General features: G+C 50.1%; 6 protein-coding genes across 9 annotated transcripts; 3 read left to right on the top strand and 3 right to left on the bottom strand.

Annotated features, from left to right (window-relative positions):
* Window positions 1-19,392: 19,392 nt before the first annotated feature.
* RTCA (RNA 3'-terminal phosphate cyclase) lies at window positions 19,393-30,389 on the bottom strand. Its single transcript, XM_081111768.1, has 11 exons — window positions 29,811-30,389; window positions 29,605-29,705; window positions 27,646-27,789; window positions 26,891-27,014; window positions 25,727-25,785; window positions 24,175-24,316; window positions 23,692-23,816; window positions 22,488-22,546; window positions 21,421-21,515; window positions 20,191-20,295; window positions 19,393-19,818 (listed from the first exon to the last, which is right to left on the bottom strand). The coding sequence occupies exons 1-11, from the start codon at window positions 29,853-29,855 to the stop codon at window positions 19,717-19,719; spliced, it is 1,101 nt and encodes a 366-aa protein (XP_080967894.1). The 5' UTR covers window positions 29,856-30,389; the 3' UTR covers window positions 19,393-19,716.
* Window positions 30,390-32,742: 2,353 nt separating this feature from the next.
* On the top strand, window positions 32,743-49,968 carry DBT (dihydrolipoamide branched chain transacylase E2). Of its 2 annotated transcripts, XM_081111766.1 has the most exons (11): window positions 32,743-32,815; window positions 34,095-34,218; window positions 37,420-37,495; window positions 38,723-38,904; window positions 40,344-40,465; window positions 42,136-42,352; window positions 43,010-43,176; window positions 45,102-45,179; window positions 46,345-46,536; window positions 46,650-46,721; window positions 48,322-49,968. In XM_081111766.1, exons 1-11 carry the CDS (start codon window positions 32,765-32,767, stop codon window positions 48,487-48,489), a joined length of 1,449 nt encoding a protein of 482 aa, XP_080967892.1. In that variant the 5' UTR covers window positions 32,743-32,764; the 3' UTR covers window positions 48,490-49,968. The 2 variants fall into 2 exon arrangements, with proteins under 2 accessions (XP_080967892.1, XP_080967893.1); XM_081111767.1 differs by lacking the exon at window positions 45,102-45,179 and having other exon boundaries at window positions 32,754-32,815.
* Window positions 49,969-53,246: 3,278 nt separating this feature from the next.
* Window positions 53,247-67,270, top strand: LRRC39 (leucine rich repeat containing 39). Its single transcript, XM_081112716.1, has 10 exons — window positions 53,247-53,371; window positions 54,646-54,836; window positions 59,196-59,301; window positions 59,870-60,026; window positions 61,198-61,334; window positions 62,142-62,287; window positions 63,226-63,378; window positions 64,865-65,004; window positions 65,122-65,196; window positions 67,027-67,270. The coding sequence occupies exons 2-10, from the start codon at window positions 54,724-54,726 to the stop codon at window positions 67,080-67,082; spliced, it is 1,083 nt and encodes a 360-aa protein (XP_080968842.1). The 5' UTR covers window positions 53,247-53,371; window positions 54,646-54,723; the 3' UTR covers window positions 67,083-67,270.
* TRMT13 (tRNA methyltransferase 13 homolog) lies at window positions 67,172-75,378 on the bottom strand. The gene is made up of 11 exons (XM_081112715.1): window positions 75,215-75,378; window positions 72,805-72,851; window positions 72,648-72,714; window positions 71,077-71,139; window positions 70,599-70,668; window positions 70,337-70,443; window positions 69,816-69,983; window positions 69,560-69,632; window positions 68,904-68,978; window positions 67,768-68,197; window positions 67,172-67,495 (listed from the first exon to the last, which is right to left on the bottom strand). The coding sequence occupies exons 1-11, from the start codon at window positions 75,359-75,361 to the stop codon at window positions 67,300-67,302; spliced, it is 1,443 nt and encodes a 480-aa protein (XP_080968841.1). The 5' UTR covers window positions 75,362-75,378; the 3' UTR covers window positions 67,172-67,299.
* A 202-nt stretch (window positions 75,379-75,580) lies between these two features.
* Window positions 75,581-99,691, top strand: SASS6 (SAS-6 centriolar assembly protein). 2 transcript variants are annotated; one of them, XM_081111997.1, is made up of 17 exons: window positions 75,581-75,754; window positions 81,700-81,760; window positions 83,245-83,324; window positions 83,721-83,825; window positions 84,751-84,922; window positions 85,527-85,592; window positions 86,413-86,532; window positions 89,209-89,400; window positions 90,095-90,289; window positions 90,391-90,480; window positions 90,559-90,738; window positions 91,075-91,156; window positions 92,427-92,560; window positions 94,498-94,626; window positions 96,842-96,939; window positions 98,561-98,655; window positions 98,743-99,691. In XM_081111997.1, the coding sequence occupies exons 1-17, from the start codon at window positions 75,690-75,692 to the stop codon at window positions 98,823-98,825; spliced, it is 1,947 nt and encodes a 648-aa protein (XP_080968123.1). In that variant the 5' UTR covers window positions 75,581-75,689; the 3' UTR covers window positions 98,826-99,691. The 2 variants fall into 2 exon arrangements, with proteins under 2 accessions (XP_080968123.1, XP_080968122.1); XM_081111996.1 differs by having other exon boundaries at window positions 75,591-75,754; window positions 98,561-99,685.
* Window positions 99,692-100,991: 1,300 nt separating this feature from the next.
* On the bottom strand, window positions 100,992-120,553 carry MFSD14A (major facilitator superfamily domain containing 14A). Of its 2 annotated transcripts, XM_081111998.1 has the most exons (12): window positions 120,338-120,553; window positions 115,229-115,324; window positions 112,131-112,193; window positions 111,221-111,348; window positions 109,652-109,766; window positions 108,891-109,109; window positions 108,577-108,690; window positions 107,928-107,999; window positions 104,945-105,057; window positions 103,743-103,840; window positions 102,911-103,074; window positions 100,992-102,264 (listed from the first exon to the last, which is right to left on the bottom strand). In XM_081111998.1, the coding sequence occupies exons 1-12, from the start codon at window positions 120,419-120,421 to the stop codon at window positions 102,058-102,060; spliced, it is 1,473 nt and encodes a 490-aa protein (XP_080968124.1). In that variant the 5' UTR covers window positions 120,422-120,553; the 3' UTR covers window positions 100,992-102,057. The 2 variants fall into 2 exon arrangements, with proteins under 2 accessions (XP_080968124.1, XP_080968125.1); XM_081111999.1 differs by lacking the exon at window positions 102,911-103,074 and having other exon boundaries at window positions 100,998-102,264; window positions 120,338-120,544.
* Between the last annotated feature and the right edge of the window lie 2,659 nt (window positions 120,554-123,212).

The raw sequence follows: 123,212 nt of genomic DNA, 5'->3' as shown, positions 1-123,212 counted from the left end.
GCCTGGGACACGCAGCGCCGCTCGCACGGCCGGGCCGAGTGTCCTCCCGGCTCCCGGGGCGATCATGGAGGAGCCGCCGTCTGGCCCCGATCGCGCCCGTGGCTCCTCACGCGGCAGCGGGCAGGACTCCGGTGCCCGGGGCTGGCGGCGGCCGCCCGGCTCCTCCTGCGTCGCCTCCTTTCAGCGGCAACTCTTCCTCCTCCTCCTCCCCCCGGGCCCGCCCCCGTCCGTCCTCCCGCCCGCCCTCGGCCCCTCCGCTTTCAGGGCTCCGCGGCCATCCCTTAAAGGGACAGCCGGCCGCTGGCTGCGCGCCGCCCGCGCCCGTCGCCAGGCGCCCCGCGGGTCACCTGGAGCCCGTTGCTAAGGCTTTGTTGCCGTCCGCCAACTGCGCGGCGGGGAGCGCCCGCCGGGCCCGGGGCGGCCTCCAGACCTGCCATTTATGAATGAAACGGGGGCGCGGGGGCGGCGATGCGCAGCGCCGCTGCCTCTCGGCACCCACGTTCTTCTAAACTCTTGCACACACGCGCACACACACTCACACACACACTCACACACGGAGACCTCGGCTCCCCGGGCCCGGCCCCGCCTCGGACGCACCTCCCTCCGTCTGGACCGTGAACCCTGAAAGCAGACGCGCTACCTCCGAGCTCAGAACACCTCGAACTGGTTTCCTCTGCGCATACCGCGCCCTGGGAGGACGTGCGCTTTGTTCTCATGGGGGCAAACGTTCCCATCCGGGGCCCCACGCGCTCAGCCTCAGGCCGCCCCTGGGGCGCAGAACGCATCACAAATGCCCACCTTTACATCGCCGGGCCCGGGGCGGGGCGGGGCGCCGGGGGGCGGGGACCGGGGACCGGGGGACAGGCCGGGAGGGGCCGCGTGTCCTCGGGGGACACCAACGGAAGAGTGTCTTCCCGGCGCCTCGGCAGAAGCGCGCGGGGGCCGGGTCCTCCCCCAGAGGCCCCGGCGGGTTTCTGGGCAACTTTCAGGCCGGGTGTCCCGCGGCCGTGCCCCGGGAGAGGACGGGCTGGATATGAAAATGGCGCTCCGGACCATCGTCAGAAGAGCATGCGCCCTGAGTGGTTTGTGCAGAAACGCAGAGGGGCCGGCGGCGGCTCCCTTACCCACCGGGGGAGGAAGGGGGCGCGCGTGGCCCCAGCCGGCTGGGCGGCAGCGCCGCGGGGCGGGCGAGTCTAGCTGGGCTCTCGCTGGTCTCAGCCCCCGGGCAGCTCTGCTGGGTGCACAGAAGCTAACAGGCCCCGGCGATGGTAGAGGGACGTGGCTTCCATATTCAGAAGGGTTCAGAGCATCTCCTGCGACTGGCACTCGCCTTTGGAAGAGAGTGAAGAGGAAAACCTACCCTCACATCCGAATCTCTGAGCCCTAAGGCCAGAATCCCACCAGCTGGGAGCTGGAAGAGTCACTAAAGAGCACCTTTCACCATCCCCCAGTCTTCACAGGAGGAAAACTATCTCAAAAGACTTTTTAAACATGTGAACGTCCTGAAAAGGAGGCGTTGTGAGGCCGGCTACACTCTGTTGAGACGCATTCCCTGTTTTAGGGGCCAGGGGCCCATGGCTCTGAGTTCAGAAAATGGAACCATCTCTTAAGCACGTGGTCCACAGTCACACAATCAGGTGAATTTTGCCTGATGTTTATTCCCCCGAATCTTGGTGTCCGCAAGCACGTTGGCCAATTCACATTATGTTCTTGAAAAATTCTCATTGAGATTTGTATGTGGAAAAGCCAAGCATTCGAGTGTCTCAATAAACGTACCCACTCTGTTGGAAAGGCTAAATTAATTCAATGATGGAGAGCTTTATCCAAATTTGCCAATTTAATAGTCATGTAGAATCTAAATTCGCTTACCAGATTCCTTAACAATTTTTCATCCCAGTTTTGTATTAGAAATGCTGCATTAGAAAAGGAAGTTGGAGTTCTCATTCAATGCGTAAACTTTACATTTCTCAAAGGAAATGGTCTAATGAAAAGAACTCTTAACACTACGATTTCAGAGAAGGCAGACTTCATTGAACACCCTTTTGTTGTTTTTTAAATTGAATTTACAGAAACATGTTCTTTCCTATAATTCTCTTGCTTAGAAATTTGGGTCATGAGGAGTGAATCATGGCCTAAACAAATAGACGTCCTTCAAATTAAGCCCTCAAAATGAAGGTTTCTTTTTCCTTAGCACATGTGCAATATGAACATTACAATGAAATTTTTGAAGTTAAAAATATTCATTTCGAAGATTCTAAAGTTTTAAAATTTTTGCATGAAAAGAAAGTAAGTGATTGTCTGAATAATCAAAGCTCTCAAGCAAAATCTTCAGAACCTACATGGCATAGAACAGTCTACAAGAAAAATCAAGACAGTGCACACAGCACACACCCCTGTCAAAGTTCTAACGAGATCACAAACACTATTCTCTCAGTTATGAAGTCAGAGTTCTCACTGGTTGTAGTTTCATAATAAAGTCATAATTTCACCGTCTATGGAGGAGGATCATGGAAGACAATCCTTTCCAATCACCCAGCTTCATATAAAAGTTAGGAATTTGCTTTTAAACAAACAAACAAAAAAGTGTTTCACACGAAGGAAATACTGAGAGAACGAAGATGTCACTCAACTGCAGGAAAGGGAGGCAATGTTATTCATAGAAATTTAATAGCAGAGAAGTGACTGGAGCTTGAAAAGACCAGCATTTAGTCTAACTCTGCAAATGCCATGTGAGTGCTGCCTGTGACGGCCGGAGAGCGGGCCCCAGGCCAGCGTGGGCAAACTACGGCCCGCGGGCCGGATCCGGCCCAAATAAAACTATTGAAAAAAAAAGACCATACCCTTTTATGTAATGACTAGGGGCCCGGTGCATGAAATTCGTGCACTGGGTGTGTGTGGGGGGGGGGGAGTGTCCCTCAGCCCAGCCTGCCCCCTCTCACATACTGGGAGCCCTCAGGCGTTGACCCCCATCACCCTCCAATCACTGAATCGGCCCCTTGCCCAGGCCTGATGCCTCTGGCCTAGGCGTCCGGCCTGGGCAGCGGGGACCTGCAGTGGCAGCGGGGGGGGGGGGGGGGGGGGGGGCGGAATCGAGTGGGCTCTGCCCCTGCCTCTGCAGGATGCCTCTGGCTGAGGCGTCTGGCCCGGGCAGCGGGGACCCACAGCTGCAGCGGCCCCGCGATCGTGGGCTTCGCTTTAGGCCCAGGCAAGGGGCCCCTAGCTCCTGGGACTGCCAGCTTCGACCGTGCCCAGCTCCCATCGCTGGCTCCACCCCTACTTCCTGCTATCACTGGCCAGGGCGGCAAAGGCACCTGATTCTCCGATCATGGCTGGGGGGCAGGGCAAAGGCGGCCCCCCAGCTCTTAGCTCCCCCCTGGGTTTCCGATCACTGTCAGTGGCAGGGGGCTTCTTCCTGCTTTCCCTTTCGCCTCCCTGCATTGTGCCTACATATGCAAATTAACCACCATCTTGTTGGCAGTTAACTGCCAATCTTAGTTGGCAGTTAACTGTCAATCTTAGTTGGCAGTTAACTGCCAATCTTAGTTGGCAGTTAACTGCCAATCTAAGTTGGCAGTTAATTTGCATATAGCCCTGATTAGCCAATGAAAAGGGTATTGTCGTACGCCAATTACCATTTTTCTCTTTTATTAGTGTAGATGTTTACTTTGAATTTATATTAGTTCACACAAACACTCCATCCATGCTTTTGTTCCGGCCCTCCGGTCCAGTTTAAGAACCCATTGTGGCCCTCGAGTCAAAAAGTTTGCCCACCCCTGCCTCAGGCTTTGCTTGTGACCAACAGAGCTGGAAAACTCAGAGCTAAAGGCAGCTCCAAAATACGTCACCACCCCCGCCACCGCCCCCCCCCCGCCCCCCCGCAATTCTGTCCCTTGAGGCTGTACTGATCACCCTTAGTCACTCTTGAGCCTAACAGCCCTTCCAGAATGCAAAGGCAGTCTGGATGAGCATGGACCTATGAACCGGGATGCCACGGTTCAATTCCCGGTCAGGGCACATGCCTGGGTTGTGGACTTAGTCCCCAGTGTGGGATGTGCAGGAGGCAGCCAGTCAATGATTCTCTCTCATCATCGATGTTTCTCTCTCTCCCTCCCTCTCCCTTCCTCTCTGACATCAATAAAAATATGTATATTTTTTAAAAATGCAAAGGCACTCTCTCAGACCACATCTTCCCCTTAGTCTTTCCCAGATTAAGTCCTCCCCCTCCCCTTTTCTTTTGAGCTTTCTCCTAAATTCCATGCCCCCCTTGCTGTCCAGTCATTCTCTTCTCGAATTTGTCTATACCCTCAAAGTGTGTCCCAGATTGAACGTAGGCCAGGGCTGGCCTGGTGCCGCCAGCTCTGATATCAGAAGAAAGCAGTGAGGGGAGACTCAGATGGGAAGGAAAGCCATACAAAACATAAAAACGAATGTTATTACTTAGCTGCAAGAAAATGAGAAAACATCTTCTTGCAAGAAAAAAGCAGCCCAGGATGGTCAAAGGCCTGACAGCTGTGATATTTACATCTTGTATCTGTTTAAAATTATCATTTCTCAGAATGTGTCGTCGGAACATGCACTTTTAGTTCATGCCATGGTGATGGGATCCAAACAAGTGAAAGAAAACATAGCACACATACTTTGAATTCTCTTTTAAAGCGATTTTCAGTTTAACTAGGGAGCCAGGACTGCAGAACCCTGCACTGCTGAGGAATTTGAAATCCAAGGTCATGTGAATTGTTTGAATGTTTGAGAATTAATTCCTTGCCGGATGCCAAGAATAATTTAAAGCAATTTTTAGTAAAATATACATACAAGAAATTATTACAGTTACAAGAAGAATACCAAAAATATGTAGACAGTGTGGCTCGTAATACAGCTGCCCACGATGCTGAGGCCTGAGCCTACCCATGCCACACTCTGCACCCCACTCATCACCGATGCGTTCAAGAGTTCCAAACCAGAAGGAAAGACAGCAGGAGCCAGGCGGGACCTGGAACATCAGCTAGTTCCTGTGTCCAAGGAAGCAGCGGTCCCACCTGGCTAGGTTTTACCTGTTTAATATATTTCATTTGTGAAAGATCATGTGATAACATAGAGGAAAGAAGAGAGAAGGAGCTGAGGTGCGGAGTGGGGAACGGGTTTTCCAAAGTCACATCGCCGACCGGGGGTAGAAACAAGACCAGCATTCATCATTTGGTCCGCTACCAACAATCTTTTTACATTGTTTAGCTCACCGGTTCTTAAACGTTTGAGATGATAAAGTATCGAGTAATATGTATATGCACAATATCTTAACTATTTTCTTCAAATTTTAGAGAAGATAATGAAATAATTTAAGTTCAGAATGAGAAAAGTAGATGTTGTATTGTCTGCCATTGCTATTGTTGTCATGTGGCTTCTGTACAAATCTGAGTTATTTTTCCACTCCTGTGATTTGTTAATAGCATAACAGCATTCTATAGAACATAGTTGAAGAAATACTAGTTTAGTGAACATTAAATAAAACAATTCAATAATCATTCTTGACTGCTTAGCCAGTAAAAAATGATGTAGTTTTAGGTCTAGCCAGGTAGCTCGGTTGGAGCATCGTCCAGATACTTGTGGGTTCGATCCCCGGTAGGGGCACATACAAGAATCAACAAATTGATGTTTCTTTCTCTCTCTCTAAACAAAAAAATCAATCAGTAAATACAAATTTAAAAACATTATAAAATCAATAAGCTAAAAATTTATATTAAAAAATTTTAAATAAAGTATTAGGAGATGAACTTATGTGAATCATTGGCTATATAAGTCAGTTCCTTTGTAGCCTGGAGTTACAGAAAAAACAGTAGATTTTTCATCAGGAGCCCAGGTTGTAGGCATCGCTCTATCGCCAACTGAATACATTTTCTTAGGTCGTTTCCTCTGCCGTTAAGTAGGAATTATAATAATTTCTAACTCATAGGAATAACAGTTGAATTAAAGGAGTGTGCCATGTTGTCATGCCATCGTACACAAAAATGTGTTATTAATATAAAAGCCTATATTCAATACTAAATTATTTCCAAAATATGATTTTCACACACTTCAACTTATTGTATCTATTTGAATGTAGGTATTGTTACTTAACGGCCTCCTACTTAACCACATAAGCACAATATGCACTCACAGAGACGCTCTACTTATTGGCTGAGGACAACTCCACGGGGCACAGGGCGCGCCGTCCTTCATTTCGGATTGCCCGTGGCCATGGCGCTGTCTCTAGAGGGTGATGGTGTGATGAGGGCCAACGACGCCCCCCACGCCCCTGTGCAGGCGTCCTCAAGGGGTTCCTAAATTGCCCTGCTCTGGCTCGCCTTCCTTCGTTCGGTCTGTTCCAGAAGCCTGGGGCACAAATGTTGTTCCCGGCAGTTCCCATGGAAACGCTGGATGCCCCTTTGGAACTCCAGGTCTCCTGACCAGAAACTCCGGGAGAAAATAATACTTCAGTCAACTAATGGGGGCCTTTGGTTTCCCTTTCTCCCATCAGAATGCTGTGCAGTTATTGGACAGATGCCTGAAGGCTGCTCTTACTGCTGTCACTAACCCCTGTCATTGTATAGATTGACTCTCATGGGAAAAACACACTTGCATGTACCACGCCTTCCTGCATGAGGGTTCTATGTTCTCCAGATGAGGCCTAAAGTAGGATTTGAATTTGTTCGTGTAGGATACGCGTGGTAGGAGTAATGCAACATGCACACAAACAAACATAATTTCTGCTTTTCCTAAAATGTAGATCTTAGGTAGAATGCTTCTCTTCGTCACCATGGTGTGTTTTCCATAACACGAAATAGACATGTGCTTCCTACCCGTGCCCCGTGCGTTCAGCAAGTCGTCGCTGTCTACTGTGTGCCTGGCCCTGTGCTGGGTGCCAGGGTCATCATCGAGAACCAGGCAGAAATGTCCTTGTTCTTAAGAAATGTCCGTTCTAGAAAGGGACCAGGTAGGCAAACAGCTGCAGAGGGAGACGGTGGAGGGTCAGAGTGAAAGGGAGCTAGACGGGGAAGCAGTGGGCATGATGCCTGAGGGCTGAGATGGTGAGGCCTGCCGCTGGCCACTCGCTGCTGTTTGACAGGAAGCCTTTCCTGTGCGTGGTTGCGGGGAAGTGAGACCCTTGGGGTAGAGAAGAAACTCCGTGGTGGGCTCTGAGCTCCGTGCAAACACTTCAGCAAAGGCCCTGACCTGTTAGTAAGCATCGACTATCAGCGATGACTGGGCTTGTAAAAGGCTTCATTGATAAAAAGGCCGATGAAAGCCTAGACGTCAGGGGTACCCTACAATAGCTTCCACGAGAGTGAAAGATTTCAATATTTTAAAAATCAAGCCATTGGTTTCATTGTTTAATTATTGCCTGTTTATCCAATCGCTTCAAATAAAAGTGACCTCCCAGGAACCGCGTAGGGAACCAGAGGGGCAGCAAAACCGAATCACCCCGGGGAATCCCACCCGACATTCCAGGGGGCGGGGAGAGAAGGGGAAAGGGAGCTTCAGATGGTTTCCTTTCCTCAAAAGACACCAAAAGGGAGACATTGAGACACAGAGGTAAGAGGATTCGGCTTAACCGGTGCCAGAGTCTCCTCAACGTAACGGCAGGCTCTCAAACGATGCAAGAAGCATTGCTTTTGAATGTTCTGGAAGAGGAGAGAAAAGGAAAGTGTGTGTCTAGCTACATTACAGAGGATCTCAGAGGGAAGGGGGCGGGGTGGGGAGATCACGCAAAGACCTGGTGTGCACATATGCCTAGCCCATGGGCACAGACAATAGTGCGCTGAAGGCCTGGGGGGTGGGCGGCCTATGGGGGGAAAGGTGGACCATCTTTAATACTTTCGACAATAAAGGTTAACTTAAAAATAAATAAATAATAAAATTTAAAAAATTTTAAGAGCGGGATCTAGTTCGCTCTTCCTCGTTATAAAGAAGTCTGACATGTTCAAAGCTGTAGGGTTTGCTGCTTCGAGAACCCCAGGCCCTCGAGAGCATCACTACCCTGACCACCAAGCCACCTGCCCTCCTCGCGGAGCCTCGGCCAAACAGTTAACACTCACAGAGCCTTCCAGAAAGGCGATCTCTCCAGAGCACTGAGCATTGCTGCCGGGCTCGCACCTTCCCAGACGCCACATAATTAGAAGCCACAGATGTGAGTGACATGCGTTAGACTTTCACCCTCATCCCCGGATCCAGCGATGTGCACAGCAGGCTGGTGCCTTCAAGGGGCAGGACATGGACCTTCCTAACACCTCTGCCCCCACCTGTGTGTGGGTCTTCACATCAGGCGGTTCTCCATCTCTCAGGGGTACCGACGGCGCATCCTACAATCCAGTTGAATTCTGGCTCTCCCCGGGGTGAGCGCAGACCCCACAGGTCTGTCCCACAAGACGGGGCCCACTTCCGAAGCCACCACAAGTCCCGCGTGGCCCCTGCACTTCTGACCGTCCAGCTCCAGATCAGGCCTCTCCTCAGGCCCGACCATTTTCCAGAATAGCTCCCAGGCCTCGGGAAAACATCCTACTGACTCTTGCCCATGTTTTCATAAAGGATTTAAACCAGGAACGGCCCAATGGGAGCCATGCAGAAGGCGAGGTGTGGGGAAGGGGCCCTCTCTGACGCCACAGCTTAGGGAAGGTCTCCAACGCCCTTCCCAGCGTCTCTACCTGCCGAAATCCTCGTGGCCGAGAGCAGCTCAAATGATACTTCTGTCCGACTCAGTCACTCCCTCCCCTGTGTCCCCCAGACATCTTCCCGCACCTCTCTTTGGGGGCGCCGATCACACTAACTAGCATCTGCCATCAAGGCCTTCGGTCCATGACTCCACCCCCACTAGACTGTGGAGCGCCTCCACTTTCAAAGGGTGCCTTGCCTGCAATAAATCCTCCACACATTGGCTCCCTGAAAAGGTGACGCCTGCCTGCGGGACGATGAGTCATCCGGAGTGGCTGGAGCAAAGGGCGCGGGAAAGGAGTTCAGGATATAAAACTGGAGCATAATGGGCGTTTCTAACCACGGGCTGAGGCGTTCGGGGTGTCGCGAACCCCCCTCCAGCCCCCCCAACCCCCCCCCCCCCGTGTCCTGATTCCTTCAGCTCCCCTTTACAGTACATCAGGCTTATTGTGTGTTGTTGGTTGTTTTCAAGCTGTAAGTCTATGTTGGGTTGAAAACCAGAGCAATCAGACTGTTAGCAGAGGAAAGAGAAAAGAACCCCTGCTCGTGTGGAGCCCCCCTTCATTCCGCCGCAGCCCAGACCCTGTGGAGGCAACGTTGAGATGCCTGCCTTTGACAGTAGACCTCCGATGGGTTTAGGCTCTGTGATTTGAGCGCCCCTCAAATCAGCCGTGTCCTCTGCAAAGCGAGGATGACACTGTCCTGGCTGTAACTTGTAAAGGACGAGAAAGAAGCCCCACGCCGTGGGTGGGAGGAGGAAATGACAGAAGGTGACTGAAGCGCCTTCGCACAGTTTACGCCCGTCGGTGAATGAGCAGCTTCCCTAGCAACCGCCTCCACGACCTTCTGTTGCAGGGGTCGCCGGCGAGACCTGTGCAGGCAGGACGGCTGAATCAAAGCTGGCGAAAGTCTGGATAAATTGGGAAGAATCTGCATTTTCTGTTTTCCCCTTCAAGTGCATGGTCTGTGCGTAGCTTAACTATTGAGAAACGTCCCTGTAAAGGCAGAATTTGGGGTAGAAATGATAACTCGGGCTATTGCTTCTCTGATCCAGTGCCTACACGTGCTCCTACCTGCCCCTTCCCGGGGCTGAGGTCTGCAACCCTAGGAAGATGTGCTAAGTGTGCGCCTTCTAAGGGAACCGGGAAACACTGTGTTGTCTGTCTGGAAAGTGACCTTGGTTTCTGGAGAACAGTTTGCCACCTTGAGGGCTGTTGTGAGTCACAGAAGCAAGGCCCGGCTTCAAGAGATCGGGACAAATGCCCAGCCAGCGTCCTGGGAGCAAGTGCCACCACAATCCCACCCCCACACACCCCCATTCTATTCTTTCTCTTCTGATCCATCCTCTCCACACTCTGCCCATCCCTCAGGTCCACCCTGAGCCCAAGAGGAGTCCCCACAGCAGGAAACTGGCTAATCAACTGGACCTGGTGTCAGCCGACCTGCGTTGAAATCCCAGCCTAGCTGCTTGCTTGCTTTTTAAATATATTTTTATTGATTTCCAAGAGGAAGGGAGAGGGAGAGGGAGACAGAAACATCAGTGATGAAGGAGAAACATGTATTGGCTGCCTCCTGCACGCCCCCCACTGGGGGCCGAGCCCACAACCCCGGGCACGTGCCCTGACCGGGAATTGAACCGTGACCTCCTGGTTCCTAGATCGACGCTCACCACTGAGCCACGCGGGCCGGGCCCCGCCTCGCTGCTTTCTTCCTAGCTCCGTGACTTAGCCCGACCTGCATCGCTTAACGTAGGCATCACTGTGCTCCTCTGCACCCTGGGAGCCAGCGAAGTGAGGGAGAGCATTCCAGGCCGTCAGACTGTGCCTGGCAACTGCAGTCAACAAAGGGTAGTTGCTGTTATCACTGGATTAGCCTTCACTGGAAGATACCCTGTCTATAACTTGTAAAGGACAAGAAAAAAAACATAGCACCAGGCAGCCATACCCCAGGAACTCAGAGAGGCGACGAATGAAATAGTGCTTACGAGGCCTGTTGAGTCACGCAGGAGAGAAGTAACACGGGTGTGGGCAGCTAGCAGGGGAAAGGGCTGACCCACGAAAGATCGCCTGCCGCTCACCTTTACATGACAGCAGTTCCGACGACAGAGGTCATAAAAGAGACAACCACCCTTGACATTTGACCCCCTAGAAGCTGTCACGGGCTCTGAGTCAGGCAACCGGGTACAGATTCCAGGGACCTGACTCTTGTAAACACAACCAGGGCGCGTGAAAGATGCCCAGACCCACCCCTCCCCCAGGACCTGGAGACGAAGCAGCCAGATCCACGGGTGCACACACACACACACACACACACACACACGCTTCCTAGAGCAAGTCCTTTCAGACGCTTCCTGGGCCCAAAGCACGCCCCCGGGACACTGACCTGCGATTTGTGGGGCCCATACTTCCTCCTCTGCATACGGATACCCGCTTGGGCTGTAAGGACCCCACATATTCTGAGTCACCTTCTCATTCTTCTGGGCGGCACGAGCCCCTTGTAGCCGGGTGAGAAGACAGGGAGGTCTGCCCTATCACATGGGCAGGCCGGGGGTTCGGTTACCTTCTATCAGTTAGATTGCAGGCCAAGGGAATCGCATCGGGTTACAGGCTAGGTGTGCAGGCGTCGCAAGGCAAGGACGGGTATGGATGACAGTGCGCGAGGCTTTGCCGCCGGAAAACACCAACCTGGCACAACGTGCAGCCTGATCCCAGACTTCTACCCCAAACTGCCCGGAAGCTCGGAGGAAAGCCCACGGGCCCGCCTAGGAAGGCCGAGCGCATCGGGGCCTGTGGTGTCACTGAGGCGCTTTGTGGTGAGCGAAGGACCAGCGGGAGGGAGGGCTGGCCTCTGAGCTGGAGAGGCCAACCGTCTGTGCTGGTGAAGAGTGAAGGGCCACACTCCCTGGGTTCAACTCCTGGCTCTGCCACTCGGGAGCAATGACGCCCTGGGCACGTTTCTCCATTCGTAGAAGAGCGCTGATACTAATAAACGCCAGCAATTGGCTATAACCATCAATACCATGCTAAGAGTACTGGTGATAATAAATACCAGCCGTTGGCTATACCCATCAATACCAGGCTAAGAGCGCTAATGATAATAAATACCAGCCATTGGCTATACCCATCAATACCAGGCTAACAGGACCTTTCCCGACAGTTGCTCTCTCAGAAACACGAGGACTGATGTGGACACTGGCCAGGGATTCCCAACCTCATCCTGCGGCCATTTTGGACTCGATAGCAGCGCTGACACCTACCCACCACGTCCATCGTCCCGGCTGTGACAACCAAACTGTCTCCAGAACTGCCAGGGCCTCTGTGCTGGAGCCAGGAATAGCCGCGTAAGGACACACCATCTTTGTCATGTCACTCTCGCCTACATGTCCCATCCACTATGTTCACCATATAACTAAATGATACACAAACCACAATGCAAAAGGCTGCCTTAAAATTACTTCCTCCCTTGCCCTTCATTCAACTCTGTGTAAAGGTGGACAATGTCTGTCCTTTTTACCTACATGTTTCCAGTGCCTGGCACACAATGGACAATGAATGAATGAATGATAGGTGAATGAATGAATGGATGGATGAGTGAATGAGTGAATGAATGAATGGATGGATGGATGAGTGAACGAGTGAATGAATGGATGGATGGACGATGAGTGAATGAACACACTCCAGCTTTTTCATGTTGTTAGATAGCTCTGCGCAGCGGTTAGGTTTCCTCACTCTTTGACTCCAGTCAACACGCAGAGGAGGTCAGCGCGGATCACTCACTCACCAGTGACGAGAAACAACGCTGCGACAAGCCGGGCCAGGGTCCCGGGCGGCGGGAGGCCCGAGCACCCTTTCCACAGACTTCAGGGCTCAGAGCCGAAGGCCAAACACCTGATCTTCCCTGGGAAACAGCGCCAAAGGCCCAGCCCGAGGACTGGGGCCAAATAGGCCAGTGAGCAAGGAGGCCGGCAGCAAATCCGGGCGAGGGCTGAGCCCGCAGAGTCCCAGCGAGCAGCTGCCTGGGAAACCCCACGAACGGGCAGAAGCACTTCGGGCCCATCGAAGACGCAGCTGTGATTACATAGAGAACAACTGAAATATGCTATAAAATAACACGAGCGTCCCAAAGCTCAGCAGACAGAATTTTCAAGGGAGCATCTGCTATTTCCATAGGAGCCCAAAAAGGTGATGCAACTGCAGCAGGTGATGGCGTGATGTTTCTGAAGCACAGGGTGGCGGATTCCTGAATCCCCAGCTGCCCGCCGCTGAGATATAAACTGGTAAACAGACACACACCCTCGCAAAGCCGTCACCTGCCCCCGCCGCTTCCTTCACGGCCCCTTACCGTCCCCCTGATCCTCATTCAGCTAAAATGGATGTTCTCTGGGCTCTGCGCCTTTTTCCCTTTTACACATCCACAGTGAGCTTGCTTATAAGGGCGGGTTCTGTTTTCCTGCAGCTTGGATTGCCTGGCGATTTCTGATTGGATGCCAGACTCAGATGCTATAGATGTTTTTCCCCTTATTGGGGGCTGATATGTCCGTGTAAACATCCCTGAGACTGGTTCCGGGCCACAGTTAAGTTAGGGGAGGCAGGTGCGCCCTTTCGGGGGTCTTTTAAATGTGTTAGGGGGCACCAGTCAGCGTTTGTTCTAGGACTAGCTCTGCCCCACTCCGGGAGTGACCGTCTGAGTGCTCTGGACAATGCTCTGGGAACTGGGCCGTTTTCTCACAAGGTGGGGGGGGGTGGGGGGGGTGCGGGGGGTGCGGGGGGGCGGGGCGCAGTGGGCAGGTGTGTGAGCGCTAAGTGCTGTTCCCTCTCACCCTCTCAGGTGATTGGTCGCGGCCCAGGAACTTGCTCACGTGCGTGCGCGTCGGTGCTCAGCTGCGCACCGGAGGGACCCTCTGCAGGTCTCTGGGCTCCTCCCTCTCCTCTCCAGGACTCTGGGGTGCGGACTCGAACCCTCCAGGTCTCCTCAGGCTCCGCACCCTCCGCTCAGTGAGTTCACCAGGCTCTGGGGCTCCCCGCCCTGCCCCGGCCTGAAGCTTTCTCCTCGCAGGAGCGGGCGGTCACGGGCTCCCGGTGTCTGCCCTCCAGCTCAGACAGCATCTCCTTCATGGCTGATGGGCAACGGCTCGAGCATGACCGCCCCACACGTTCTGTTCGCTTTTCAAGTGTTCTCTAGCACCTGTTCCGCAGCCCGGCTGGAAACAGGAGCCTGACAAACATGTTGGTTATGTGTCCTGTAAATATCCACAGATAACAGATAGCTACGGCCCAGCTGGCCTGGCTCAGTGGTTGAGCATCGACCTATGAACCAGGAGGTCAGGGTTTGATTCCCAGTCAGGGCACAGGCCTAGGTTACAGGCTCGATTCCTGTAGGGGGCGTGTAGGAGGCAGCCCATCCACGATTCTCTCTCATCCTTCATGTTTCTCTCTCTCTCTCCCTCTCCCTGCCTCTCTGACACCAATAAAAATATAGTTTAATAAATAATAGTTACAAGTCCCTTGTATGTACATGACTCTTATACAATGAGGCTTTAAATTTTATAAATTAATTATAGTCAAATCCAAAAGCGAGTAACACTTGCTCAGATGAACAGCATTATTTTAATGGCAGCTTGCAGGTGCCTGAGGAGGTGGTTTGCCTTGAACTGGGCACAGCAGTCCTCGCTCCAAACAGGTCTGCCTGCCTCGGGCTGCGGTGACTCGCTCCTCCCTTCGTCCTGTGTGTTTAAGTCCCTGGAAAACATCCGTCTGCACCATGTCCCATGATGTCACTCAGCCTCCGCTGTGTTCAAACACGCAGTCACATGTTGAGTCCCCTTGTTCTCTGTGGTGCCAGGCAATCACATGTGCGAGTGTGAACGCTGGGATTGTGTGACACATGTGGCCATACGATGGCACTCAGATGATCCTGAACATGCACATATTAATTCAGTCACTGAATTGGAAAAGCAAACATTTAAAAATTCTTGTCTAGAGCACACCATTTGTTACAGACACTGCAATTCCCAGGCAGGACAATAAAACTTCCATCCGCGTGGGAGCCACGGTGAGCAGGCTGACGACGTATGTGAGCCAAACTGTGAGGTCACGTCTGCAGCACCTAAGACGGCTGGTCCCGGGAGACGCAGGAAGCGAGGCTGTGAGGAGCTGGGAGGGAAAGTGGGGGGACGCTAAGCGAATGACAAGGCACCTGCCGGGAAGAGGGGGAGAAGTGAGTGCGACAGGATCTACTGATGACAAAGGTGGCAAAGAGGAGGAAGAGAGAGAAACCCGTGAGGAAGAATCCAAAGAATCTCAGTGTCAGAAACGCCAAGAGTAAGAAGACGGGAAAACAGATTATCCAGGGTCTTTACAGAGAAAACACCATCTCCAGGGTGGGAAAGGACAAGATACCCCAGCCAAGGGCATGTGGAAGCATCGGGCAGCTTTCACCAATAGCCAGCGCGTGGACCACATGGACCGCGTGGATCTAGTGGATTCGGGGACCGCGGGGATGGGGAGCGCAGCAGGGTGGAACCCAGGCCTTCCGGAGGGGTCGGGGGAGTTCAGCGCTGGGCGCTGGGTGGGAAAGTCGGGCTCCTGGACCCCTCAGACAACAAGAACTCAGCAGGACAGCTGGGAGGACACTGCCAGGGTTTCCCTCTGCAGAAGCCTGCAGCTCGGGTCCACGGTCTCGCCTGGGGAGCTCCGCATCTGCTTCTGGTGTCCTGGGAGCTCTCCTGGTTTGGCCTGTGACGTGGCCATGACCCCTGACTCTCGGACACGTTTTCCCACCGTGTGACTGGAGGAGCCCTTCCTTCTCTATTGTGACTCGTTCTGGCCCTGTCCATGGCTTCCCTGAGCCTGGTTCCCTTACCTGCTCTGCTCCTTCTAGACTCAATGACGCTACCCACCGCCTCCCAGGGTGAGGGCAAGGCGTCCAGGGAACAGACAGGCCCACAGGATGGAAAAGGGGGGAGGGCCATCAGAGTAACCAAGCTCCAGGGAGTTGAGGTCCCTATGGAGACCTCGATGCTAAGTGGATGCCAAGAAGAATACCTGCTTGGGCCCTGGTTGGTTTGGCTCAGAGGATAGAGTGTTGGCCTGCAGACTGAAGGGTCCCAGGTTCGAAGGGTCTTAGGTTCGATTCCGGTCAAGGGCACATGCCTGGGTTGCGGGCTCGATCTCCAGTAGGGGGTGTGCAGGAGGCAGCCGATCAATGATTCTGTCTCATCATTGATGTTTCTATCTCTCTCTCTCCCTCTCCTTCCTCCTTCCTCTCTGAAATCAATAAAATATATATATATATATTTTTTAAAGAGTATCTGCTTGGTACTCTACACCTGCAAGTCCATGTGGCGAGAGTGCTCAGCGGGCCCTGGCTGGGTGGCTCAGTTGGTTAGAGCACTGCCTTGACATGCCAAGGCTGTGGGTTCCATCCCTGGTCAGAGCACATGCAAGAATCAACCAATGGCTCTAGCTGGTCTGGCTCAGTGAATAGGGCATCGGCCTGCAGACAGAGGGGTCCTGGGTTTGATCCCAGTCAAGTGCACGTATGTAGGTGGCAGGCCCGATCGTTGGCCCTGGTCAGGGTGCATGCAGGAGGCAACCACTCAATGTGTCTCTCTCACGTCGATGTTTCTCTATTTCTGTCTTTCTCCCTCCCTCCCACTCTCTCTAAAAATCAATGGAAAAATATCCTCGGGTGAGGATTAACAACAACAACAAAATCAACCAATGAATGCATAGAATAACAAATCGATGTTTGTCTCTCTCCCTTCCTCCCTCCCTCTAAAATCATTTTTTTTTTAAAGAATGAATAACTGGGAGGTTGAATATGCAAAGCCAGCTGAGAGATGTGAAGGGCACTGGAGAAAAATATCTCAACTGCCAGCGTTAGTGCCTGAGAACCTCTCCATGCCATCCAGGTTGGCTGTCTGCACACGCCGACCCACTGCGTGTGGGAGGGGACCAGGCGGCCAGAAAGGTGAGCGGGTGGGAAAGGGCAGGGCTCCAGGCTGCCGGCCTGGAGAGGGAACCTTTCCCTTGTGTTCTCTGGGGTGACGGAGGGGGCGAAACCCGAGCCAGGACAGGAGTGAGATGAGACGCCCTGCCCTATTTCGGCTCAAAAGCGCCTTAGGAATTCGACGTCATTGGTTCTTCACACGGCCCACTGGGGAGCCGCCCGCTGCGACGCGGCGTGACGGACCTCGGGTTTCGCATCAATGGGCACTCTTTTCCGAGACAGAAAGTCCACTGAGGACATTCACCAGAATCTGTCTGATAAGGAAGCTCTTGGGGGGCGGGGGGGGGGGGAGGTGGGGCGGGTAGCTGCGAAGATTGCCTTCGGTTCCGGAGGCGGCCTCACCCTGCGGTCTCATGTCACCTGCAGGAGGCACCGCCCTATTCGGTGGAGGAATACACGGGTTGTTTAAAAATGTCCTGCCCAAGGCAGCAGAATGATTCTAATGGCTTTCTTTATGTCAACATTGTGACTTTATGTGTTCTGCAAGGACCCGAATGTTTCCACTCAAAATAGAAATAGGATCCTGGTAGAATATACAAAGAATGGTAGAGCTGGGAGGAATATCAGAGACTCTGCCTGGCCAGTGTGTGGCTCAGTGGTTGAGAGTTGACCCATGAACCAGGAGGTCACAGTTCGATTCCCGGTCAGGGCACGTGTCCGGGTTGCAGGCTCCATCCCAAGTAGGGGGCGTGCAGGGGGCAGCTGACCAATGATTCTCTCATTATTGATGTTTCTCTCTCTCTCTCCTTCTCTCCCTTCCTCTCTGAAATAAATGAAAACATATTTTTTTAAAAAAGAATATCAGATTCTAGTCCTCATCCTATATAATAAAAGCATAGTATGCAAATTGTCCCCTCAACCGGAAGTTGTCCAGGAGTTTGACCAGGGGGCGGGGCCGGCTGGGGGAAAGGAGGGGGACCCCTGCTGGGGACCCTGCCAGTGCCTGAATTTCGTGCACTGCGGCTCTAGTAATTTTATAAAAGAATGGAAATCTAACAGTTCTAAGCATTTCAACTCAACTGAAACTTCTGTAAGTGATCAAAAAATAGGGTCCCCTGAAAAGCTAAGCTCCAGGGCTGGTTAACTCACCGAAGCTGACACTAGGAAGCGGTGGAGCTGTCGGCAAACTCGCATCTGCTTGTCTGTTGGCTCTGGCGGGGCCGTGACGTGGTCGGGAAGAGAGCGTCATGCTGCGGCCTGGCCTTTCTCCCGCCGGCAGGACCCCCGGCACACCGAGGCTGGTAACCTGAGCGCGAGGAGGGACGTGCTGCACTTTGAATCAATGCTGAGCAGAGGCGAGCAGGGATTGGGGGCTGCCTTCCTACTTGAGTTTCTGGAATCTGATCCTATGACAACGGGGTAACGACCGGCCTGTGCCTTTCTTCCCATGTCAGGCGTGGATTCTACCAGCTGGGCCCCAGCCTGGAGCCTCCTGGGGCCAGTGCTCCTCCCAGGGTGTCAGGTGGCCAGTCCAAACCAGTCGCTCGCCTCGGGGCCCTTTTAGAAACATAGAGACTCCTGGGTCTCCCCCCAGTTACCCCGTCAGAATTCTAGGGGGCTGAGCGGGCAGCCTGGGAGCGGCACCTGTGTAGGCCGCCCTGAGACGCTGGTGCACACTGCCCCTGGAGAAGCCCGAGCCCCGGACAGGTGGCTCCGACCGGCGGCTGCACAGCCAGTCCCCAGGCGTCTGAGAAGACAGCCGGTTCATGATGAACATCAAGGCGCCTCCGCACTGGGCTTCTTAGCCAGGACACAGCTCTTCAGAAGCGCAGCCTAGAAACCGCCTTCAATCGCCTTACGTCTTAATGTATTATCCCAACTACATGATTTGGAAAATGGGGAAAAAACGGAAAGCAGCAGCAGTATCTACAGGGGTGGGCAAAGGTCGGTTTACAGTTGTGAGTACACAAAAGTTTATTCTTGTATTTTTATTCACTATTGTATTATTCATTTGTATTATTTGTCTTTCTATTATTCGTTATTATCTTGTTATTATCCTTAGGACTTATCTGTTAGGTAATGATGGCTGGGATTTCACCTGCTTTTGCCCACCCCTGTGTACACAGCGCCCTCATTCCCATTAGTCAGCTGCCTTGAACATTTTCCATGTATTGCTTTCCTATTGTTCCTCCCTTCCAATCTCTCCCTCCCTTCCTTCCTCAATTACTGTACAGTTAAGCATAACAAACGTACTTCGCTCGACTGTTCTATACAGACCAGCTCAGCGCTTTCTGAGTGTGTGGTAACGCCACCCTCTGATCTATGTCTTGGACTGTTTTCATCATCACGGGTTGAAGTCCCAGACGGAACCAAGTTTCAGTGCATCCCTCACTACAGCACAGTTCAGCCTGCTTAGCTCAGACACCAAACTGGTTCCCACTGCCCACAGGGCAGGAAGTAACGTAAGTGTGGGAGCACCCGGGGCTGCGAGAATGCCTGGCGATGGGAGGCACTCTGCGAGCGGAACAGTAACAGAGCTGGGGCCCAGGTCCTGCAATTCTCCTTGTTTGGCTTTCACAACGCGCCCAACAGGTTCGGCACCGGCGTGTTACCCCGGGCCCGGCGAGGGCGAGGGAGAGGGTGCGTGGAGTTGGGATGAGACGACGCTCACTGAGTCGTGGACACAGCGAGGGCGTGAGCGGGTAGCGGTCCATTCACACGGTGCGTGAGACTCGGCGCAGCGATCAGACCACGCAGGTATCACGGGCACCTCGGCATCCCCGACTCCATTTATTAAGAAAGGAAAGCACACGTACTCCGGGGGAACAGAAGATTTTATACCAACACGTTCACACTGAGATCAGCTGTCAGACACCCACCGGCGGAAAGCTCCCTGTCCACGTGCCGGGGACATTCTGAGTCAGACGAATGGGACGGCACGGCCCCGCAGATCTAGAACACTCTGTACTCCGCCTGGAGTTTCAGTGGGTCCGCTAGCAAGGACTGCCGATGCGCCGCCCTGTGGTATTTACGACATGAGTCAGCGCAATAGGTCGCCGCGGGGCCGTCCCCCAGGCACAGCCCCTACAGGTTTGGATTCGTCATCGCGATCCCTTGGCACTCGATGATGTAGGCGTCTTTCGAGGCATCTCCTTCCTCTTCTGACTTCTTCACCGTGAATTTAGCCTGAAACCAGGAGAGAGTTCAGTGCGCAGGTGATAGGAAGTGCCCATAGCTCCATGGGCTTAAACAGGTGGGTAGCTAACATCAAAGTCCTTTTAATTTCCTAATTTTTTTAAAATTAAGCATTTAAGTATTTTTTCTTCTCTCTTAAAATTGGTTCTCTGCACTTTTTACAGTTGATGCACACAGCTTCATTTCTTGCCTTTTTCAGTAACATGGACCATGTGTCCACCTTACTACAGTCTTTACAATGTAGTTTTATAAAATAATATAAAATGTATAAAGACAACTGGGTTTCTGTTTATTAAAATCTGTACCATGATTTTAATGGTACCAAACCGGCTATGATAAAAATCAGCTACTACTTCTGCTCACCTTTGCTAGCTGTTCGGCAAAATGTATAGCCGTCTGTGTGTGGAGTGTCACGGGTCCTGTTTTTATTCTGGAAACTCCGTTGGCCAGTGCCATGAAAATGATCAGCTATGGAAAAGGAGTAAAGAAGAAACATCTCACACAGCGGCTAATATTGGAGTTAAAATTCCCTTGCTTCCCACATATAAACACCAGAAATCATAGCAGCTGAAAGAATTCCTATTTCCTTAGGTTTCCAGAAAACCTAAGAAGATGACAGAAAACCCGTGTCACCCAAAGTCTATAGTGTGGTATCGAACCGTTCCACAGCAGTCCTCAATATAGATTTTTTTAAAAATTAATGCTTAAGAATAAACTATTGCTGAAAGGCGACACAGTTAATCAGACCAACTATCTTTACGGGCTGGTCTCCATAATATGACAGGCTTCTTCCACCCTCTAAGAGTACACCCTTCTAACCGGTAAATCAACACTCTAATTCAGAATTACAGCGAGGGTGGCGTAGACCTGGGCCGGAAGGAAGGGACTGGCAGTAAGGGAAACGGTCTTAAGAAACTGGTCAAGAGCCTGAGGACAGTTTCTAAAGGGAGGCTGCTGGCTTGAGATGGAGAAGAGAAAAGCGTGGCAGGAGGAAAATCTCTCAAGACAGTGGGCCACGGGAGATACTTGGAAATAGTCACTGGTTTCTCAGTGGGAGCAGGCGTGTCCGGGCAGAGAGGCCACGGCACTTCCGAGAGGAGGCGCTGCAGGCCTGAGCGATGGGGTGAGGAGCAAGGCGGGGCCGGGGACGGAGACCAGAGAGCTGTCAGTGCAGATGGAACTAACCCATGAGACGGGGCAGAGTCACCCAGGAGTGAATGCAGACCCAAAAAAGAGGGGTGAGCCCGAGCCCCGGGCTCCCCAACAGCTCAGGGTGAGATGATGGGAATGTCAACAGGGATGAGCCAGCAAAGAGACTGGATAGATGGCCTTGAGACAGGAAGACAGTGTATCAGCACCACGGGGAGGAAGTATTTCTGGAGGGAAGGGTGACGGGCTGCGCCAAGTGCTGCAGCCAGGTCACGTAGGTGAGGTCTGGAATCCAAGGAACAAATTCCAGGATAATACTGTAATAACTCACTCAACTGCGCCACGCCAGGCGGGGCCTGACCGTCAGTATGAACATGTACACTCAACGCAACTACCGAGCGCTCAGATCCAACAGGCTCCGAGGCTGGCCCCGGAAGCCGCTACCTGGTCTTGCAGGTACTCGTCCACGGCCCCGCCGTGCCTCAGGTTTGCCAGGAGCATCTCGGCAGCGTCGATGCCCACCTTGTCTGCATTGACACCTACGGGGCACGGAGTAAAAAAAGCTGCATTAACGGAGAGGCCAAAACCTGAACTCGCAGATGCCCGTCAGCACAGATACAACATTCTTCAGGCCTCTCCACTCAGGCAGTGCGACTTCCAGGACAGGCGCTTTCCTGTATTTAATCTTCTGGACACTCGGCGTAGGATTGTCTAACCACGAGATGATCAAGCAAACCCAGAAGGTGGGAAATCTTATGAGAAAATGGTCTGGACTTTTAAAATGTCAATATCACCAAAGGGGGGGAAATGGTGAAGAGACTATTCTGTAGCAAAAAGGAGCTCAACAGACATGATGACCAAATGCTGTCTGTGCTTAAAAAAGATAATAAAACAAGAAAATCCGCCCGGCCTGAGTGGCTCAGTGGTAGAGCGTCGACCTATGAACCAGAAGGTCACGGTTCAATTCTTGGTCAGGGCACAGGCCCGGGCTGCAGGCTAGATTCGGGGGGGGGGGGGGGCCAGGGGGGGACGTGCAGGAGGCAGCTGATCAATGACACTCTCTCATCATTGATGTTTCTCTCTCTCCCTTTCCCTTCCTCTCTGACATCAATAAAATAAGTGTTTTTGAAAACCCCACGTTGCACTAAGGGACTTTGGAGGCTGCTGGTTACGCCTGTAGGTGACAGACACCTTCCTGGGGCGTAAGGATGGTGCTGTGATGATGCTGCCGTCTTCAGAGATCCTGCAGCTCGATGCTCATGACGGGAGTGGGGGGGGCACAGGGGGAGGGGGGCAGTGAGAACAGGGTGGGGCGCTCACCAGCCCTGCAACTCTTCTATGGGTTTCAAATCTTTCAAAGCGTAAAGTTGGGGGAAAGACTGAAAACGTAACGGACTCTAAAACAGAACCAGTCAACCGTACCCTTTTCAGCCTGCCACCCAGCACTCCTCCCGCCAGAGAAGTGGAGAGTTTAACTGGCGCTGGGCACGGGGGACTCCCTTCGTTTGTACCTCGTTTGCCCAGCGCTGACCCCGCCAGCAGGCAGCCCGTGGACGTCTCAGCCACCACGCTGCGGAGGAAGAGAAGAGCATGAGCGCCCGAGCCACCGAGACCCTCTCGGACATGCCAGCAGGATACAGGGCGGCCGCGGGCCGACGGGGAGAATGAGATCTGGCTGGTACGCGGCCAAAGTGAGTGCTTCCCACGGAGAGCAGCGTGATTGGCGTTCTCCATCCTCAGGGAGGCGGGAGGGGCCTCACCCTCGATGCCAACCACCCCCAGGGGAGGCCCGTCCCGCACGACGTGTTGCCGCCCCACAGCCACACTGCCGTACAGCAGTCAGGGGTGACCTTAAATGGGAAGGTCTTTCCACAGAGATGCTGGGTTTCATTTTAGGTTTCAGATAGTGTTACCACACTAGAGCACGCATTTACTATAACCCCGTTAGCAGTAACTCCGAAAAAGACCTTAACATTTAAATACCCACAAAAGAGACTTTTACATCTCAAATAAGCATTTCTATAACACTCGAATGACTAACTCCTAATTAGATTAATAGAGTAGTTACATTTCTATTTTTCTTTAATCCTCACCTGAGGATATTTTTCCTTTGATTTTTAAAGAGAGTGTAAGAGAGAGGGAAAGGAGAAGCATTGATGTGAGAGAAACACATCAATTGGTTGCCTCCTGCATACTCCCCGACCAGGGCCAGGGCGGGGCCCAGGCCAGGGAGGAGCCTGCAACTGAGGTACATGCCCTTGACCGGAATCGAACCCGGGGCCTCTCAGTCCACAGGCCAATGCTCAATCCACTAAGCCAAACCAGCTAGGGCTCTATTTCTTTTCTAAAAGATCTTGGCCATATCTAATATTCGTTTGTAAACTGACTTCACACTAAGGTACAGAAAAGCAACAGGAACTATTTCTCCCAGATCAGCTTCAAAGCTGACTTCTGATGAGCGTCGGCGCTGAAGTTCATCGTACAGACAAAGGGCTCTTACAATGCAATGAAGGCAAACCGTCCCCAGAAAAAAATTCGGAATAAAATAATCATCTCATTCACTGCACAGCTGTTTCAGGTGTAAATGCCCTTTAAAATAGATCTTCTTAAATCGATAAACTTCAACAAAAGATACAAACAAACCACCCTCCAAATCTTGCACGTGAATGAGACAGTTATTTCAACCCCGGTCTGGGAGAAAGCCCGGGGCCGCACATGATGCCACTGCCGTTGCCGAAGGCGTGGTCTCGGGGCTCCTGCACCGGCTGGATGTTCACGTACAGGTCCCTGAACTCCTTCCGGAGGCACCTCACGGCCGCCGCCGCCATCTCCTTCGCTACCTGTTTTGGCGAAACAGAAATGCAGAGTAAACCAAGTTCACGATGATTGTGACAACTGTCTTCACACCTTCGAGACAAACACTTCTATGCGCGTTACAGAAAGGCTTGACTTGCATGAGCAGAGAGCACAGAATTGTAAGAAAAAAATTTAATTAGAAGATTTAAAAATTCTAATAATTTCAAAGTTTAGTTGCTAGAATACTTATCAAGACTTCACGCACTGCTAAGAACATCTGGACGACTTACTTTAGATCAATGATTCTCTCTCATCATTGATGTTTCTATCTCTCCCGCCATCTCCCTTCCTCCCGGAAATCAATAAAAAATAATAATAATTTTTAAAAAATGGACGACTTACTTTAAATGGCAAAGCGCCGGCCACAAAAGCCCTCCCGGATATCTTCGTCACAGAGCCACGGTCGGTTATGTTTATCGGGCTCAGCTGTTTCACTGGAGACACTTGGACAATCACTTCACCACCCCCTTTCGGGTAGTAGCCCCTACAAAAAAGTGACGAACACTCACATACCCTGATGGCATGACACAAATAAAGCTCGCTATTTACCAGGTAATCACAGGGGGATGATATCCAACCACAGAAATGCTGGTTAAAACTTCCAAGCCCCCTTGAGACCTCTGCTGCCCAATAGGGTAGCCTCCATCACCAAGGGACTACTTCAATGAAATAAAACGTAAGCTCAGCTCCCCAGTCGCACCAGCTGCATCCCAAGGGCTCAGGGGGACAGGTGGGGGACGTTTCCCTCCCGGCAGGAGGCGATCCTGCGCAGGGTTGTTTCAGAATAAAACCTTGAGGTAGGACCGTGTCTCTTTTGCGCCTGCCACGTTCCAGTGCCTAAAACAGCGCGTGGCGTGTAGCAGGTGCTCAGTGAAGAATGTGAGTGTTTAAGGAGCTGGACACCAACACAACTGATTGGACGGGAGACGCTGAGGACCCGCGGGGGAGGGCGCAGGGCTCCGGTCCAGGAGGCGCTCCCCGTCGGGAGGCAATGGCTCCTCACAGGGCGGCGGGAGCCAGGCTGTGAGGCCCACACCAGAGGTGCGGATATGAACTCACGGACAAGTCACACAAGAAATTGCAAGTTTCATCTGGAAAAAATATAGGATTTCCAACTTTTAGGAGAGCAGGGGAGGAAAAACATGAACAACGACACGCAAGTGTGAAGGCACAAGCAGGGTTAAGGAATAGCAGGCGGTCGCATAATCAGGACACACGGGATGTGGAAAGGAAGAGGGGAACAGTGAGCCCGGCCGGCGCGGCTCAGGGGTTGAGCGTCGGCCTATGAACCAGGAGGTCAGGGTTCCATTCCCGGTCAGGGCACAGGCCCGGGTTGTGGGCTCAACCCCCAGCAGGAGGCAGCCGATCCATGGTTCTCTCTCATCACTGAAGTTTCTGTCTCTCTCTCCCTCTTCCTTCCTCTCTGAAATTAATAAAAAAAATTTTTTTTTTTTAAAAAAAAGAGGGGGACAGTGAAGCCAGAAGGTACATTGGAACAAGACTTCAGCGTCATTGCAAGAAATGTGGCCTTTCTCTTGGAAAAGCACCCTGAGGGACTGTGGCAGAGAGTCCCTCCTGTGACCCCGCCGTCCCTGTCCAGCCGCCGGCGCAGTGGGCCCTGGATCCGCTCCGAGCCCGGCTCACACTAGACAGGAAGGCGCCTCAGAGCAGAATTCCCCCGAAAATCTCTCTCCCCGCAAACGAGTGAGTATCCCACGCACCTGCTTCCCAGGCCCACGCCCCTGCTGCTTGCTGTTGGCAAACCACAGAGCACAGAGATTCCCTACAGGGCATAAAGGAGAGTGGGGCCCAGGACGCTGTTCTCTGCCGTCTGACCTCTCCACTATTTTTACCATAAGCGGTGGGTCCAACGGCCGCGAAATAAGCAACTTACCTCATCTTAATGTCACAATTAAACTTGAAACCAAATTTTTCAGCGATTGGCTTGAACACCTGAAAAATCAGAGCATTGTCGCCTTAACAACCAATAGTCACTGATTCAACAAGTGCATCTATTAGACACAAGTGCCCCGCACGGAGACTGAGCTAGTAACAACGGGTAGGCTAGTTCCAGTTTTCAAATAAAATAAGGGGCGTGGAGCTGAAATGGAAAGTTTAACATTTCATGAGCCAGGGCTGCGCAAGTCTGTGTCCTGAGAATAAAAACCGCAACTCGGGGTCCGTGATCCCAATGATCATTTTACCCGGGAGGCCGCTGTTTCTAACCCTTTCCCTAGAACGCACTGTAAGGAATCAGGGGAGTTTTGCTGAACAGGATTCTATTCCGCCTTCTCGCTTTTTTAAAAATATAACATACATTTAGGTTATTTCTTGGCTAGTATGGATAGTACTACAGTGAACACAAGTTCTCTCAGAGATCTTAATTTATCAATTCTTTTGGACAAATACCCAGAAGTTGCATTACTGGATCAGGCGGTCATTTTATTTTTAGTTTTTTAAAAATATATTTTGTTGATTTTTTTACAGAGAGGAAGGGAGAGGGATAGAGAGTTAGAAACATGGATGAGAGAGAAACATCGGTCAGCTGCCTCCTGCATGCCTCCTACTGGGGATGTGCCCGCAACCAAGGTACATGCCCTTGACCAGAATCGAACCTGGGACCCTTCAGTCCGCAGGCCGACGCTCTATCCACTGAGCCAAACTGGTTAGGGCTATTTTTAATTTTTTGAGGAAACTCCATATTGTTTCCACGGTGGCTATACCACATTGGATTCCCACCAGCAGTGCACAGGGGCTCCACTTTCTCCACCTCCTCGCAACACTTGTCAAACATAGTATTTCATTCTGGTTTTGACTTTTTTTCTTCCAAATCCTAAGTCCCAGAACTGATTTGTATAATAAGAGAATTCGTGTAATAATGACTCTTGAGCTTTTTAAAGGGTTCACTATGAACCCTACCTAAGCCACAACACTAAATCTATGGTAAACATAAGCGCACCGTGAAGAAATACAGAGGAATGCGCACAAAACCACTCGGATACATTTAGATGGAGCGCGCAGGTCCCCGTGGTGTGTCGGCGGCCTCGAGAGCCCTCACCATGGCCGTGTAGTCGATCTGCGGGGCCATCTCAGCGTTGGTGCCGCCTCGCAGGCGCAGCTCGGAGGGAGACGCGGCGAACAGGACGCAGGGCAGGGACACCTGCAGCAAGAGGCACACGCTCCTGAGGGGAAGGCAGAGCGGGCTTAGCTGCGCTTTCCTTCGAGACGGGGCTGCAAGAAGGTGATCCTGACACACCCCCGTTGGCGGAAGCACAGACAGCGGGGACGGCAGGTCCACGCCCTCAAGTTTAAAGTTAAAAACCATTTCAGTCACTGAATGACGAAATCCTCCATCTTAAAGACATAGTCGCAGAAACTGGCCTGACGTACATGTGATAAACCCATTTCTCCAACGGGAAAAAGGAAAACCAAGTTCATTCTAAAAGCAGAACAGGGTTCATAATGAGCTGTGAGTCAAGAACGGAGTATACTCCAGGCAGAGACGAGGACGACTACACAGCATGAAAACAGCCGTTTTCACATATGCAATTGCTATTCACAAAAAGCAGGGACACAAATATGCTATCCTATGCACACGAGAAAATCCCAGCTATGTAATAGCTGCAGTTAATAAACAATTACGTCCCCCAAAGTCTCAAACCCTCAAAGGTGGGTGTGTTATCTCCATTTTAAAAAGTGAGGGAGCTGAAACTGAGGAGGGCTCAGCCAGGCGCCCAGGTGCGGGCAGGACCTGCATGTGAACCCGGGCCTGGCTCCACAGCCCAGACTTAGGGGGAAGGAAGAGCCACGCACCCTGCCGTCTTGGTGTCGGCCGTGTGGCTCCCACCTTGGATCTTCTCGGGTGTAAACGTTATCTCGGTTGACCCGATGTCCGCTCCCTCCAGCTGCCCAGCGCACAGGTCTCGAATCATCTCCAGTCCGGATAAGTGCTGAGGCCTTTAGATCAAAACACTGCATCGAAACGCGCGCATTCCGACTGCCTACGGCCCCGCATGTCCGGCAGGACAACAGCGAGGCCTGCCCCCGGGTACTGCCATGACACCTCCCAGGGTCAGCGCTTCCTCAGGGGTTTTATGCGCCCGGACGACCTGCTAGCAGGCGTCATCTTAAGGGATCCTTCCAGACCATTTAGCTATAAACACATACACTGACATGCTGTCAATTAGAAGTACGCAAAAGAGGGAAAGTAATAAAACTGCCTAAGTGCCCCCACTCTCCCTTGCCCTTCCCTGAATAGTCTATGGCACCTGTGAGGGGCTGAACCGTGTTCCCCTGAGATTCATACGCTGAAGCCCTGACCCCCAGCACCTCGGAATGTGACTCTATTCGCAGACAGGCCCCTAAAGGAGGTGATTAAGGTAAAGGGGCAGTGAAGGCGGTAATCCATTCTCAGGGTGTCCTTATGAAAAGGGGAGATCAGGACACACAGAGGCACCTGGGATGTGCCTGTACAGCAGGATGACCGTGAGAAGAGCAAGAGGGTGACCACCTCCAAGCCAGGGAGAGAGGCCTAGGTCAGAACCCTCCCCTGTGGGCCTCAGAGGAAACCAACCCCGCCAGCACCTTGATCTTGAACTTCGACCTCCAGAACAGGGAAAACATATTCTGTTTTTAGGCCGCCCAGCCTGTGGGATGTTGTGACGGCAGCCCCAGCAAAGCAATAATGTGCCTAATGCAACCTTCATGAATTGGATGTCCCTGCTGGAGACGGGGTTGCTGCGAACTCTGGCACAGGGAGTGAATATTCACCAGCTCACTCACTGCCTTTTAATCATTTCAAAATGGCCTGTGGGTAAAGGAAGAGGCTAAGAGCTAGCTGATCGACAGCTATAGACCGCATACAAAATGCGCACAGAGGAATCGGTCCGGCTTCCAGCTGGGTCCTCTTCTAACAGGTGCATCCACCCGAGCCTTGTGGGATTGCATCCCTGGCTTCCAGACACACGGGACGAGGCCCAGGGCAACGTGTTCCCCCTCTCCGCACGCAGCCTTCGTCCTGGTCCTACCACAGCTGCCTAGTGGCCTGAATGAAAGCGGACGGACCCAGCTCTCAGCCCCTTCCTGTTCTGATTTGAAAATGTGCTGTTCAAAGAGTGGTGTTTCCTCTGGCTCCACAGGCCCATCGGCCTCACCTGTCTTGCCCGCTGCTCCGCGCTCCCCAGGCAGCTGCGATGCCCCAGGAGGACGGGAAGCGTTTTGAAAGATAACTCGTTAGGAAACCAGACAACTCTAGCCAGAGGACACAGGCCCTGTTTTCTTCCTTTCTTTTTGATTGTTTTTTTAATTGGATGTTTTGGGGTGACACTGGTTCACAAAATCACGCAGGTTTCAAGGGCACAAGTCAACAAAACATCATCTGCACACGGCATATGCCCATTACCCCAAACGAAATCTTTCCGTCCCCCCCCACCCCCATGACAGCTGTCAGAGGGGAGGGGGGTTGGGGGCCTGTTTTCTGTTTGCCCCTGGAGAGTTTCAAGACCGAACAACGCAGGCCACGGCTAACAGCCCGGGCTGAAGCCTGCACACGGGACCCTGCTGCACGGATCTTCTCAGCATCACTGCGGGGGCTCCTGAGTCCCCAGCCCCACGCCATCCCCAAAGCCCCAGGCTCCGCAGCCCGCCCCCCCTCCCCCAGCCCCCAGCCCACCCCATCCGCCTCCCAGCCGCCACCCCCTTGGCCCTGCCACCCCCCAGGCCCCAGAGCCCGCCTCCCACGGCCTGTCCCCTAGCCCCCAGACCCCCAATTACCGCAGGCCGGGCGTGCTGCGGCCGGCTCGGATCTTCTGCACCCTCAAGGGGAGCCCCAGGAGGCAGCTCAGGGCCGTGGACACCCTAAGGATCTGGCCGCCCTGCGCAGGGTGCGGGGCGGAGACAAGAGAGATGGTGAGACCACCAAGCTCCCCACCACACCCCACACCCCACACCCCATCCCGCGGCCTCGAGCTCGCACTCACCCCTTCCAGGAGCCCGCCGTCCACCTCCACCCGCGGCCCCGCCATGGAGGGCGCCCTGGGGCCCGGCCCGCAGGCGCACAGCCTCCAACCGCGCGCGGCGAGGAGGACACGCCGGCTCCCGCCCCGCAGCTCCGAAAGCTGGTCCTCGCTGGGGCGCGGGGCCGGCGGAGAGGGAAGGATCGGAGGCTCCGGGACACGATTCCGCGAAGACCACCCGCTTGGCGCCGGGTCCGCACCCCCAGCAGCCACTGCGCTTGCGCGCCGCGCGCTGCTCGGGGAGGAGGGGCGGGAGGGGGAGGGGGTGGGGGGGGACACGAACCGGATTCCAGCAAATCCGGGCGGCGGCCGGGCGGGGTCCCCAGCGCCGCAGGAAATGCGTCCCCAGGGCGGTGCCCTGAGCGCGGACAGCAGTGCCGCGGGCTGCAAGCCTTCCTCTCCCGGGACCGGCCCCGCAGCGGCCCCGCAGGCCTGTGCGAACGGCTGTGCTTTCCCCGTTTCCTCCACGACCCGCCGCGCCCGGAGCTGGGGCCTCTTCGAGCTGCGGGTGCGAGACCCGGCCGGGCCTGCACGCACCGACTCCTCCTCCCTCCGGGTGCCTCGGCCGCAGCCTGTCCCTTGAAATGCATGTGCCCTGGTGTCGAGTATTATTATTGCTTTTTTTTTTGGTCTTTATTGATTAAGGTATTACATATGTGAACTTGTCCCCCCATTATTATTTCTTTACCTCTCGCGAGACACGCGCGCAATGGTGCGAGGCCACTTTTGAAAATAGTCTGGCAGTTCCTCATGATCGTGGTTAAAATTAAAGATATATATATATATGAACCCATGTCTCAACAAGTGCATTTTCAGGTATAAACTCGTACCTTGTTAACCACATGCCATTGGCTAACCACTAGCACCGGTGTCATAGAGCTCGTTAGACGTGCAGACTCTCGGGTCCTGCCCTGGTCGGTTGCATTGGGAGCTGCATGTTAATAAGACAAGACCCCCAGTCGGTATGAATGTGCAGTGCAGGCTAAAAGCCACCGCCCTGGAGAAACTTTTGCAGGAGGAGGATCAAGAATGTTCCTGGTGTGGACATTTCCAGGCACGGAAAGGTCCCCAGCAGGTGGCAGGTGCGGGTTCAGTCCCCGGTCAGGGCGCATGCCCAGGTTGCAGCGGCTGGATCCCCAGGAGGGGGCGCACAGGAGGCAGCCAATCGATGTTGTTCACATCTACCCACATTTCTCTCTCCCTCTCTCTAAAATAAAAAATATAGTTTGAAAAAAATTGATGTTCATGCAGGTTAGAGCACGAATCAGTACTTCAGTCATTGTTAAGGATGAATACTCCTCCTCCACGATATGGATGTACCACATTTTATTTATCCATTCACTTGTTGAAGGAAATTGGGGGTGTTTCCAGTTTTTGGCGACTGTGAACAAAGCTGTTACAATCATTGTTGTACTAGCCTTTGTGTAGACATATGTTTTCCTTTCTCTTGGGTAGACACCTAGGAGTGGAATTACTGGGACATAGTCATATTTATTAGTTAACAAAAGAGAAGAAATTAATTCTTTGTCCCGTTTGAGTGAAAGGATTAACTAGTGAGTAGGAGGCATGCCTCTTGCTTTTGGAAAGAAAGGTAAGAAAACATAATACTGAATTTGGAAGCAGTCAGCCATTGAGGTAAAAGAGGATAAAAGAAAGGAAATAAACTAGATGTTTTCTTGGGAAAAGGTAGAGATAAAGGGACATTAAGAGGAAGAGGTGGTATAGGGACCCTAGGGAAAAAATAATTCACTTCAAAGTGTTTTTATGTAAACACTTGCATGTAGTATTAACAGTGTTTATAAAGTGCTTTGTTAGATTTTCTTTTAAAGATAATGGCTTTGATTTATTGCTCACAGTAGTCCGTGTGTGTGCACGCGTGCGTGTGTGTGTGTATAGGTGTGTGTGAGAGAGAGAAAGAGAGGGAAATACACTGAAAGGTAAATAAGGCAGATAAAGAAAGGTGAGTTTAGATAATATTAGACATTGAATTTGTGTAATACCTGAGATTTTCTTTCACAGCCGCTAATCTTAACATTGAGGACTTATAATGTTCTCTTTGTCCCAGTTATTTTTTTTCCTCTCTGTATTTCTTTAGACATCCGTGCAGATTTTCATTCCTAATAAGAGGCAAAAACAGACAAATGTCACCCTGGAAACTTGGCTGTGCAAGCTCTGATCTTCTCTTTCCTGGTTCTGAATTTGAGGCAAATAAATGTGCACCAACGGTCATCTTTGTAGTCCAAGAGGCAAATAAATCCGGTTCATATGTCTGTGACATATATTTCCTGTGCTGAGAAGGGAAGAACGTGTTAATAACATGCTTATTTTAGACATCAGGGTAACCGTGTTCATCTTCCATGAAAAAATACTGAACAGCCAGTTCAAATGGTCAGGGATGCTCGCTGGGATAAGAGCTGCCAGTCGTCGGGACATGGTTCAGTACAGGCCTGGGACCCCATCAGTGGGTCGGAGCCTGGCACCCACCATCCAGGCGGTTGCAATCCCGGCGGAAGACCGGAGCTATTTTCCCGCGCATCCTCAGGGCTGGGTCACACACCTCCCTCCGGGTAAGCGCCTTTCTTTTGTGTTCCCTTAACTCTGCCTCCCCCGCCCCCGCTGCATGGACTACAAAGATGACCGTGGGTGCACACGTCCGACATCGTCCGCGAAATGAAACCCGGCTGCCCTCCTCCCACTGGTTCCCCATCTCCCAGCTTTTCTCCTCCCGGCATCCCTCCCACCCCGCCCCCGCAGTGGGCGTCGCTCAGGCCCCGCCCCCCTCCCTGATTGGCTGTCCGGTGGGCCGCTCCTTCGCTCTCATTGGCCGCTCAGGGGGAGGTGCGTTTCCCGGATCCCAATAGGTGGCCGGGCAGGGGCCACGCCCCCAACCGCGGCGCCGCTGTAGTTTCCGGAGTAAGATGGCCGCAGTGCGCGTGCTGCGGACCTGGAGCCAGAGAGCCGGGCGGCTGGTGAGCGGGCCGGGCGGGCTGAGGTCGGGGAGCAGTGATGTGTCCGCAGTCTTGCGGGGGAGGTGTGTGCGTGTGTCCTCCGAGGGCCGCGCGTACCGGGCACGCGGGATGGAGAGGTGGGGGGACACGCGCAGAGCGAAGGGCACCGAAGGTGGGAGCCGACGGATCTGAAGACCCACCCCCTCCCCTCACCTGGGCGCGCACCTGGCGGGACTCGGCGGCCCTCCCGCTCCCTCTGCACCCCGAGGCCCAGCTGGCCTGTCGCTGAGCAGCATCTGGGTGCCGGGCGCTGGGACAGGCACCGGGGATGCACCCATTGAGCATTCAGGGAGCACCCACTGGGTGCCAGACACGACGCGACGACCCCAGCTCTCAAGGGACTCGCAGTCCAGGAAGAGGCCCTCGGAGCAAAGCATCACTGCACGGTCCTTGCCCCCGAGCAGCGGAGACACCTGCTCCAGCCTCATTCCTGGGGCGTGTCCTTGCCGCCCAGGTCTGCACCTGTGTCTTCCCAACCTTTGGCTCCATGCAGCTGCGACCCACCACCATCACCCTGCCGTTCCCCACTGTCACTCGGTGTTTCAGCACTAAGCAGTGAACATCCCGTCATCATAGTGTTCATCTGATTTGTATTCAGTTCCTACTCTGCCCCAGTCCCCTCTGCCCCAGAGCTTCCTACAGGGGGCGACCCCTAATCTTACAAGGTCTTTCGGGAACCCGCTACGAACCAGGTCCGGTGCTAGGCATCCAGGATGCAAATATGAATAAGACCAACACCATCCCTGCCCGCACAGAGGTTAATCACAGCCTGTGGTGGAGGACAGACAGACAGACAGACAGGGAGACAGGGATAGGCCGTAGACAAGCAGTTATAGCACAGCGTAAGGCGTGCGATGCATGGACAGGTCCTACAGCTGCAGGAACACCTAGGAACGGACCCAGCGTTCAAACTGGAGCTCCCAGAGGACATTGCATAACTGAGCTTTGTGAAAGAGAAGGAGGTACCGGGGAGAAGCCAGCCAGCCGTCCCCAGCAGCACCTGCCCGGCGAGGTCCCGGCCTGGCTCCCCCATCCTTGGCTTCCCCGGGACCTGCTCCCCGATCTTCTTCCTGCCACTTGATGTCCGGTGTCTGATTGGGGCCTAGATCATTTCAGGTCGTTTATGCAGTGGTAACGGCCGTTCCACTGTTAGAATGGACATGAAATTCTGTCTATACTTAGAGAGGGAAGCCGTAAAGATCGCATATCAGAGCTTTTCCTTTTGGTCTTCTGGTCCTAGGTTTGCGTTCGCTACTTTCAGACACGGAGTGATGTTCGTGCTTTGAAACCCAAATATGTGTGTTTCTTCGGCCACCCCTCCTTCAAGGCTAGCCATCCGCACCGACCGCTGAAAACAACTGCTGGTGAGTGTGACCACCATCGCCGTGCGAGAGAACGTTTTGTATCTTAGCACTTTATCTCAAGTGATTGTAGACTTATCAACGTTTGTTTTCTTTTTCAAGTGGACCTTTTATTCCTAGCCTGGCCCTCCTTGCTCTCCCCACATTTATCCTTTTTTTTATTATTATCTTTGCACCCTACCTCTCCCCCACTCCCCTTTCACACACTTTACCTTGATGTGTGTCTTCATGGTGTTGGGAATGGGTTGTCTTGGGCCATCTTGTCTTTATCACCTGGCTCATCTGTGTGCAACAGTCAGCGTGGATAGACTGTCTCAGTCAGGGAAATGTGACTTGATCATCTGATAGAATTGTTTCTGCCCTTGTACTCCCTGCCGTGTTGGTGGTTGGAGGAGGACTTCATCTGTCCTGGTGGGTGGTGGGATGAAACCAGCTGGAAGTGCCCCTAGATACAAAGTTCCCTGCTTTTACCATTTAATTCCCCCACCCCCCACCCCTACGTTTTCTACCCTCTCTGAAGAACTTGAGGCTGAAAGGATTAGATTTGCGAGGACACTAAACTCTATTTTCTGATGTTCTCTTTAGAAACCTGGTAAAGAACCCTGGACTTCTGTTGTGTCATTACCCTTTTGCCAGATATGGGCACCTGGGTCTGTGCTAGCAGTGAAAAGCAGGGGGTTCCAGGCAGACCCACCTGAGGACAGTCAGTCCTTCCGTGCCTCTGACACGCCATCTGCCACAACACCCTAAGATATGTGAACCTACTGTCACCATTTGTTTTTTTTTAAGATTTTTATTTTCAAAAGTCGGTCTTTGGTGCGAGAATAGAGGCCATTGAAGCTCCAGTGTGCAGGCAGTTATGAGCTCTGGGTTCGTGGCCTACCACTTGCTGGCTGTGTAACATCAAGCAAGTGACTTAGTGTCACCTGGAAAGTGGGAGTAATCACAGTATCTGACCCTTTGTGTTGGTGTGAGAAGCAGTTCATGCAACACAGATATTTACTGAGTACCTGCTGTGTGCCAGGCACTGCTCTAGGTGCTTAGGATACACCTCTTCTTTAGTCCCCAGCTTAGTAAGTAGCTAAGCTGGAAGCCTAGAGCCTGATTCCTTTCTCACCTCAAACTGATGACCGTGATCTATTCATTTTACAGCTTATATGTTTCTTAAACTTGTCTTCTCCTTTTCAGGCAGCTTCAAACATGTATAAATCTGTTAAGCTCTGTCCTTCAGCTTCTTAACCTGCAGTAGCCTCCTAACAGCCTTCCCTGCCGCCCCTTCCCATCTCTCTCCGCCACACTCCTGCCGGAGAGAATTGTCTCCTAACATTGCAGACCTAAAGCTACAGGCCTGAGATGGCCACGGGCACTCCCTGGCAGTAAACCATTGCTGAGTAGCAGCCGTCCTCAGAGCGGCTTGAAGTAACATGATTTGTTATCTGTCAGGATCCTGGGCATCGGCCCGGCTCACTGATGTGACTGTTTGGCTAGAGCCTTACCTGGGCTGGAGGGTCCAGGACGCTCTCCCTCACACGTCTAACGATTAGTATTGTTTTCCGGCTGGGACATCGCATTGCTCCACCCCTGGCCTCTCATACTCCGCCAGGTTAGGTCGGCCGCCTTCCAAGAGGGACAAGGGAGAGCTGTGAGGGTGAGGTCCTCTGAGGCCTAGGCTCCAGAATTTACACACTTTCCCTGGCCGGCGTGGCTCAGTGGTTGAGCGTTGAACTAGGAGGTCACGGTTTGATTCCTGGTTTCGGGCTCCATCCCCAGTAGGGGGCATGCATGAGGCAGCCGGTCTATGATTCTCTCTCATCATTGATGTTTCTATCTCTCTCCCTTCCTCTTTTTTAAAAATAATTTACACACTTTCACTTCTGCTATATTCTATAGGTGAAAGCAAGTCACAGGCCAGTGTAGATTTTAGGAATGGTGAAACAGACTAACTCTCACTGGCCCCTGATTACCTGTAGGATAAACTTCAAACACCTTACCTCCGCCTGGCACACAAGGCCTTTTAAAGTCTGGGCTGATTTCTCCCCACAGGTCCTGGCCTCAGCCACATGGAACGGTTGGCCATTCACTAGCCGTGTTGTCACATGTCCATGCTCTTGCACATGCTGTCGGCTCATCATGTTCCTTGCATAACCCAGCTTTGCATAGAGGTGTCATTGTGCATTTACTTGTCACGTTTTACTCACTCAGGTTGGGTCCCGGTCTCCATGGTAACTGTTCTTGAGCACTGACCTCTGTGTGCCTCTGTGTCCTCAGGCAAAAAAGGCTTCAAACTAGAGTTTCTGGCTCAAAGTCGTGGGCCTTTTTTTTTTAAGGCTTTGGGTACTTAGTACCCAACTGTTCCCGAAAGGTTCCCGTTTAAATGAGCAGCAGGCCAAGAGAGGGCCCGCTTCCTAGAATGGAAACAGGCTCCTGAGACCTCATATCGAAGACACATTTCTTTACTACTAACTTACCTCCTCATATTTATTAAAGAAAAATGTGCTCCTTAATCAGCTGTTTGTGTATTTTATGAGCAGTTGTACCTATTAGCAGTCTAAAAATAGAGGCACATTCTCAAACCACTTCAGAGCCATTTGCTAACCAAACATACTGACTTTCTTGGGAATAATTACCATAAAGTTTCATTGGCATCCAAGTGTTATAAAAAGGGGGTAGATCTTTGAAAAGGGGTAAAAAGTGGAAAGTGGAAGGAAAAGACTCAAATGTAATAAGTTGGCAGAACATAGTTTGGGCAAATAAGAATCTCCTATCGAGTTTTCTGTGTGGGATCTGCCTGATCTTTAGCCACTAAGAATGAGAGTTTGAAGCCAAAATACAAGGTCAACAGAGATCTGGGAGCAGGCTGTTGGTGGTTATTACAGCTTCATAACATGAAGCAGGGGATGTGGTGGGGTCTCCCCAATACACGCCATGTTTCACAGTCTGATTACATCCCCTGTAACAGAGCATGGCTTTGGAAGCTGGGAAGTGGGAGTTCTGTGGCAGTGGCGGTGGGTGGCATCGATGGATTTATTTAAATGTTTGATGGCTATGAATGATGATGCTGCTGTTAAAAATTGTGAAATTTTTATCTGTAAAATGAAATCATTTCTGCCTCTGCTGGAGAATATTTTCTAATTTTAGGTGTAAAAGCATCTCTTAACAACACGTGACAGGTTTAAGGAGATTATTTCTCATTTGTCTTTGAAGGTCAACGGGGACAGATTGTTCAGTTCAAACTCTCAGACATTGGAGAAGGCATTAGAGAAGTAACTGTCAAAGAATGGTAAGTTATTATGAAGAAGGTGTAAGTCCATCTTAAGATAATCAGAGTGAAAATAAGTAGGTTCGATTTTAATGGAGAAAGTTGCTATCACCTCCCAAAGCAGTGGGTGAAACGAGCTGCTGGTGTCAGCATGCTGGTGAGCCAGTTCACACGTCACTGCGTCTTATTCTGGGCAGTGTCTTAAGCATCATTTTCTCCACTTTTTAAAGACTTTCGCAGCCCACCCCTCATTTCAGCTAAAAGCAGAGAAGTTTCACCTCTAAGGGATGACGTGTGTCAGTGCACTTGCTGCCTTTCCGGAGGGGCGGAATCCCGGGGCCCTGCCTGTCTGGGAGGGAAGGCCCCGTAGGTGCTCTCACACCTCATGTGCCTGTCACTGGTGTGTGTTATGTGGACTGAGACCTGGTTAGGACAGGAAGACAAGGCATAAGAATGACTGAACTATAGTGATGTTAGTGAAGAATTAATGCAAAATGTCAGGAATGTGCTAGATACGTCAAGAGTGGTATTAGATATAATCATAACCAATGGACGCAGACACCAGCGGGGGGAGGGCAGGAGTGGGGGGAAGGAGGCAATGGGGGGATAAGGACACATATGTAATAACTTAATCACTAAAGAAAAAATAATAAATTAAAATTATTTTAAAAAAAGAATGGTATTAAACTCAGAATCACATGCAGTATTTGAGATTGGTCTCATTCTCCCTGCTCTGTTTGGTAAAGCACACTTAAAACAGTTATGGGATAAAGGGATCGATATAAAAGGACAGGCAACAATAATTCTAGAAGAGAACGCAAGCCAAAATTCATGAAATTACAAAGGTTGTGTGCTGGGGACATCAATTTTTCAATCTAATTCTAGAAATAATAGGCACCCCTTAAAGTTTGATACAGGCTAATATAAAACAATGAAAGGAAAACACACACACACACATTTAAAATACTTTTTTAGAACTTTTTCCAAGGAGTGGGTGGAGCAGAAAATCTGAAAGTTTCATTAAATTTTCAGATTGCAGATCTATTATGAATGGTTTTAAAATGTTGGTATTGGAGATAACACCAGAGAGGTTCTGGAAACCCTGGTGGTCTTTTCTGGAACACTCTTTGGTACACCTCTGGGACTCACTGCCAGCCTGGGTGGATAGGACCTAACTCAGCGTGGCGTCAGCGGTGCAGGCTGCTCGGCGCTTGGTCGCATGGCAGGTCTGACACCTGTTTCTCGTAGGTTCGTGAAGGAAGGAGACACCGTGTCTCAGTTCGACAGCATCTGTGAAGTTCAGAGCGACAAAGCTTCTGTCACCATCACCAGTCGTTACGATGGAGTCATTAAGAAGCTGTACTATGACCTAGAGGACACGGCCTATGTGGGGAAGCCACTCGTCGACATAGAAACGGAAGCTTTAAAAGGTACTGACGTGCATGGCCCTGTTTGTCGTTGATCGCTGCTGTCCTTGTGTCCTTGGGTGCCAATCAAAAGGGATGTTTATATTTAATAACTTACAGGAAGTCAGGGAAATAGAAAGGTCCTTGGCGATGCATGATTATCTTTTGACCAGTCGCCATGGTAACTACATGGACAGGAACAGTGACCTGGTGGCCAGGCTTCTGGAAACCATAGTGGTCACAGAAGCAACAATGAAAGATCCAGGACACTGGTGACTGCTAACCAGAGGTGTAGTGTGCACAGTGGGATGGCTCTGTGTGCCGTGGACACGGAACCGAACAGCACTCGTGCTGATGGCTGTGAGAGCCAGGCTTCCTGAAGAGGAGACGCAGGAGAGAAAAGGAGGAAAAGCCGGAGGAACAGTGCGGAGACCCGCATGCGAAGAAGCAGCGGCCGTGGGTCTCGCCATCAGTGCACTGACAAGGATTCCAGATGAGAGCGCTCCAGGGAAACGCACACCGGGCTGGTGCCGTGGGGCGCACAGCTGGCTGCCCTCCCCGAAGCCCAGGGCTCTGTCTCCCCGGAAACAGCGCTGTATCAGAGGCTGGCGGGGACCCGTCTGTGAGGCAGCCCTCGCCCGCAGCCTGGAGGAAGCGCTGGGGTTCGGACAGGTCCGCAGTGAGAGGCAGAAGCCCTGAGGGTGCCTGAGACACGAAGGCCCTGGGGCTGTGCAAGAGTGTAATACTAATGCCGTCCCTTCGTCATCTGTCAGGTTTCACACTTACGTTTCTTATCCTTACACGTGAGTAATTCTGTTGAACCGATGTAGGCACTAAACCCAACCCAACGGCAGTGACAGCCCAGTTTATACCTGGGATGTCCTGAGTCTCTGCACCGTGACCAGCTCCCTCCAAAAGCTGGGAGGTAGCTTATTGAAGCCTTTCATCATTTATTTAATTTCTGTTATCAAAGCAGGACGCTGCATTAGAGAAAGTTATGAGATAAGAAAACCAAAAATAAGGAAATGAAAACATGCTCCCGCTACTCAGAAATCACCACTCTTAATACATCAGTGTTCAAAGTAGAGGGAACATTTAAATGCTGTGTCATCTCAGGGAAGCATTTAGACTGGTCCCAGACTTTACATGATCCTCCCGTGTAATTTACCTCCCATCTGATCCTTATTTCATGCGACTTATAGAAGGAATTTATTAGGAAAGTGTTTAAAATACAACATGTTTTGAAATTTATGGAAGAAGCTCTCATTTTTTAACAGGTAGCTGGCTACGTGATGAAGTGAATGCCAGGTACAAAGCCATGAAACACCACCGGGTACCAGTACCCCCACACTCTCCTGTTTGTTTTCCTTTCTGAAGTTGCCCGACTGTCACGCCTTTTGTCTGTAATGTAGAATCTGTGTGTGTATTCTCAGCTGAAGGGTAAACGTGTGCCTTGTTGCCAGATTCCGAGGAGGACGTGGTGGAGACGCCCGCCGTGTCCCATGACGAGCACACTCACCAGGAGATAAAAGGCCACAGGACGCTGGCCACCCCGGCGGTGCGCCGCCTGGCCATGGAGAACAACGTACGTCTTCGTAACGCGTAACGTGTAACATGTAGCGTGTAACGTGTAACGTGAGACAGAGAGAGTGTGTGCCTGCATCTGAAAACCAGCCAGCTGTCCAGATGAGATGGCTCCAGTTGGGGTGGAAGAAAACGGGAATGTCTGTTACCGAAAAGTGGTAGTTGCGTCAAGGCGCTCGTGAGAAATGAGAAAATCATTGGGAACTCATTACTTCTCCTGAATGAGGAGTGTGCGTTTACTATGCTTTCTTAGGGCTTATAAGAGTCAGGGCCACCATTGATGCAGCTCTTGTAAATATTCGTGTCTTAGGTCAGGTGCCCTAGGAGCAGAGATTGAGACAAGGATTGGGGGCGTGATGATTGATTGATTGATTGATTGATTGATTGAAAGAGTGAGCACCTTTACTGGGCATGAGCATAGGGGAGGGCAGAGGCGGGCAGTGCGCCAGGCAAGGATGGGTCTCTAGGATGTGCCCTGATCTCGGGGAGGTGGGGAGAACCCCAGAACTGAGTCAAGGAGGCTGGCCTTTGGAATTCCTCTCATCAGCCGGTCCTTGGTGCCTAACCTCCCGGGAAGGTGGCTCCCGGGCGGGCAATGAGAATTTACATGGTGTTTCATTTGATCTCCACAACTCTGTGAGATAAGATAGGAGGAGGTCAGGAAACCGGCCCAAGGTCACAGCGCGGTGGTGGAGCCAGGATTCTGAAGTCCGTCTCCCGGTCTCCACTGACTGCTTTCCTCATAGGAGACCTGAGCCAGACGCTGCACACTGACCCCACTGTAGCCCCGGATGGGTTCGGACTGTCCCCATTTTGCAGATGTGGGAGGCCAGAGTTGATGAAGTTGCCTGAAATCGAGGAGGGAGCTGAACTGGGGACTTGGACCCAGATCTGCCTCCTTCCAGGGCCCGAGCTCTTCCCAGTGTGCCCACGGGCAGGTGTTTTGTTGGTTTGTTTTTGAGAGAAGTAACTAAGTTCCAGTGGGAAAAACAAATGTGTACTTTTTGGAAGTAGAAGAGTCACTGAAGTGTTCACATCCCTTCAGCAGTTATCCGACGGTTGCTCCAGAAGCTAGCCCGGGGAAGAATCCGGGGCGTATTCCTTCATGTACTTTATAGCCCCAAATTAGCAAGCGCATGTGTTCAAATCAGGGAGATGCCTACATAATTTATGGTATAGCCTAGAGCCTTCATGGCCATTTATTCGCCATTAAATGCATTCACATATGAAGAGCATTTAGCATAACAGAACATAGAGATAATCATGGAACACTAGATCATTCAGAACATCAGGTGACCTCAGTTCTCTGTAGTTTCTAAAAATAGAAAAAATCAATTAAGGACCGTGCAAGAAATTTAAGAAGAGTTGATTGTTTACAAATGTAAGTTTTCATTCATAAGCATGGATTATCGACAACGTAAACACCGCATGGTTACCATGTGGACAAATACACGGTATGTGCACAAGTAACGTGATGACTTAGGAGGGCGCTGTGCTCACCTCGCTCTCTTAGGATAATGGAAATGTTACTTCCTTCTGCTAACTTCCTGGGCAGAGGTACTTTTTTTTTTTTTTACCTACAATGCATTGAATTCCACTTAGCGACCTTCATGATGGATTTATTTATTTTCAGGTAGTTCTATTTTTCACATTACGTGTCTCCTTTTTTAGATTAAGCTGAGTGAAGTTGTTGGCTCAGGAAAAGATGGCAGAATACTCAAAGAAGATATTCTCAACTTTTTGGAGAAGCAGACAGGAGCCATATTACCTCCTTCACCAAAAGCCGAAATTATGCCACCTCCACCGAAACCAAAAGACAAACCTCTTCCTACCCCAGTAGCAAAACCTGTGGTATTCACAGGCCAGGACAGAACAGAGCCCGTAACAGGTACAGTGACGGTACTGCCGGTGACAGTGTAATCTGGGGAGCAGCGGCCTCCTGAGGTCCATGCATATTATAGGGTATTTTGATTTTTTAAAAAATTTTCTTTATTTATTTTAAATAACATGGTGTTTGTAATTCTTACTGAAGGGAAAGTTCAAGTTCAGCATACAATTTATTTTTAATGATGAAATAACAGTTTTCCCAATTTATACTGTTAATTTCTGAAGCGTAAGTAACGTGTTAGCCAGTCTTGGAATATGAATGTGTAAACGAGTAACTGTTCAGTTTGAAGTCTCCAGATATTTTAAATATTCATTATTTTTTGTTAGCTCTCAAAGTAATTTTGTCTGACTTGTTTATGAACACTAGGATGATAAGTTCCTGAAGAGGGATATTGCAGGAAAGCTGCTGGTGGGTCCTGGCCTGCAGCCTATAGAGTTATCTGCACACACAGCCTGGAAAGCGGCCACCTGTTGTGTTGTTGAACTTGGCACTGGGGGTTGTGTGGCATTCAGGGCTTCAGCGCTGACACTCGTGGCTTTCGAGCTACATAATGGTGTGGGGAGGAGTGTAATTGGGAGTAAACAACATTAACCTTCTATTTTAGGTTAAAAGGAGAAGGATTAAAGGATTTAACATTGAAAATATACTGTTTTCCAGGCTTTCGGAAAGCGATGGTCAAGACCATGACCGCAGCCCTGAAGATCCCGCACTTCGGGTACTGTGACGAGGTCGACCTCACCGAGCTGGTTAAGCTGCGAGAAGAACTGAAACCCGTGGCTTCTGCTCGTGGCATTAGACTCTCCTTCATGCCCTTCTTCATGAAGGTGAGGTCCATTCACTGCCAGGCAGGGTGGAGCAGGGCATGTAAATGCTCTTTTCCAGATACTCAGCGTGTTAACTACGGGTTTGAATAAAAATACTACTTCTCACCAGATCACCTAGAACAGTGGTCGGCAAACTGCGGCTCGCGAGCCACATGCGGCTCTTTGGCCCCTTGAGTGTGGCTCTTCCACAAAATACCAACTTCTGTGTGTGGGCCACGAAGTTTCAATCGCACTGTACATGCGCACCTGCATGTGGTATTTTGTGGAAGAGCCACACTCAAGGGGCCAAAGAGCCGCATGTGGCTCGCAAGCCGCAGTTTGCCGACCACTAACCTAGAAGAACGTGCCCTGTTGTCACCCACTTGCCTCTTGGAGCTGGTGCGGCTGGTCCCGTCAGTGGGTGAAGCCTTCGTTCTGTAAGGCCCACTCCAGCGAAGCTCTGATTTAAACAAAAGGCAGAGTTGGTATTGATCTTGCGTATCACTGGCATATATTTACTTCCATTTTTAAAAAAATATGTTTTTATTGATTTTAGAGAGAGGAAGGGGGAGAGAGAGAGAGAGAGAGAGAGAGAGAGAGAGAGAGAGAGAGAAACACCAATAAGAGGACCATTGATCAGCTGCCTCCTGCATGCCCCCTACCAGGGGTCAAGCCCACAACCCAGGCATATGCCCCCACCAGGAATGGAACCGCCAACCTTTGGACGCATGGGATGATGCTCAACCAACTGAGCCACACCAGCCAGGGCTTCCATTTATTCAGCAAACTTATGTTGAGGTTCTTGATCATTTCTAGTACTAGGCTTGGGACCAGTATAAAATGGAATAAAACCATCCACTAACCTTGAGCACAGTCTAGCTCACATGAACCACCACTCACAAAGTTGTTACATGTGCCAGACCCCGTACCAAGCATGCTGCATACGGGATCGCTCTTAATTCTCAGAATGACCCAGACATCCCCCACGTCCCATTAAAGGAAATGGGGGCCCAGAGAAGCGAGACCCTAAATTTCCGGTTCTGGTCTGTTTTACTCAAAATACATACTGTTATCGCTAACTGCAGTGTGGCTTCCCACCAGCCTTTCCCCACACTGCACCGAGGCTGAGCTCCCATAAATCAAACTCTTACCATTCCCCAGTTCTTTCCACGGGCTCCCCTCATCGCCTTCAAGATGGTTTCTAAACGCCCGAATGCGGCGGGCTCCCCTCATCACCTTCAAGATGGTTTCTAAACGCCGGAGTGCGGCATTCAGGTGCGACCATGGGCGCTGCTGCCCTCTCCAGTCCTAGCTCTCAGTCGCTCCCTCTGTCCCGTCAGACTGAGCTACCATCCACCGCCGTGTGCCCTCCCTCCTTGGTCAAATACTTGCATCCTGAGTATAGCCCCCTCCATGAGCCTTCTGTGGCTGTTACAATTTGAGTTCAACCCAGGAAGTCGTTAGCACTGTCCTTTTCACACACGGACAGCTTCCTGCCTGGGGACCACAGGTTTGCCTCTCATGGGAACTCTCCTCAGAGTGAGGAAATCCCTTAGAGGTGAGGCATTTTCTCTGGGACTTGGCCAGCCCATGTGTGGGGTGGGGCAAAAGCAGGATTGCAGTTGTGAATACCCAAAACACAGTTTACTGTTTCTTACTTATTAATTATTGTATTATCTCCATACAAACCTACTTTTGTCCCACCCTGTAGTTGTTTTGAAAAACCTTTTTAAATTAAAAAAAAAAAATTGTGGGGAGAAAATCTTGATGTTTACAAGCTCCTGGCTGCTTTCTCTTTTATTCTTAAGTCACCAGGGTGACCCTGTTCCACCTTGCAGGGCAGTCACCTGCCCCGGGGATGTGGGCTTGCAGTGGAAGTTGGCATAAGCAGGCGTCCCCTCCTCCCCCCCCGAGTTCCGAGTGCTAACCTCGCTCTCTGCTGCCAGGCCGCCTCCCTGGGATTGCTGCAGTTCCCCATCCTCAATGCCTCGGTGGACGAGAGCTGCCAGAAGGTCACCTACAAGGTTGGCTGTGTGTGTGAGAATGTGCTTGGCCTACACAGAACGCGGTGCAGGTGTGCTTGTCTGAGCGGCGTCTGGGTCCCGCAAACGTGATGCGTTTTAGACTAGAATCACAGGTAGGGAGGGAGCAGTAAGCTGAGTCTCACTGGTGGTGGTTGTGGCGGGTTTGCTGGTTAACAATGATACTGTGCAGCTATGCATTCTTCAGCCCTTGTGGTTGAGGCAATGGGTCATACTACCCATCCCATCACCCCTTCCCTCAGAAAGAATAACCTCTCTCAAAACAGAATTCCTGCGATTCTTAAAACAAGGGTGATTTAAATGAGAAAAGTGAGAAAAGTTTGAATTCCGTTTGCGTAAACTCTTCTGTTTGGAGTGAAAGTTGATTAAGACAACTCTTGGGGACGCTAATTCTTACCTGTGTGTCTCACTAGAAATGTACGAGCAGGAAGTGACTTGGATATTCTGAGGGTTGTATCTAAAGTCTTCCCAGGCGATCAGTACCATTTCCCGATTGAGGAGAGGCTGGTTACAAAGAGTTCAGACAAGGAAATGATGTTTGTCTCCGATCCCAGGATCCTGGGACAACTCAACTGTTTACGATGAGATGTGCATACTTCCAGGATTTTATTTTTACATACATTACACACACACACACACGGAATTACGCATACTGCTTAATATTGCTTATTTAACTTTTGAACTTTATAAAAACTTTCTTTTTCATTTAATATATTATGGACATCATTACCTGTCAGTAGATACTCTGTTACCATTTATTTAGCCAGTGACGTGTTGTAAACATTGTGGTTGCTTTCAGTGTCTCAAATTTACTGACAATCTGAACTCACCATCCGTGTGTGTCTACATGCTCTGTCTTTTTCTCTGTAACAGATTTGTATAACTGTTGGTCCGTATTGTTGTTAAATGTTCGCCAGAAAGCCTGTGTCAGCTTACATCTCCACTAACAATGTATATTCTTACCGACAAAGAGTTTCTTTTTCAAAAAATGTCTTGAAATCCTTTAAAAATCATTTCTTTGAAGCCATCCCATTCTGGGGAAGTAATGTTTGGCAGCTGTTCTAGGGCAGTGGAGGTGGTCCTCTCCTGCTACTACGAGAAGGCTACTGTAGTAGTATTATTGTTATTGTTATTGTTATTGTTTTAGGCGTCTCACAACATTGGGGTGGCCATGGACACCGAGCAGGGGCTGATCGTCCCGAACGTGAAGGACGTCCAGGCGCGCTCCGTGGTGGACATCGCGGCGGAGCTGAACCGCCTCCAGAAGCTGGGCTCCACGGGGCAGCTCAGCACCGCCGACCTCACCGGGGGCACCTTCACCCTCTCCAACATCGGCTCCGTGAGTTCCCGCGCACACTCACCAGCCCGACTCAAAAAAAATTTTTAGAAATGTCACGGGCCGCTTGCTCCTCACAGGCCTAATGTTTCCACTCGTCTTTGCTTGTTTTTCAGATCGGCGGTACCTACGCCAAAGCAGTGATCCTGCCGCCCGAAGTCGCCATTGGGGCTCTTGGGTCAATTAAGGTGCGTTTGTGAAATAACCGAAACAGTTTAAGCAAATCGGGAGAGTGAGCACAAACAAGAGTAATCTTTTATTATTATTATCATTATTATTATTATTATTATTATTATTGATTTCAGAGAGGAAGGGAAAGGGAGAGAGAGAAGCATCAATGATGAGAATCACTGATCAGCTGCCTCCTGCACGCCCCCCACTGGGGATCGAGCCCACGATCCAGGCATGTGCCCTTGACGGGAATCGAACCTGGGACCCTTCAGTCCGCAGGCCAACGCTCTATCCACTGGGCCACACCAGCCAGGACAAGAGTAACCATTTCTGAGGTTTCCCTCACTTTGCAGGGTTGAGTGCAGTGCTCGGCGGGGTGAGCAGTTGTTTCTTCCTGATGCCCCAGCCAGCTATCCCCGCGGCCTCTGTAGGGAGGGCCTGACTGTGCCCCTGCGAGTCCTCCCCTATGGGTCCGTCCCTGTGGGTCCCCCGCTGTGGGTCCACCTGGGGTCCACCCTGAGGGTCCCACGGCTCCCACTACGAGTCTATGGAGAATCACAGATAAGCCATCTCCTTTCTCACAGTGCCTTGCTCAGAATGCCAAGGAGTAAGGGTTGCAAGGGTTGTTAACCTGGCTGCATGTGAGTCATGGGGGTTTTTCCTTTTTTTTTAAATGTCCAAGCTCACCCCATACCAACTGAATCAGAATTTGGGGGCTGGGCATCCCTATTAACTCGGGGTCCAGAACCCCCAGAGGTAAAACTCTAAGGCCCTGGATGGCGTTTGTGTGCCACCATTATTGCGTGTCATTATCACTACATCAACCTCGATTTTGATCTTTAGAATTTCAAAAGAACCTTTCTGCTTTTTTTAAGTCATTTGCTTTTAAATAGCCGTCAGTGGGCTAGAAATTTGGGGAAAATATAGGTCCTTTACCAAAGACAGACAGAGTACGTGCCTCTGAACAGCGTGCTCCATACATACGTGGCCTCTTCCACCTTCACGTGCCCAGCCACGCGGCCGCCCTGCCCCCCTCCTCCCTCCCGCCCTCCTCCCTCCTCCCACAGTCTCTATCTCGGCATCCACATGGCGGGGTCCCCACTGCTGGTGAGGAGGCCCGCGTGGCGAGGCTCCCCCTGCCCACCCCGTCCAAAAAGATGCGCCTCCCCTCTGCTCTCTGCACGCTGCCCCCTGCCAACTGCTCGCTTTTTCTTCTGCGCTTTTCACAGTCAGACCCTCTGTATATTTCACTTGTTTTTCCTGTCTGTCTCTCCCCATTAAAATGCTCACTCCAGGAAGGAAGGGTCACTTGTTCTGTTCACTGCTCCATCCCCAGAGTCTAGAAGGGGCCTGGTACGTAGCAGGTGCTCAGTAAACGCGGGTTTAGTAGCTGAAATCTGAGATGAAAGTCGCTGTGGGTGGGGAAGTCCCGGGCCCAGCTGCCGTGGGGGAGCTGAGACTGGAGGCTCTTCCTTTGGGAGGCCAACGGGATGGCGTTTCCCGAGCCCTGGGAGGCCTCCCTGCTCCGCGAGGAGGGGTGCACGCAGTCTCTCTGGTCTCCTGCTCCGTCTCCTGCTCTGCGTGGCAAAGGCTGACGCCCTCTTTCTGCGTTTCCAGGCCCTTCCTCGGTTCAACCAGAAGGGAGACGTGTATAAGGCGCAGATCATGAACGTGAGCTGGTCGGCCGATCACAGAGTCATCGACGGGGCCACCATGTCGCGCTTCTCCAACCTGTGGAAGTCCTACTTGGAAAACCCAGCGTCCATGCTGCTCGACCTGAAGTGAAGACCGGACGGCCCCAGCTGTTGGAGCTTCCAGAGAGAATAGAGCCTCGCTGTGCCGCGCCCCTGACAGTCCGTGTCGTGCCCGTTGTGTTGGATGATTAAATTCTGAGGCGCCACGCTTCCCCCTGCTCTGATACCCTCTCCTGCAAGCGAGGAACAGTGGGCTGGTTCTTCCGCGGCTGTAGTCACATTGTATAGGTCATGGTGTTAGTTCTTAATGGTGCTGAGGCCGCTGTGTCAATGGATTGAAACTGCCAAGAACAACACAATTCGTGTCCCTGGAAGACAGGTAGCCATAGATAGTATCTGCCCCATTCTTTCCCTTCTCTTCTCTTAAACTGACTCAGTGAAACTTTTTGATCACACTAAGTAGGGAAAAGGACTGTGTACAAAAATGCTTCCATTCCCCACAGTAATGCAATTGCTGTATAAACTAAGTGCAATTATACTTTGGATCTAAGATACCCAGGGGTATGTTACGTCGGCAATGCCTTATTTATGTAAATTAGTATCTTTTAAAGGGGGAGATTGTAAGTGGATCTTAATGCCCAGTTACAGTTTATAACCAGTGAAGAGAGAGAGCCATCCAGTTGGTGTGGCTCAGTGGTTGAGTGTCGACCTACGAACCAGAAGGTCATGGTTCAACCCCAGTCAGGATACACGCCCAGGTTGCCGTCCCAATGTAGGGCAGACAGGAGGCAGCCGGTTGATGATTCTCTCTCATCATTGATGTTTTCTCTCTCCCTCTCCTTTCCTCTCTGAAATAAAAAGTATTTAGAAAAGAAGAGGAGAGAGTAAGAGAGAGAGAGAAGTCAAATGGGTAATTATGGACATTAAAATAAATTTCATATAGAAATGAAGATATCATTTGATAGAGGCCTTCTTTAATCAGAAATAGCATCATGATGAATACAATCCAACATTGTGATTTGATTCAGAAATTTAGTTGTTGCAAATGTCTAAAGAACTTTCAAGTGTTACATGTTAGAAAAAAATTGTTTTAACATGTACTTGATTATACATGTTAATAATGGAAGTAATGTTTAAATTAGAAAACAATAGCCTGGCCCTGGCCAGGGAGCTCGGTTGGTTGGAGCGTTGTCCCCATACACCAAGGTTGTGGGTTCAGTCCCCGGTCAGGGTACATGCAAGAGGCAGCCAATGAATGCATAAGTCAGTGGAACAAATCGATGTTTCCCTCTCTCTCTTTCCCCCTTCCTCTCTCTAAAAATCAATAAATAATAAAGAAAAATAAATTAATGAATCAACTGAATGTTGTTATATTTTAAATTCAGATAATAGGAAGAGTTGCAAAGAAAACAAAGCATCCATAATCCTACCACTATGAACATGTTGACAATGTATCTATATACATAGCAATTCTTTATAAAAATGGGGTCATACTATACTATTTTATAATTTTTTTAAATTTAACATATAGGTAACTTTAGATGCCAATAAACACTTCTACATTATCATACATTTAAATGGCTGCAAAGTGTTCTATTGTGTGTGTTTATTATACATTTCAGTGTTACACAGCTACTGTACCAGGCCGGGGCACCATCGGAGGGCGGAGGGCCCGCAAGGCTTTGCTGTATTCCTAGAGGTTGACATTAAGGGGAGAAGCCAGAGTGGGCCCTTGTGCTGACGTCTGAGGACAAAGGGGGCAGCCAACTCTGAATAGTTGGTGCCGAACCTGACATGGCTCATGTTCTCCTTCGCCATCGAAGTGACCAGAGGGCTTATTTACGTTATTGGACACACCACCATCTAAAGCAGTGGTTCTCAACCTTCCTAATGCCGTGACCCTTCAATACAGTTCCTCATGTTGTGGTGACCCCAGCCATAAAATTATTTTCGTTGCTACTTCATAACTGTAATGTTGCTACTGTTATGAATCATAATGTAAATATCTGATATGCAGGATGTATTTTCATCGTTACAAATGGAACATAATTAAAGCATAGTGATTAATCACAAAAACAGTATGTAATTATATATGTGTTTTCTGATGGTCTTAGGCGACCCCTGTGAAAGGGTCGTTCGACCCCCAAAGGGGTCACGACCCACAGGTGGCGACCCACAGGTTGAGAACCGCCGATCTAAGGGAACACGCCTGGAGGTCTGCCAGCTCAGAATGCAACGGAGATGGATCGATCCTGAGGCGAGGCAGCCCCAGGACCGAGCACAGGGCCTGGCCACACGCCAACACACATGCTGGTGGCCCCAGGGCAGAAGGCAGGTCACTCGCCCTCGCTGAGCAGGGGACGCTGGAGACGGCCCAGACCGGAGCCACAGACACATTAGACGCGTGACGAGCACAGCTGCAGCTGTTCAAGAGCCTCCCCTTCCTCCCTCCCTCGGCTGCTCCTCGGCACCATGAGGCGTGTCAGCAGGCAGGGCGTGGGGCGGCTGTGGGCGGCCTGACAGCCAGCAGAGCCATGCAAACGGGGCAGGATTTAGTTAGATCTGGGGAGAGTCGGGACAGTCCAAGAAGGGTCACCCTCGTCTCAGCCTGCGGAGGAGGCAGCACCCTTCACCTCTGCGTCACACGGAGTTTCCTGCAAGAAGGTCCTGAATATGCTCCACTTACAGAGAAACGGTTCTAAAACACGGAGAGGGAAGTCCTAAGCGGGATAGTAGTTCGGAAAATGTGATTTTAAAAGAACATTAAAAAAAAAAAAATCAAGGCTGTAAAGTCCGTACAGGAGTCACAAGAGTGCAACCACCTGGAAAAACCTAGCGATTTAATTTCCTGGAAAAATGCAGCCAGAGTGCCAACTGCGGGAGCAGAGGCCAGTGACGCGGATGGCAGGTGCGACCCAGTTAAGTCCACCTGCAGGGACGCATGTAAATCAGGCGACTGGGGACATTAGCTGTTCCAGGGGGACCGGGAGCAGGCCCGGGCCGGGCACCACACTCTCAAGGCTGCGGACAGGGGCTTCCGATGGCACGTGGCCGGGCTGTGGCCCGTGGCCCTGGCGCAGGACTAGAAGGGCCGCTCGGCTCCACTGCTGCTCGGACAGCGCAGGACAAACTGTCACAGAGGGGCCTGATTTTTTCAAACCGCCACTGTCACTCGTTCCCCTCATAAGTTGGTGAATATTAGAAACATGGATATGTAAATGCAAGGCATTCCCATTTCTTAAAAATATTATACTGAGTGTGTGTGTGTGTGTGTGTGTGAATTTTGTTATTGATGTCAGAGAGGAAGGGAGAGGGAGAGAGAGATAGAAACATCAGTGATGAGAGGGAATCATGGATCGGCTGCCTCCTGCACGCCCCACACTGGGGATGGAGCCCACAATCCGGGCTGTGCCCTTGACTGGAATCGAACCTTGACCTCCTGGTTCATAGGTCAATGCTCAACCACGGATCCATGCCAGCCGGTGGAAGAGAGGAAGAGCCGCTCGCCAAGGCCAGCCTGGGGCTACCTGGGAGGTGAGCCAGGTGCCGCCCACCTTCCTGATGAGGGTCACCTCCGCCCCGGAAGTGGTTCTGCAGGGAGGCACAGCCTGAGGGTCTGCGGGCAGCGCCAGGGCTGCAGGTCCACGGGGGCCTGGTCAGGCTCCTCCCCAAGGTCCCGCTGCTTCCAGGCGTCCTTCCAGCTCCCAGGTGTCACCCACTCACCTGGGGAGGCTGTGGCGTTTCCGGAAGGGAAGCGGCCGCCACGTTGGTTTTGCATCTTTAAGGGACGCTGGGCACCCTGGGCCTCTCCTAGACTCTCGACTCTCGGAAGAAACAGCCCGCGCCCCCCAAAGCCATATCCTGGCGGTGGACACAGAAGCCCAGAGAGAGGTGGGTGTGGAGGCCGCAGAGGCGGGTGGCAGGCAGCTGACGGGGCCTCCACCTCCTCGGGGAATAATTCTGATAAATTTTGGAGTTCACGGCTGCTGGGCAATAAGGAGTTAAGGTCAGAAAACGGGGTTGGCTGGTCTCGGAGGCTGAGGGTGGCTGAGGTGGGTCGAAGGTGGTGACTAGATAAGAGGTTGGAGGGAGGTCAGAGGCAAAGGAAAATGAGGAAAGGTTTTGCAGCAGAGACTGCGCAGATAGATTCTGGAGAACAGCGTTATCACTCGGCCGGCGCGGCTCAGGGGCTGAGCGTCGACCTATGAACCAGGAGGTCACGGTTCCATTCCCGGTCGGGGCACAGGCCCGGGTTGTGAACTCCATCCCCAGTGTGGGGGGTGCTGGAGGCAGCTGGTCCATGATTCTCTCTCATCATTGATGTTTCTATCTCTCTCTCCCTCTCCCTTCGTCTCTGAAATCAATAAACATATATATATATTAATTATATTAGCCCTAGCCGGTTTGGCTCAGTGGATAGAGCGTCGGCCTGCAGACTGAAGGGTCCCAGGTTTGACTCCAGTCAAGGGCACATGCCCGGGTTGCAGGCTCAATCCCCAGTTGGGGGCATGCAGGAGGCAGCCGATTGATAATTCTCTCTCATCACTGATGTTTCTCTCTCTCCCTCTCCCGTCCTCTCTGAAATCAATAAAATATATATATTTGAAATTACATTAAATACTGACAATGTGGAAGTCACGGAAAGCGGAAGGACTCTCAGCAGGCACTCTTCTTGGAGCGCAGGAGGAGGCAGGCCTGCTGCTCTGTGGTGCCCACGGCTCGGCGTCCTGCCGCGCTGGGAATGCACTCACATCGTCACCTGCTGATGCTTCAGAAGCTCCACGTGGTCCCTGCTATTCTCAGCTTTGCCCGTGAACTAAATTTAGAACTAGGCTGACATTGCCTCTCACTCGGTGACAGTCTGACCCAGGGTTCACTCACTCAGAGCCACGCTGGACACGGGTCCCCTTGCCATACCCTCAGCTGGTCACCGCTAGCGTGGGGCATGTCAGCTTCTGTCACCACCGATGATGGTAAGTCTTTTTAAAAAAATATTTTTTCTCCTCCTTCACATATAAATAGGTTGCTGCTGCTGATGGTGCCTTTACTGTGCCTGTGTTGTCCAGAATGTACACCTGAACTTGGAACTGGATCTAAACGACTCTGGGGGTTCCTGGTCACTCGTGTGATTGTCCTTCTCCGGAGGGCTCAGGAGCGTTTGCTTTGAGGTTGTATTTCTTTCCTTTTGACTTTGTGAAGCTGAGGTTTCCGGTCTCAGCACTGCCGTCCTCGCCTCCAGCCAGGCACCGCGCTGGCCTGTCAGGGGATAAGCTAGGAGGAGACCGCAGTCCTAGGGAACGTGGCCGCGCTGTTACCGGACAACTGAAGGTGCCCCACGTTGACGGCAGATGAGGAAATGAGTGAGCCCATGCAAGTCTAGTAAAACGCACATTTACATGTAGATACTTGGGATTTTAATAAATACCTTGTTGTCTGATAGGCAAATACTTCAGACTGGCTCACCTCTGAGACAAATTGCAGGTTGACTGTGATACAGCCAGGTGGTGGGATTCTAAGCATTTGTATCCCAAGGTTTCTAAATGGCACAAGATCCCGCAAGCTCCCCTGTGTGGGTTCTGAGGGCGTTGCTTAGAAACAGGGACCCTCTCCTTAGGGTTTTCTGCATATTGGCAATTAGTTATCAATTATTTGTCTGTCTTGTCTCTCTTACCACACATACTGCACACTTCTTCTTTAAAGAAATCAATAATGTAGAGGCAATTAATAATGAAAAGCAGCCCTAGCTGGTTTGGCTCAGTGGATAGAGCAGGGGTCCTCAAACTTTTTAAACAGGGAGCCAGTTCACTGTCCCTCAGACCGTTGGAGGGCCGGACTATAGTTTTAAAAAAAACTATGAACAAATTCCTATGCACACTGCACATATCTTATTTTGAAGTAAAAAAACAAAACGGGAACAAATACAATATTTGTATTTGCTTGTGGCCTGCGGGCCATAGTTTGAGGACCCCTGGGATAGAGAGTCATTCGGCAAAGTGAAGGGTCCCGGGTTCTATTCCAGTCAAGGGCACATGCCTGGGTTGCAGGTTCCATCCCCGGTAGGGGGCATACAGGAGGCAGCCTATCAGTGATTCTCTCTCATCATTGATGTTTCTATCTCTCTCTCTACCTCTCCCTTCCTCTCTGAGATCAATAAAAAATATATTTAACTATATATAGAAGCTATTTGATCATGATGTACTCAGTGAGCATTCTGAAATGCATTTCTTTCCTCCTCTGGTACCATCAGGTCCTTTCTGAGACGCACCTGTGATCCCGCCATTTAAACCTAAGGAAGCTGGGGACTCTGTGACAATGTGGAGAAACCATGTCAGGGAACGGGGTTTGTGCCGGGGCTGTCAACGCCGTGAAGGAAGTGTGGGAGAAGAGGATACAGATACTCACGGAAGACCTGAAGCGAGAGAAGGAGTTTAAACAGAAGTAGGCTATACTTCCTTTATTCTTTTGAACAAGCGGAAATTCATGGCATCCTTATAGGAAAGAGCATTTGTTACAGGCGTTAGTATTGAATTTGATAGAGATGTTTATTTATTGAAACCTCAACACATACCCAAAGCAGACACCCGACTCAATCAAGAGTGGCCGTGTGATGGGGGCTCGGAAAACACAAGGTCTCTCTGTGAGAACGCTAGTTCTCCTGGGTCCCCAGAGGACTCTGCTCAACATTCACCAAAGTTTGATGAGTACCATTTAGTCTACTTGTCAGTGATTGTTTGCTCAACACCATATCCCCTAGGGTCTAAAGCAACATCCGGCCTGGCCAGCGGGGCTCAGTGGTTGGGTGTTGATCTATGAACCAGGAGATCACGGTTTGATTCCCGGTCAGGCATATGCTTAGATCAGTGATGGCGAACCTATGATACGTGTGTCAGAGGTGACACGCAAACTCATTTTTTTGGTTGATTTTTCTTTGTTAAATGGCATTTAAATATATAAAATAAATATCAAAAATATAAGTCTTTGTTTTATTATGGTTGCAAAGATCAAAAAATTTCTATATGTGACACCAGAGTTAAGTTAGGGTTTTTCAAAATGCTGACACGCCGAGCTCAAAAGGTTCGCCATCACTGGCTTAGGTTGAGGGCTGGATCCCCGGGGGGGGCGTGCAGGAGGCAGCCGGTCAATGACCCTCTCATCACGATGAGAGCTGTTTCTCTCTTTCTCTCCCTCTCCCTTCCTCTCTGAAATCAATGAAAATATATTTTAAAAAATAAAACAACATCTGGCAGAAGGCTCTGTAGACTCTCACCTATTTCAATAGCAGTGAGCTCCAGCCAGGGCCTCCAAGAATCCCCTGACTCCTAGATTTGGCTATATTTAAGTCGTTTGGTTCTCATCTGCCTTCTCGGTATCTGCCTGCTTTCCCCACTGAATGTCTCCAGTGCTCTGCTATTCTTGCAAGAAGAGCCCTTTCCTCACTGATTGCCCATAGCTCCATTCTTCAGTTCTCTTTCTAAGCATTACACGGTCTTGTGTTAGTTAGCAAATAACAGAAAATGCAACCAAAAATGGCATAAGCGGGAAGAAAGTCCTGAGGTGAGGCACTTGCAAAACGCCAACAGCCTTGTAGAGTCAGCTTCTCTTGTCACCTTCCACTGCCCATCTCCGCTGAGCTCCCCGAAATGTCACAGGATGACTGCACTCCCAGGCCTCATAGCTGGGCACCAGAGAAGAAAAGGGAAGAATGGAAAGTATTTCTATTTCTTTGTTGGCAAGGATTGGGTCATGTGTACACCCCTCATCCAGTTACCTTCTCGGGAATGAGACTGTATGATTGATTCAGACAAATTAAGGCTTACTGGTATACCTGGGTTACTTGGGGGAAGTGTAGACGGTTGAAAATAACAGGTATTCTCCCAGCAAAGAAGAGGTGGAAAAGGTTATTGATAAGCAACTACAGGTGTCTGATAACTGTCCCTAAAAGCATGGGGAGGAGCCATTCTCCCAACCAAAGTCAGGAGAGATAATGATGCTGCTGACAGTGATGAGGGTGGCAGCCCTCGCTGTGCACCCACTGCTTACTAGGCACGCTGTTAACTGTGTTTTTGCACCACCTCATGTGATCCTCTCAACATGCTGAAACACAGCCTCCCCTGAGGAGGAAAACCGGCATCCTAGTGCCTTAAACCAGAATGTCCACTTTTCCGGGTGAAGGGACCCAGGGCTGGAAGAGCAGCCACTGAGTCACATCTCCGGCGTCTACCTTGTTGCTCAACTGTGCGTGGCTTTCATTCCTGCAGTCACCCCAAGGCCCCAAATAGAAACACCAACTGCAGCCAGGGGATTGGACTCCGGCCAGCGGGCAAATGCACTCCCTGCTCCTGCCAGCACCCTCTGGGCCAAGGCTTCCCATGACGCGTATCTGGCCGCAAGGGGGGATGGCCCAATGACATCTTGTGCCCACTTACATTTAGAGGATCTGTTACTGAGGAAGAAGAGGGGTAACGGATACTGGGGACGATAAGCAGTCGCTGTCACCCATGGGTCCTATTATTTTCTCCATTTTCAAGGTGGGAAACCCGAGGGACAGGCCTCAGTCACTTGTCAAAGATCACGTTGCTAACAAGTGTGGAAGCGGTATTCACACTCACGCAGTCCGACGCCCTGTGCATTACCTCGACCCCAGGTCTCCCACTGCCCTAGGTTGGCTCTGTCTAGGGAGCTCCTCTGTGAAACCCCTTGTTTAGGGTACACACTTCTGATCAAGTTGACTTTACCGCACTCGTAATAAATCCTACTCGTTTTTAAAACAGTGGCCAGGCATCATGGCGTGGTTCTAAACCAGCCGTGGGCAAACTATGGCCCGCGGGCCGGATCCGGCCCGTTTGAAATGAATAAAACTAAAAAAAAAAAAAATAAAAAAAAAAAAGACCGTACCCTTTTATGTAATGATGTTTACTTTGAATTTATATTAGTTCACACAAACACTCCATCCATGCTTTTGTTCCGGCCCTCCGGTCCAGTTTAAGAACCCATTGTGACCCTCGAGTCAAAAAGTTTGCCCACCCCTGCTCTAAACTCTTGAATTTCACCTATGACCTGGGTCTCGTCAAGAATCATTTATTGCAGCAGCTCTGAGTTCTCTCTGTGCAAGAGTAAGGAGTGTGAATTACTAGTATTTTCCCCTACCGTGTCTTCTTTTTCGGCTTCATGACTAGATTGTGATGGGGAGGGAGTAAATGTTAGTAAAATGTAAATTTTAAAAGTTGTTATGCACCCCTCCTCCATCACTAAGGTTACATCTAGACTCCTCTCTGGCCTTACTTAGCTCAGCCCCTGGGGACATTCATTCATGCATGCACCAAACTGACCGTCACCTGGCCTGAGCACCAGGGGGCGCTAAGGATAAACCACCCCCAGATTCTACCTTGGGGTTACAGACAACACTTATGCTAACAGCTATAATTACTATAAGCCATATTAGAGGTTTCTGACCATCTTTAGGGGAAAAGAAAATCAGATACCATTTGATAAATTTAGGGAAAATGCCTATCTTTTTTCACACCTAGACCAAAATTAGTTTTTAGTTCTAGCTAGAATCTTTACTTGGAATTTGCAAAATGTAAATTTTCTCTTAATTTTAATCTTAAAACAATTTCATTGTCAATCAGGAGCTCAGCTGTTCAGTCTAGAAGGCCACACCAACGACATTCCCATGTTAGCTGATTAGTTAACTCTTAGGCAAGTCGCAGATGAAAATATACAGACTCTACAGAAATATTTTACAAACACAAACAGCAAATATTACACTTTTAGAGATATTTGGGTTTCTGTGCATTAAAATAAAACCCTTGCTGCCGAGACCGGTTTGGCTCAGTGGATAGAGCGTCGGCCTGCGGACTGAAAGGTCCCAGGTTCGATTCCGGTCAAGGGCACGTACCTGGGTTGCGGGCACATCCCCAGTGGGAGATGTGCAGGAGGCAGCTGGATCGATGTTTCTAAACTCTCTCTCTCTCTCCCTTCCTCTCTGTAAAAAAAAAATCTATAAAATATATATTAAAAAACAAACAAACAAATAAAACAAAATAAAACCCTTGCTGAAGATCAGTTAATAGGCAAAACTGTTAAGAATATATCTTACCTCCCAGATGTCAAGAGATTTTGGCCAAGAAATATTCAAATGTTTTAAACCTCCATTCTCTGATGACTGCTTCAGTGTTTTGGATTAGATGGTTGCACAGCCCTGTGCATATACCCAAACCGCTGAGTTGCACTGTAAAAGGGTTCGGTTTATGGCACTAAGCTATGTCTCCATAAAGCCACTAGAACAAAATCATGGGGAGTTACGATACTTTTCAAAGACGTAAAAACAAAGCATTTGTGCCCTGACTGGTTTGGCTCAGTGGATAGAGCGTCGGCCTGCGGACTGAAAGGTCCCAGGTTCGATTCCGGCCAAGGGCATGTACCTTGGTTGTGGGCACATCCCCAGGAGGAGGTGTGCAAGAGGCAGCTCATCGATGTTTCTCTCTCATCGATGTTTCGAACTCTCTATCCCTCTCTCTTCTTCTCTGTGAAAAATCAATAAAATATATTTAAAAACAAAAACAAAAACAAAAAAACAAAGCATTTGTGATACTGATCATATTTAACATCCTTACAAAATAAGTTCTTGTTCGCTCTCCAGACACTGCTGATCAGTTGTTTTTGAAGGGCCCTTCTTGATAGAAGAGCGAATGCTCTGGCTAACATCCAGTGTAATGTCTGCTCTGGCCGGTTGAATAGGAAGGTGAGTGTGGCCTCTCTCCTGGCCTGTGAGCTAAGGGACTTCCTGTCTCCCAGGCTCGTGCGGATCTGGGAGGAGCGGGTCACCTTGACGAGGCTGAAGGAAAAGGTCACCAGGGAAAACGGCAGAGTTATTTTGAAGATAGAGCAGGAGGAGTGGAAGGTAAGCGTGGCAGGTAATACTCGGTGGTTTGTCCACATTCTGCTTTTCGCAGGAGGATGATTCTGAGACTGGGTCATTAAGACTGGAATCAGTTAAGAAATTCTAATTTTAATAACATACCCAAAGGAATGAACAGCTGAGAAGAAATATAATGTCACGGTTTTTGTGTGTGTGTGTCTGCAAAAACTCAATTTGCTTCTCCTCTGCGTAAACTTAAAGCATTTGTAGTATTTCTTCTTCTAATCCTTTTCAGAATTAATTTCTCATTTTTTTAAAATAAAGGATGACCATCTGCCTACTGAAAATCACATAGCATTTCTGAAGCAAATAACTCAGTTAAAACTGGATAACTCAGTTAAATGGAAATGGATATTACTGTTTTATCAGGTCCACTAACTCTCATATACACACACAGCCCCCCAAAAAGTGAGTAACATAAAGCACTGGAAAGATCACCCACTTTCCAAGGTTTGTTCACAGATGCAACACTAACTCTACAACCCCACTTCCGTGCGGCAGGACACGGAGTGATGGAGTAACATCCCGTCTTTCCTTTCTCTCGACTCAGACCCTTCCTTCTTCTCTCCTGAAACTGAATCAGCTACAGGAGTGGCAGCTGCACAGAACTGGTTTGTTGAAAATCCCTGAGTTCATCGGAAGATTCCAGAACCTCATTGTGTTAGATTTATCTCGAAACACGATTTCAGAGATACCCCGAGGGATAGGTAAGGAACGTGCTGTCTTACCCACCGGCAGGTGTGCTTTTCTTTAGATTTTTGTTTGAGGCCCCGGCCGGGTAGCTCAGTTGGTTAGAGCATCACCCTGATACGCCAAGGTTGCGGGTTTGATCCCTGAATGAATGCTTAGATAAGTGGGCCAACAAATCGACGTTTCTCTCCCTCTAAAATAAAAAATCGTACATTAAAAAAAAAACACGTGGTTTTTGTTTAATACATGGCATAAAGATCTCATCGTCCCATAGCCCTTGAGAAAATTTTAAACATTCTGATCTACATCGACGTTCTTGGGGGATCCATGCTTCTGGGTTTACTGAGGTGATTCAGGAGGAGAGATCCATGCAGAAAAGTCTCTTCAGAAATGTGTAGATTCTAAAACCAATATTCCTGGTTCAGTAATTCCTCCTTGAAAGAGACAGTGTGGAGGCAAGAAAGGAAATTAGAAAGATCACTTAGATCTGGCCGGTTTGGCTCAGTGGATAGAGTGTTGGCTTTTGGACCAGAGGGTCCAGGTTTGATTCTGGTCAAGGGCACATGCCTGGGTTGCAGGCTTGATCCCCACTAGGGGGCATGCAGAAGGCAGCCTATCCATGATTCTCTCTCATCAATGATGTTTCTCTCTCTCTCCCTCTCTCTCTCTCTCTCTTCCTCTTTGAAATCAATAAAAATACATTTAAAAAAAGAAAGAAAGATCACTTAAAGGAGAAAGGAAATCCCCAAAGAGAAAATTGGTCAGGATATAGTATAGATAAAACGGGATGAAAAAAATGTGTTTTTGCCTGAAGCACTGGTACACCAGCCCGTTATCTGGGAAGAGTTAACAACCTGTCAACTGTGAATATATCAACATAAAACTGGCAAGTTCTTTTTTTAAAAGTATATTTTTGTTGATTTCAGAGAGGAAGGAAGAGGGAGAGAGATAGAAACATTAATGATGAGAGAGAATCATGGATCGGCTGCCTCCTGCACGCCCCCCACTGGGGATCAAGCCCACAACCCGGGCCTGTGCCCTGACCGGGAATCGAACCATGACCTCCTGGTTCATAGGTCGACGCTCAACACTGAGCCACGCCGGCCGGGCCTGGCAAGTTCTTAACGTGTAATACTTCCCAACGAAACATTGTCCACCCACCTGGTCTCATTGTGCACTTTTTCGTAGGGCTGCTTACTAGACTTCAGGAGCTGACTCTTAGTTACAACAAGATCAAGACGGTCCCCCCGGAGCTGAGTAACTGCGCCAGCTTGGAGAAACTGGAACTGGCTGTCAACAGAGACATCTGCGAGCTTCCTCCGGAGGTCAGGGGAGAGTGCCGGCGACGCTGGTGCCCATCTGCTAGTGGCTTGCCTCTCTCAGTGGTGGGGTCATTCCAAGCAGCAGCAGTAAAGAAATGGTACCCATTTCCTTCCAGGGAATGTGTAGTGAAAGCCGTTTCTTGTTATTGTAAGTAAGAGGCATTGTTTAAACAAGAAAAACCTCTGCTTAGCATAAGATACTTCTGTTACTGTCACAGTGCTCACATCCTCCATTGACCAGGCTGTGATCCACCTGAAGGCCAGAGTGAGTCTTACTGATTTCCATTCCTGGAGGCGAAGGCACAGCCTAGGATGTAGTTGATAATAAATGCGTATCGAAGGAATGAACCATCATCATGAAGCACGATGTGTTGACAGAAAACACTCTTTGGTAACTAGTTGGTTGTAATAGAGTGCCCAGGTTGTTTTTAAAAATATATCTTTTTATTGATTTCAGAGAGGAAGGGAGAGGGAGCGAGAGATAAAGGAGAGGGTCCCATTAAAGATTATTTTGAATTTGAGCTTTTCCACGCCAATCTCCGCTCATGTTTACTGTGAGAAGGAACAGCCGTCTCTCCGGCAGGTCTGCGAGGCCTGGGACTGGGTCTCTTCGGGAGAGACTTTCCTGGGAGTAGATGAGCTTCCGTGGGAGAGGGTTCCATGCTGGAAGTCACTTTGGTTTACTTTGATTTCCACGCTGAGGACATCGAGCCCACACCTACGGGAGCTCTCCTCACTGTAACGGAGCCCCCTCGCCAGGGGCGTGTCCAGCTCCTTCCCTCACTGTGGGACCCTCGCTTGTCTCCTCAGCTCGGCCGCCTGACGAAGCTCACCCACCTGGACCTGAGCATGAACAGCTTCACCGCCATCCCCGCCGCCGTGCTGAGCATGCCCGCCCTCGAGTGGCTGGACCTGGGGAGCAACCAACTCGAGCAGCTCCCCGATGCCATAGAGAGGTAAGGCAAGCAGCTTCTATTCCACACTGAGTTCAGGGAGGAAGGACGGGGAGAGAGAGAGAAACATCAGTGAGGAGAGAGAGTCACAGATCGGCTGCCTCCTGCACGCCCCCTACTGGGGATCGAGCCCGCAACCCAGGCATGTGCCCTGACCGGGCATTGATCAGTGACCTCCTGGTTCATCGGTTCATGCTCAACCACTGAGCCACACCGACCAGGCAAGCAAACAACTTCTAATGCTACCAACGGGCGTGATGAAGTAACCTAGGATAAGAAATAAAGAAAATGAAGGGGACCCCAGGCATAAGCACAGTAGATACATCTAGTTCTAACTGTGCTACCATTTAATAGAAAAGTTTCACTTATTCCAAAAAAAGAAAAGAAAGTAAAATAGCAAAACTTGGCTACCTGGCTTCCGCAATGTGACGAGAACCTGCTGCCATGGTGACAACGTTGCTTAGCGCACGCCGCACGCTTCTGTGCGCTTGAGGAGTGGACGAGGAAGCTGGACTGCTCAAGGCCACAGTCAGTGTGCGACCCGGGACTTGAACCCAGGCCGCCTGCCCCCAGAGTCTATGGTGTTAACCACATGCACACTTCCTTTGCCAGCTGAGCACATTAGTAATCTCTGATTTTCGCTGATTCGGATTCGATCCCATTTACAGCAGCCCTTCTTTAAGAAAGTCTATGAGAGCAGTGAAGAAGTCTAGAATACACTGATCTCATTTCCACTCCTGCACCATGACGCTGCCCTGTAGGGATGAACTCCCCAATGCCGTTCCCTTATAAGCAGGTGAGGTGAGGTCAGTTCACTCGATAGGTATGCTGGCTAGTGGAGATGCTACAGAAGGTGACATTTCTTTGTTAAGTTCCTAAGAACCAGGGTGTCCATATTGTGTGTGATCGACTCATCGCAGAAACCTCTTTTAATTCTTCAGGATGCAGAGTCTGCACACGTTGTGGCTGCAGCGGAATGAAATCGCCTGCTTGCCCGAGTCCATCAGCAGCTTGAAAAACCTGGGCACGCTCGTTCTCTGCAACAACAAACTGCAAGACATCCCGGCGTGCATGGGCGAGATGCCCAGCCTGAGGTACAGGTTCTCCACACCAGCCTGGCACGCTCCTTTCTGGCTGTGGAACAAAGCCACACAGCGGAATCACTGCACATCTGAGTTCTCCTTCAGATGAATACACCCATTTAAAAGACGTGTCCAACTTTGAAACTCTAATTTACAAATCGGATGCATATAATGCCGAGTCCATAAAACTAAAGCCATGCTGGGATTTATCAGCATCAAGGAATGCCCTATAGTTTTTTTAATATGTTTTTATTGACTTTTAAAGAGAGAGGAAGGAAGAGGGAGAGTAACATCGATGAGAAACATCATCAATCGGCTGCCTCCTGCACGCCCCATTCTGGGGATCAAGCCCACAACCCAAGCATGTGCTCTGATCCGGAATTGAACCGAGATCTCTTGGTTCCTGGGTCAATGCTCAACCACTGAGCACATGGCCAGGCAAGGAATGCCCTCTGTTGGTGGCGTTTTCATGAAATCGCCTAAGTTCATTACTATTAAAACTCCTTTGGTATCTTCCTCCCAAAACTTAACTTCTTGGCAGTGAACATAAGACATGAGAATTCATGCCAAATCCCACATCTGTAACAAAACCATTCATTCATTCATTCACATGTGCAGTGACTACCAAGGTCTGTACCAGATGGTGAAGTTACGATGATAAAAAGACACAAACAAGTCTATAAAATACGCATATTTTAAGTTTATTGCGTTCATTGTACAGATAAAGCAGGCTTTCTGTTAGATGGCCTGGCTCAAGTGCAGGCAAATGGGAGTGATCTGAGCATGTGTCAGGTCGGCCAGGTGAAGCTATCCTGTGCAGTAGCTTCGGGGAATTACATGCATTTTTGGCTGACTTTCAAGTTACAGTGGGTCTATCGGGACATAACCCCACTGTCAGGTGGAGGAGCCTCTGTGTGTTTGAGATGCATTAGGAATGCCCTGGGAAGTCCCACTGCTCCACATTAAATCCATGCTGCCAACAGTTGCTTGCTTTTATTTATTTTAAAATGTTTTTATTGATCTTAGAGAGGGAGAGGGAAAGAAGAGGGAAAGATTGATGAGAGAAACATCCATCAGCTGCCTCCTGCACGCCCTCTACTGGGAGGAGTCCTCACTCTGGGCATGAGCCCTGACCAGTCGAACCTGTGTCGAACCAGTGACCTTTCCTGCACTGAAGGACGCCCAACCGTCACACCCGCAGGACTAGCAATTACTTTTCCGAGCTCTGGAAATAAGTTGTCTCCAGCTGGTATTTTTTTCTTCAAGAAAGAAACTTAAAGATTCTTGGGCTATGTCACATCTCACCAAGATGCTGTCATTGGGACCAGCTAGAGTTGTTTAGAACAGCGGTCACCAACCGGTGGTCCGTGGGCCACTGGGGGTCCAGGAGGTCCGAAAGGCTGGTAACCGCTGGTTTATACTATCATCACTGCTCTGTCTCCAGGGAATTTCACACTCCCACGGCACCTGTAAACCCTGGTTTCTGGCACTCTGTTAGGTTTGTCAACTTCAGAGACAACCCGCTGAGACTGGAAGTGACCCTTCCCGCCCCTGAGAGCACCGAGGAGGAGGAGGAGCAGGAATTATTCGGCCTCCAGTTCATGCACACCTACATCCAGGAGTCCCGGAGACAAGCAGGTATGCAACTGGTGCTTCCACAGGTTCCGTATTCCTTCTGGTGGAGGAGTGTTTATGTTCATGAACTCCTTTGTGGATTTCTTCTATCTTTTTAAAATATGTTTTTATTGATTCTAGAGCGAGAGGAAGGCAGAGGGAGAGAAACATCGATGGGAGAGGAACATCCACCAGCTGAACCTGCAGATTCTGCAGGTGAGGAGCAGCTAGGTGCACGTCCCACATGTCGGTCAGGATGCTAAGGAAAATGAACAGGGTGGGGGAAAGCTGCGATTGACCTACGGCTGGCATGCTGAAGGGCAATCGTTACTACCCATAGAGAACTAGGTACCCGCGTCGGAAATGTAAATGGACCACAAGACTGTCGGTGATTCTCTTGTGTGTGTAAATGTTTTATGAAACTTAAGTGATGGTGCCTCCTATAGCATAATCACTTATTTCCAGGCATGAGTTGTTGAATGGTACAAAACGGATGGTGTGACGTAAATGAGCATGGTCTGACCCAGTGTATCAGGTTAATTATTGAATGACTAGTAGCCCTGCGCATGAATCTGTACACCAGTAGCTCACTGCTGCCCTCCTGTAGCTCCCCCCGCCCCCCTGCCCCCTCCTGTAGCTCTCCGCACCCGGCTTGTACCTTGCTGGCCCACCCTCCTGCTGATCCATGATCTGGTCGTGACGCGCTTGGTCGTTATGTCTCAGGGCATAATGGCTAATTAGCATATTCCTCTCTTATTATATAGGATGTATTATCTTGATTTATATTTCCTTGAATGGGGGGCACATGAGTAACTAACTTAAAATAGAATCAAACTACCTTACTTTAATAATATTTTGCATACAACTTATAACAAGAGAAAAAGGTTGTAACTTAGTCAATACAACCAAGTCTGCTTATTATTTATTAAAATGATGAGATTCATGACTAGCACTATTTGTAACAGTTAGTATTCATGGAGTACTTACTCTGTGCTCCGACCATTCTAAGCATTTTACATTCATAATCTCATCTGATGTTCACAACAACCCTGCGAGGTAGGCTTTATTATTGCCATCACCCCCATTTTAGGAGGAAACTGAGGCACAGAGATTAGGGAGCTTGCCCAAGGTCACACAGCTGAGAGGTGGTAGGCTTGGGATTTGAACCCACGCAGTTTCACAAAACATGAGATTAAACTAAAATAGAAAAGTCAGGAATTAAAAATAGGCTGTTTAATTTACGATTCATGTAACCACAGACCTATAAAAAAGTTTTCTAAGAGTATCATTAATCCAAAACTAGTAATTCTGAGTCTTTGTCTTGGCAAACGTACCAATGATGAACACGTTTGTTTACAACTAAAGGCAGAATCACTCAAAATACCAGTCTCGCCATGTGATTGGTTTAATATTGCTGTGCATAGAAACTCTTTACGAGGTAAATGAGGCCTCAGTGTGAGGTGTCTGGTTTCACTACCTAATTTTCACTACACTCCAAATTCTTTTCCCAAACAAGAGAGAACACACTTATATCTGTATTTATACATGTAAAAGTAGCCTGTTAAGAGATGTGAGATAATTAACTTCAGAAGTTATTTGCAAATTTCGACTTAATTTGTGAAGTGAGCTTCTCAGTGTCTTTTTGGAAGTTCTAACTGTATAATACCCAATAGAACGAACTATTTTTTTCTTCCCCTGGAAAACATTGCTTCGGTTTCGGAGTTTGCTTGGACAAATTCTGAGAATATATACACGCAGGTCTGACCCTGGAAATCTGAAGGTGAATTTATTGGTTGATTGTGAATACCTCTGGGTCTGTTTGCAAAGGAAAAAAACAAACTGACTATTCTTTCCAGATCTGCTTGGAAAGAAAAACCCACACAGAAACCAGTGCTCAAGCTGCCCCGTTAGAAACTGACAATTGATTACTACGCCTTGAACTTGAGAAATAAAAAGGACTAAATAAAACCAAGGGACAGTGAATTCCAAAATTCATGTACCTAGAAAGTGACTGTGCTAGCCCCATGGCGACCTGTTGTGTTTCAGATGCCGCAGCCGACTGTGCGACCACGCCCCCCGCCTCTACAGACCCCGACGGCTGACGGGACCCAGGCGCCTGCTGAAGTGACTTTGGTGAATTTTCTCAGGTCTGGACTCTTCTCAAGTAAAAAACAAAGCTAGTACCCAAGTTCAATGAGGCACAACGTTTTTTTAAAGTTCGCATCACCTGCTATCAATGATATTTTTGTGAATATAAAAATACAATGTAGAAGGCCTTGTTTTTTGGTGGAAGACAGATGGTGTTCAGTTTCTTCTCCGTCAAGCAGTCGCGTCTGCTGGTGGAGCCTGCGCGGGTAAGGCCGTGAGCAGCACGTTCTCCAGGGACACCCCGGGGTCGGCGTAGCGCTGCAGCGCGCCCCGGAAGCCCCGCCGCTGCAGGTACTCCAGGCGGCCCTGGTCAATCAGCAGCTTACACAGGCGCCCCAGCCTCTCCTTCTCCTCTGCAGGGAGAAACCTACACAAAGAACACACACAGCAACGCTCGCGTTTGTCAGTTTGCAACAAGCTCTTTTCTGGCTCCTGTGTACTGGAAGCCGCGGGTGAGCTGCCGGCCCCTGGGCGCTGTGTCCCACGCTTCCCAGACACGCTTCACTTATGACCACAATGCAGACGTGAGGCTTTGAGCTGACGGCCACACACATGTTCATGAATGAACTTTGGCAGCATTCGTCTGAGAACAGAGATGAACAGTCCCGCCCCAGAGCTGTCCAGTTCCCCGTCACTTACCCGGGCAAAGTCCCGGCGCGGTCCTCAGGGCCTCCGTGTCCCCCGCCATCATGCTCCTCGCCGTCCTCGCTCTCGTCATCTCTTGTCCTGGAGACACTGGAGGCCTCCGGAGCAGCTGTCCGCCTCCCACACGTCGCCCAGCTACTCATGCGCTGGAAATAGTGGAACTCCAGGGCTCCCAGGCCCCGGGCCCTGAAATAGTCTTTGCCCACATAGTGTCTCCAATCGCACCTGTGGTGACAGCACAGCGCGACCACAATGCCAGCCACAGGACTCCACACCTCCGCCACGTGGCCTTCACCTCCGTCCCCGGCCGCAGCGTCCAGGTCCTTGTCTGCCTTACTGTTCTTTATGCGTTTGGCTGAAGGCTCCTCATTCCCCTCCTCACGCCTGGCTCCGTACGTTTCAACCAGACAGCGCAATGCCAGATCTGCAAACACAACCACGGCCCCACGGCAGCGTCTTCCCCGTGAGTCCTTTCACTTCGAGGGAGCACTATGGCTTCTAAAACCCCAAACCAAAAGCAGCCAACCTGCTTAGCTTCCCACCAGTGATCATTCTCTTCTGAATGGTCAGCTTTGTTTGTATTTGCTCTTTTCTCATTATCGTCTCACTTTCTTGAATGATTTATTCTGCATAAAGTCTACTTCTCAGTAAAACTTAAGGTCTAGTTTGCAAAATCTCTCAGTCCAAATCCTGGGACTGACTTCAGGTCTCCTGTCCTGGCGGAGGAAATGCCTCGCACGGAGCAAACTCATCTCCCTACACTTACAAGCCACGGAGGTTTCCACCTCAAGAAAAGCCGAAGAAAGAAATGAAGAGGCCAGGCGTCCGTGTGGCTGGCGGAGGTGCCAGTCCTGAAAGGAGAGATGGAGGGAAGACGCAGAGGGAGAGCCAGGAAGGAAGAGCCACCGAGAAGCACGCCATTCAGGAAGGGGAGCAGGAGGCCCTGTGTCTGATCTCACTCGGGGCCATGAGCAGCTGAGCAGGAGGCCGTCTGCTCTCCCACGGGCAGTGCTCCCGGGCAGACCACCACACGGTGACCACGTGACGGGAACATAGAGAGACCCCTGAAACGGCGAGGCCGTGCGCTAGGACCTCGAGAGCGTGGAGATGCGATGGGTGTGCGGGCTTACCTGTCGCCGCACCACACAGGTGCTTTCCGATTCCTACCACAGGCAGCCTCTCCCTGCTCAGCACGGGAATCCTGTCTGAAATAAAAGGAGAACTAAGTCAGCCCCTCGTGGGATAAGGCCTTACGGTGCCTCCCCAAACAGGGAACTAAGTAGAGTCTTTGAGTTTTAGGGCTGAGAGAGACTCAAACGAAACGTTCGCACTTGGTGGTTTAGGGATGAGGCTCAGAGACGCAGCGGCTGGAGGAGGACACACGCGGCTGTGAGCGGGCAGTGTGGCGGCTGCCTGACCAGGCCTCGCCCTCGCGCCTGACGCGTGTCATGCGTGGCTGGAGGACACAGGCGGCTGTGAGCGGGCAGTGTGGCGGCTGCCTGACCAGGCCTCGCCCTCGCGCCTGACGCGTGTCATGCGTGGCTGGAGGACACAGGCGGCTGTGAGCGGGCAGTGTGGCGGCTGCCTGACCAGGCCTCGCCCTCGCGCCTGACGCGTGTCATGCGTGGCTGGAGGACACAGGCGGCTGTGAGCGGGCAGTGTGGCGGCTGCCTGACCAGGCCTCGCCCTCACGCCTGACGCGTGTCATGCGTGGCTGGACTTCCAAGCAACCCGAGCTGGAAACGTCTATGATTTATGGCAGACAACGGAAAGTTACGCAACTCACTCAAACACAGGTGTTGAATGTCGATCTGAAGTCTTTGAAACACTGAATTTTTCTTTCTGTGTTTGCCATCTACCTGCACAAACAGAACATTATTATAACCATGGCTTTTCTATGTTTAAGGAAAAGCTTTATTAAAATAAACAAGTTCTATTTGTTTTCAAAATGCAGAGCAAAATCCCCTTTCACTAAGAGACATGCCTCTGGCCCACGAGGACGTGCAAGCCCATCCGGGCAGCGTGTGGCCGTGGTCGCTCACCTTGAACCTCGTGGGCACCTTCTCTACGAGGATGAAGTGAACTTCTTCGGCATCTTTTAAGGCAATATCAACCCAGTGAGATAATTTCCCCTTTCCTGCTCCAAACTCAACAAAGCATCTTCTTGGACCAAGTAACTTTAATTTCTCAATGTTACCTAAAATAGAAGCCTGCAAACCTCACGAGATTATTTTATAAACGAGAGCAAACACATCTGGCTCAAGCGGGAAAAATAGCAGAAGGTAATATCTACAGAAGGCGGCATGGTCACAAGGAAGATGTCTGTGTGGCTTTAAATTTTTTTCTCTTGCTTTGTTTTTAAATATTTAACACGCGGTACTCAGACCCACAGTCAGGCCAAACATTTTAGTAGACGTTTACACATACTTATTAGAATGGAAGGGTTCTGTCCCTGAAAGGCACACTGAGTGAAAGCTCATTAGTAGCTATGTTTAGAAAGAACGGAATGTTAGCTTCTGACAGACCAGAGGCCATGTTCAAGATCAGCGTGGCCTACACATACCTGCTGCTTCAGGTGTTTGGTTGCAGAGTCACCATTGTTAGGGTCATTAAGGGCATCATGCAATGCAGGATGGGACATAATTTGATCTTTAAGTGTCGAGTTCAAACCTGTGCCAAATGTAAGCACCAGAGCTTAAGCAGCCAAACCTGAAACCACAGGCTCTGGACAATGGTGGGGATACCCTTAAACCACGCTGGTGCCGGTCCACGTACCACCTAACTGTTCTTCAAAATCTTGAACTCGCAACTTTAGGCAGACTTACCCTCACTTGCTTTTTTCAACTTCTTAATTAAAATTTCCAACTGTTCTTCAGGGAGAGAAGAAATTGGAACCTACATACAAAAAAATGAGGGGTGAGCTGATCACTAAGAATATCAATTCTATAGAAAATGCATTCTAAATTTTAAAAAATTAACTTATTCCAAACAAAAATTGGAACGCAGCTAATTCAATGTGGAGACAGCTTATAAATACTGTTTAAAAGTAAAAAGTCCGCCCGCCCTAACTGGTTTGGCTCAGTGGATAGAGCGTCGGCCTGCGATCTGAAAGGTCCCAGGTTCAATTCCGGTCAAGGGCATGTACCTTGGTTACGAGCACATCCCCAGTGGGGGGTGTGCAGAAGGCAGCTGATTGATGTTTTTCTCTCATCGATGTTTCTAACTCTCTATCCCTCTCCCTTCCTCTCTGTAAAAAATCGATAAAATATATTAAAAAAAAAAAGTAAAAAGTCAAGTACTTACTAACTGTTCAGATATTTCTGTTTCGTCTTTTAGGCCTGCATTAATATCTTGAATAAAGAAGTCCTTAACCAAAACAAAACCATAAAAATGCTGTTATTAATGTGAAGAGCTCACAGAAACTGAACTGAAAAACTGATCCTTCCCTTCTCCCCTTGTCTGTGCCTCCCTTCGACCCATTCATTCATTACACAGTTACTGAGCACCTACTGTCGTCCTTCATTACAGTTACTGAGCACCTAGTGTGGCCATTCATTACACAGTTACTAAGCACCTAGTGTGGCCATTCATTACACAGTTACTGAGCACCTAGTGTGGTCATTCATTACACAGTTACTGAGCACCTAGTGTGGTCATTCATTACACAGTTACTGAGCACCTAGTGTGGCCATTCATTACACAGTTACTGAGCACCTAGTGTGGCCATTCATTACACAGTTACTGAGCACCTAGTGTGGTCATTCATTACAGTTACTGAGCACCTACTGTGGCCATTCATTACAAAGTCACTGAGCACCTACTGTGGCCATTCATTACAAAGTCACTGAGCACCTACTGTGGTCATTCATTACAAAGTCACTGAGCACCTACTGTGGCCATTCATTACAAAGTCACTGAGCACCTACTGTGGTCATTCATTACAAAGTCACTGAGCACCTACTGTGGTCATTCATTACAAAGTCACTGAGCACCTACTGTGGCCATTCATTACAAAGTCACTGAGCACCTACTGTGGCCATTCATTACAAAGTCACTGAGCACCTACTATGGTCCTTCATTACAAAGTCACTGAGCACCTACTGTGGCCCTTCATTAGCTTTGGGTGCTGAGGATTCACCACAGGAGAGAACAGAACAAGGAACTCTGTGTTCACGGATCTTCTATCCTAGTGAGTGGTTCTGTGAACATCTGTCGTCTAGAGAAATTCACCAGTAATTTTCTATGAAGAGTTTTAACCTCACTACAGCGCAGACGGAGGGCTGGGTCAGTTCTGTTCACGGCATTAAAGCAAAAACAAAGCATCAACTATACCCATGGCTGCTGATCAGACAGGAACCATGACCAACACCAGAGGCAAGATACCGATGTCGCAACAGTTTAGGTCTGATTTCTTCCACCTAAAATACTAATGAAAATAGATAATCATTCTCTCTGGGAAGCCTGTCTTGGTCTCTTGGACTTAATTTTAATTTTTACGTAAGTGTGTGTTCTTATCACATGTGCACTCCTTCCGCTGACCTTATTACGATACCCGTTCTTGACAGCTTACTTACCAGTTTCAAATAAGCCCCTTGGGATCAATTTAATTGGAATAACCCTAGGAGGCACTAAGGAAATATTTCTGAATAAACACACTGTGAAATCATTCTCTGAACTACACTCTGGTTGCATAAAATTCTATTATCTGCACGAGGACTCTCTCGGATACAGTGCTGGCCTTCAAACACGCAAACGCAGGGACCGCATTCAAGCCTCGGAGACGAGAGTGAAGTGCTCACATCTGTAATCTACTGAGTCTGTAAAACATCACACAGCACACGGTCACCATTCAGTTCTACCGATCAGCTACTTACAGGTTTGGGCTTCTCTCTTGAGTTACATTTTCTCAAATGCTTTGCTAATTGATCTTCGTAGACTGTGCTACATTTGAAGAGAAAATGATTTAAAGTAAGACTTGTGACAATTACTGTTTCCGGCACAGAAAAACCCCTTATCTGACCCCGTACTTACTGTTTCGGATCTAAAGGACACAGGATTCTTTTTCGAGCATTTTCTTCCTAGTAAAGAAAAAGGATATATTTATTTGAATAAAATACCAAATTCACTGCTGACAGGCACTCGCTTTGACTTCAGTGCAATCCTAAGTTGATGCGTTCCCGAAACAAGGCAGAGAGTCCTTAAGTGGCTGTGAATGAAACATGGGCTCAAGCAGGTCACAGGGTCCAACAACTAGTGTCCAGTGCGGCTGGTGTGCGCACAGACGAGCAAATACTGCTTTGGACGAGGCCCCGCAGCGTCCTACAGGTTATGAAGGCGGCCTGCACACGAACCTGCACCTATGACAGCACTGACGAAGACACCACTATCAGGCCAGGCACCACTGAGCGAGAAAAATACTGCCAATTTAAGTTGTGATGTCACTGATTTCGGGACACATCCTGATTTCAGAGATGCTCAAAGAAAGGGTCTTAGACACGATGAACTATGGCATTTAACCACTGGCTCGGTGGCCAAATTCTACAGGCGAGCAGAGTCGCACTGTTTGTTTCTAAGTCACGTGGAGTGAACCACAGGCACTAGGAAAATTCAAGGGAAATTAATCGTGATGGCAACTCCACGCGATCTGTAGGGGACAGGGCAGTACTCGGAGGTCTGGTCCTCAGCTCCAGCTCCTAACTCTGTGACCTTAGTAGACCTCCTGCCTCCACCCAAACATCACCATTAATTTTGCCTCCAAAGGGGGAGGAAGATGAAGTGAGCTAATTGTTTCTAAAAACCTGCGTAGCACGGGGCTGGCTCTCGGGGAATACCGACCGACCAACCGACCGACCGGCTGGTAAGGACTGATTCTGAGTCTGCTGTCACCTTCCAGCCGTGTGGCTAAGCTCACATCCGAGGTCTCAGAGTGAGAACAAAACCACGCATCTCCTTCTTCAATCGAGGGACGTCTGCCGGTCCCCTCAAAGCCGGCCCACACACCTGTGGGTGTGCGCCCGAGTTCTCACCCTAAGTCCAGGCCGCCCCACCCCCAAACCAGGGTAAGCTGGTTCCCGTGTGCTGCCCTCCAGGCCAGTGCCAGGGCATTCAGCGTCTGAAGCAGGGCGATGGCCACCACGGACAGCGGCGGATGAAGGGGCCGAGCTGTCCTGCATGGAGCCTGGAAGGGTGAACCCGGGACTAACAAAAACCACACACCCAGCACTGGGCGGCCCCCAGGCCCGAAGCAGACACCTGCCTCTTCTCCTTAACCCAGAGCCTACCCGCAGGGCCTTTGCCACCGGCACCCCTCCTCTATTCCCATTCCTATTCCTATTTTCCTATCATCTACACCCCAACTCACAGTCCAGTTATACGGGGGACTGTACTAGTGAACACAATGGCTGCCTGTTTTCATTTTTATTTTTTTAAATATATTTTTATTGATTTCAGAGAGGAAGGGAGAGGGAGAGAGAACCACCGATCAGCCCCCCACCCCCTACTGGGGATCGAGCCCGCAACCCAGGCCTGTGCCCTTGACGGGAATCAAACCCGAGACCCTTCAGTCCGCAGACCGAGGCTCTATCCACCGAGCCAAGCCGGCCAGGGCTGGTTTCATTTTTAAAGGGAGAGTGGATTCTGACATGTTTTAAAATCCCCCCGCCCATTAGGAAGTACAGATGGGGAGGAGAGTGATTAACCACAGAACTTGTATGCATAAGGCATAACCCATGGGTAAGGGGTCAATGGGGGGATGGGGGGAGCATCTGTAACACTTTCAACAATAAAGATTTTTAAAAGGGGAGCAGCCACAGCACAGTGGGGATGTAAAGCGCCCGCAGGGAATGCGGTCAGCAATGGCGATAACCATGCGTGGCCAGCTGGGGGCTGGGGCGGGGGGCGGGCACCCTAAGTTACAGGACTGTCTATCGCTGTTGTGCACCGGAACTGACAGGCTATGTGCAACCGAAAAGTGAAACAATAAAACTGCCCCTCCAGGAGCTGGGGGGGCCCATCCTTGGGGTGCGCCGGGAGGCCGCACGGGCTGTTCATTTCAGGACTGGACACGGGGAAGGGGGGGGGGGTGTCCCTTCGTCCACACGGTGCTGCGCACCCCCAACCAACACAGGATGACACTGCGTGTCAACTGTCACCGAAAAGTAAAGAAACACCTGCTTCCAAGCCACACTCTAAGGAGCTTCTCTCCGCCGCACTGACGAGAACAAACGGGGTGCGGATCCCCGCGCGTCGTGGAGGGACCCCGGGGGGCGGCGACGCGGCGGGCGCGGGAGTCCCTCTCCCCGTCGCCCCCCGGGGGCCCAGAACCGCGGGGATGAACCGAAGAGGCTGGAAAACCCGGGGGACCGAAGCCCAAGTCGGTGCGAGAGGGGAGGGGCGGGGCCGGGAAACTTGGTTCCGACTTTCGGGCGGGGAGCTACCAGACCTCCGCGGCGCCAGCGTGTTCGCCACAGAACCTCCTCCCGGCTGCCGCCACCATCCTGCAGAACCTCTTCTTCTTTGCCACGTAGTAGCCGCAGCGACCCTCGGCTGGGAAGCCCGTCGCGTGCGGAGTCGGCGCAGAGGCCGCCATGGTTCAGGGCAAGCAGCGAGTGGAGGGAGGGAAAGTTGTCAGCTCCCCGCGGGAACCTCTGCCCTTATCAAAGATGGCCGCCTCGGGGCCCCGCCACGCTGGTGACGCCGGGACTACCGCTCTGCCAGCCCCGCCCCCGCCCGACCGGAAGAAGGGGACGGTGGCCGGCGAGGTCCAACCCGCCTTCAGCTTCCGCCTATTTGTCTGCTCCGCCCCCTCAGCGGAAGTCGGGCGCCAAACTCAAACCTTAGCAGCCGGACGCCGCTGAGGCGGGTGCCGGGGCCCGAGCCTGTGGCCGCTGCGCGCAGCGGCGGGACCGCGGTCCAGCATGAGCCAGGTTCTGTTCCAGCAGCTCGTGCCGCTGCAGGTGAAGTGCAGAGACTGCGAGGAGAGGTGAGGCCCGCGGTCCCCGCTGCCTGCGGGTGGCGGTTGGGGTCGGGCCGGGGGGGAAGATGGCGGCTCCGGCCGGTGGGCTGCGGCCTGCGGCGGGGTGTCGGGCCGGCGGCCCCGGGACGCGGGGTTGGGGTGGGGGGACTCAGCAGGGAGGCAGGGCCACCTGTCGCACCGAGCGGCCGTTGCCGAGGACGCGGAGAGAGGTGGGGGAGGAGGCGGCAGCCGCCGCGAGCTGGTGTGGGGACCGTGGAGGTGCGAGCCCGTCTCCGCTCTGACAGGCGGGACGGGGGCCCGGCCGGGTCGCGCTGGGCCTCAGGCCGGCTCCGGGTCCCGGGATTCTGCCACAGCCGGTGTGGTGGTGCATCGCCCGTCCCCGTGGACCACACGTTAAGTGACTGAAGTAGGCGGAAAACCAGAGGGGCCAACCAGAATTTCCAGTCGTTCGTCCGAGTAAATACCGCCGCCGGGCCAAGCGCCGGGCCCCGCGCTGGGCCGCGGGGTCGGGCCGACGGGCCTTGTCTCCGGGGCTGACAGCCCGGGAGGCGGGAGTCAGGGCCCATCTCGCAGGCAGACGCAGTGACAGCTTCACTAGGGGCGGCGCTTCAGTGGGGAGGTCGGACCAGAAGTCAGGTAGTGGGATCCCCCCCCCTTTTTTAAATATATTTTTATTGATGTCAGAGAGGAAGGGAGAGGGAGAGAGAGAAACCCCAGTGATGAGAGAGAATCACTGCCCGGCTGCCTCCCGCGCGCCCCCCACTGGGGATGGAGCCCGCAACCCGGGCTGCGCCCCGACCCGGAATCCAACGGTGACCTCACGTTCATAGATGAGGCTCAACCACTGAGCCACGCTGCCCCCGCCCCTTTATTTGTTTTATTGGGGTCGCATTGGTTGATAACATTACCGAGGCTTCGGGGGTACCGTTCTGCTTATTGTATTGTGTTCAGCACCCCGAGTCGAGTCTCCTTCCATCACCATGTACCCCCCTTTCCTCTCTTTAACCCCCCTCCCCCAGGAGATTGCAGTTTTGTCTTGGTTCCGCCGCTCGTGAGCTTCTGGTTTGTGAGCTGGTATAACGTTCCCGCCCAGGTGATGGCTGGAGGGTGAGGACACTGGTTTGCCCAGTGACGTGGAACAAGTATATAGTGCGATTGGGTCCAAGACCCGTGGGCAAGCCAGGCGCCCGCCCCACCCCCCACCCCCGTGGTGCCACACCGTCAGCTGCGGGCGGAGATGTGCGGGTCGTTTCTGTCGGTCATTGGTTCCTGCTGCCCGGGTGCCGGCCGGGGCGGTCCCTGGACATTGAATTGGAGCGAATCCAAACGGATGTGCCATAGAGTGAATGCACAGTGGGCTACGAAGACTCTGTGAAGAAAAGGGATGTAAATATCTCGATTTTTATGCTGATTATGTGTATTAACATTGCCGACGGATCGCGAGAATTCTCGCTTCATATTACACAGTGTTTTACCAAGTCTCATACTTTAAAAAGGTATTAGCTTGTAAGAACATGTAATAAATAACTTCAAAATGCAATGGGTATGTAATTTTAAAGCGCGCCTTTAACATTTATGTAAAGCGTTTTTTGTACTCGTTCAGTAGGAACTTATCTGGCCACTGGGTGAAGCTGGCAATAAAACTACTGGCCCTCAATGTGTTAAGATGGCGCTATTTGGGGTATGTTGGGTTAAATGTGGCTTCTGGAAAATGTAAAATTATGCTGTGGCTCATATTCATGGCCTCCATTCTTTCTCGTTCTGGAACGAGGATAGAAAGATGAAAGGTGAGGCCAAAACCGGTTTGGCTCAGTGGATAGAGCGTCGGCCTGTGGACTGAAAGGTCCCAGGTTCGATTCCGGTCAAGGGCATGCACCTGGGTTGCGGGCACATCCCCAGTGGGCGATGTGCAGGAGGCAGCTGATCGATGTTTCTCTCTCATCAATGTTTCTAACTTTCTATCTCTCTCCCTTCCTCTCTGTGAAAAATCAATAAAATATATTTAAAAAAAGAAAAAAAAAGAAAGATGAAAGGTGAGGGTGTAATTTCTGATTCCAACGTCGAAACTCCTAGCTCTTCATCTCATTATGTCGTTGAGCAAAACTTAACTGCTACAGCTGAAGGTCTTTTTAAAGCGAAGGGTTTATTGGGCCATTGCTAGGCATGAAACCTAAACTACCAGCAGCACGCGTGTGGAAAAGCCGTGCTGGAGTGGGCGAGTGTGTGTATACGTCGTGTGTGTGTTGGGGAGACTGATAAGTTGTGTTGGGAGGGTTTACACTGGCTCTAGGGAAGGGGGTGGGCGAAGGTGAAGCTGCTGGTTCGGGGCGGGTGCGCAGTCCCCAGGAGGCGTCCTCTGGGAGGGCTCGCTGTGGGCTGCAGGTGGAAGCTCCTGGCGTTGGATGGCCCAGGCGTTCTCTCAGCCAATAGCAGAAACAGCCACCTGGAGGGCAGCCGGATTCCACTGGCCCACAGCTGTTAACTGGTTAATTACTCCTGTCTGCTGCACTTGCCCTCATTTACTAGTCATTGAGAATATCTCAGAATTTAAGACACGGTGTCACCCTTTTCACCCTCCTGTTTAGAAACCTTTCCTATCCCCTGTAGCAGGGTCAGCAAACTAGAGCCCATGGCCAGGTGGCCCACTGCCCGTTTTTGTGACTAAAGCTTTATGTGTATTGGAGCAGAGCCATTCTCATTTGTTGGGGAATCCTCTGTGGCTGCTTTAGCTGCAAGGGCAGAGATGAGTACTTGTGGCAGAGACCCATGGCCTGCAGAGCTGAAGCACTCACTGTCTGGCCTTGACAGAAAGGTTTGCTGATCCCTGACCTGTGGGAAACAATCAGACTCTAGTTAAGTATTCAAGGCCAGGTCACTCAACAAATACACTGACGAATGCCCACTGTGTACCAGGAGCTGTCCGGGTGCTAAGAGTGTAAAGCTTCCTGCCTCCTCCCTTCCAGCCCCAAAACTACAACAGAAAACCCCGGTTTTCATTCTGGTCCTCAAGGAACTGAGCTTCAATAGGGGCAGCAGTTTTCCCGGGGGAGGCAGCGCAGCACAGGTTCAGATTCAGGCTCGGGGCCAGGTTGGCTTGAAATCCCAGGTCTGCCACTAACTGACCTTCATTTTGTACAGGTTTGTTGTTGGTTTTGTTTGTTTGTTTGTTTGTTAGTTTACTGAATGTCTCTGTGCCCATCTTTAAATCGATGATAAAAGTCCCTGCCTCATGGTAGTATTATGAATTTGCAGTGAGTTAATACATATTAAAGAGCTTAGAACAAACAGTGCCTGGAGCATAGTACGCATTCACTAAACGTTAGCTGTTATTAACGTGTGACTAACGCATGAAGTTTACAAATTACTGACGTCATAGAGAAGGAGGCAGTTTCGTGGAAGACAGTGGCACTGCTCGGAGAACTGTCTGGAGGAAAGTGATGAAAAATGTTGAAGCCCGTGATTTGATTCCAACCTGCTTTTCATTTGTGTTTCCTGAGCTCCTCTCCCCAGTATACTAGTCACACGAGGCTACTCGTTCCCCTCCGAGTGCAGCTCCTTCTCTCAGTGCTGCCTCTAGTCCTGCTCGCCTCTGCTCCAGTGCTGCTTCCTGCACAACTTTCCAGGTCTGTCTGCGATCCCGTCCACATGAGGGTCTGTTCAAGGTTGCCTACGCTGAAATTAATTGACTTTATTTCTTAGATGGCATGATATTGGTGAGAAATCTTGAGTTCTGGTTTGGGCTCTGCAATGTGACCTTCACCAGGTTTATAACTGCACCTCAGGTTCTCCCTTTGTAAGACAAATGATATTGACTTCAGATGACTGTTGTTAACTAAGGAGGTTTATTCCAAGGGCCTGGCAAGTGCTCCGTGTGTGGGCGCTCAGTGAGTGTGACTTCCCTCCCTCTCTGGAAGCCCTACAATACAGTCAGAAGCAAATCTGGGGTCAAGTCATTTCATCTGATCTCAGTGTGAGGACATGCACCATGTTTGTTTCTGTTTGTAACCCTAGCACCCAGCACAGTACCTGGCTTAGAGTAGCTTTCAGTTGTTTGAATTGAGAGTTTAAAGTCATAGCTTCTGGGCGTCAGAGTTGGGCTAGAATCCAGGTCTGTAATGCCAGATTTACCTGACAAGGGAGATGTTATGTAGATGTATGCACTGTTCAGAATGTGGCATTAATTTTGAAAAATAGCATTTTTATTGAGGTTTTATTGATTTGTTTCATAATGTTCCTATGACATTAGCCATTACAATGGATAAAATAAGATTTCTGATTTCAGATAGTATATCCTCTGAAAGCACAGATTTTTCTGCAAGATATTTGGGGAGGCGTGGGGGAGTTGAAGTAAACATGGGGAATAGGTTTAGTCTGTGGGCCTTTCCTCCTTTTTTCTCCCCACATCTAATGGGTATAAGCATTTGGAATATATGGAATAAAAGCATTAATATGATTGGAAAACTATTACAAATTTGGAAATGAGAAGGTTTTCTCTCCCTCCACCCCCAAGAATGCTTAATTTAAGTGGAATTGGAGTAGGACTCTGATCTGTTTTACATATATTGCTCTCCATACTAGCAAAACAGAAAGAAAACATTTTGTGGGTTTAAAGATAATTCTTCCTATTTTTGTGGTGTTCAGAGAACAGACACAAGTTATGGTAACCTCATCATATGAGCTAGGATTTTAAGCCAATGTAAAATTATAAGTCAGAGCATAAAAAAATCAAAGCACTTGAATCTAGCTTTGGTCAGCTCTTACCAGGTTTCCCATCTGGGCGCATTGCTCTGTCCACACTTTTTATTTCTGTAGCATATAAGTAGTGGTGGGCTGTGGGAAAGGTTTAAAACACACCTTTGTAAGAATAACTTAATATTGAACAAATTATTTGTTTCTTTCTCTTTCCATGTTACTTATTTAATTCTAGCACAATAGTTTGAGAACCATTTATGTAGAGATGTTTTTTCACTAATATTTTCCCTTTATTTCCTAATTATTTAAATATCTTTGTTCAATTTGATTAATGTTTATGAGTACCTTTATCTGTATGCCTCTGTTCAGTACTGGATTCTGCAGTGTGCCGTATAGAATGTGGAAAGCTACAGTTTCTTTCTTTTAGGGCCTAAAGTGCCTCTAGAACAGTGGTTCTCAACCTGTGGGTTGCAACCCCTTTGGGGGTCGAACGACCCTTTCACAGGGGTTGCCTAAGACCATCGGAAAACACATATATAATTACATATTGTTTTTGTGATTAATCACCATGCTTAAATTATGTTCAATTTGTAACAATGAAATTGGGGGTCACCACAACATGAGGAACTGTATTAAAGGGTCGTGGCGTTAGGAAGGTTGAGAACCACTGCTCTAGAATAAGATAGGTGGTAACCTGTTGGTGATACTTCTGTGCATATACTGCATGGAGTATATTGAACAGATGTACTTTGTGGATCTGGATAAAAAAAATTTTGTGTGTGTGAGGGGAGGGAATATGTTATCCTAGTCCTTGACTCAACATTCCAGTATCTTAATATTACATCACATTTTAAGTTTTTTAAATGGAATCTCTCATAAATCATTTGATTATTTGAATTGGTAATTTTTTAATGTGAGAAGTTATTACATTGATGGTTTACTTTCAACAGATGCTGTTTCAGCATCAGGGTAGGAAGGTTATGGTCCAGGCTAGTACTAGGCCTTCCCTTCGCTTATCTCTTTTAATCCTCAGGACAATCTCCTTTTACAGGAGAGACAAATCTAGCCTCAGGTTACAGACCTGATTACTACTTACTAGTGGGAGAAGAAGAACTTGAACTTCGAACCCAGGGTGCTTTCCCAGCATCATCTCACACGTGAGGAACACCTCACATGTGAAGATCCTGTAGCTAATATAGGAGGGGGGGTAACTGTGTCCTCTGACGGCTTCTGATAGTCGGGCTTGTGTCTTCACACAGGAGAGTCAGTGTTAGAGTGAGCATTGAGCTGCAAGCAGTGTCCAATCCGGTTCACAGAAAGGTGGGTATTCACTTCGATTTTGAACTATGATAATTTCTCTTACATTGCAGGTAATTATTTTTGTGGTTTAAAAATGTGAGATCTCTTTTACACCTATTTTGCTTTTAATTTGGGGCTATTTTGTACTTGCCGGTCCCGAGTGGGGGAATGAACTACGATAACTAAGAGTTTATGATACCACCTATTTCTAAAGCACAGAAGAATGGGGGTGGGGAGGCTGGGTCCCTGAGGTTTGCCAAGGACACTTATGATGCTAGAATATCTGTTGCTACCCTAGAGAGTTGGCATTTGCTGGTGTGCATGTGAGAACGGGATGGATGAATCTCTGCAGGGAGTTATTCTTAAATCTTTCACTTTGCCTTTGGAAGAGTGGCAGTTAGAGCATCGGTCCTAGGTGGTCTTCAGATGGATACAGATTACAGAGCTGAGAAGTAGGGCATTGTTTTCTCCACCACGGCTTTCTCTAACACATCAGGGACTGGGAGTACTGACAGCAAGCTTCAGTTTTTTACAGCACCTTGGGGTGGATTTCAGGAAGTGCTTCCATTGCAGTTGCGTGAAGAACAGGGCATTCTGAGGCAGAGCAAATGCCTGGATTGCTGATTTTTGGAAGAGATTATCCATGTTCTTCCTACGCGTGCCATGGGACCCTTCATTTTCCAGCTCTCCTCATGGGTGGTCTAGGTTTCTCTAGGACCCCTAACAGTTCCTCAGTCGCCACAAGTAGGTTTCATGTCAAGTGGAACCTTATTCTGACCCCAGTGCCTGCTTCGTTATTGTCTCCTTCGTCATCTTGTCGCTCTGCCTGTTTTCCTGACATCCGTGTCCTCTGAGTCTGTGATGTTGGCGTACTTTTCTGTCAGCTTTGGCTGCTGTGAGGAGCTGGCACACGGTCAACTTGATCTGGAAGCAGGTCTTGATGAAAGGTGTTGACTCCTTTGAGACCGAGGCAGGTGGGTTCCACATGAGGCCATCTGGAGCAGGAGGGTGGCCCGGAGCAGGAAGCCTGGCAACATGTCACCTGATACCCCGTCCACTGCTCCTTTCCCAGGGTGGACGGTTGTGATTTCTGCTCGTGTGTTTGCCACTTTTGAAATACCAGACAATTAACTTGCAGGAAACTGAAAATATAATTGATTATGGTATAGTCAGTGATAAAGAATATTTTTGTCATTGTGTCATAGTGTAGCAAGGGCTGGGTCAGAATTTTCCTAAGGCTCTGCTAGGATGATATTCCTAAACTTAAAGCTCCTAGCGTTTAATTAACTTCCTAGCCCCCTAACCCCCCCCCCCCCCCCCCCCCGTGGCTCTCAAGAAGCAGAATAAGTCCCCTGTGAAGATGGAAGTCTGTAAGACTAGGGAAAGCCAGCAGCTGCAGGCAGCAGAGCCAGCTGAAGGCTGATGCGGATGCATTGATGTTGGGTGATCGCACTTTTTACTCAAAGGTACAGCTACTAAACACATTAAAAATCACTTTCTTTTAGGATTTAGTTATCCGTCTGACCGATGACACTGATCCATTTTTCCTCTATAACCTTGTTATATCGGAGGAAGATTTTCAGAGGTAACTAAATTTACTTTTCTGATCTTTTATTTAATCTAGGAATAAGTAAGTTTTTAAGTTCTATGAATGTATTAGTACTATTCTCTTTGAAACACATACATACCTATTAGGAACATTTAGGGATTTTGGGAACACTGGACTATTTATAATTACTCAGAACGTTTTTGGGAAAATAAGTATTTCATAGATTATTAGAGTTCTGCTTACAGTAGCTCAGAAATTTGGATCTTTAGCTAAATTTATTGACCTTTTTCCTCTCATTGAATAAATTTTATAAAAGTCAAAGTTCTTGATTATGCATTGTTAGTAAAGAAAAAATCATCTTCCAGAGTGTTAATTATAATAAAAGATAGTAGTTAAATTTTCTAAAAATATCTTTTCCTGTTTTCTGTGTAGTTTAAAATTCCAGCAAGGTCTTCTGGTAGACTTTTTAGCTTTCCCGCAGAAATTTATCGATCTGCTTCAGCAGTGTACTCAGGAGCATGCCAAGGAAACCCCAAGGTGAGTCTCAGAGCACCGCGTCACCTGCCTTCTCTCAACACCAGCCTCTGTATAGGACAGGTGGATGGCACAGGATTCTCTATGTGTGACAGGTGTCCCTGTCCATCTTAAAAACGGGGGTTCCAGGGCTCCAATAAATCCTAAATTTACTTAATCTCATGATTAAAATCAGCAATATTTACTCTTAATTTTCATTATCTGAAATATTTAATAGCATCAAGTGTATGTTTTTATAATGAGCTTGGAAAAAGGAGAGAATAAGTGGTTGTGTGTGTGTGTGTGCGCGTGTGTGTGTGCGCGCGCACGCTCTCTCGCATGTGGGCATAAGATGCTGATGCCTGATCCTTTCAGTGTAAACTTCTCCAAGCTTTATCTGTTGCTTCTTCAGCTGATGGTTGTTGATCAAATCAGTTATGTCAGCAGGGCGTACAAAATTATACTTTTCTAATTCTATTCTTTCTATATTTATTGGTTATAATTCATTCATAATCAAGAACTTACCCTCATCAATTAGGGAGATTTGATTACTCTGAAAAGTCATACAATAAAGAATAAATGCTTACTTCTTTTAAATTGTCAATTTTTAGAGTAAGAAGTTGGTAGTGTAGTTATTTTTGTGGTTTCAGTTTTTTATTTTAGTTCTTTGCTTTCTCTCATGTGTCTTTCATCGTAAAATCATGGGCATTAATATATTCATTATGTTTCAATCAGTCATTTTTCTTATCCAAGTTACACGTTTTACCATTTACACCAGTTTATCACATTTTACCTTTGGGAGTCTTTCATATTGACCCCTAGGATTCCAATATGCCCCCTTTCCTGATCCTTCTAATCATTGATGATCCACTGAGTCATGGAAGGTGACTCAGTGGGAGAGTTTCACTATCTCATAACCGTGTGACAGCATGACCCTTCGTTTCCCAAGGTTTCTGCTGCAGTTAGTGTCTCCAGCGGCTGTGTTGGATAACTCTCCTGTCCTTCTAAATGTGGTAGAGACAAATCCTTTTAAGCATCTTACACACCTCTCACTAAAACTTCTACCTGGCAGTGATGTGGAGATAAAGAAGTTTCTAGCAGGCTGTTTGAAATGTAGCAAGGTAAGATTTGAATTCAAGGTATTCTTTTAAAATAACTACCAAAGGACTCCGATAAACCACTGAAGAGCTATATTGCTTTTAGCTTTGGTTTTCTGAGTATGATGACCAGAAATTTTTGTAACATGCAATGAGTTTATTTATTTTTCATTTCCTCAAGATACAAAGACAGAACTGGACCAGGAACTGAGAAAGTTAGGTCCCAGGGTTTTTACTTCTTTTCTGCGATCTTGGGCAGGTCACTTAAACTCTGGGTGTCATAGTTTCGTCCGCTTATCGATACGTGTAAGAATATCTAGCCCATCTTAAATTGAATGAAATAAAATAAGTGCAAATAAAACAAGTGCTCTGTACCAACATTGGGAGGCCTCTTAAGCATTTTCAGGAAGTCTCCTTAGTCAAGTGCTGTAGACCAGTGCATCTCAAAATGTAATTGCACACAAATCTAGGGATCTCGCTGGCGCAGATTTTGACTCAGAGGTCTGAGGTGGGGCTTGTGATTCAAGTTTCTAACAAACTCCAGCCTGATGTTGAGGCTGTACTTTGCTAAAGTTTGAGCAGTAGCATAATTAAATTGTAAGCTACATCATTTTATTTTTATAAACAGGAAGAAAAATTATCATTGACACAATCGCTAGAGGATGTTACTAGGCAACTGAATTTCACACAAAAGGTAAATCAGGTTTCATTTTTCTTTGTAAGTCATCCAAACATTGGTCCTGAATTGCCTCTGGAATCCCATCCAGGCTTCTGTGTATTTTTTTTTAAAGCATGCTATCACAGAATTCCTCCTCCTTTTTCCACCTTTTTCCTACCAGTTAGTTATCGTAACTGGATGCTTTATCTCTTCGATATTTTATTCCATCCAAACACCTTTGTTATTCCCAGCATGTGACATGTTTCCTCCACGTCTTCGTTAAGTAAGACAACGTGGAGTGTCTGTTGCAGGTTCCTTCTCTGCTCCTCTTGTTTCCCTCATTCCTCTTGTCTAAAACGGCCTTTCAGTTTGTCTGTAAACCTTCCCGTTTTGTTATGTTTAGAATTAATTCCTCTGGTAGGTTTATTGTTTCAGTCAGAGCTATTACTTTTTGCCCCTCGTACTTGAAATTGAGGACCACACTATCTGATAACCCGCTATTCTGCACAGCACGGCCCAGCTTGGGAGCCTGTGCCCAGGCTTCCCGTGTTAAGTGAATGCTTCTGACTGTCTGGCTCCAGCCGGCGTTTATACTTCTTCATGCCAGAGGAGGGGACTGGGTGGGGAAGAGCCAGATTTAACTGAAAGGTTAAAGATAGACAAGCTTGACCGTGGGCCGTTGCAGATCTGAAACTGCTTTTATTCTAATCTTGATTTCCTCATATTCAAAAAATCTTTGCATATATCTTGAAAAACTGTGGTTCCGTATTCCTTGATATTCTTGTTATATTGGCATGTTCTAACCTAATGACCTGTTCCAGAGACTCTTACTATTTTGTATTGAACTCTGATGCAGACTTTATCAGAAAAAGTTCAAGAATTAGATAAGTTACGGAATGAATGGGCATACCACACAGCAGAATTGTCAAGTAAGCATTCCCAGGAGCTGACCCGTGAGAGGGAAAAGGCCTTGCAGGTATGAACGTCAGCGGGAGCGGGGGAAATGCTTTGTCACTGCGTAGTCATGGTGCTCATTATAAAGGTCGTGTGTGCTTACCTTAAAGTGCTCGGACTTCACAGAGTCTAGGAACATTGTCTCCTGCAAAGTCTTACTACCCAGAGATAAATGATAAATATTCAATGGGTTTTCAGACTTTTCTCCATACTTGTAAATAATATGTAATTTGTAAATATTTGTTTATATTTATAAAACTTGAAATGTGTAAACTATACATAATTACAGATACACCAGTGGCCCAGAGCGAGATGTCACGCACAGTAGGCCGCCTCGCTGCTTCTGCGGGAGCTGGGCGGGAGCCGCGCCGCTTCCGGAGGCTGGAGGGAGCTGCTGCCGCTGCCTGCGGGAGCAGGGCAGGGACCTAGAGGTGCTCCATGCATCTCCTGGTGACTGGTTGTGCACACAGCTCCACCCCTCGCTGCGCACAGCCCTGCCCAGCCTGTTGAACGGTCCTTACTGTGACGCAGTAAAGGACAATTTGCATATTACTTCTTTATATATATAAATAGGTGTGTACACACATTGGGCTTTGCTTTTGTCCTCTGCTAGTGAGATCCTCCTGGATCTATTGGCTGTAATGTTTTTCACTGACATGACATTGTAGGTATCATTCTTTTTTGGTTCAGCTGTTCCTTTTCAGTGGCTGCATAGTATTCATTGTTTGGATATAATAAGTTAACTGCCTACCCAAATGATGGACATTTAAATGCTTCAAATTTTTGATTATTATAAATAATACTGTAATGAACATTCCTTGTTTCTAGAAGTGAGATTGCAATATACCCAGATAAAATACTAATGGATGTTGCATACTGTAATGTCAGAGTGGCTGAAGGATTTGTTTCCCTTCCCTACTGCATTTTCTGATAGGTTGTGAATCAGTCCTTTGAGACTTTAAAACCAGCTGCTTTGTTCTCCTCTTGCTGATTGATATTCAGTAGGGCAGTGATTAAAACTTTGATGTGTATCAGAATCATCTGAAATAAAGTAGAAAGTCTAAATGATGTAATTCTGTCCCTCACCCTTCAAAAAAAAATCACACACACACACACACACACACACACACACACACACTCCAAAATGGTGATGATCACTGGGACAAAGCCAGTTTTCTCCTTTTGCTGCCTTTGGCCTCGGTTGCCGTGAGCGTGTGTTACCCCTAGCCGGCCGCAGTTAGCACCTCTCCCAGGCCCTGCTTGTTTTCTGGATCGCCCTTCAGTGTTGTCTTCCAGGGTGGCACTTGCAGTTCTATCTGGACTCTTACTTGTTTTATCTTTTTTGCTCCCTTCTCCCCTTTCCAGTTTTTAAAAAATGAGGGAATTTTTAAAGTAGTAATGTAACATTCCCAAAGTATTTTATGAAAAATTCCTGCATCTGTGGTAGGAATTTTTGAATGGGTATACAATTTTATTTCATTTTATTTTTATTATTTTTATTTTTAAAAGCAAAACTTTATTTAGAAACTCACAGAGGTGTAAAAAGTGAGCCATGGAAGAATTGAGCCAGCTCGGCTGGGTGGGCTCAGGAAACAAGTTACAGAGATAGAAGAATGGCCTTTGGAGCTTAGGAGAAAGAAAAGGGGGCGGGGGAGGGGGAAGAACATGCTGTAATGCAGTTTTAGAACTTGTATCAAGCTTTATATTTACTCACACTCTTTGACCTATACTTAATCATAAGGAAATAGTCTGAATTTTGGATGTATATCTATGTACAATGATAGGAATCATTTTATTTGTAATTGTGAAAAATTGGAAACTCAGTGACCACAGTAGTGCAGGGATTTAATGAAGGAAGGTACAGCTATGGGTGAAATGTTGTGCAACTACTCACATGTTTACAGCGTTTTTTTTAATGATGTGAGAAGGTGCAAATGGTAAGGGAATGAAAAGCATGATTAAATTGTATAAATAGTTTAGCCCTAATATGTTAAATTTAAATATGTATGGGGGATGTTATTCCTAAATCTTTAGGATGAGTCCCTGGATGAGATTATTGGTCATTTGTGATTTCTTTGTGCCTTTAATAGCATATATAACTGTCATAATCAGAAAAGTGTAGTTTATTTTAAAAAAGTATTTAGGATTTGATAGTGCTCAACAGAAATTATTAAGATACGTTTGTGGTATGATTCAAACAGGCAACATGGTATTACACAGTTAATACAATGTTCAGATTTTATTTTAGCTAAAATGTAACTACTAAATGTACGGCTGAACTAATGCACAGTACCTTGCTGATTTCACAAATTTAGGTGTGTGGTTTCTTTTGTTGTTGTTTTTTTTAAAGCAAATACTGTAAGTTCCTTATGTACCCGCTCATTTGGTTCAAACTGTTTTACAGTTTGCTTTTTTACTTCACCCTATATTGTTCTTCCCTGAACTTGAAGACCATGACATCTAAACGTGTGTTTAGGAGGAGCAGAAGTTACGAGCGAGATTAGAGTGTCAATCTGCCTTTGTTGACCTTACCTGCTCCTTCATGAAGTTCATGATTGAAAATAGCTCCTCTTCAAAACAAGGACCTCTTATAATTACACAGAAGAATAACTGAGATTGTTTTTTTCTTCACATCTTCTTGTATTTGTACTTCTGGTTTTTCCCTTTGAATTCGGTACTCTATTTTATTATATAATAGGCGCAGGTGCAGTACCAACAGCAGCATGAGCAGCAGAAGAAAGAGCTAGAAATCCTCCATCAGCGCAACACCCAGCAGCTGCAGAGCAGGCTGTCCGAGCTAGAAGCAGCTAACAGAGACCTCACCGAGAGGAGATACAAAGGCGACTCCACCATCAGAGAGCTTAAAGCACAGCTGGCTGGAGTTGAGGAGGTACCGAGCGATGGGCTTGGTGCTTTTCCCGATGTCAAGAAGTGTGAGCGACAGACAGAGCTGTTCACTCTTGACTTAGGTTCTCACCTTGGTTCTCTTTAAGATCAGTTAGAGGGGTCTTACCGGGCCTCGCCTGGGCCATACCTCGTACTAACTGATCAGCAGCTCCCGAGGCTGGAACCAGGCATCGGGACAGACAGACCTGGGAGATACTTCGGGTTGGGTTCCAGAGCCCCACAGTACAGTGAGTGTGGTGGTTTTTAAAACTCGTCAGGTGATTCAATATGCACATCAGCTTGAGAGCCACTGTGTAGATGGTGGAATGTTAAGGTTTTTAATTTTTTAATCTTATGTATTTTGAAATTCTGTTATAATCAGTATTTATTACTGAAGTGATTTTTAAAACTGTAGATTTCAAGACAAATTTCTTAGCTAGTTTTTTCAAGTTGTAATTTATTCACAAGTTAGGATTGTTTTATTTTCCTTTGTGATTGGGTTAGTTTTTAGCCTATTTCACAACTGGATTCCGAATCTATAAGTTACATGTACCCTTAGACTTTTGTATCCTTCAAAAAACATCAGTACTGGAACTTCAAAATTATTGAAGACTTTTTGTATTTTAAGCATCTTAATTATAGGTAACCAGACCAGCAGCTTCGCTTTTTCGCAGTGCGTCATTATTTACCACCTCTAGGAGCTGCAGCGGGCCAAGCAGGAAGTGCTGTCTCTGCGAAGAGAGAACTCGACGCTAGATGCTGAGTGCCACGAGAAGGAGAAGCATGCTAATCAGCTGCAGACAAAAGTGGCTGTTCTAGAACAGGAGATCAAGGACAAGGACCAGCTAGTCCTCAGAACAAAAGAAGCATTTGATACAATCCAGGAACAGAAGGTCTATTTTACAGTGTTGTAAACAAATTGATGATCACATTTATAGTGATGCTTTTCCTCAAAAAGGGCCCTAATTATTCCATGTTTTTACAAATACATCAGGTGGCTTTAGAAGAACACCGTGAGAAAAATCAGGTACAAATAGGAAAACTTGAAGCAACCATAAAATCATTATCAGCGGAACTGCTTAAGGTTTGTCTTTGAAAATTTAACAGAATGTTAATATTTTATTGGATTATGTAGAAATATACATATGAAGCTCTTTTACAGGCAAATGAAATTATCAAGAAGTTACAAGGGGATCTGAAAACTTTAATGGGGAAATTGAAACTGAAAAATACAGTCACCATTCAGCAAGAGAAACTCTTGGCCGAAAAGGAAGAAAAATTACAAAAGGAACAAAAGGAATTACAAGAAGTTGGGCAGTCTCTCCGAAGTAAAGAGCAGGAGGTGGAGAACGTTTTATGCTTCTGTGTGATTATTTGTAAAAGAGAACACATTTCCTCAGATGTATAGTTCATATTTCTACTTTGTTATAGTCAAGAATGGCTTTGGCTTCTTTTTTGTTTTTCAAAGAGCATGACTAGATTCAACAGAAGTTAATAACTTAATTTTTGTTTGAAAAGTTAGTTATGACTCACATACCTTTAGTGTTCATTTCCTAAATAGGTGAGCCTTCATTACTTAATAATAAGAGTAATGAACTCTTAAATTAATATCAGTCAGTACATTTCTTCAGTTTTTAATATAGTCTTTTTTATACTTATGAGGATTGACTTATTTCAGGTATGCAAATTACAAGAACAATTAGAAGCTACAGTTCAAAAACTTGAGGAAAGCAAACAGCTTCTAAAAAACAATGAAAAGTGTAAGTATGTTACCTTTATATGTAAATGAAATTCATTGTTTTTACTCATAACCTTAATATTATACTTAAATTCATAGAAAAGTCTAGGAAAATCAGGATATTGATATATGCAAATAATTTCTGCTTGAAATATACTGTCTTTTGTCTTTGCTATAGTAAAGTATATCACCTGCCCTAGAAAACAGTTACCATCATTAAAAGAAACTACATCACCTATATCAGTGACTCAGAATTAAAAGTGTTGAAATATTAACTGTAACTTACTTTTAAAATTCTTCCCTCTTTTTTAATTGCCGTATTTACCTAATAGTAATACAGTGGGGCCTTGACTTACGAGTTTAATTCGTTCCGTGACAGAGCTCGTAACTCAAATTACTCGTATGTCAAATCAACAGTGAACGAGTGAGACACATGAAGCTGGCTGGGCTGATGTTGTGGCGTTCACTGTGATGTTCACCGCACCAACTAGCGGTGGGGTATCTGAAGCTGGCTCGTAACCCGAATTTTAGCTCGCAACTCAAAGCAAAAAATCGGCCGAGAGATGGCTCGTATCTCGAAAAATTCATTAGTCGGGACACTCGTAAGTCAAAGCCCCACTGTAATATAAATTATTTGAAACTAAAATACAAAATTAAGCCTTTAACATTTTTCTGAGTTATTGGTTGTCAGATATGAGTGTGAACTTTAAATAAACTGTAAGATACCATTCTTGAAATGAAAGCCTTCAAAGAGATCCGTGACTAGCAGACACATACTTGGGGAAGTAATAGAATAAGGAGTTCTATGTGCTAAAATAAGAATCTTTTTTTTTTTTAATAAGAATCTTAAATGACAAAAATTTAAATTAACCTATATTGTTCTCCTGTTATATAAGGCAGTTTTAAGAAATTTAAATTAAAAAAATAACCTCAGCATAATTTTCAATATTTAAAATTATTAGGAAAATAAAATCCTATATAATAAAGTGATAATATGCAAATTGACCCTCACACCATAATGCCATCACAAGATGGCAGCACGCACAGCGGGGGCGAGGCAGTGGGGCGGGGTCCGGTGGCTGCTCCACGCAGCCCGGAGGCGGGTCATCGTGGCGGCACACCAGGACTCAGGGCCGTCCAGTGGCGTGTTGGCCACGCAGGTTGGGACTCCAGGACTCAGGGCGGTCCCATGGCGCGGGGGTGGAGTGGGGGTCCCCGGGTCTCGCTTCGCGCGACGGGTCACTAGTAGCTTAATAAAGTTCTTTGCCTTGTTTCTTGTTGTTTTCTATAAGTGATCACGTGGTTAAATAAAGAACTAAATGATAATCAGCTAGTGAGAAAGCAGGACATGCTGGGACCTTCTGTCACTCCACCGGTACATGCTAGCAGCACGATCAGAAGTGGACTGTCTCCTAGCTCTAACATGGTAAGATTTAAATACAGGTGGGAGAATTGTATTAGAAAGAGGAAAGCCCTGTTAAGAGGCTTTTCAATTCCAGAGTCTAGAAAAAACTGCTGCGAGATAGAAGCTTTTAGTTCCCAGAAGCAGATCCCTTGCTTTTCCCTCCAAGAAATGGCACCTAGGTGTTGTGAGGAGCTGGACTGGGTCTCCCAGCTAGGCCTTGGACTCGCCTGTGGAACCTACACATTTCACAGTGTCGACGTCGGACAAGTCCACTCTGACTGGGCCGTCTTAAGACAAAAACAAGACCACTCCAGCCCTGGCTGGTGGCTCGGTTGGAGTGTTGTCCAGTGCACAAAAGGTTGCGGGTTCAATCCTCGGTTGTGGCGCATATGGGAGGCAACTGGTTTTTGTTTCTCTCTCTCCCTTCCTCTCTACCTAAAAAAATTAATAAACATATCCTCAGGTGAGGATTAAAAAAGAAAAAGGAAAAAAAAAAGACAAAAATCCAGACATTGCCAAACCAACAAAATGGGCAACCATCTTATCCTTGGTCACATGAGTGCTTTATTCCTAGTTATAGCTTTGGCCTGAATGCATTTCTCCTGCCTTTAGGGGAGATTTACTCAGCTACCAGGCAGACATCTACCCTCACCTCCTGATAGCTTCCAATCCACAGGAAAGCCCCACTTTCTGAAACCATCCCTGAAGTCATCCAGCACATGGCTGTCATTCCCGTCAGTACTTCAGCAGCCTGTGTTCCTCATGGTGTGCGGTTTCCCTCACGCCAGGAGCAGTAATCAGCCCAGCGTGCCCACCCGTAGGTGTGTTCTGTGGTCCTGGCCAGAGTGCATTGGCAAAGGTCCTCAAACTCAAATGCCTAACTGAGTTTGAATCTGCTCGAGTGAACCAGGTAGTACCTGGTGTTTAAAGAAGGGAAAGGAGCCCTGGCCGGTTTGCTCAGTGGATAGAATGCCAACTTGTGGACTGAAGGGTCCTGGGTTCGATTTCGGTCAAGGGCATGTACCTCGGTTGCAGGCTCCATCCCTGTGCAGGCGGCAACCTATCAGTGTGTCTCTCAAATGGATGTTTCTCTGTGTCTCTCCCCCTCCACTCTGGAAAATTCAATGGAAAAATATCCTCAAGTGAAGAGTAAAAAAAGGGGATGGGGGGCGGGGGGGGGGGGCGGGGGAGGATTTCGGCTGAGGTACAAAAGGTGGAAAGAAGTGCCTGGTGCTGAATTACGAAGTTGAAAGGACTCCTGATCAGCCATGTGAAGGGTGTTTTTGTCATGCAGCCATTGATGTACATTTACTACAGATTTGTGTTTCAGTTGGGCTCATTAAATAAATTGTTTCCATGACGTTGGTTAATGGTGTCGTTACTATAATGAAAATTATTGGTAAAGCAAATAATGGTCTCCATTAGTCAGTTTAAGAACACTGATGCTCTTATTTCTACTCACTGGCAGAAAATGATTTTATCCCTGATTGGTTTATTGATCTGTGAATCTATCCCATGGTCCCCCTTTTAAGGACGGGTGTGGGGCATTAGATCGAACCAAGATGCTTCCGAGTCTTTGTCTGAATAGTTCCAGGAGCCTGGCCAGTGGGGCTCAGCTGGTTGAGCATCATCCCATGCACCAGGAGGTCACCGTTGGATTCAGTTCCCAGTCAGGACATGTGCCCGGGTTGTGGGCTCAATCCCCTTCCTCTTTCTGAAATCAATAAAAGAATTTAAAAAAAAATAGGTTGAGGCAGGTCTAGTGATAGGTCTGTTGAGCTTGCCCAGCCCCTGGGAAGGGTGAGCTACCCCAGCCTCGTGGTGTGTAACAAAGAGGAGTTTTGTGGTGTGATGAACAAAACTGGCCTCTGAGATAGTGCTGTTAACTCAGTTATTATAGCAGATGCTTATTTAGAAGCAATTTCTCATCCTTAAATGTTGTGTGTGTTCATTTTTAGGTTGATGGTAGGCTGACTTACCCAACTTGTGGCATCGGGTATCCTGTCTCTTCTGCATTTGGTTTCCAGAACACCTTCTCTCATCCCGTGTCTGCCAAAAATGCCATCCACCCGGCTTCAGGACCAAAGGTAAGAAAATTAACATGTAAGGAAACATATATAGCCAGGTATTAGCTTATAAATCCATTTTATCTTTAAAAACTGTTCTGGTCAGTTGTATTAGGTAATGTGTTGGGTGAGTACATCACTGACTGTCTAGTGCAGTGATGGCGAACCTTTTGAGCTCGGTGTGTCAGCATTTTGAAAAACCTTAACTCTGGTGCCGTGTCACATATAGAAATTTCTTGATATTTGCAACCATAATAAAACAAAGACTTATATTTTTGATATTTATTTTATATATTTAAATGCCATTTAACAAAGAAAAATCAACCAAAAAATGAGTTCGCGTGTCACCTCTGACACGCGTGTCATAGGTTCACCATCACTGGTCTAGTGTGTAAGTCAAAATCATAGGACTTCTCATACTGGATGGAGTTGTGATCACTGCCTGCTTTGGAGACTGCTGACTGGGTGGTCTTGTGCTAGCGTCTGCTGCGTGGGAACGGTGCCCCTTCATTCAGCTGGCGCTCTGCTACGGGCCAGTCTTTGCCCAGTGCTCAGCAACGGTCTCTGGCCTTACGCAGTCGATTTGTAGGATAAATTCTGGAAAGTAACTGGGCCGTAGGCATTTTGGCTTATCTGGCATTTCCCTGGTAATTAAGTGGGGAACATCTTTATATATTTATGGGCTATGTTTCTTTTATTAAGTTTCTGTTTATCAGTTTTATTCATCTTTGGGCGATTTAATCCTTATAAAATGATGCCATGAATGTTCTTTATATGTTCCAGACATTTACTGTTGGTTTTGTATTTTTACTGTGGTTATTTCCCTATTTTGGACTTGTCTTTTTAGTCTCTTTCTGGTGCCTTTTTAACTTAAAACTTTACGAAGGTGTAATTTACATACCATCAATCTCCCATTGTTGCATTTACAGTTTAATAATGTCAGTCAGTGTATACAGTTGTGAAAGCATCACAGCAGGCAGTGCTCGAGCACTTACACTTTCCTCGGGGTTCCCCTAGTGCTTCCACAGCGAATCCCCTCTTGTCCCCAAGCAGCTAAGCGGCAGCTGCTGTGCTCTCTGCCTCTGTGACCTGCCTCGGCACTTGATGTGATGGACTCGGGCAGGCTGTCGCTTTCCCGTCTTTCCGCTCAGCACCGGGTTTGAGGTTGGTCGGGGGTGGTGGTGCGCATCAGTACCTCACTTCCGATTGCTCGTGCTGCTCCTTGCGTGGGGAGGCCACGCTTGCTCCTCCCTCTGCCATTGGATGGGCATTTGTGTCATTTCCAGTTTCGGGCTGACTCCACTACAGCTGCCATGAATGTTGGTGTGCAGCCTTTGTATTTCCCTGGGGTGAATACCTGTGATTAGAATGACTCGGTGGGGCAGATATTTAATTTTTAAGAAACTGCCCAATTTTTCTGAAGTGTGGTCCAGTATTTGGTAACATTCTTTTTGTTTTGTCCAGTTTTCTAATTGTTTATGATGGGTGGTCAGAAACCATTATGCATTGATTGATATCTGATACTATTTGCCTCTCTTTTTGCATGTTGACTTTTTATAAGGAGTTCTAAAACCATCTTGTGTGGCTCTTAAAAGTCCTATTTCTGTTTAATGTTATGTTAAATGCGTAGAGCGCTGTAGGGAAAACCGGTATCTTGAGACTGTGGAACCTTGATAGCCAAGGACAGCAGCGTTTACCTTTCTGTCCTGTTACACGAGCCTCTGTCTGTGCCGGCTTTATTAGGAGTTTTTACCACATGTAGACAGCTTTCATGTGCCTTTTCTTCTTTGATCTATTGGTGGGGATGTGTTTGTGGGTTTCCTGACGTAGATACATGTACACATCCCTGGCGTGGGACCCACTCAGTCACAGCCGCTATGTCTTTAAGTAGACTTCCATATCTCATGCTGGTGTTTGGTTTGGACTTTTACATGGATTGTTGGAAAATTCGATTCCTAGCCCTTGTTTATTAAATAAGTCTGTGCATACACTTGTCTAAATGTGTTCGTGCTTTGTCTCCGCCGCTCATCTTGCTTGTGTGATAGGAACTGCTGGGGCAAGGAGAAATATCCTCAGGTTAAATCTCCTCCACGAAATGTGTCTGTGTTATGAGCTGTAGTGCGCCTGGACCTCTGCGCTGTCGATTATCAGGAAAAAAAAGTAAGCACCTCGCTCCGTATAGACTTGTCTCCGTTCTCACCAGTTTCGTTACATGAGGTGTTTTCTCGCTTCACAGGTTCAGTTTAACTTGCAGTTAACAAAACCAAATCCGTCACTAGGGGACATTCAGTCAGGAACAACTCTTAGTGTGCCCGGCTCCGCTGATAAGGAAAAGTAAGTACTCCTTGACATAACGCGGGATGTTCGCCCTTTTGAAAATCATCTGAAAGCATTTCATCGGGGCCTGAAAAGCCAGGGCACCTGCTACTTATCTGCGACATTTTAAGTTGATGTCCATGGAACTTAAATTTAGTCACTCTTGACTATAAGAAAGGGGTTTTTCATATATTTTTGAAACTGTAGGATGCAGTCAGATATATAGTAAAATTTTATTTTCTAAAAGATTTTCCTAGGTAACTGAAGGTCCCCTTTCAAATATTCGCGGGCAGGTAGCTAGAAATCTTACTATTTTCTGATAGTAACCTGAGGAAGCAGCTCGTTAACCTGCTGGGACCCTTCGGCAAGTAAACGTACAGGCTGATGAGATTGTCCCAGCGAACATGCATACGTACGTCAGCTTTCCTGTCTGCGCAGCCCCGCTGGCCTGCCCAGCGCCCTCCTGTCCCTTGGATCTCAGATGGGTTCACCTGCCATCCGTCGAATCAGCGATTTGTGGCCGAATTAAACAGCTCAGATGTGCAGACTGGTCTTCATGTTCATAACATTGGTTTCTTGTCAGCCTGCTTCCTTGTTACAATGTGATGGTGTTCAGGGCCACCTGCTGGCACTGGTGGGCATGAGCCATCACCTCGGGGATTTAAACTATGAGACCAGCAGAGGCTGCTTCCCCAGCTCCCGGCCGTTGTCCTTGGCTGCTCTAAAGCTGCCACCCGACGATATGACAGCAGTCAGCGCTGGGAGCCTCTTGCTTTTCCACTCTGGATGTTTACATACTTACTCAGGTCACACACCAAACCAGCTTACTTGCAAAATGTGTGATGATCATATTTGCAGAACAAAAATCAAGAAATCGTGTCCATAAAAGTAGGACTGGTCAGCTATTTTCTGTTGAAATTTGTTAGGTTTTGTTGTCAGCTAGTAAGAAGTGGCAGTGGGGATCAAAGATTCAAGAAGAAAAAACATTAAAATGGAAAAAATACCTATTCATCTTTCCTGAAAACTGGGAAAAGACCTCTAATTTTAAGGTTATAAGGTCATCATTTAGCAAGAGCTTTTCCTTTCCTACTGCAAGGATGCTACGAGAGAAGCTGCTAACGGGGCAGGTCGGGAAGAAGGGATGCAGTGGCAGAAGGAGAAAAGACAAGGACGGACATGGCTTTCTTTTTGAAATATCACGTTTGTATTCCTCTAACCAGAATCCCTGTTGTGACTGTAGTGATATCTAGTGACCCCTCTGAAGCACAGACTTTAAAGAGCTTTTGGGTAAAGAAAGAAGAAAGCATTCATTTAAACAGACGCGGTAGGAAAGTGTCAATGGCATGATGTTCTCAGGCATGCCGGAGGCGTGTATAGTCCTCAGAGAGCTCGTTTCCCCACATCCCCAGCCCAGCTCTGCGGGTTTGGTTTTACGTGCTCTAATCCACTCTGCTGGGAAGAAGGGCAACGCAGCTTGTGGGCACATAAGTTATTTGCTTAAGAAAACAGTGAATAAAGTGACTTATTTTGAACAAAACTATAAACATCTATATAGTATATAGATTAGATGAATAATCACAATTAACTACTAAAGAGAAAAATAAGAGTTTAAGTAAATAAGTACTGTTTTCCTCCTAAGCGGTGACAATGTAGGGCTGGAGCCCAAGTATCTGAAGAAAAGGGAGGACAGCATTCCTTTGCGGGGGCTCAGCCAGAACCTCTCCAGCGCTGCAGGTGAGGCCTCGGGTCCGCCCGCTGCGGCGGGAGGGAGGGGACCGCGGCCGGAGGGAGTCCAAGCCACCTTCTCTTCCTCATTTGCAGACCATCAGCAGACTTCCTGCAAACCCGCCTCGGTCCCTTCCTCCTCCTCTGCGTACTTCCCGGGGCAGCTGCCGCACAGCTAACAGTGCCCTCTGCCCGCATGAGCTGGCACCGCCTGGTGGAGGAACCGTGCGGCAGGGGACACCCCACACGCACGCAGGAGCAGTGGCAGAGCTGCCTGGCCGGGCAGCAGCTGTGCGCCTCTCGGGTGCTGCCCCTGCTGGCGGGCGGCTCAGAGGAGCCAATTGGACTTGGGGACTTGGGGAAGGGAGGCTCTCGGAGCCGGTGCCAGGCTTTGGTGTGTGAACACGGTGCTTTACAGGACAGCAGTGGGGTTTCCTTAAACTCAGCCTGAGCAGCTCTTACACGTGCCAAGGCAAGGGTTGGTCGTTAGAAGGGACGTTCTAATCACAGTGACGCCGGGTAAAGTCACACTTGTCCGACGGAATGGGAGCCAGAGGATACTTGTAATTCGTTTTATCATTTTCGTTGGTAAAAAGTTTTAAATATTCACCTAAGAATTATGAGGGAAGATGGTTATCTCCTAAGGTGTCTATATTATCGACGATAATGTACAGTAAAGGGAAAAAGTCATAAAATTAAATCAATCCTTTATAGCAAGTATTTTCCTTGAAACCTTTCAGTTAGCTATTGAATAACTTGGACGTGTATTTACGTGACCAGATTAGGTATCAACTGCTTGAGTCATTTGAGCTGCAGTTTACAGGATTTTATTGCTTCCTGAAAGTCTGTGCTCATCCAAATTTTCTTTCATTTGGAGTTTCATTAGTGTTTTATGCAGTTAAATTTGTATTAGTGGCGTTTTGTTTTGAAAATTAGTACTATACAAAAGAGCATCATGAATATTCATTGTACTTGCTTTTTAATTTCAAAACGGGTTTAATTGTGTGCGTAATAAAGTAGGCAACTCTCTCTTGGTTTAAGTTTCAAATATGAGTAGTTTCTTGAGAAAAAGTAGGTGATTTAAAAAAATTCACCCAGAATCTTAGGGCCCATTTTTCTTATTGACAATCACCTAATCAATAGTATCATTCTCTTAAGAAACGTCTCAGTCAGTTTTTATTTATAAATATTGCTAATGTTCATTTAATCTTTCAAAAATTATTTTCAAGGACCATATTATACAGATAAGGAAAGAGACATTTCAAGATATTGACATATCAACAGTTCCAGGGTAAGACAAAGAATCTTTGCTAATTTTTTAATGAAGCCATATTGAATCTGATACTTTGCAACTGCTAGCAATGACAAGGTATCCTGAACTAGGGAACTCCCCTAAAACATTTAGTAACCGTTACTGGGCGATGAGTTCTCATATGTAGTTGTTTCCTCATTTACATACCCTACATGCATAAGAACACTTGGTTACAGCACCTTGAAAGTGCTTACGGAGTGTGGGAAGAAGCCTCCTGGCCATGTTGATCTGCTCTTGTGAACATTGTGTAAACATATATGGACAGGCTGTGGATGGGATGACATACAGGTAGCTTTTTTAAAATTTTTATATAAATTAGAATTTCCAAAAGATCGATCACTTTGATGTGCCAGAGATTTTATATTAGATATACTTGTACTGACTTTTGAGTGTGCTAATTCTTTGCTCTACCTCTTAAACTTTTATTTGAAATTGTTTTGCAGTATGAAGTATACGTTAATCAGAATGTTGAATTTAATGTATTTCTGTGAACTGTGTGAGCTTGGTTAGTAAGAATATTTTGGGAGTAGGACATGTAAAAAGTATACGACCCTGGCTGATTTGGCTCAGCAGCTAGAGCTTCAGACTATGGATCGAAGGGTCCCGGGTTCGATTCCAGTCAAGGGCACATACCTCGGTTTTAAGTTCCTCCCTGGCCAGGCCCTGGTCGGGGCACATGCGGGAGGCACATGTGTCAATGTGTCTCTCTCATATCAATGTTTTTCTCTCTCTCTTGCTGTCTTTCTTCCACTCTCCCTAAAAATCAATGGGAAAATATCCTCAGGTGAGGATTAAAAAAACAAAAGTATATGAAAACTGGAAAAGGACTGATACACAACATCTCCGCTTAGAAACTTGATTTCACTTATGGATTAAATTTTCACTGTTTGTCTTCCTACAGGAGTATTTTATAGTGAAGGGAAAGAAATGGATTCAGAGAGAAGGCATAAAGCTGTGATTTGTTACTGAGAAATGATTATGGTGACAAAGCCAAACTGGCCCTAGAGGGAATCACAGATCAAGACTTCCTTTTAAAAATCATTAAAATATTTAATTTTATTAACAGAGTATTTACATTTTTTAAGACCTTATTTAACCATAAGTGAATGTTCCAAGTTTAAAAAGCATTAAGCAATAATCACACACAAGATGAAAACCCTGTAAACTATACAATACTTTATGTACAATTTTTACAAAGTAACACTTTTTTAAATAATATAACTGGACACAAAAATATACACTTTAGAGAAATTCACATCAGGAATCGTATAAAGCTCTCTCTAGGGTCCTGAAAATGTAGGACACACATTAGCTCTGTAAGTAAGTGTTACTGTGACAGTCCTGAAAGGCCACTATATATATGTATTTACATTAGACATCACGTGGACGTTTTCAAGGCTACCAGCTTGACTATAGGTTTCGGTTATGTGTTCAAGTGTTGAGGTTATGATTTTGCGAACATGAAAGGGTAGTGGTGTAGGAGCTGGGGAACAACTGAGCCAACATGTAGGTTACAGGCTCCCAACACTCAACTGAATGAATCATGGCTGACATTTTATTTTAAAAACAGTAGTGAAGAATGTTTAAAATGACTACAAACAGGCTTGAAACATGATTCAGGTTTAGTATAATTCTCTCGAGTTTCCTGCAGACCGTTCCCTTACCATTTCTTTAGTGCATCTGCATTTAAGGCTTTGAATCATTTGACCCAGGTTTCACAAGGTTAAAGCGAGCAGGCCCACAGCCACGCCTCTGCTCCATCCGCTGTGATGTGGATAAGCCTAAAGCCCAATACCTGGGATGGTAGCAGAGACGCTGCTAGTATCTAAGAAGTCACAGATAGAGCTTTAATGAAAGGACATATATAATAAACAGCTTGATGGCAAGGAAGTGGTGCGGTTAAACAAAAAGTTTCTTTTCAAAAGAAATTGTAACATCTTTGGAAAACTGTCCAGTTCTTTCTTTAGTTCCCCGGAGTCCATGCAGATCCGTTCCTTAAGACACCCTTAGAGTGTGGAGGTGACGTGGAATGTACATCAGCACTCGGGCGCAGTCAGCCTGGTGCAGCTGGAGAAGGCTCCCTGGCCGCGGCCGCACGCTCACACGTTCGTGTCCTGGAGTAAGGGTTCTTTGGCTTCTCCTGGCGCCTGTGCGCTATGAGGGTGGCTGTGGCCGCCACAGTGCTTCCTCCAGCTGCTGGACCGCAGGCTGAGGTTGGTGTGTTCCGGGATAAACAAGGCCACCAGCAGAGCCAGCAGCACCGAACAGGCTCCAAAGAGGAAGGGCGGGCCGGGGATGATGGAGTTCTAGGGGAGAGAGAGTCAGTGAGCGTTTCTGCACCAACATCATTGTCCATGAGAGACTGCTTATCTTGTAGTAATTACCGGTCGCTATGAATTATAAGCCATCGTGGCTCTTTCAGCATTAAAGCCACAATGAGGAAAAGCATTCCCTTTCAGGAGGAAGGAGGCGCTCTCAGCCTCATGAGGGCCTGGGGATAAGACCCCAGAAAGCAGCCTCTGCAGAAACAGTGTCACTGGCGGCACAGGATCTGCACTTAACGCTTGTTCAGGAGAAACCAGGACAAGCCTCACAGGAAAGCTAGCAGCTCCAGCAGACCTGGTTCCAGCCGCACTCGCACTGCAGGCCTCACATCGCCCACAACCACCGGCTGACACACTGGAACCGGCCTGAGCTGGTCACAAGGCTAGTGAGCAAGGAAACTGCTGAGTGGTCTGTACTGTCTGCGTTAATATTACAGTTGTAACGAGGCCTAGCAAACGACGCCCCTGCCTTTTCCACAGGAGGCTGCTCCGGGCCCCGCAGCACGACCAAACCAGCAGGCTGAAACCGTTGTAACTCTCGGGGGGGAAAAGGTACGCACCGCCCATCAGGCCTTGGTTTTTAAGTGCTAGTCAGCGTAAAAGAGCGAGAATGTAACCCAATTTTTACCTGTTCAAAGTGGTGCTGTGGGCTGGTGTTTGTCCCCAAGTCCGTTCCTGTCATTGGCAGCTCTTTCAGCTCCACGTGGAATATGTAGAAAATGAACCCATAGAGAGCTGGTCCCAGACCGTTGCACAGCCCCCGAATTCCTGTTATCATCCCTTGAACAACACCTGAATGGTTGGGACAGAGCATCACTTAGTGCAGCTCGGGTCCTGGCGACCCTGGAACCTGCACCAAACAGGGGAAGCCAGAGCCCTTCTCAGACGCTGGGAGTTTGCTGCAGTGGCAGTGCCATCACAGTAATCGGCTGACAGCGTGACCGGCTGTGCAGAGGGGAGCTCGGGCGACGCAGCGACAGTGCACAGAAGCCTTTTATCCCCCCCCCCCCGCCCCCCGCCACACACACACACCCCCGCCGAGGTTCCCAGGCGACGAGTCCGGCCAGTTCAGGAGCACAACTATGTCCCCAGTAGTCAAGGGTAGCCCTCTCGTACCTATTTGTCTCTGAGATGATCTCATTCAAAATGCAACTTGCATTCCTTCCTCATTTACCAACCAAGTGGCCACTGCCTCTCTTGTAAGATCCCTTTTTTTATGACTAGTTGCCATTTCAAATAATTATTGGCATTTTAGGAATTAAGTGTTCCCACCACAAAGCTAAGACGATATACATGTCTGCACTGAGCCTGGGAGACTTGCACGGGAGCGCCCCCAGGGGTCAGTCTAGTGCACCCGCGTAGACATAAGGGGTCAGCATGGGGCCAAGGCTGTGTGTCCCCCAGGAGAGGACAGGGTTGGAACATCTGCCCACACAGCTGCCATGAACCCAGCAACTCACCTTGTTGGTCGGCATCAGCAGTTCGGGACACGAGTGCGCTGACGGCAGGAAAGGTGATACTGGACATGGCGGCCACGGCCCCTGCGGCCCACATCATCCTGTGGGCAGAGTGGCAGAGCTAAGAACCCTGCTCCCCCTGCCTGTCTCCGTGGGCACTGTGTGAGCGCTGCTGGGAAGCCACGTCACTAGACCCTGGGAAGGCCCTCCTCCCCCAAACTGTGGAGAATAATGTATCAAACAAACAGGAAATGTTTCCAAACACGTGAGGTCAGTAACTTCCTACAGGTTCCCACCGACTTCTGATTCAGTGGAGGCATCACTGGTTTGATCACAACTTTGGATGCTCCTGGTTTGATGTTTGAAATAAATGTTTTATAAACTGTGAACAACTCCTAAAAGCTGGACTAGAAAAACAGATGCCACCAGAACAGACTGTTCAGCTTGTGCAACATTAGTCCAAACTGGAGTTCAGTCCTGACGCCAGAGGACAGGGGGACACCCATCCCTCCCTCATGCAGGGAGCCAGCCTGGCAGGAAGGGAGACGTGTCCAGCAGGAGGCTGGACCGAACCACTGGGCTTGCCTCCCAGACCCCTGCTGCTGTCGGTATAGCCTCTGGGGCCACTTAACTCTTTCCAACGAAGTAACTGACTTTCAGGCCCAGTTGCTATGGGATTATGTGCTTTTTCTGAAAGACAAACTGATGGAGGCAATAAATGCTCATTAGAGAGTCAAAGGCTCCATAACCTCGTTCAAAACCCAGCCTGTGTCAGCTATGAAATGTCCCTCTGTCCCCAGGCCATCCTAGAACATTCACACACAGGAGAGATGTGTATTTTACCGTTTGAGGGGAAAGCACAGTAAGGCTGAGCTCTAAACCTCAATTGAGACATAAAGAACTACAAAAACTGAGTTATATCTCAAAACAAGGCTAACACCAACAGTTTAAAGCAGTGGTTCTCCACCTTGGCTGCACATTAGAATCACCTGGGAATCTTTTCAAAATCCTGATTTCTGGGCCTCATCCTCCGGAAATTCTGTTTCTTTGTTACTAATGTTGTGGCCCCAGCCCATCACAAAGGAACAGAATTTCCGGAGGCTGAGGCCCAGAAATCAGGATTTTAAAAAGATTCCCAGGTGATTCTAATGTGCAGCCAAGGTTGAGAACCACTGGTTTAAAGGAATTAAAATAAGTACACCTACCAAGGTTCTGAACCGAAGCCATACCACGCCAGCTGTAAGATCTGAAATCCCAGGCCCAACAAAATGGTGTTCTTATTTCCAATGGATCTCATGAGTAAACTCAAGACTATGGTCTGGAAAAAAGAAAGACCAAACAGTTTGTCAGAACAGTCACTTTAAAATATGGGGTGATGCCTCCCGCCGGGAGCAGGTGGACTCCTTTCCTAGCTGGGGCTTTCCGCACAGCCGCCCTAAATCGAGCCCCTTCCCCGCCCCCGTGGTAGGCCAAGCTGGCCTCCCTGCCGCGGTGCAGCGCTGGGACTTGGGGGACAGGGAACGGGACAGGGAGCTTCCTGAGCAGTTCTGAGGTCGAGGTGGCAGGTCAGAGGGTTCCAACCAGGACCTGGGGACCCCTCTGATGTGACAGCGTTACTCTGCAATGCTTATTCCCCAAATAAAGGAAACCTCAACAGTACAGCTATCCACGCGCCCTTCGCCGGCACTCACCGCTGCTGGCACCAGGGCCCAGCGCACGGCCCCAGGGAAACAGCTGCCCCCCGTCTTGGCCAGGTCACCTCACTGAGACCCCGTCTCCTACAGTGTCCCTTCCGTCTGGCAGTAACAGCACCTGCTTCACACTTGTCATGTTCACACCCGTGCTAGCACTGTGCCCGGCACGGTGGACACAAGCACTGAGAACACGCTATGGGCGGAGGGGTTTTCCTGCTGCTCGTTCTCTTTCAAAGGTAACACGTCTGGCCGTGACCTGGGGGCGGCGGAGGTGTTCCTGCTCTTCTAGTGAAGGTGCTGCATCTACCACACAAGACAGCGAGTCAGTCCGCCAAGAGCAGGAAGCTATTCAGAAAATGACTACTTGACGACTGGTGACACTCTAACCTCCCAATCATCAAGGCTCACAGTCTGTAAGACAGCCACTGAAGACTGTCGTCAGATTTCAGCACAGCAAAGGGCTCCTGAAGGATGAGGACCCATCACTGTCTTCTCAGACGTCCCCTCCCCCCGGCCAGCAGGGACTTGGACTGCATCCTCACCCACAGCCGCGAAGGCAGCCCCGCGGGAAGCAGGGCGCAGAGCAGCCTCCCGCCCACACAGACACTGCGGGGGCTCCTCCCAGCACAGGGGTTCTGCCTCGTCTTGTACCCCAGCACCAGCTCTTAATAGTGTTTATGAAAACGTGTGATTTTAAACGTCACAATATTCTCAGTGGAACAAACTGCTTAGTATATACAGTGTACAACACAACAAGAAACAAGGCCGTATCCTGTCATTCACTGTAACTCGTTTTGGGGACAGACTGATTCATGACGTAACCAAGATGACAACTGATTAACATTAACAGTTAACCAACATCAGCTGTGGTCAGTCACGCACATATCTGCCAGGGCCCGACGATACCCCACTGGACTCTGGGTCAGAGGGCAGTGCCCGTGCAGCCAGTGAACAGGGCAAAGTGCTGGTCAGAAGATGCTGACCTGGGGGAGAAGCGGACACAGCACCTATTTCACAAGGCACCTCCAGGCTGCGGTGCCATGAAGGAAAGGGTAGTGTGAGGGGGGAGGAGGAGGAGGAGAAAGGTAGAGAGGAAGGGCCTGGGCCGCAGGGCACTCAACGTGGAGCACTGAGGCGGCGAGCCTGTGGCCGGCGGAGGGCAAGGCTCAGAGCATCTGCCCAGCACCTGCCAGAACCAATGACGGGCCCTGCATACCCACAGTTTCATATTAACACCCGCCCCCCTCCCCATGCTGACAAGCTTGTTGCTAATTCTTCAAACCTGTGAAGCACTTTGGGGAACCCACGCCCTAAGTTGGCATCTGCTGGGCTGCGGGCATGGTGACGGCGAGGGAGGGCCCGAGGCAAGTGGGAGACACCCTGCCTCACAGCCTCAGTGCATGCTGCCCGGCTTCGCCATCCAAACCCTAAACACGTCCTCGCCATCTCAGCTTGGCGGCCTCTGAGAGAGAGCACTGCGTTGGGAGCGGCTGGGCTGAATCCCAGGAGGCAAGTGGGCCGGACACGCCCAGCTCCATTCTGACCGCGTGCCCTGTCCCTGTCCGTGGGCTCCACTGATCACACACACCGCAGGGCCTCGGAGGCCGTGAGTGAGTGAGTGTCCACACGCAGCACTTCCCAGCCCAGGGCTGCCAGGCGGCACCGAGTCACAAGCAGCACTCACACTCGGTCAGGAGGAGGCACCTTACGGGATTTAAAGTTTATCACTAGACCTGCTCCCACGCACAGATGATGATATCTGCAGGGGGCGCCCCGCTAAGGGATGAAGACTGCCGAGCCCAATGGCACGACCCTCCTTCCTCTGAGCAGGCCCGGGACCTGGCAGCCTGGACCAAGTGGGAAGCGTGTGCGATCGCGATCGCCTGCAGGGCCAGAGAAAGCCAAGCCCCCTGGCCGGGTGTGGGCGGGGCTTCCAGACAGGAGGCCGAGTGGGAAAAGGTCCCGGTCACTGGACTAGAACTTACTGTGGGACAGAGAGAGCTTGCTGGCCAGGAAACAGATCTAAGAAAATCCAAATTCTTCCTCAAACCGCCAGTTACATCGGGTCCCAAGACACCATTGCAAGCCACTCCTCTGCCAAGGCCCCCGAAGGCCTCCGGTTTCTCGAGTCAGGCGCCTGCAGGACCGGTCCCTCCACCTCTTGAACTTCCTGTCCCGACTCTCCTGTCCCCTCCCCGAGCCGTCCTGCCTGTTGCTCCCCACACACCAGGTCCAGCCTCTCCTTATCCAGGTGTACACCCTGCTTATTGGTGCAAATCAATACACTATCGCTCTGACTTATACCTCATACGTTGGTATGTGTCAGTCAGTCCTCAAAACCTCATCCATATTAGCTGCCTGACAGTGAAGTTTCTGAGCCTGTAGCCCACGAAGCCCAACAGGGCAACTCCACCGAGACCCATCCCGGGTGCAGCCGGACAGCAGCCGGGCCCACCCTCCTTGACGTCACTCGCGGTGCCTGACGGAGACTCACCTGTGCAATGATGGAGAGGATGCCCAGGACTGCGATAAAGGCCGCCACACTTTCTGGTGAAAACTTCATTATCTGGAAGGTTCCAGAAAAAATTACATCAACAGAAAAGCACAGCAAACACCACACTAATGCCACAGCTTGCACAGCCACATTAAATGAGCCAGAAAAAAATCAAACTACTCATTTGTAACCAAAATATTCTGAGGAAAAACCTGGCTTTCCCGGAGAATCAAGATTTATGGTAAGTGTTCGTGTGCTAAACATATACCCACTAAACACAAGGCCAGCAAATTTAAACCCGTTTAGAGGAACGAAACGAGACAGCCATCAGCGCACAGAATCCACCTGACAAATAAGCAGCAGGCTCTGTGCTCTTCTCGGGGTGCATCGCCGCCCCGAGACCAGGGCCGGGAGGAGACTGACGCTCCTGGGCGGCTGCTCTGCCGACGGGCCACAGTCTCCGAGCGGCCGGGGCTCCCCCCTCACTTGCGTGGGAGCGAAGACAAGCTTGAGCCACCGGGACGGCAAGGCTCTGCCTGAGGAACAGCAGCCCACGCGGCAGTGACGCGGTGAGCCGGTGCGGCCCACGGCCTTCGTGTCTCAAGTCTCCGCCAGCCCAGCCCCAAGCGGGCAGCGGGGCAGCGCTCACCTGCCTGAGGTACAGGAAGAAGCTGGAGTACTGGCCCGCCTCCGGGAGGTAGGAGAGGAACACGGTGATGCAGATGAGCAGCACGATGGAGTCCTGGCCCACCTTCTTCAGGGACTAAACGGAACCACGGAGGGAGCGTTCCCGTCAGCGCCGAGCTGCCGCGGGCCGCGTGGACATCCCGTTAACAGTTCCTTTCGTCCTCCCCAACCATCTCAAGAGGATCCCAGCATTTCCCCAGAAGCACCTGCCGCCCGGGTTACACTGCCCGGACTCAGCACGCACCCCGCCCCAGAGGAGGGAAGGGGTGAACTTGCCGCGAAGGGGTCGGCCTGCTCCCAGGAGATGGGCGCCCCCCAGGATGCGGGCCGCATCTTCTCAGGCAGAGACTCGGGCACAGCCACCAGGATGAAGCAGATGTCCAGCAGCGCGATCGCCGTCGCCAGGACCACCACCAGGCTGTCCCCATACACCCGGCCCAGGTATGCGCCGATGGCAGGGCTGATCACCAAGCTCGCGGCGAACGTGGCGGAGACCTGGAGCCAGGCAAGGTCAGAGGTGAGAGTGAGGACTGACCCCTTCCTCCCACCGCGGCTGCCACCCCTGCCGCACCCCCCCCCCCCCCACCTGTGCCTCACAGGCTCTTCCTCTGCAGGAAGGAAGCCAGGCACCACCTGTGGGCTCCTGCCTGAGAGCTGTGCGAAGGCCAGCGGACGCGAGGGGAAGGCACGGGCCACGCGGCACAGCAAGGCCTGCGGGCTCAGAGCGGGGCGTTCGCCCCTGATTTTAGGTCAGCCCTGTCCCACTCCTGACCTAGTAAAGGAGTCCTTAGTTTTATATAATGTTCAAAAGAACTTCAATAACGTAACAAGACTCTGTAATTTCAAATCTGACATGTGTGACCAAATCCATATGGAATGCAAGCATCCAAACATACAAGGCTGTACGTGAAACCATGTGTAGTGTGGTCTGAAGGGACGAGCTCATCAGGAAATGTGTTGTGCACCGCCACGCACTGCCCGTGTGAGATCGCTAGACAAGCCAGGCCCCTGGGGTGGCAGGAGAGCGGCCCCCGCACCTGTCCATAGGCCATGCTTCTTTCATGCTCTTGGGTTATGTCCGCCACGTATGCGAACACCACGGAGAACGTCACTGCAAACACCCCAGACACAGAGATGACGGCAAAGTACCACCTGGAGGGAGAGAAGGGGCAGGAGAGGTGAGGACCTGACCTCCCCGGGCAGCTCGGCGCTCTGCAGGCCAGGAAAGCACAGGCCGGGCGGCCCTGGGGCAGCAACACACTCGACGCACGACCGTGCAGAACACTTGAAAACAGCCACTGCCTCCAGTCAATCCCTGACCAAACCATTGGAATTTTTAAGTGGCTTTGTTGTTTCTACTTAAACCAGCAACAAAGCTATTGAAATCCAACCACCACTGTCACCCACAGCACTGACACACACAAACAAAACTCAGCCAATAACACAGGTCACTGCAGTTCCTGTGGCCTGCGTACAGAGCCTAGATGTTCTCCCACAGTCTCCAGCTCTGAGTGCTGCAAAGCAGGCAGCTCCGTCTCAAAGAAGAGGCCCACGGAGCTCGGAAGTGAACTGGGAAGTGACTATAAAGAGCGAACAAGAGATGATAAAAAGCTTGAGTCCAACACGTTCCAGCGTCATGCCGAGGACAGCTGTCAGCATCGCGTGTGAGCATGTGAACGTTAGCGAGCCGGGCAGTGGGGCTGTGCTGCCCCCCGACTGCTCTAGTGCTGCCCCCACAGGTGGCCTCTGCTCATCCCCGCAGCCGCTTGTGACATTTCATGGGCCACTGGCGTTCGCAAGGGTCTGGTCCCTCCGATGCAGCACTAACGCCAACACTCAGTGGACAAGGACATCAGCCAGAGAGCGAACGGATTTACCACTAAGCTGGGCTCTGGGGCTTGGGACAGCCATTCTCCGGCGCCTCTCCTCCTGCCCTCCCCAGCGAAGATGCCGACTTTCACCAGGGGTGACAGTGAGCCCAGCCATGACACCATGAGCAGCACACGCCTGAACTCAGACGCCAGGGGGGAGGGAAGGGTGGGGGTGGGGCGCGCAGGAATCCCCATGTCCTTCCAGAAGGCGTTGTGCCCGCCCTGCCACCTGGCTGCCTGGAGTGTGATACGAGCTGGAGCTCAGGCTGCCTCCTGGACAGCGAGGTGACAGTGGACAACGGCAGAGGGAGGTCTGCTTCCCTGGAATGGCCACGCCAGCTTGGCGGCCACCACGTCCAGGCTTCTCGAACATGGACAGGCATCGGAATCCTCAACTTTAAGCTACTGAGGCTTTACTGCTATGTAACAAAGCGACTCCTAATTAACACAGAGAGTGACGGTGACCGGTGCTAACATTCCACATAACAGAATGGGAAGCTGACACCCTGGCCAGTCCCTGAACTCCAGCGGCCGCTTGCAGGTGTCTGCACACTGCCTGTCGCCTCTTGTTCTGAGAACTTTGGGACCCATCACTCAGCTACTCCGCCTGCAAGGGCCTCTTCTCCGCATCGGAGACTCACGCACAGGAGCACAACGCAACACTTAGCCGGGACGGGAGTCAGCAGGCAATGAGCAGAAGGGCCATTTTGTTGCTGCAACCCGACGGGCACCTACCATGGGCTGATCTTCATCAAAGGGATCGGGGCGCAGGTGAAAAACACTGTCAGCAGCAAGAAGGACTTCCGGCCCCAGACGTCAGAAAGAGCACCAATGAGCGGGGCGCTGAGGAAGGACAGCAGACCCTGCGGCGGGAAGGGAGCACGTGATGAGCCCAAAGTGAGTCTACGGGAGAGTCAAACCAGCTTATTTCCAAAACAAGTGCATCACCAAATTCTAGATGCACAACTCATTCCTTATCTGTATGTGATTTCAGAATGCCCCCGGACTGTCTAGAACAGCGGTCGCCAACCGGTGGCCTGCGGACCACTGGTGGTCCATGAGGTCCGGAAGGTTGGTGCCCGCTGGTCTAGAATTATCTGCAGGGTCTTGCTGCGTATGAAATATGCAACGCTCCGATGACTTCGCAGCCCCAGGAACTCCGCAGGAGCAGCTGGACAAAGACTATCGTGTTAATTGTGTTTTTATGGTCACAGGCTGTTTACAAAATCTGCTGGTCAAAGGAAATCTGGAGTAAAGAACATGCAGAATATGCCAGACCTGACCAGACTGACACAGTTCTATATTTCTGCATTTCTAAAATAGCTCTTTTCTCTTCAGTTTATGTTCTCACCGGCAGTTTACAAACGCATTCGGGTCTCGGCGATAAAATGCCAACACCTACACCCCGGGGGCCTGATGGGAAGGGGTTTATCAGTGTACACAGCTGGCTACATTTGAGTCAAATTAGATTCAAAGCCCAGCGAGTTTAAACACTTAAACCCAAGACACACTCTAGCTGTAAAAATGGACACTTATGGGGTCAATTAACCAGCCTCACACACTGGCAGATTACATGGCATGCCAGTGTATGAGGTGGTGGGCGTGAGCACATGCATGCAGACTGTATACATACGACTGATCCTACCTTGACTCCTTGAATCAGGCCATTCATCAGAAACGTATGTTTAGGGAAGGTTTCATGTAACACCTAAAGAATCAAAAGAAAAACCTCAGGCTACACTTGTCTCAGTAAAACATCTTAGTTACGTTTTGAACCATCCCGTCATAACACAACCTCCCTTCATTTCCTGCAGCTCAGCTCTGCAGGATGCTGGGCGCGTGAGGAAATGCTGCCCCTGAGCAGTGAGGGCATCACCGTCCAGGCCCTAACCAGGCCCTTCAGACCCGTCCCTAAGAAGGACCCCATGCGGACTCGGAGTCATGGTCAGACCTCTGCCCAAGGCTGCACGGGAAGTGGCACAACCAAAACTGAACCAGGAAGGAGGGTGTGCACGTCCGTGTGTGTAATCACCAGCCAGTCTGCTCCCCTGTGTGAGCAGCTGCTCTCCCTCCCTCACAGACAGGCGAGAGCGAAGATGGAACACCAGGGGCATGTGAATTGCAAAAAGTGGGTCTAGAAAGTTTCCATCAAGTGAGAGAAACCCCAACCCATGGAAATGTCCAACGAGCCGTTCAGGGCTCCCAGGCCCGGCGGGTGGAAACACAGGCCCTGGCGTGACAGCAGCCGGAGGGAAGGTGCGAGAATGAAACTGGCACCTGCGCCAGGGCCTCCACGGCTTGGCAGCCCCGCTCACTGGCACTGGGCTGTGTCACCGCCTCACGGACGCACCGCGCTCCCGCGGGCCCAGGCTCTCCCTGCCGCCCGTCCCTCAGGCCCAGAGGCGGGCAGTGGGCACAGGAAGGGCGGCCTCCACCAGGGTCTGCACGCCTCCCAGTTCCTCTCCGCTGCCGCCAACGAGAGAATCCACCCGGTGGCTCAGACGGAAATTCGAGAACATCAGGAATGAGGCGTTTTAAGAACTTACAGAAATTGAGAGTAAAGTCCACAGTCCTGAAATACCAAGTGCCCAGGACGGTCTGCAGCGAAGGACAGAAGCCATCCACCTGGACACGCCGGGCCCTGCGAGGAGCAGTGGGACCAGCACACGGGCCTAGTGTTTCTAGGGCCACAGGGCAGTCAGAGGGAAGCCACTCCTCAGCATTACAGACCCTCAGACCTACGGCCATTCATTCTCTTGATCTAATGTCATCAAACCAGCAATTGATGACTGAACACCTTCTTCCTGCCCCTCACCTACACTAACTCCCCCTCCTCCCTCCTCACCTGCACTAACTCCCCCTCCTCCCTCCTCACCTACACTAACTCCCCCTCCTCCCTCCTCACCTGCACTAACTCCCCCTCCTCCCTCCTCACCTGCACTAACTCCCCCTCCTCCCTCCTCACCTACACTAACTCCCCCTCCTCCCTCCTCATCTACACTAACTCCCCCTCCTCCCTCCTCACCTGCACTAACTCCCCCCTCCTCCCTCCTCACCTACACTAACTCCCCCTCCTCCCTCCTCACCTACACTAACTCTCCCTCCTCACCTACACTAACTCCCCCTCCTCCCTCCTTACCTGCACTAACTCCCCCTCCTCCCTCCTCACCTACACTAACTCTCCCTCCTCACCTACACTAACTCCCCCTCCTCCCTCCTCACCTGCACTAACTCCCCCCTCCTCCCTCCTCACCTGCACTAACTCCCCCTCCTCCCTCCTCACCTGCACTAACTCCCCCCTCCTCCCTCCTCACCTACACTAACTCCCCCTCCTCCCTCCTCACCTACACTAACTCTCCCTCCTCACCTACACTAACTCCCCCTCCTCCCTCCTTACCTGCACTAACTCCCCCTCCTCCCTCCTCACCTACACTAACTCTCCCTCCTCACCTACACTAACTCTCCCTCCTCACCTACACTAACTCCCCCTCCTCCCTCCTCACCTGCACTAACTCCCCCTCCTCCCTCCTCACCTGCACTAACTCCCCCCTCCTCCCTCCTCACCTACACTAACTCCCCCTCCTCCCTCCTCACCTGCACTAACTCCCCCTCCTCCCTCCTCACCTGCACTAACTCCCCCCTCCTCCCTCCTCACCTACACTAACTCCCCCTCCTCCCTCCTCACCTGCACTAACTCCCCCTCCTCCCTCCTCACCTGCACTAACTCCCCCTCCTCCCTCCTCACCTACACTAACTCCCCCTCCTCCCTCCTCACCTACACTAACTCCCCCTCCTCCCTCCTCACCTACACTAACTCCCCCTCCTCCCTCCTCACCTACACTAACTCCCCCTCCTCCCTCCTCACCTACACTAACTCCCCCTCCTCCCTCCTCACCTACACTAACTCCCCCTCCTCCCTCCTCACCTGCACTAACTCCCCCTCCTCCCTCCTCACCTACACTAACTCCCCCTCCTCCCTCCTCACCTGCACTAACTCCCCCTCCTCCCTCCTCACCTACACTAACTCCCCCTCCTCCCTCCTCATCTACACTAACTCCCCCTCCTCCCTCCTCACCTGCACTAACTCCCCCTCCTCCCTCCTCACCTACACTAACTCCCCCTCCTCCCTCCTCACCTGCACTAACTCCCCCTCCTCCCTCCTCACCTACACTAACTCCCCCTCCTCCCTCCTCACCTACACTAACTCCCCCTCCTCCCTCCTCACCTGCACTAACTCCTCCCTCCTGTCCCTCATCTACACTAACTCCTCCCTCCTCCTTCCTGTCCCGTCTACACCAGGGAACAGTAGCCAGCGCCTGGCTCGTTCCCTCTGGCAGGGAGGTCTCTTCCCCGGTCCCAGGGGTGGGAAATCTGGGTGAGATCAGCTCAGCCTGCCCTAAGCCTCCCTTTCCACGGCCACCTCTGGATCTTGGGCGTAAACCAAAGTCTGCACGTGGAAACGCAGCCACATGATGGGTCTCAGAATAAGCCTGCGAGTGACGCAGGGCAGACTCCTGTCCCTGAGCCTGTGGGCGTAGGACCTGGTCCACCCCGGCAGGCACGGTCCCTGCAGAACCCCCGCCCGCCCTCCCAGCGAGGGAGAGCAGGGCTGAGGAGGACAGCGAAGCAGTGGAAACCGCTCTGAAGGTGACGGTACTGGGAGAAGTGGCACGGAAATGAAGAAGGGCTCCCCCCCCGCGGAAAGAGGTTTTACAGGAAGTGATAAGTGAAAACATTACTTACCACCAACGTGGGAGCCGTCAGTAATCCCCAAGCAAAAAACTCCAGAAAGATGACGATGACCGCGTGGTACACGCTGGGAGAGCCTATTCCTTGAGGCTGGAAAGCAGAGGGCACCGATCAGCAGGGCCCGCACCCGAGCCCCAGGAGCGGCGCCTGGCGCTGCCTCTCGGGCACACCCGGTACTTCCTTTCGCTCAATTCTCCTTTTCAGCAGCTCGCGCCTGGCCCTCTAGCTCAGCTTTAGAGTCATTTTACCAATTCGCACGGGAAAACGTGTGCCTTCTCCAGTGTCAGAGAGGCAGTCCCCGCTGTGCTGGCAAGCCCATGGAGATCACAGAAAAAGCCAGCCTCAGGGAACTCGGATGGGCAAGTCCATTTTCCATAAAATGCAAACGTAAGCCTCGGGCTTCGGCCTCTCACAGGCCGCTCCGTCAGCAGCCTGGTCAGACGCGAGAATAACCGCGAGGCTAAGGGGCTGCGGCGGACTCACCGCACAGGCAGACGACCTGCGGCGGAGCAGTCACCATGACAGAGCCAATAAGGGTTGACCGCCTAAATGCCAGGGAATCACGCACCTCCAGACGCAGGCAATCCGATTAGAAATGGGCAGAGGACCCGGACAGACATTTCTCCCAGAGGACACACAGGCCGGGAGACACGGGGAAAGACTTGAGGGGTGCCCATGGAAGCCACCCTGAGGTACCCCTCACACCTGGATGGCTGTCATCGAGACATCAACAAACCAGTGCTGGGGAGGATGTGGAGGAAAGGGAGCCTCCCACTACCCTGTCCCTGGGAATGCAGATCGGGGTCAGACACTGTGGAAAGAGAATGGAGGATCCTCAGAAAATTAGAAACAGAACTGCCTTATGAGCCAGCAAATCCACTTCTGGGTATTTACCCAAAGAAATCCAAAACGCTAATCCCAAAAGATATTATGCACCCTTTACCCCGATGTTCCTAGCTGCATTACTTAGAACAGCCAAGATACGGAAGCAACCTAAGTGTCCATCGACAGGCGAATGGATAAGGTAGATGTGATACACACACACACACACACACACACACGTGTATGTACAGTGAAATATTATGCTGCCATAAAAAAGAATGAAATCTGCCCTAGCCGGTTTGGCTCAGTAGATAGAGCTCGGCCTGCGGACTGAAGGGTCCCAGGCTCAGGTCCCAGGCTCAAAGGCACATGCCTGGGTTGCGGTCTCGATTCCCAGTAGGGGGCGTGCAGGAGGCAGGCAATCCATGATTCTCTCTCATCGTTGATGTTTCTATCCCTCTTCCTTCCTCTCTGAAATCAATAAAAATATATTTTAAAAAAAGAAAAAAGAGTGAAATCTTACCACTTGCGACATGGATGGACCCTGAGGGTACTTTGCTAAGTGAAGTAAATTAGACAGAGAAAGACAAACATCATGATTTAGCTTATTTGTGGAATCTATAGAACAAAATAAACAAAACAGAAATCAACTCACACACACACACACAGAGCAAACAGGTAGCTGGGACGGGAAGGGTGTGAGGGGGCTGGGTAAAAAAGTGAAAGGGATTAAGAAGTACAAACCGCAAGTTTTAAAAAAAGTCATGGAGCCTGGCCAGCGTGGCTCAGTGGTTGATTGTCGACCTATGAACCAGGTTCGATTCCTGGTCAGGGCACATGCCCGGGTTACAGCCTCAATCCCCAGTGTGGGGTGTGCAGGAGGCAGCCCATCTCTCATCACCGATGTTTCTCTCTCCTCCCTTCCTCTCTGAAATAAAAACATATTTTAAAAAATGATCATGGGAATGTAAAGTACAGCATAGGGAATACGGTCAGTAGTACTGTACTAAGCATGTGTGGTGTCAGATGGGTGCCAGACTTATTGGGGTGAGCACTGTGTAAAGTATATGAATGTTGTACACCTGGCACTAATGTAATACTGTATGTCAACTGTAATTTAAAAAACACCGGAAGAAGGCACTTTTAAATTCATCTGTCCCAAATGGTCCACACTGAGTAAGAGATATATCAAAATATTACATACAGTTTTTAACGAAAAACTGTTATTTCTACACTAGGGGCCCAGTGCATGATATTCGTGCGGGGGGGGGGGGGGGGGGGCGGCTCAGCCTGCCTGCGCCCTCTCACAGTCCGGGACCCCTGGGGAGATGTCCGCCTGCTGGTCGTGCCCGGGCCTCTGGTACTGTGGTAAGGCCACGGCTCCTTCACCAGTGGCATGGCACACAGCAGGTGGTGACACATGTGCTGAATTTAACCTGGGGAACTGTTCTGTAGTGAATTACGTTGTTTTCCACTGAACAACTGTTCTTGCTTCCAGGAAGTATAAACCCTTCTGGGAATCTCCCTAGAAAAATATGTCAAAAGCAAATGGTGCAAACAGGTTCAAGGTGAGCAGACCCAAGAAGGAACTCCTGACACGCAGGCGGGGAAAGTGGGTTTACAGGTGCAAGTGCGTGAAACAGTTTATTCTTTTATTACTGTTGTATTATTTGCCATACGAACAACTGCAAACCCACTTTGCCCCACTGTGTAGAATCACACAGCTTCATGTCACTTGCCTTCACTGTGTCTGACTCAGAGGGCAGCCTAATGGTTAGCTCCCCCCCCCCCCCCCCCCCCGGCCCCGCTGACACTCAGGAGCTGAGGATGAAGGGGGATCTTGGAAGGGCTCAGTTCCCCCAACTGTTACAAACTGTGACATCCAACTTTCTGACAAATCATTAACAGCGCATTGCACGGCCTGTGATGGATATTAAGGTGACTGACCAGGCTAGAAAAGATGCCCTTCGCAAAGGACAAAGCAAGGCAACCTGTTAAGGCTGCTGAGCCCCGAGCAGAACTGCGGGGGGAGGGCACCGGCCGGAGGGAGCTGCGCCCAGAGCTGCGCTGGGCCAGGTGCCGGCACTGGACTCTGAATACGTCCACCCGGCGGCGCAGCTTCCGCACGGGAAGCAGTGACAACACCCATGCAGCCTTCCTCCCCTTCTTAGGACGTGTTTGTAATGGTGGTCCTCTGACCAGTTACAAGGAGAGGCTGGAAATCAAAGGCCATTTGAAAACCATGTCTATGACTTTATAAAAGGTGTACTTTTGTTATTTTTTTAAATCGATGTTTAGAGGGAGAGGAAGGGAAGGTACCACCACCAAGCGAGTGGAACACCCAGGGGCTGCCTCCAGCGCCCCCCGCCGGGGGTGGATCCACCTGGGCACATGCCCTGACCGTTCTGGGCACGGGATGATGTCCAACCGACTGAGCCACACTGGCCAGGGCAGAAATTTTACTTGCCAAGTTCTGCTTGTTTTCATTAACAGCTACAGTGGGTTAAAATATAAACCCTGCCAAAAATTACCCTGACACTTACCGAGATGTAAATGTCTCCTGATTATATGTAGGAATAAGCAAAATATCAATAAAAACCGTCTAGAAATGTGCTGGCACACACATTTTATCACAGTAGAGGTGTTTTTGCCACTTTAGACTCACATACTAGGCCCCTGCAGGAATCAAAGCACAAACAAAGCGTCTATTCTACAAGGGCGTCCAGGGCTGGAGGGAGGTACAACCAAGTGCGTCCAGATGACACACGATGTCTCCCCACGCCCCCCCCTCCCCCCCCCCCCCCCCCCCCGCCCCCTTCCCCATGTATCCTCCACCCTCCGGGAACACTGCTGGTGCGCAGACTGGCTGTCCAAGAGCAAGCTCTGAATTCACTACAACTCTGATCAGGAACAAGATGAAAAATAACCTCACATCTCACAGGATGAGCAATGGAAGCGTCTGTGAAGTGAGTCAAACCGTAAAGAGGAAACAACACGGGCTTTACGAGAAAAGGAAAGCGTTTCTTCATCGGCGCCACGGGACCACCTGCTCTTACCCAACCCCACCCCGCGCTGTCGCGAGGTGCAGGTTGCCTTAAAAATTTAATCCAGGGCCCGGGTTCTTCCAAGCATTTCTCTGCCCGGCAGCGATTACCGACCTGCTCAAGAGTCAGGGCTGTCCACACCTGATCAAAGTGATGCTTTGATTAACCAAGAACAAAAAGAAGGACTTGAGTTGCAAAGTTTTTTCCCCACCAAATGTCAAATCTATGACATCTAAGAAACCTGACAGTTACCTAAAAGTATATTCTGAAACTGTCCCATACGCCCCAAGCTTTCTAAATTTTAGCATCCTACTGGCCCTATTCTGCAATGTCCAAAAGGAGAAAAAAGAAAAGGTATTTGTTTCAAATGAATTCAGCAAGCGCTCCGTGCGGCCCACGCACATGCAGCTCTGGCCTGGCCGCTGGTCAGGGTCCCGATGCGAAGACATGCGGGGTAAGAGGAACCATTCTGCAGGCTTCCCGGGAGCGAGGCCGGCTGCACCTTCCCGTGCCGCTCGGAGCCGGTGCCGGCAGGACCGCCCAGTGGAGCAGCGGGAGGTGACAGCCGCGGCGCCGGGCGAGCTGCTCCCGATGGAGCCCCCCGCACGGCCCGCAGGGAGTCACCGCGATGGCAACTGTGTCTAAGCAGCAGCACTTTCTCCCGCCCGACCCGCCCTCCTCTCGGAGCGTCCTCCTCCGACCGCAGGCGCGGAGGTCCTGTTAGGGCTGCTGCCCATTACGACCCACAGGTGATCGGAAAGCCGGGAGCTGCCGTCTCGGTCCAGGCCCGGTGACCGCGGCCGCGGGGCGGCCCACCCCCGCCGGCTCACCGGGAGGAGGAGCGGGGACCGGGCCCTGAGAGGCGGCCGCACGAGGTACCCGGTGGGCAGCATATGGACGGGCGGGCGGGCGGGCGGGCGCCGCTCCCGGCGCCTCGGCAGCGCGGCCACGGCTCGCAGGGCCCGGCATCCCCTGTCCCCGGCAGAGGCGCACGTGGGTCGCGGCCAGGCCCTGAGGGTCGCCGGGGGCGAGGGCGGCAGGTGAGGACGGGCCGGCGACCCCTCCCCGAGATCGGGCCCCGGAGGCCGCAGGCCGGGCCGGGCCGCAAAGCCCGCGGAGGCGGGGCCCGGGGACCCGAGACGACGGCCCCGCGACGGGCGGGGTGGCGGGAGCTCGGGGCGACGGCGCGGGGGCAGGGGGTCGGGTGGTCCCGGGGCGCCCGGCGGGCCCCGCTCACCGTGCCTCCGTCCTTAATGATGATCTTCTTGGCCAGCATGATACTGCGGTTCGCGGCCCGTTTCTTCTTCTTCCCCTGCGTCATTTTACCATCCTCGAGTCCCGCCGCCGCTGCTGCCACTCCCGGGGCGGCGGCCCCGCGGCGAGTCCGTGCCGCCGCTACTGCCGGGCCGAGCCGCTCGCAGTGCTCGCCGCCATCTTCCAGGCCCGGCCTGCCTCGGGCGGCGCGTCACATCGTGCGATCGGCGACCAGCCGCCCGGCCCCGCCCCGCGACGCCGCCCGCGCCCGCGCCCGCGACAGTGCCCCTCCCCACGTGACGCCGTCGCCCCGCCCCTGAGACACTGCCGCTCCCCACGTGACGGCTTCGCCCCGCCCCCGCGACACTGCCGCTCCCCATGTGACGCCGTTGCTCCGCCCCCGAACCCCACGTGACATCGTCCGCCCCCACATGACGCCGTCGCCCCGCCCCGAGACACTGCCGCTCCCCACGTGACACCGTCGCCCCGCCCCACGACACTGCCGCTCCCCACGTGATGCCGTCGCCCCGCCCCCGCTACGCTGCCGCTCCCCACGTGACGCCGTCGCCCCGCCCCCTCGGCCGCTGGGCTGTGCCGCGCAGGAGGGAAGCCGGCGGGGTTGCTGGTGCTACGGTGCCCGGGGCCCTCCGCTCACCCGCCCGCTTGGCCCTAAACAGCCAGGGCGGCGGGGGGGCTGGGTCCCCCTCGCAGGTGATGAGGCGTTAGTTCCGCAAACCACCTGCTTGCAAGTGGTTGCTCTGGAGCCTGCGCGCTCTCCACCTGCTGTCAGCAAAGGCCCCCGCGGGGAGCAGCTGGGATTCCAGACAAACCCACTTTCTAGAAAGGCCTTGTCCGGGGCGCGGGGCCCCAGAGCTGAACCGAGCGCGCGCCTCCCGCAGCCGCCAGGCCCCGGGCCTGGGCCTTTGGGGCCTGTCGGCACGCGTTACCTGCCGCGCGTTGGAGCCCGCTTCCTGTTCTGCCATTTTGCTTAACAGCCAACTTGATGGAGGGGCGTGGGGCGGGGTCGCTACGAAGGACAGTGGCAGGTTGACGTCAGTCGGTGCCGAGTTTCGGGTTTGCTCATCGCACCGTGTGAGCCTCAAACAGAGTCTTCGGCGTGAGGGCGGGGCCCGGGCCCCCCAGGCGGTTGGAGGAATCGCGCGCCGGTGCGGAGGGGACAGTGACGCGCAGAACGCGGGTGCCGACCCAGCGCCGGGCTGGGGGCGAGTGGAGCGGGGAGCCCCCTCCTGAACGCGGCTGCGCTGCCTGCTCCGTCCCAGTGGAACGAAGTGACAGCCCCGACGTGTGTGTGTGTGTGTGTGTGTGTGTGTGCGTGCGTGTGCGCGGAGGGGGGTGAGGGGTCACGGCAGCACAGAGCCCGCTGCCGGCTCTGTCCTGCTCGGTCCCCGTCCCGAGGGCGCTCGGGCGCCTTTGGAGTCACCTGGGAGCAGGGCCTCCGTCCTGGCCGGGCCTCAGCCCCCTGCGGCCCCGCCGCACCCGCTGCCCGGCCCCGTCAGGAGCCCCGAGCGAGGCCCCCGCCACCCGGCCCCGGCGCTGGGACCGGAGACGGGAGCGAGCGCCGGGTCACCCATCACACAGCTCCAGAGCACGAATCCACAAGTTAAAGGGGACGGTGTTCTTTGTATGATGGTTGCAACTTTTCTGTAAATTTCAAGTATTTCAAAATAGAGTTTAAAAATAAATTTGGTTGAGTTTCCTGTTGTGTTCCTGGAGCGGAGTAGAAACCAACCAAGTTCCGCGGGGAAAAGAGGCATTTTAGCCGACAGATACCTGCAGTCACGTCCCATCCGCAGGAGCGCTCGGCGTTTGTTCGGAACGTCCTCAGGCGGCAGGTGGGTGCGGCCCGCCCCGCGCTCTGGGGGGGCGCGCGGAGGCCCGAGGGGCGCCGGAAAGGGTGCAGTTAGAGTTGGGCGCGCAGGCCTCGCGCTGGGCGAGCTGCGATGGCGGGAGGGGAGTCCGGCCGTGGCAGACTCCTGGTTCCCTCCGGTGGCCTCGTGTGCGGTTTGGGGTTGTGAGGACTCACGAAGAGGTGGTGTGGGGTGCACGGTCACAGCAGAAACGAGCACTGGTACCATAAGGGAACGACGGGAAGGATGTTGGGGTTCCCCAGGCGAGTGCGAAGGCCGCGGACCAGGCTTGGAAAACAGGAACGAGGGGGAGGAGGCTCATGAGGCCCCTTGGAAGGGAGTGGGACCTAGAAGTAAATGCTCCCAAAGAAACGCCTGCGAATCCAAAACCCCAAACGCACCACGTGTTGCAGAACTGCAGCTCCTGCCCTCACAGCATCCAGTGACAAAGCTGCCCTTACGCATCGGAACCGCACATTAAGTGGACACTGTCCGTGCCACTGAGCACTGTATCTGATTACAGCCACGTTTTCCACCCATGAGTCACGTTCTGTTCAGAATCATTTGACAAAATTTCTGAAGTTAAAAATGACAGTGACACTGTAGCCCTGGCTGGTTTGGCTCAGTGGATAGAGCCTCGGCCTGCGAACTGAAGGGTCCCGGGTTTGATTCCGGTCAGGGGCACAGGCCAGGGTTGCCGGCTCGATCCCCAGTAGGGGGCATGCAGGAGGCAGCCGATCAATGATTCTCATCATTGATGTTTCTATCTCTCCCTCTCCCTTCTCTGAAATCAGTAGAAATACATTTTTAAAAAATGAGAGTGTAGTACTCGCTTTGGCAGCACATACACTAAAAATGGGAACCACAGAGAAGAGTAGCATGGCCCCGAGCAAGGATGACATGCAAATTCGTGAAGCGTTCCGTATTTTTTTAAAAATGACAGTGCATCATGAAAGGTCTGTGTGAACAGCTGTCACTGCTGTGCGCCCT

Source organism: Myotis nattereri (assembly GCF_964212035.1).
Source record: "Myotis nattereri genome assembly, chromosome: 18".
Classification (NCBI taxonomy): domain Eukaryota; kingdom Metazoa; phylum Chordata; class Mammalia; order Chiroptera; family Vespertilionidae; genus Myotis; species Myotis nattereri.
The sequence above is the reverse complement of the archived record's forward strand: the minus strand, read 5'-3'. Positions and strand labels throughout refer to the sequence as shown.

What these genes read in the sequence shown, in the direction of transcription:
- RTCA (XM_081111768.1), bottom strand. Translation starts at nt 29,855, where the DNA reads ATGGCGGGGCCGCGGGTGGAGGTGGACGGCGGGCTCCTGGAAGGG. An exon ending in CCGGCGCTTTGCCATTTAAA is followed by an intron (nt 23,817 to 24,174) that starts GTAAGTCGTCCA and finishes TCGCCAAAACAG; the next exon opens with GTAGCGAAGGAGATGGCGGC. An exon ending in TTGCCGAACAGCTAGCAAAG is followed by an intron (nt 19,819 to 20,190) that starts GTGAGCAGAAGT and finishes TCCTGGTTTCAG; the next exon opens with GCTAAATTCACGGTGAAGAA.
- DBT (XM_081111766.1), top strand. Translation starts at nt 32,765, where the DNA reads ATGGCCGCAGTGCGCGTGCTGCGGACCTGGAGCCAGAGAGCCGGGCGG. An exon ending in ACCGCTGAAAACAACTGCTG is followed by an intron (nt 34,219 to 37,419) that starts GTGAGTGTGACC and finishes TTGTCTTTGAAG; the next exon opens with GTCAACGGGGACAGATTGTT. An exon ending in GCCTGGCCATGGAGAACAAC is followed by an intron (nt 40,466 to 42,135) that starts GTACGTCTTCGT and finishes CTCCTTTTTTAG; the next exon opens with ATTAAGCTGAGTGAAGTTGT.
- LRRC39 (XM_081112716.1), top strand. Translation starts at nt 54,724, where the DNA reads ATGTCAGGGAACGGGGTTTGTGCCGGGGCTGTCAACGCCGTGAAGGAA. An exon ending in CTCCCCGATGCCATAGAGAG is followed by an intron (nt 62,288 to 63,225) that starts GTAAGGCAAGCA and finishes TTAATTCTTCAG; the next exon opens with GATGCAGAGTCTGCACACGT. An exon ending in TGAACCTGCAGATTCTGCAG is followed by an intron (nt 65,197 to 67,026) that starts GTGAGGAGCAGC and finishes GTTGTGTTTCAG; the next exon opens with ATGCCGCAGCCGACTGTGCG.
- TRMT13 (XM_081112715.1), bottom strand. Translation starts at nt 75,361, where the DNA reads ATGGCGGCCTCTGCGCCGACTCCGCACGCGACGGGCTTCCCAGCCGAG. An exon ending in AACACGCTGGCGCCGCGGAG is followed by an intron (nt 72,852 to 75,214) that starts GTCTGGTAGCTC and finishes TTTCTTTACTAG; the next exon opens with GAAGAAAATGCTCGAAAAAG. An exon ending in CAGAAATATCTGAACAGTTA is followed by an intron (nt 70,669 to 71,076) that starts GTAAGTACTTGA and finishes TTTTGTATGTAG; the next exon opens with GTTCCAATTTCTTCTCTCCC.
- SASS6 (XM_081111996.1), top strand. Translation starts at nt 75,690, where the DNA reads ATGAGCCAGGTTCTGTTCCAGCAGCTCGTGCCGCTGCAGGTGAAGTGC. An exon ending in TCGGAGGAAGATTTTCAGAG is followed by an intron (nt 83,325 to 83,720) that starts GTAACTAAATTT and finishes TTTTCTGTGTAG; the next exon opens with TTTAAAATTCCAGCAAGGTC. An exon ending in GCTGTTTGAAATGTAGCAAG is followed by an intron (nt 84,923 to 85,526) that starts GTAAGATTTGAA and finishes TTTTATAAACAG; the next exon opens with GAAGAAAAATTATCATTGAC.
- MFSD14A (XM_081111998.1), bottom strand. Translation starts at nt 120,421, where the DNA reads ATGACGCAGGGGAAGAAGAAGAAACGGGCCGCGAACCGCAGTATCATG. An exon ending in TTGATGAAGATCAGCCCATG is followed by an intron (nt 109,767 to 111,220) that starts GTAGGTGCCCGT and finishes CTCTCCCTCCAG; the next exon opens with GTGGTACTTTGCCGTCATCT. An exon ending in TCTTCCTGTACCTCAGGCAG is followed by an intron (nt 108,000 to 108,576) that starts GTGAGCGCTGCC and finishes GGAACCTTCCAG; the next exon opens with ATAATGAAGTTTTCACCAGA.